Source organism: Chiloscyllium punctatum, chromosome 32 (assembly GCF_047496795.1).
Source record: "Chiloscyllium punctatum isolate Juve2018m chromosome 32, sChiPun1.3, whole genome shotgun sequence".
Classification (NCBI taxonomy): Eukaryota; Metazoa; Chordata; class Chondrichthyes; order Orectolobiformes; family Hemiscylliidae; genus Chiloscyllium; species Chiloscyllium punctatum.
In genome coordinates this window covers 50948635-51092813 of record NC_092770.1, presented here as the reverse complement: position 1 = coordinate 51092813, position 144179 = coordinate 50948635, and the positions used below count along the sequence as shown (strand labels likewise).

Sequence of the window (144179 nt, the reverse complement as noted above, 5' to 3'; positions counted from 1 at the left end):
ACAATAAACACAAAATATTGTTACCAGAGCAGTGATGATGCATCTTGCCATTGATAGAAGAATCTGTGGAGCGAGGAATAGTGTTAATGTTAAGTCCAATGTAACTTCTTCAGAACTAAAAAGGGCTGATATAAAAGGGAAGAGGGAACTCAAAGAGATCATAGGTCCTTTAGAGAATTAAGCTGGGGAAATAAAAATGGAGAACCAAGAAATGGTAGAGGAATTTGATAAATACTTTCCGTCCGACTTCACAGTGGAAGACACTATTGCTAAATAGTGAAATGCTATTTATCCCAAGAGGCAAAAAGAGGGGAGGAAATAATTACAATAGCTATCATTAGGGAAAAAGTGCTAAGGAATTTGATAGGGTTAAAGACCAAAAGGTTTCCTGGACCTGATGGGATGCATCATAGGTTATTAAAGAAGTAGCTATAGACGTAGTAGAAGCACTAGTAGTAATCTTCCAGGAATCTCAAAATTCCAGAAAGGACTCAAACAATTGGAAAAGTGCTAATGTAGGACCGTTCTTTAAAAACAGAAAGAGACAAGAAAAGGTAGCTACAGATTAGTTGGCTTAATATTTGTTCCCGACATTTTAGAGTCGATTATAAAGTACATAATAACAAAGCATTTAGAAAGACACTTATTCCAGCAGATTCAGCATGGCTTCATGAATACCAACAAATTACTAGAATTGTTTGAGAAGATAAGCAGAATAAAGGGCAATTAGTTGATGCAACATATTTGGATTTTCAGAATGTACTTGATTAGGTGCCAGAGACTTGACATAAGGGGAACATTTTCAAGATGGCAAATGGTAACTAGTGAAGTGCAACAGTGATCAGTTCTGGAGCCACAATTATTCATAATAGCAAATGACTTGGAAGAGTCAATTGAATGTACTCTAGCCAAATTTGAGGAAGACAAAAATAGATGGGAGGGCAAGTGGTGAGGATGGCACAGTCTGCAGAGGGATATAGACAGGCGAAATGACTGGGCAAAAAACTTGGCATACAGAATATAATGATGGAAAATGAAAGGTTATGCAGGAAGAAGAGAGGAGCTAATTATTATTTAAATAAAAAGCTCTGAAACATAGGGATTTGGGAGTCCTCGTCCACAAATCACACAAAACTACCACCCAAATTCAGCAGCAAATAGAACAGTGGCCTTTATTTTCAAAACCGATGGAGTCAACAGGGACAGTTTGCTAAAACTATAGAAGGCACTAGTCAGCTGACAGCTGGAAAACTGAAGAGAGTTTCGGGTCCCTTATCTAAATGAAGGCAGAATGACCTTAAAGTCAATCTAGAGAAGGTTCATTAGGCTCATATCAAGTATGGAGGGAAGTCTTATGAGGAAAGGTTCAGTACATTCGGTCCTTACTTATTAGGATCTAGAAGAATTAGAGGTGACCTTATCGAAACATACAAGATCCTAAGGGTACTTGACACAGTCCATGTAAAATAGTTGTTCCCCTTTGTGAGGAGAGTCTAGGACCAGAGGGCACAATCTCAGAATAAGGAGCTGCCCATTTAAGACAGCAATAAGAAGGAATTTCGTCTGAGGGTAAGTAAATCGGTGGAACTTTTTGTTTAAACCACAAAAGGACTGTAGACACGCAGTCAGTAAGTATATTCCAAACTAAGACAGACAGATTTTTAATCAATAAGGGAAGCAAAAGGTTAAAAGGGAAAAAAAGGCAGGAAGGAGGAGTTGAAGATTCTCAGATTAACCACAATCTCATTGAATGGCAGATCAGATTCCATGAGTTGAATAGCCTACTTCCATTTCTCCTTCTTATGGCCTCTTGCGTTATGGATACCACCTTGAGAGAGAGTCTGGAACCAGTGTGGCTTCACATATCTTAGTATGGAGAGGTTTATTCTATATATCAGCTTTTCAAGGGAGCACTTTCCCATTCAACACAGAGACATACAATCAGGTCTGCCTCTTGCAGGTTCAATGCTATTCTTGGATTTACTCGAACATTTCAGGAAATTTTGGCAATCTACCTACATCTTGAAATGTTGAAGGACTGCTAATGACAGAAGGGTCAAAAAGATATTCTTCTGGATTCCTCTAAACCTGTTTGCTATGAGAAACTTCACTATACAACAGTTGGATATGATATCCTGATAGATGCCTTCAGTGCACAAAGTGCTACTTTTTCTTTAACAGTAATCTAAAATATATTAGATGTAGATCCTGAGAAGTAGGATCACCCAAAGATACCAGGTGTACAATCACTTAAAAATTAGAAATTTATTCAGCAACACAAAAGGTCAAGGATTGCAAAATTAGAAGGTCCACATGTAATTTGCACTAAGCAGAGCTGCTTGCCAAATTAGCAATTGAATTTGAACCATTTGAACAAAGTCCAAAACTAGCCCATGCATCCTGGTACCAGATTTTAATTACATTCTCTTTAGCCTCTTGGATTAAGTGATGTAGTGTTTTATCTTGTTTTCTTGGACATGTTATTTCAGAAGGATCTTGATCCACAGCCTCATGCCATCCTCAGAGTAGACCTCGGAATGACGCCAACGATGGTGTTCTCCAAGTGAGCTCTGTAGCAGGTAATATGCAGGCAATGTCAAAATGGAAATACTATTTTATTGAAGGAATTTCTGAGTTCCCCATATCGTACCAATGAAGCGCATGTTATGCTCTCTCAAAAGTATGATGAAAGTTGCCCATGAAGGTCACTGCCATGCCCACATAAGGAGTTCTGAGGTATGTAACCTTATCCAATTTTACATTGCACAAGCAAAGCAGTCATGCAATATTGTGATTAGAAATGCTGTCAGTACATGATAGCATTATCCTCATCCCCATTACAAACTAGGTTTTTGTACATTTTACCTGAGAGAATTTGACTAATGCCTGTGTTGACTTCCAATGTTTGCTTCTGAATGTAGCTGTGCAATGAGAACTTCACAATTCACTTTTACATGCCAAAGCTATCTTCATGGATCTATGTCTATACACATTATGATCCATCTGACCTTCAGCACATTCCAATGTCCGGCCATTCACAGCATAATCATTTGCCATGTTAGTCTTCCTCAAGTATATTACCTCTCACTTTTCTGGGTTTAACAACATTTGTCACTTTATTATTGTTGTTGCTTGAGGGATAGATTGGAGAAGTTGGGGCTGTTTTCCTTGGATGGAAGAAAGCTTTGAGATTTTAAAGGAGATTTCAAAATCATGAGTTTGAACAGAATAGGTAAGGAGAAACTGCTGCTATACAAAAAAGGAGACAGAACAAGGAGGCACATATTGAAAGTAATTTGCAAAGAAACAAAATGTGATACAAGATAAAACAGTAACATCATTAAACTGACTCGAAGTGTGGTGGAGGAATGTTCACTCTAGGAATTCAAGACAACATTAAATGTTTCTACGGAAATAAGCAATCTATAGGATTAAAGGGAAAAAGCTGAAGAATGGCATAATCATAATAGTCATTTGGAGAGATGATGTAGACTTTATGGGTTAAATGACCTCTTTCTACACCATAACAATTCTGAGATTTAATTTTCACCCAATCTCAAGTTATTAAAGTAATACAACATGTAGTTTCACCCCTTACTAAAATTTGTGGTCAGCAGAAGAGAAGAAAGTGTCCCACAAAAGATCTAGCGATCTTATTTCTTACAGAAAACATAAAATCCTATTCTAATGGAATAACTTGACATTCAGAAATATAAAATTACTTGTTCTGGGACTAATAGGTTTTCAGCAGTAATTATAAACTAGTACTCAGTTTTAAAAAAAACAGTTACTCATGCTTCATTAAACAACAGCTTTTTCAAGACTAATTCCATGAAAGGGAAGTTCCCATCAGATTATGGGGTGTTTCAACAGTGCACGCTAGAGAAAAGTCAAGGAACACTACCACAATTTCCAAATTTGCATATTTAACAGCCCATTTGTGGACTCCCAAAGTGGCTATTAATGTCAGGGGCATAATTATCAAGAGGCTGAAGTTTCTGGAGTTCCATGGTAATTATTAGCACTAAATCATAACCAACCAAAAAAGTTGAAGACAATCAATTTAAAGCAGATAACAACGATTTCATTCCCAATCCTAATTCCTTGTCCAATAGTTATAATCTTTCAAATGGTATATTCATCTTTGATATTATAATCAACAGACTAATTATAAATTGGAAATATGCACTCAAAAATTGCAAATTTGGTAGATGACCTGCAATTATGTCTCTGAAAACAATAAGCAACAGATTTTCTGTTTTTGATGTGATTAGAAGAGTAACTGAATGTGTTTTTGCAGTATTATAAACATGCACACTTTAAAATCAGGCTTCCAACAAACAAATTGGCACACAATTTAAGGAAACCTCAAATAAAAATAATCATGGGTCAGCAGTTTATTTCTTTATATTTTTCACTGTGTAAGTAAAACAAATTCTACACAAAAGCATTGAGCGTTTAGTTACTTTTGCATATTGACAAAAAGTTTTATGCACCAACATTTTTGGTGGAAGCAGAACTTTATCATAAAATGTATCCAGAAGCTAAATTATAAAAGAGCCACAGAGATAATTCTAATGTAAGCCACGAGAAAATTGTCACAGTAAGAAAGATCAGAACATTGAATGTGTTGTGCAAAGACTGGCGTGGCATAAATAATTTCAATTCAGAGAGTACTAGTCAGAGATGTGGCAAGCCAAAGAAGTTTGATAGATGATTAAGGGAGAGGGTTATATTCTCTCTTATTCAAGTTGGTCACTGCCTGGCACTTGTGTAGTACAATATTACTTGAAATTTATCAGTTCAAGCCCAAATGTTGTTTGTGGAGGGCATGGACTTCAACGTAAGGAGTAGTAAATGGTATTCAATGTTGCGCAATCAAAGGCAAACATGGGCACTTCTAGTCTTAAAATGGAGAGAAGTTCATTGATGAAGTAATTGCAGATGTTGAACTGTGACACTACCCCGATGGACTCCTGCTGCAATGGCATGGGACTGAAGGTTGGCCTCCAACAATCATCTTTCTTTGCACGGAGTCTGACTCAAATCAGAGAAGAGTTTCACTTCCCCATCCTGATACCCACGGACTACAATTTTGTCAAAAGTTCTTTAATGCTAGTCAGTGAAATGCCACCTGAATGATAAGTGGGTCATTCTCACTTCATCTCTGGAACCCAGCTGTTTGCCTCAGATTTAGACCAAGGCTGTTACGGAGTCTTGTTTTGAATGAAGATCAGCAAACAGGTTAATGTTGAGAACATACCTCTTGATAGCATGAAAGAAAACACATTAATCACTGATGTCTGATAATTAGCTGGATTTCTCCAGCTTTTTGTGAACAAGGCATACTTGAGTAATCTTCCACACTGTTGAGTAAATGCCAGTGTTATAACTGTACCAGAACAGCTGGAGACACAGCTAACTTTAGAGCACAGACTTCAGTATTACCTCTCAAATGTCATCAGATCCCACAGCCTTTAATATACAGTATTAAACTATTTCCTAATACCAAAGAATAATTTGCATTGGTGAAACCTGGCAACCACAACGATCAATTTTGAAAAGTTTGGTCAAAGAGGTAGGTTTTAGTGAGTATTGTTAGGAAGAAGGAAAAGTAGGAAATTGAATATATCGATTGCCAGAATTCCAAAGTCTTCAGCCTCAACTGCTGAAATCTAAACATCAATGGATGAAATAAGTAAAATCAAAAAGGCTCAAGAGACCAAAAACATGAACACACATTTCTCACTGTGTTATGGGGACTAGAAGAGATTTCAGAGATAGGAAAGATAAAGATCACTAAGAAATTTGAAAATACAAATGCAAATTTTAGATTCAAGACCCTGCTCAACAAGCAGCCAATATAGATCAGAAAGCACGGAGGTAACAGATGAATGATACTTGATGTAAGCAAGTAAACTGGCAGCAGAGTTTTTTAGAGTACCTCAAGCTTATAGGATACAATGTGGGAAGCCATTCAGAAGTGTGAGAGAATGTTAGAGGCAACAAGCCATAAATAAGGATTTCAAAAGCACATCAAATGAGGCAGGAGCCAAATTACAGAAATGAAAATGGACACTAGTACCAGCCTTGCTGACAATGTGGACATGTTGTCAGAGCTTAGCTATGAGTTAAATATAATATCAAGATGAACAATAATCTGATCTTGTCTCAGACACTTAGTGCATGTTCAGAGAGGAATAGAGTTAGTTGCTAAGGATCAGAGTTTGGAATGAAAACTGAGGATAATGGTTTCTGTCTTCCCATTACTTACAGTTAAAAAAAATCAGCAATAGGGAGGACAATCCTACTAAAATATAAATCGCATCAAAAGGCTGGGCAAGAAGGATATTATTCCCAAAGCAGTCGCACTATTATAGAAAAGAGCATAAAGGGAGAGGTCCACACCTAGGAATCTGAATTGGTCTAGCTCCTAGAAAAAGGAAATTATTCACTGTCCTTTAGTACAGATTATGTGGCTAGGTGGGGAACTTTCAACTGTTGATGATCCAAGTAATCTGCTGTGCTTGTTCTTATATGGGTGCTGTTGAAGGAGGCTTATAAGTTACGTAGTTGGCTAGGTGCTTTAGTACAGCTTGTAGATGGTACATGCTGCTGCTACTGCCTACCACTGGTATGAGTAAACATGCATGTAATAACAGGGGTATGCCATTTATGGTCTTCTTAGTACTATGGTCATGCTGCTGCTGTGCAGATATAACAAGCCTGCCATTAATAAAACTTTAATTCTAAAATAACATGCAATCATGTCTAATCCAATAGTTTCAACTGTAACTATATTTCAAGATATGATACAGTATTCAGTTAACGATCTGATTTCTCCTCACTAGCCCCAAGGAGTAACAAGTCAAATCACAGTGTCCCATTTTAACGCTAGTTTAGTTCAGTTCAGATATTCTAAAACAGCATGGTGCACTTGGCTCAGCTACTTGCTACCTTATTCAGTGAGGCAGTCTGCACTACAGTTACTACTACTAAGTGCATACACATGCACGTACTTTTTTTCTAGAAATGTGAGCAGTTGGAACTTCTGATTATGGATATTTAAACAGATATCTACCTTTTAGTTACTGACCTGACACCTTGGTAGTCATGTACAGAAGTTCAAAACACTTTGACACATAAAAGATGCCAGATGTCAGAAAATTATTTGCATATTTACAAGGAAATAAAAATAGGTTAACCTATTGGGCAACAATTTAGGCACCGAAACACTTGCTAAATCACCTATTTGAAAAGCATGCACTTTTTTTCTAATAAAGGAAAGCAAAAATGAATTTGGTGGAAATTGAATTGAACATTTTCAATCGGCTGACATATCAATGGCACTCAAAAAGAGGCAAGTCCAGACAACACAAGGTTTCCTCCATCTACTCAGAAATAGTGACTATTTAAAACTAGTATTTTAATCATGCATTGCTAACTTAATTTACATCCAGCATCTTAACATGCTCAACTATTCGTAGCACTAATGCATCGAACATCTCTGCTCTCGTTTAATCAGTAAAGACAGTACTGTATGTTTTTAGCAATCACCAGTATTATTTAAAAATGCTGGTTTCATATCATGGCCATGTAAAAAGATAACCAAGCTGCAGTAACATCTCAATCTACAAATGTTTCAGAAAAAGATTCATTTAATAATTTTATGCTTTAATATATAGCACTATGAAACTAAATTTCTCACATCCTAGGGAGAACAAGTAAACAAACTAACTTATCTCTAATGTTGATAAGTATCAAAAAGTGACTTTACTTTCTAGTTAACTGCCATTTAATACAGACCTGAAAATAAATCTCTCAACGTCATTTCTTCATGTAACATCTGATACTAGAGGTCATTAGTGTAAAGTTTTTTTTAAGACTAATGGTTACATTTATTTCAAAGAAGAAAAACATTTCAAAGCAATCACATTTGATTTCTTCAATGTAAACCTATGTACAGACATTGACATCTACTGGCATTTCCTGGTAAAACATTTACATGCAGTGTGCTTTGTTTTCACTGTTACAGTAACGCAGTAATAGTTCAGTCTGGCTGCACTGTCTTTATTCCACAGGCTCTACAAAGTACATCAATGATGTGGAGGTGCCAGTGTTGGACTGGACAGGCATCACTGACATTGATCTCATCACTTGACTTCCTGTGGCTCTGTTGTACAAGACCAGCAATCTCACTGTGTAGTGGTCACACTGCACTATGCAATTAACAAATTTCAGGAATGTTTTTGTCAGCTGTAAATTTCACACCAGCTTTCTAAAAAGGCAGTCAAGCTTTCATTTTATAGTAAGAACCATTCTACTGTAATTTGAATTAACAACAGTTTTACAGTTAACGTCTCAATTTGCTTAATTTTATTAGTTAGCTGAACAGTTAAAACATCTTAACAGAATAAAGTTAACCTGTATCTGTTAGATACAAACTCTTACATCACAGCAGCATAGCAGTGAGAAACTTTGTCGAATACAGAAACCTAGTGATTTCAGTCTGATTACCTCACTTTAATTGGCACTAAAAATACAGTCCTTTTAAAGAAATAAATCCCTCTTATTTATCAAATTAGACTTCAATTTACTCTCTCATTTACCCATATATAGGAACATAAGTGAGTGAGTTGACCATTCCATCTCTTCCGCAGGCTCAGTTATTCAATTTTCTTTATTCACTCACAGGATGAGGGTGTCGCTGGCTAAGCAGCACTTACTGCCCCTCCCTAATTGCCCCAAGTGCAGTTAAGAGTCAACCACATTGCCGCAGGTCTGGAGTCACATGTAGGCCAGACTAGGTAAGGACAGCATGTTCCTACCCTAAACGACATTAGTGAACCAGATGGGTTTTTAATTTTCTAAATAAATTAAGTGTTCTAACTCAAGCAAACAAAAATTCAAACTAAAATTGATTGTTCTCAAACTTAAAACGTTTTACCACATATTAGTGGGTGGCACGGTGGCATAGTGGTTAGCACTGCTGCCTCACAACGCCTGAGACCCGGGTTCAATTCCCGCCTCAGGTGACTGACTGTGTAAAGTTTGCACGTTCTCCCCGTGTCTGCGTGGGTTTCCTCCCACCGTCACAAAGATGTGCAGGTCAGGTGAATTGGCCATGCTAAATTGCCCGTTGTGTAAGGTAAGGAGTAAATGTAGGGGTATGGGTGGGTTGCGGGTCGGTGTGGACTTGTTGGGCCGAAGGGCCTGTTTCCACACTGTAATGTAATCTAGTCTAAAAGTCGACCCCTTATTTTTGGCCAAACAATCTTGTATTTTCCATATACCTCATGTAAATGTTGACTCTACTATATCGCATTATAAACATCTTACAAAGGAAACTGCATGTTGCCATTAACCCACTTAAATAAAATCGCATTCATTCATACCGGTAACTCTACTCATCACTCTTTGTTTACTATATTGCATCTCTATTCATTCATTACTCTACTTACTCCCCTTGGTTTACTACAGCACGTTTTGATTCATTCATTCATACCAGTACTAAGTCTAAGTCTATCTAAGTCAAAGTCTATCGGTACTTATTGCAATTTGTTCACTACATATCCAAACGTTAATATCGTTAAAAAATTAATCATTTTAATTGTGCCATTATATCTGAATAAAAGGTGAGATATATTAGCTAAATCTTTAATTTTTGACAAATTTGTTCATATTGCTGAGGTTCATAACATACGAGAGTAAATGGGAGAGAAACGGAAGAATTTGGCAGAAAAACTCGAGATACTTGCACATTCAGAATTTAATAAATCTTTCATTTTGCGTGTGCCATTATACCCGGCCATGACGATGTTGAACAGTGTAATTCTGCAGGATTTCAATGATTCTTTGACATGTTAAATTTTCGTATCTGGCTGTATAAATAAAAACTTACTGTAATTCATTTTCGTTTCTCTAGCTTTTATCTGGTAATCACCTTTACAATAATTCATTGTGATTTTCTTCTTTACCCAGGATTAGTTGAACGATCAAATCAACTTCTGCTAATAATATGCTATTTCGAACTGCAGCATGAAGTTCAGCCCTTCAAAACTAATTCCGTGTATTAGTCGATCCTCATAAATGACTTAGTGGTATGGATCAGAAATTGGCTAGCTGAAGAAAAGACAGAGGGTGGCAGTTGATGGGAAATGTTCATCCTGGAGTTCAGATCTGATTTGGGTCCAGTGCTATTTGTCCTTTTTATAAATGACCTGGATGAGGGTATGGAAGGATGGGTTAGTAAATTTGCGGATGACCCAAGGTCAGTACAGTTGTGGATAGTGCCTAGGATATTGCAGGTGACAGAGGGACATAGATAAACTGCAGAGCTGGACTGAGAGGCGGCAAATGGAGTTTAATGCAGAAAAGTGTAAGGTTTGGAAGGAGCAACAGGAATAAAGAGTACTGGGCTAATGGTAAGATTCTTGGCAGTGTAGATGAGCAGAGCAATCTCGGTGTCCATGTACATAGATTCCTCAAGGTTGCCACCCAGGTTGATAAGGTTAAGAAGGCATACTGTATGTTAGTTTTTATTGGTAGAGGGATTACGTTTCAGAGCCACGGGGTCATACTGCAGCCGTACAAAACTTTGGTGCAGCTTCACTTGAGGTAGTGCATACAGTTCTGGTCACTGCGCTGTAGGAAGGATGTGGAGGCTTTGGAGAATTTCTAGGATGTTGCCTGCTATAGAGGGAAAGTCTTATGAGGAAAGGCTGAGGGAATTGAGGCTGTTTTTATTAGAGAAAAGAAGTTTCAGAGGTGACTTTATTGAGACATAAGATAATCAGAGATTTAGGGTGGACAGTGAGAGCCTTTTTCCTTGGATGATGATCGCTAGCACAAGGAGATATAGCTTTAAATTGAGGGGTGATAGATATAGGACAGATCTCACAGCTAGTTTCTTTACTCAGAGTAGTAGGGGCATGGAACGCACTGCCCGTAACAGTAGTAGACTCGCCAAAGTTAAGGGCATTTAAATGGTTTTGGATAAACGTTTGGATGAAAATGGAATAGGGTAGGATAGATAGGCTTCAGATTGGTTCCACAGGACAGTGCAATATTGAGGACCAAAGGGCCTGCGCTGCACTGTAATGTTCTATGTTCTCTTATGAATTGAAGCTTTAAAAATAGTCTAAAAAATTTGACTTTTACACGAGTCCATACAGTAATTGACTGAGCATCTTTTGAAAGAAAAGAATGGCAGAGATAACAATTGAAAATTTTGCATCAGTATTTGATGAAGGACATGGAAGCAAACGAACATGGGGGAAAAAAAAAGTTGATGTTTTGAAAAAAAAGTTCATACTACAGAAGATGAGGTGCTGCATGTCTTAAAATGCATAAAAGGTAGATAGATCCCCAGAACATGATCAGGTGTGTCCCAGAACTTTGTGGGAAATTAGGAAAAAATACTGTTGGTTCTGTTGCTGAGATATTGGTATCATTGACAACCACAGTGGAGGTGCTGGAAGATTGGAGGTTGGCTAATGTGGTGCCATTGTTTAAAAAAAACAATAACAAAAAGCCAGGGAGCTATAGACCAGTGAGTCAGTTGTTGGAGGGGATTCAGAGGGACAGGGCTTACACGCATTTGGAAAGGCAAGGATTGATTAAGGATAATCAATATGGCTTTCAACATGGGAAACCATGTCTCATTAACTTGATAAGAGTTTTTTTTAAAAATAAGTGACAAAGAAGATTAATGAAGGAATAGCGATCAACATTGTACATATGGACTTCAGCAAAGCGATCGACAAGATTCCACATGCTAGACTGTCTAGCAAGGTTAGATTACATGGGATCCAGGGGAGCTAGCCTAATTGGATATAAAAACGGCTTGAAGATAGGATTGGTGCTGGATCCATTGCTTTTCATTATTTATGTAAATGATTTGGATTTGAACATAGAATATATGGTTAGCAAGTTTGCAGATGACACCAATTTAGCAGATTAGTGGACAGTGAAGATTATCTCAGAGTACAACAGGACCTTGATCATACGGGTCATTGGATCAAATTAATTTAGTTAAATGTAAGGTGTTGCATTTTGGCAAGGCAAACCAGGGCAGTTAACTGTACGTCCCTGGAGAGTGTTGCCGAACAAACAGGCCTAAGGGTACAGGTGTATAGTTCCTTGAAAGTGGAGTCACAGGTAGACAGGGTGATGAAAGCTAGGCAAAAGTGAGGACTTCAGATGCTGGAAATCAGAGTCTTTTCCAACACCACTCTAATCTAGAGCAGTGAAAGCGGCTTGTGGCATGCTTTCCTTTATTGTCAGTGCATTGAGGACTTGGGTCGACATGATGTGGCTGTACAGGACATGTTTAAGGCTTGAGAGGATGCAGCAAAGATTCACAAGGATACTCCTGGAAGTGGAGGGCTTGATTTATTGGGAGGCGCTCATTAGGCTGATACATATTTCCCTAGTGCACCAGAGGCTGAGGGGTGACCTTACAGTGAGTTATAAAATCATGAGGGGTATGGATAGGGTGACTAGCCAATTTTTTTTCCTAGGGTAGGGGAGCCCAAAACTAGAGGGCATAGGTTTAAGATGAGAGGGGAAAGATTTTAAAAAGACCAAAGAGGTAACATTTTCATGCAGAGGGTGGTAAGTGTATGAAACAAGCTGCCAGAGAAAGTGGTGGAGGCGGATATAATTATAGCATTTAAAAGCCATCTGGATGGATATATGAATAGGAAGGGTTTAGATGGTTATGGACCAAATGCTGATAATTGGGACTAGGTCAGAGTGGGATGTCTAGTCAGCGTGGACAAGTTGGGCCAAAGGGTCTATTTCGATGACTCTGACTCTCATTATAGATTCTCACCCGTTGTGTGGCTAAAATGCTTCCTGCTTTAATTTAAGGATGTAGATCATAGATTACATTACTTACAGTGTGGAAACAGGCCCTTTGGGCCAACAAGTCCACACCGACCCGCCGAAGCGCAACCCACCCAGACCCATTCCCCTACATTTACCCATTCACCTAACACTACGGGCAATTTAGCATGGCCAATTCACCTAACCTGCACATTTTTGGACTGTGGGAGGAAACCGGAGCACCCGGAGGAAACCCACACAGACACGGGGAGAATGTGCAAACTCCACGCTGTCAGTCGCCTAAAGCCGCCCTCAAGGACTTTGAGTGTAAAAGCAAAATAACACTGACATTACGAAAAGTTCCATTGCTAAGACAAAAGCAGAATTATAAATTAACTATTTATTCAACAAATACCTCAAACCTTATTCAGCTGCCTTGACTAACTTCAGAATGAAGTTTGCATGTTCTTTCCTTTGTTATAACCATATATAAACAAACTCACAATATTCCAGTTAGTTAATCAGAAGCGAGATATAGCTGCCTGAAACCTGGTAGATTGAAAGATCGCACCCTGGATTTCTTAATTAATGTATCAGGCATCAAGCAGCAATGAGGGATCAACCATTTTCTCACTTAAGAGGAGTGAATTGAAGAAAAGTAAGGAAGTTTTTATGCACCGCAAATAGTGAATCAGAAGCAGTATTGACATAACCTGGGAGCAAGTCACCTGAAATGGTATGGAACTCATGCAATAAAGCCTACTTTCAGAATGGTACAACACAAAAAATAAATAATTTGCTCACTATGGATCCACTAATATGTTTCTTCAGTGTAACCATAAAAGTCTAATCTTACACCATGACTAATTCCATCTGACCTATTAATATTTATCCATTATAAGCAACTATCCAATTCCTTGTCAAATATGAGCACTTTCAAAAATAGTCTGTGGGAGACAACTCCACATTCCAAATTTTTTTTAAATTCAGCCACTAAATTCAGATTTGAGTTTATAATTTTCTCTGAATACTCACAAATTGCAAAAACTATTCTGCTTTCCTTAAAGTGGGTGTCGTTTCAGGATGTGTTAACATCTGCACTTGCTTCTATTCAGACTTGAATTAAAAATGCTTTGAAAAAAATTTGGAAATTGTCTTTAGTGAAGTTCAGAAACAGTTATGTATTTATAATGAGTATCATTATAACATTGTTGGATTGAGAATTCACTGCAATATTCAGTAGTTTACTGAATATTTACCTGTCCAACCACTGAAACATACTAACCAGCAAGATGCCAGGTTCGTTTTGCAAACTCCACCATCCTCTGTGGTAAGAAACCAAGGATAAAAATGATCAGTCCCACCTTCAGGTTTCAAACACTCCATCACAAAGGTTAGAGAAGGTCAACCATGTTTACCTTTATGATTACCGTACTGATGACTGCAAACCAAGAATAATTGCTTAGTCAAATGTGTCTGTGCATTTTTAGCCAAACACCAGTTATTATCATAAAATTCCTAGTTTGGAAACAGGGCATTCAGCCCATCAAGTCCACAGTGATCCTCTGAGGAGCATCCCACCCACAGCTCCCCACCCCACCTATCCTGTTGGAATGTACTTCCCATGGACAATGCACCAAACCTACACATCTTTGGACTGTGGAAGGAAATCCATGCAGACATGGGGGAGAATATGGAAACGCCACACAGTTGCCTGAGGCCGGAATTAAACCCAGGTCCCTGGCGCTGTGAGGCCGCAGTGTTAACCATGAGCCACCATGCCACCCTTATCATCTTTAAGAGAGTAACAGAAAGCATGTTAGGTAGCACTTAATAACATACCTGCGTTATCCACCATTCTTACAAGAATGGTGTGAAACTTCTGTCTTTGCTGAACTACAGAACTTGCTTTGGAATGAGGCAATTACTTGGAGTTACTTTTGCCTCAGCTGTATGTGTACAGTGGAGTTAGTGAGAACTCCAAATCACTCTCACAGTGGATTTTAATTATGAATACACAGTCTGAAATCAAATAAGCAGTCTTTAAAAGGAATCAAGTCTGGCAGCTTTGTTTAACGGCCTTTAATGAACTTCTTTAGCAGCTTGTATCATAGCAACACATTTTATTACACAGCGTTCAGGAGAACCAGTTTTCAGAGCTCTGCAGTATCATTTATTTTCTCATCTTTGCACATTATTCTTAGCATCTTACCTCAGGAACACACAACTGCTTTGACAATTTTGACAATGAATCCTGATTATGTTCAAGTGTAACCTTTTGTTCTATGACGTAACGATCAACTAATTTACCATTAATTTCCTAAGCTATTTTATAATTTAGTTTCTTGAATAGCTTCTCCTATCAGACCTGCAACAGAAATTCATCGGTTTGATTTTTAATATTATGAAGTCAAATACTGTTGCATATTTTCAAGCTTAAAATGCCTCTGGGTTTTGTAAAATGTTTTATCCTACGGTGTGTATTGCTTTTACATAAAATTGGTTGCTTTGTTGAAAAGGCTACAGTAATTCCTTGTATTTAAAATGAAAACACAGCCTTTCTTATTTTGAGCAATGGTATGTTTGTGAACTGGTTCACAGTTTTCTTTTTACTCCACTGTATTCTGCTGTACATCAGATCTGAGAATATTTGATATTGATACTAATTTCAGAAATTGGGTCGGCCCTCCAGTTCCAACTCTTGTTCTGAGTTACACACTGGTGTGCAAAAGCACTTAAGTAAATAAAAGACTTTCACTTTTAAAAAATGGTCTTCAGTTTCTGTCTTTCATGCATTCTGCACCCCTGCCAATCTCACCCCATCCATGCATTCATTCACACTTTGACACCCAATGGAAATTTGCTCATGTTTGGGAGTATAACCTAAATAGGATGCTCTGACATTCTTTATCATCACGATTTCAGTGATTTGTTTTATGTTTGTCTACTTTACCATTTGTGGCAGTTCAATTCCCCATAAGTGGGTTAATAGAGAATGGGCTTCAGAATCAGTTATAGTTGAACTCTCTCAGATTCAAGTTCAAGACAAACTGTAGAATTGCTATTTTATCTCTAAGCATCTATTTATAAATCTCCTTGTATTCTAGTCATTCTATACTCACCTTTTGTAACTTGTTCAGTTCTTTCAAGCTCTTAGATGGCTAGCTCACCAAGGAAAGTGGAAAATGACATCTGTTTTACAATAGTTGGTTTTGGATTAAGCATTTACACTTCTGCGAATTGAACATTTACTGTAAAGTTACTCAACCAGTAAAAGCAGCTTTATTGATGTAACTTATACTTGAATTTTAATTGAAGAGTATATTTTCAAGTTTATAATGTCTGCTTACTCTGTCATCCCTTCTCCTTTAAGATTTTTCTTTTTACTTCTACTTCACCTGTGCTTTTTATTATCTCTTTAATAATACTAAATTACATTTTCATTTTACTTGTATCTATTCTAGATTCTATATTTATGTTCTATTATTCACTTTGGAGGTGAAAGCTATTTCTAAAAGCACCTGGTCAATTAAAGAAATAGACTTTCAAACATTTTTTTAAACCCTGTCAAAGGTTATGATAGTAATGCTTAAAATTGTTCCATCACTGATTCTCTACGTGCATATCAATCTTTGAGGCATAAAAGATGTTTAAAAAAAAGGCTTCTCACAAACTAACTATTCTCAGGTGGAAAATAGTACATGTCTATGCAGTTTGTAAATTCATGGTGTTAGATCCCTTGAAAATTATGGGCATTAGTTCCATTAAAAGTTGAGCGTTCTTGCTTTCTCAACCATCTATTTGTGAGGTCCCTCCTCAATTCCTAGTTCTTTGATTATTCAGACTAAGTGCAAAGTATTTACCTGGAATTCTCCCTCTGTGTCAAGCCCACAAATAACTCAAAGATTCAAAGATTACTTCTGCAGCAACTCCTTCCTGGAGTTGTCCTCCAATACTAAATACCAGAAGACATATGTCATCTGAACATCCTTTATATATAATTCCAACACTCTATTAACTTGATCTCCTCTTGGCATTCCGTTCGTGTCACTGGGCCAATATCCTATAATTTCCTATCAGACAGTTGTGCAGTGATACTGTTCCTATTAGGTGTGGAATTTAGTAAAGAGAGCACAGTTCTGACAAGCCACAAACACACCACTGAGTTAATTTCTGTACCTCAACCTGTGAAATAAAAATGTTGGCTCCTGCCTGACTTGATAATTGATTTTTAAGTGAACACAAGTTGACAAAAGATAAAGATAAAATACCCTATTAGGTACACGCATAAAGAATGACCACTTTCAAAAAGGAACTGAAAGACAGTCAGCACACTCCCAGAACAACAGCCCATCCCAAGGGAACTAAGAGTGTTTTATTTAATAATAAACAGTTTCACACGTCTAGTGAGGAGGCAGGGGAATGGCACTATGTAAAGTTTAGAAAGCTGGTACAGACAATGGCCTCTTTCCACACTAACATTTCTGCAATTCTGTGAATATTGAGTTCATCTTTAAATTGTTTCTTAATCTCGGAGAACCAAGATTATTTTCTCAAATTAATTATCTGCTACACCAAACTACGGCAATAAGGAAAAATTAAAAAGATGGTCCTGGTGATAACAATTTGTGAAGTGAGACTAGAATAAAGTAGTAAGAATTAATTTGCAATTCTATTCTTCACATCTGGCTATGTATCATGTGGTCCAAAAGAATGCTGAATTGAGACATAGTGGATAACTATCTTCTCAAAGCCAAAATCCAAGCGTGCAAAGAAAGCTGCACTGATGACACCCAGCAACGTTTAAAAACTCAGTTATGTTGCATATTTTTCTACTTCACATGAAAAATACAAGCAATTTAAGGCATGGCAAGATAACAAATAAAAGCACCATGTCAACCAAAATGATACAAGTGCCCACCTGGTAGAATAAGTCATGTATTTTCAAACGAATTAGCAGTTGCGCTCCTAGGACAATCATATGGTCGTCATTTTCAACTTCTGAACAAACAAAATTTTTACCTCAACATAGATTCAAACTTTATAATTTAATTGACCATGTCATTGGATTGAACCAATTCAGAGTTGCCATCCCAACAATGTGATTTATAAAGGGATCCTGTCCCACACCAATACAGCAACTCTCAATTACTCTTTAAAGTAGCCTAACAATGACTCAGTTAGACATGTTCAATGCCTGGCACTATTAGCTACCATTAATCAGCCCATGTCTGAATGTTGTCCATACCTTGAAGCATGCAGGCACTGACTTCCTTATTTGTTCAATACTATTCACTACTTCTCAATGTCACTAGCAACAAATATTGCCCCTTCTGATTTTATGGTGGAAAGATGGTCAGTTATAAACCAGTTGACAACAGTTTGAACTTCTGTAACAACTCATGAAATCACAACAAACACAATAAAGCATGAATAATAGTTCAGATCAACCACTGGAAAGTTAACCTCCATTCCCACTAACTTCAATTGTACCAGCAGTCATTGATGCCCAGGTAATCATTCCCATTTCACTTCAAACCTTTATAACGTTTGAACCAAAGCTACAACGAGATTGGAGTTGTTGTTGTCCTGGCACAACCTCACCTGTATAAAGTTGTGCAGATTATTCATCACTCATTATTCACGATAGCACTTTCGACAACACTTCCAAAGATTAGGCTATACGGCTGTAATTGGCAGGATGAGATTTATTTTGCCTTGCACGGTCAGAATGGATCTGGGCAATTTTTCACTTTGTTGGGCAAATGCCAGTGTTGCAGCTATACTGGAACAACAGTCCATAAGTGCAAGACTTCAGCACTGCAGCCAGGGTGTTGTCAGGATCTTTAGCTTTTGCTATAACAACTTGACCAACCATTTCTCAATATCAAGGAGAGAGAACAAAATTTACAGAGTACAGGCTGTTATGCTGGAAGCCTCAGGAGGCACAGCAGCTGGATTATTTGGTACTTTCTTTTAAAAAATGTTTGCAGACTCTTCAACTTTGCCTTTTACATTCACTGGCTGAATTCTATCTTTGAGGATGGGAATATTCATGGTGTCTCTTCCTTCCACTGGTTGCTCCATTGCAAAAACTATTCATGATTGAAACATGGCAGACTTCAGAGCCTGAATCTAATCAGCTGGTTGAAGGACAACTTAACTGTCCTAAGCGTGCTTATTGTGTTTTTAGCATTCATATGCTGTATCTTCAAAAGGCTGGCACTCTCATTTTAGGTGTGCCTAACCTCTGCTCTTACATGGTCTTCAACACTCCTCATTAAACCAAGGTCCATCAGTTCAATAATAGTCTAAAATCTGATTTAGCATTGTTGCAATGGTTCACAGCATGATGAAATGCCCTCAGTGTGAAGACAAAAGGTCACCTCTTCACAGACTATCCAGGGCTCACTCGAACCAATGCAACCAGTGAGAAATGTTTCAGTAGGTATAATCAGCAAATATGGGAGTTGCTTTCCCCCCCCCATTTGTACAATTGCTCTCACCATCTCCTGCAAGACTAGGTTGGCAGTTACATTCTTCAGAATTCAGCTAGCTCAGTTAGCAGTGCTGCTGCCAAGCCACTCTTTTTAGATGGGCATTGAAATCTCCTACACAGAGTAAATTCTATGCATTTGATATCTTCACTGCTTCTTCCAAGTCATGTTCAACATGGAGGACTTCTACTCATCAACTATAAGAAGTACATTACTTGCTCATGTTTGGCCAGATGTCATTAAATATCATGGAGTTCAGTGTGGAGGAATATTTTAACAAAGATTTTCAAAACTTAACACAAAGAAAATACAACAAAACTTATGTTTGTTGAGGGAGCCGTTTTGTCAAAGAAAGAGGAAGAAAATGCATGTTACATATGTGAATGGAGAATAGTTCACAAATATTATCACTAAACACAAGAGGTGAGAGATACTACAGGTGAGAAGCCAGTGGACCCAACAATGCTTCAACATCTACAAAGATTTGTTTTCTTGAAAACCTTATCCAAACACATTTCATATTACCTCTCACATTACCAGTACAATCTGGTATTATAACTTTGATTGCTTAGTATTCATTGACACCTTCTTCCCAATCCGTAAACAGGCCCTTCAATCAAGAAAGTTTCAAAATCAAAATCAGTCATCTAGGATACATTAGCACACCAAACTTCTTCAACAGCACTATCCAAATCAGCAAGATAGATCACCTAGAATGGTAGTAGGCACTTGGGAACAGAACCAACTTCAAGTTCAAGTTCCTCTCCATCTCATGCACCAACCTGACTTGTGAATATTGTGTTCCTCCATTGAAGTCAAAATCCTGGAATGCTTTTCCCCAGCTAGCATTTTTGAGAAAAGTCTTCATCATAGAGCGCAGCAGTTCCCACACATTTTCATGGATAATAAATATTAGCCTTGTACTCTCACTCTATTTTAACAAGATGAAACTATGATAGTTCAGATATACTTTGGAAGGCCACAATTTTTTTAAAATCAACTTGCATTTTGCAAATGGAAATGGCTTTTTCTATGATGTGGTACCAACCAGGAGGAGACTTTAGATGGGGGAGGGGTAGAGCTGTCTAGAGCTTCAGTATGAACATTTGCCCTATTACTCATTTTTCCTGGTAAAGATGAAGTCAACAATAGATTTCAAACTTAATTTTCATCATTATGCCAACTTAACATGTGCAAATGCCAAAAGCCAATGTTAAAATAGGAACTGCTGTTATAAACTCTTAAAGATGGGATTTTTAAAATGATGTTTTGCACACAAAAAACAAATTTAACCCTATTCTGAAAACATATTCTGAAAACAATTATACGGAATAAATGCATTCATAAAAGTACTGACCAGCATTTTAACTCAACTAAAGTGGCAATTGCAAAAGACAGACTAAGAAATTTGATTATAAAGCATATTATGAATAATGGTCATCTTTAGCTTAGCTGTGATGAATTCAAAGCAGCATTCTGAACCAACTCACACTAGATACACATGGAGTTTAAGAATGCATGTTAATAGATAGCAATTTTATCTAAAATGCTTACTTAAAACCTAGAAGCAAAATTAAATCAAATTCTACATTACTTTAAGTATATTGGTCAGAAATGTAAAACATTGCACATTGTCGAAACCTGGCCATTTTCCCACTTCCACGTATTTCACCTAAACTGGTACAAAATAAACTAAACTAGCCATATTAAATGGCTAAATTAGATCAGTCTTCCACTAATTGAGAAACAATGAGTAATATAAATTGATTTCCTCTAATCAATCACATAAAACAAATGTATTCCCATAACTATATTATTAATTAAATCTATTTTAATATAATTGCCCACTGTTTAGACAGTACCCCTTTGCAGTTCATGATGTTTTTTCCAACTACAATAAAGGTTTGCTTTACATGTTTCCACATTGCTGTTGTCAAAGGTTACAGCCAGAACTATGCTGCTTCAGCAGATCTATATGACATACAAAAGTATAATTACAACTTCACAAAAAAAATAAGCACCTTAATCAGAAATGGCTAAGGAGACTCAGATTACATCATCCCGATCAGAACATTTCCACAGGTATGGAAAAATTTTTTTAAACAGATTTTTGCTTTTTTTTAAAGCACCTTTTTCAGAATTAACAAATAACAAAATATCAAAGTAACAGTAACAAAGATTCAAAAGTTACGCAAAAACCAAGTTGAAAACTTTGTATGTAAAATCTTGAAAAAAGTTCTGGACTGTAATAGTGATCATTATTGGACTACTCTATTTGCTAGCATTGTATCCTTTCCTGAGACAAGCACAAAAACCATATAGCTTGTTCAATTGCTGACCTATGCAGTTAGCTGGTTACAAGCAGATGGCTTTAACCATATCAAAACTGCCCTCAATGCCTCCAAGCTTAAAAAATAAAGAATCAGATAATTCAGAATTACAATTCAAACTACAATCCACAACCCGTTGTCGGCGTCAGGTAAGGATGGTTTCAAAGTTGATTATCATGCATAGGGTGGCATGATGGCTCAGTGGTTAGCACTGCTGCTTCACCGTGCCAGGGACCCAGGTTCAATTCCAGCCCAGGCGACTGTCCATGTGGAGTTTGCACATTCTCCCCATGTGTGCATGGGTTTCCTCCGGATGCTCTGGTTTCTTCCCACAATCCAAAGATGTGCAGCAGGTCAAGTGAATGGCCATGCTAAACTGCCCATTGTGTTAGGTGCATTAGTCAGGGGTAAATCTAGGGTAAGGGAATGGGTCTGGTTGCATTCCTCTTCGGAGGGTCAGTGTGGACCTTTTGTGCCCAAGGGACTGTTTCCAAGCTGTAGGGATTATATGATTCTATCTACCAATAAAATCCTCCAATATTGGATAACATCCAAGCAAGTGTCATACAAATAATGGTCAACGAAGTGGGCAAGGTATTCAGACACTTGTGAAACACATCTGTTTAAAAGTTTTTACACAGTGAAAGAAGAATAAAAACTAAAAGAAGTACTTGCCATGTACTTTTGATCTTGTTTTCAAGGTATAACAAAATATTTGAGCTAGATGAACTATTTTATTCCTGTCATATAATCAATTCACCTAATAAGATACCCAAAAGGACAAAGCATTAAAGTTACATCCATTTTGGCAGTTTAGTAATGAATTCCAAGTCAATCTAAATCAATATTTACATGCTTTTTTTAAAAAATAGGATAAATATTAAGCGATGTACTGCGTATTAAAAAACTATCTTAAAATAAGGAAGAAATTAGAAAGTGTCATACAGAATAGAAACAGAACAACCCTATTTTAGCCAGTTTGAGTGGGGATGGGGTGGGGGAGAAACAGAAAAAGTAAATGCCATATGCAAAAGAAAAGCCTGCTAGTTACTGGTAAACACTGTCAGTACTTCACTTAAATTTGAAATGTAATATTTATAAAGGAGAAATAATATGCTCTTAAATATGTTTTCCAAACATTAGTACAACACAAGTCAACATTGCTGCTACACACACAAACACACAATTGTTCGTGGCACATAATGTACTGAACCAGCAAATGGGCTCTTTGTATATTATATCATGTTATGTGAAGGATAATGCTCTGCTCAAACAACAGTCAAGTGACACTAAGAAGCATTATTACTGTGCTTCATTACATTAAATTATATTAAACAACCTCATACAGGCAAAGGATTTGCTATCAGCATTCGGTCACTGAAAGCACGTAGTGAATAATTTCAAACCCATCAGTTGCCCAAGTAACAAATCACAGAAAGAGAGACTGCATTATCACTGATTCACTGGCAAGGCAGCAAAGTACTATCAAATCAGCTTCATCATAATCTATTTGTATTAAAATGCATACTGGTTTTGTAAAGAGACTTCTTCTCTACTGTACAATTACTTATTAGTTTGACTTTGCACTAAAAATACTTTTTGTTATTTACACGTTAGCAGAGGTAGTGTCCAGTCTAACTGTAACAATTTGACCAGTTATTCATGGACTCATTTTTGACCATTTCAAATCTCTTTGTTTTGTGGTCCCTTAATTTAAATTTTGTTCAATTTTATACATCATTGATTTTCATGGTTTTAGGCTGTTTCATGTGTAAGCATTCCCAGTGAGTATGAAATCTTTATCTTTCAACAAAACTGAAATTTAGCAGCTTATTTTGAAGAACAAATGTGAAAAGAGGATGATCTAGATTATCAGATTGATTTTTGTAAGCAATATAATGCAAATTAGCCTTTTGCAAAGTACCTTTAATTGGAATTAATTTGCGCAAAGTTACCTTTTAAGTGAAATACTTTGATATTATCACAATACTTAATTCAGTGTGCTGTTGCTAACCCAGCAATTAAAGAAATGAAATAGAACATTCACATTTAAATCAGAACAAAAACTCTTAACCTCCCCATTTATTAGAATGGAAGGAAATAAATCATTTTTCCAAAGACTATTTTTCAGAAAATGATTAATACTAGAAGTTGCAGTTGATTCAAATATAAATTACAATAAAACAAAGTAAGTAATGGAAAACAAAGTGATCAAATAGTTCTCAACAGATCTACAACATTCTAAATAAAAGGTAAACCTTTCCTCAGCACTTCAAAAGATGCAAGAAACAATTAACAAATTAATTGACATCAAGAGATCAAATTTTATTGAAACATCCAGAATCTCAAATACGCAATATTTTGTTAGAATTCAGTACAAATGTTTGTTCTGCCATTTCATTAAAGGCTGAATTTACCCGAGCATGGTGCAAATTCCAAAAAAAGTTGTTTCTACGATGTGACCAAACCAAAGATATCAATACAAGGTGTTCCAATTGTTTGTTGCTCACTTGGGAATCAGGATCCGAGATTCCCTGATAACTCAGTGAGTAAATAATACTCTCTGACTCAGTGTCAATTGTGTAAGAAATTTCCAGCTTCAGTTGAGTTCAGTCACCAATTTGAGCTCAGTAAGTGATCTCAATGATGGAGGGAACGTCCATCCCAATTGTCAAATACTACAGAAACAAAGTACTGAACTGAAACCCTTTTCTTGTGATCAAACTGCCCATTAATACTTGTTTCATTTAACTTATGAACAAATGTCCATTTGGACAATGTACTGGGAAGTTATTGGCCTGCATAAAATCATATTCCAGTTCAGATAAGCACTCTGAGAAATTTACATCCATTTTTATAAGAAAATTTAGTTCACTTGAACTTTACAGTTCAGTATGATATGAAACATTACTGTATAAAGCACTTTAAAATAGTTGTCTTTGGGTTCTTCCTACTAGTAGTTGGCGAAAAACATCCATGCTATTTCCACCTAAATAAAGTCTGATAAAGTGATTATAAAGCAGGAGCAACTTAAGAGATTTTGGTACACTTTTTTTAAAAAATTGTAACTACAATACAAAAATGCTGAGTGATCAAAAGACAAAAATACCTTCTTCCATGATGGGGGTGGGGGAAGTAGGCAAGAAACAGTTTTTTGATAAATCAAAAACTGATTTGTTAAACGCACAATGATTATAAGCAGCAGTTTATGTGCTCCCTCACCTCCTGCCCCTCCCCCTCACAAAATATCAATGCGATCAAAATGGTAATGTTAAGCATGAATGAGGCCCCATCCCCCTCCACACTTCAAATGTGATTTCTTCATTCCATAGTTTTCTCCATGTTAGAAAAAAAAACACAACACCCCTTACAAAATGGAAGCTTCCACTACTAAATTGAATGTACTAGCAAAATAAATAAATAACAACATATACACAATTACTTCATCCCAGAAACAAAGTGACACTTTCCATCATTAGCTTCGAAAACAATGACCAAGATCACTGATTATCCTTGAAGAATTTACCATTTCGATCTCTAACAAAATTAAGATGCAGTGCTAACTTGGTGCTGCAAGCTGCATTCCAACAGAAACAAGATCAATGGAGTTAAGAAAAACTCAGTATACTGAGCGTTTGGATTTTAAACCTCTTAAAATGCTTCATGAGAATTATGATAACCTTTATTGGAAATCAAGAGGAGGTCAAAAATGTGATCGTTTTGCAAAAATACACCAAATTGCTGAGGGGCTGAGTGCTGGACAGAGCCAAAAGCAAGCTGTGCGTTCAATGGCATCTGTTCGTGGTGCTGAATTTTTTTTCCATTGTAATAATCAGAGCTCTCCGCTAGAAGCCAAGCTCCATCAACTGCTCCAAGTATGCAAAGTCGGCCTTCGGAGTTCTCAGCAGCAATATTCACGCACTTCGATATTTTCATATATTCCCCAAAACAAATCGCGTCCCGATCAATACCCCGCTCACTAAATTCACACAACAGAAGAAAAAGGAAAGTGGTCCTAAGCCCGAATCAACCGTTCATACGTCAAATCAGGACAAGGAGACGATAAGTAAGAGCATTATAACTCAAATAAACCACAAATAAACTAGTTAAGCATTCCGGCAGGAACTGGGTGGGGATCTTGAGGATATAAATCGGTATTATAAACTTAACGTACAAATTAGTTGCCAGATTTTCCCCTTCTCTTTTCATACTTGGAAAATATGTCGACCTATCCAAAATGGACGCCTCAGAATTTGTCAACTTAAACGCACGCACAACTTCGCTTCATTTGGAAGCAAACTCATCTCAACATATAAACCAACATTTTAACTTTAGTAATTCATCTAGATGCATATCGCCTTCGCCACACATTATGCAACCTTTAGAAGGTTGCACATTCATTGTTAACAACTCCCCCTCCTTCCTCCCTTCCCCCACAGTTACTTTTAGTGAAAGTCATCGCAAACGCTAAATCGCTATTAGACACATCGATACCTGACCAGAAACTAAACTAATTTCTTACTTGTTTCTCGCTAAGGGATGTTATTCGGGTTTGTCTTTCGTGGAGCTGTTTCTTAAGTTCTCCGTTCTGTTAAAAAAAAACGTATTTTTAAAATTACATCTGCAATGTGACATGGGCGGAAAATAAATATTTGTCGATTTCAATTCAGTAAAGTGTTAACAATTACTGTTTAGCATGCACACTCTACAGCTATGCTGACTACCAAATGAGATCTGTGCTGATAAAGTTTCTGATCGTCTGTCTTCACGAACACACTGGATAAAGAAAAGACTTAAAGAATCAGCTATTTTACCTGTGGATCTTGCTTCATCTGTGCAACTAGTTTCTAAAAACAACAAAAACAGGAATAGGATATTGATATGAATTTAATATAAAAGGTCAAAGAGCAATATAAGTTATCATGACTGGGAGGAACAAAGAGGCACGCAAACACTGAGTCAGTTTGGAGCATCTCATAAATATTCAAGTCTCGTACTAATCTCCTCACCACACACACACACATACACAAGCCAACCGCAATAATACTCCAAATCCTTGTTGCTCAACTCGAACACCAGTAAAAACTAGTCTCAAAGTTAAAGACCTTGGATGCAAACAACCTCACCAGCAGGTTATTACTCTTAATTGATCCTTAAATCCTAAACGTCGCTAAGAGATGCCCAGCTTATTATAGGTTTGATTCGCTCTCCCTCTTTCATTCTCTCTTTAGACCATAAAGAGGAAATGGGTTCTTTTTTACCTGATGACACTGGATTTCTACTTTCAGCGCCTCTTGAAGGCTTTGCATCTCCATGGCTGGACTTCAAAAGCACTTTTTCAGACACTTTGAATCCAAACGATTTGAAGTTAGTTGTTTGTGCGCGTGCGATTGCTGGCGTGGATGCTTTTTACAAGCGCGTCTGCGAGAATCGAAGAAACTTAAACAGCTTTGAAATAAATAAATAAATAAATAAATAACCCGGCATAAACAATCGAAAGAACAAGTAGACACAGTCTGCAAAGCAAGTTCTTGCCTCTCTTTGCTAGTACGGACACAGGACTCATCACTCACTTTACGCCATTTTTCACAAAACTCTCCCGAAAACAAGTCGGGCAAGGGGTCAGCCGGCTCGGGGCCTCAGCGTTGCCGCCACACCGACGCCTTCGAGCCGCGGGGCCGCCGGGCTCCGGCCGCTACTTTTCCGTTAACGGTTCGAGCGGCTGAATCTAGGGACTATATTCCGCGGGTGCGAGCGCGCCGGGATTTCACTTTGCCTCGAGGAAAAGTTGTGCCTCGGCTGCCAATGCTAATGCAGAGGACCCGGATGGAGCAATGGAACCCTGCCGGAGCAGCCTAGTGCGCAGGCGTCCTCCCAACACAGCTCCATCACCAGCCCCCTAGACAAAGTGATACAGCTGCACATATTTAATAACTAACTTTAGCAGTTACATGTCATGTTTGGCTTTCTATTTGAATCAAAATATGCGTCGTCTTATACAATATGTAGTTGTTTGATACGTTTGGAAACTTCGCGTTTTAAGTTCATTGTTATAAAACAGAAATAAAACTGACATTTACAGTTTATTTTTATTCATGGAAGGATATCAGGCAGATGGAATCCGTTTAGAATGGTACCGTGGTCGGCGTAGACGAGTAGGGCCGAAGGGCCTGTTCCTGCGCTGTACTGTTCTATAGCAATAACAGAAATTGCTGGAAAAGCTCAGCAGTTCTGGCAGCATCTGTGGAGAGAAATCAGAGTTAAGGTTTCGGGTCGAGTGATCCTTCCTCAGAACCCAAATTCAACAATTTATGATTTTGTTTCTGATTTACACCAGTCGCAGTTTTTTCGATTTTTATTCTTGACTGTTCTATGTTCTGTGATAGAGCTTGTTCCAAAGTATACTTCCTAATCCAAATGCAATAAATATTTTGTAGTAGAAATTTACTCTCAATTTCAATGTTTTAAAGTTGTATTCAGTTCCAAAGTTTGGACGGGGTAAAAGGAGATTGAGGACAGGTTGTTTATCAGATGTACTTTTCATTCTTGATATGGTAAAAGCAACCTTATTGGGGCAATAGATTTTCAGGTATAATGGTGGTGAATTTTCGTGTACTGGAGCTGATGGAAAATGAGTTTTGTGTATTTTAGGGAGGAAAAAAAGGTGACAAATTAAACGTGTTTCTTCCAAGATTTGTTTCCAGTAATTTTTTTCGCAAGTCTAAATTTATAGAGCAGAGCACGCGAATTTGCATAAAAACAACTTAATTAACACTTCAGATTTTAATCTCAGCCTATATTTTGATGGACGGATTGTCTGTTCAATCAGAAAGCGCCAGCAGTTTCTTGTAGGCGTGGAATCTGCTCCTTTTGGCTGATAGCATTGCCAGCCTACGCATGCTCCTGCCTTTTTAATTACATTGTTACGCACCCTTATTCCTCTCTGAATATAGAAATAAGAACAAGTTGCAGTGTTTCCAACATTAGGGCTGCAAACTGAGAGATTCGGCTTCGGTCGGCGATGCTTTCTATAGTTTTAAGAGGTCTCTTTTTCTTTTATTCCCTTAGTCGGCGGTCAAGTTTGATTCGTTAGTTGCAGTTTAACCAAAACAGGATGGTTGCAGTTAAAGAACAAAAAAATTAGAATGACAGAGTGTGAGCGAGGGCTGTGCAAGGGCACGGCGCTCAGCCAATCGCAAGTTGCGCCGCATCCAGGGAACGTTCTGAAATGGAATGCTGCGTGACGTCAGCGCACCAATCAGCGCGAGGCGTGGGCGGGGCTTGACGTGGAGTAAAGTCGAGAGTTGAAAGGAACAGATGAGGAATCGTAGTCTGAGTCCTAGCGGCTCTGATTCTGGGAGGAAATTAGCCCACGTACACTGGCCTAAAAGAAACTTGCATTTCCTCAAAAATGTATCCCCTGTCTCAACATTTCCCGTTGCTGGAGGGTGGGATGGGGAGGTGTGACTTTTTAAACAACGAATCTTTCTCTCCAACATCCTGCAGTTTGATTTTACACCACCCCACCCCCGCCCCCCAAGAGTGCTGAGTGCTAAAGCAGTCTAACTACAGTCCAAGGTGCAACAGCTCAAGTCAGTGGAACAGCGTAAGGTGTTATACAAGTAAAGATAGGTCTTTGAAAATAGCCGAGAAAATCGGTTCTCCTGATGAAACGCCCAGAGTTGATGAGGTTACTGTTGGCATAAATTTTGTTTAGCAATTTTTGGTCGCTGCTGGACCTCTAAATGGAGGGCATAATAATGTGGAAGGAGGGCGTGGAGAGGAACATTCGGAATATGTATGCATTTAGCATCTATATGAAATCTGTTAAATGACGTTATGATTACCTTGCAAATAACATGCCGCAGATCCTTTTGTTGAAATGTTTAAACATTCTGTTTCCTTTTAAAGGTTTACGGAATTATTCATGACATATGAAAATTAATGTGATTTTAGCCCCATCCTCCTCCTAAGCTTGGATCCACAGTACGTTCAGTTATATTACTTTTTATTCCATGTTAGATAGTGGAACTCTAGAGCTCTTTCCTAAACGCCCATTTTGCTGTTACCTTTGAACTTCATCGACTTTCAACACATTTATACAGCAAAGTCAATATTGCAGCCTTTTTATTGAGTCTGCGTAAATAAACGCTATTGCATGTACGTAGACTAAGAACTATCAAAGCCAAATTGAAGAGTAAAGGCCATTTTCTTCCCCTCCCCCGTTAAAATAGCATTGTGGTAAGGATGCAGACTGTATAAGAATTTAATGGAGAATTATCCAGCTTTGAACACTACTATTTCTAACCCAAAATTGTTCTATGGAATACTAAAAAAAACTCTTTTAAGGACTTAAGTTTTGGTTTCTTAAAATATTAATATTTCGTTTACATTTCACCTCTGCAGTTATATGATCTGACTGGGGGGGGGGGGGGGGAATGTCCAGGTGATTTTGTTTTTGGAGTGTTTTCACTGGGAGTATAAATTGCAATTTCACACAATTGTGGTAGCTCAGACTGAAGCCATTCAGCCCATTCTGTCTCTGACAGTTCTTTGAGGAATTCACCCAGTGCTACCTGGCCATTTCTCTGTGATCCTGCATGCTCTTCCTTTTCTGATAATAATCCAATTCCTGCTTAAATTGATTTGAAACCCTCGCCACACTGTCAAGGAATGTATTCCAGATTTTATTCAGTCATTCAATGAAAACATTTTTCCTTGTGCCTCCAAGACATTTTTTGTCAATTACCTTAAATCTTTGGTGCCTCTTTCTCCATCCTTCTGTCAGTTTAAATAGATTTTCACTATCTCTTCAAACTCTTCATGCTTTTTGAATATTTTTATCAACTCTCCTTCAACCTCCTGATCTCAAAGGAAAATAGTCCTAACTTATAAAATCTGTGAAATTAAAGTTCCACAGATCCTAAACCATTCTCATAACCTTTTTTGCACTCTCCCCAATGGCCTCACATCTTTCCAGAGCATAGCAACTATGACTGTACCCACTTTACCAGCTGAGACTGAACTAGTTTAACTTCTTTTTGTACTCTTGGCTGAAAAATGAGTCTCTGCTATACTTTTGCTTGTCCAATTTTCACATTGTTTAGTGTGCTATGGTGCTAAAATCCACTTGTTGGGAACAAACATTAAATATTTTATTATCTATAACATACTAAATTTATTGAGATAAAATTTAATCTGAGTGAAAACGACATAAAACAGTTCTAAAAATGCAATTGAAAACTTTACAAATGATCATTCAATTCATATATGCACAATTGTAAATGTTAAAAATCTTATTTGTAGCATACATGTTGAATTCATTATCTAAAGTGCAGAGTACTTTTGAGCAGTGACCTGTAACTGATGGGAAAAGTTTGCCTTTATGTGGTGCTTTTTGTTTGTACATTTACTACTTTCCTTCTTTCACTGCCTTTTTTGTTCCTTTCTTATGAGCAAGGTGCTGCATAAGTAATCATCATTTTCATCCCTTTATACTCTAGCCACCTTGAGATAAAGACCAATATTCTTAATATGATTTTTTTTAATAACTGTGTAGCTGGATTTCTGAATTCCCTTGCTATTCCGTAGTTCTTGGTCTCATTGATATTAACATTTTTCTGCTTGTCTTTATTGGATCAAGTTTCCGCATATTGATCTTTCTGCCAGTTTTACCTGTTTATTTCATCTATCCTTATAGCTTCCGAGTTCAGACTACACAACGTAATGTTCCTCCTAACTTGGCATCAACTGTAAACATGAATCTAAAGTTCTATATTCCTCGATGAATGTAATTTTTGAATAATGGGAGGGTTGGAAGTGAATTTATGTGAAGCAAGTACTTTAATTTCTACGAAATGCTCTCTACCTTAATTAAATCCATAATACACTTCTGCATAGTAATATTCTTCAACTATTCTATATTTCCACTCAACAATAATATGTATATTCAAGTGGGTAAAAAAAAGCCTTTCTCGGCATCTGACACAAGATCACATACAGAATTGAAGTAATGCCTCAAATTTAATTTTTTGAATTCCAACTTCTGATGAAACAGTGAATATAAAAGCATTTTTGACAAAATTTTAAGTTAAATGAAAATTTAAATAATGGAATAATGTAAACCCCTGATATGCTTTTTGTTGTTTAGATGTTCAAGTTATTGTATAGTATTTTTGGCATTATTATACCAATCCTATCAATGATGCTAGGTTTGGGATACTGAACTATAACATACATTTTGTAATGTTTGTTTTACAAGCACTAGTAAAACCAAAGAAGTTCTCATGTCCATTCCATGTTCAGTATTTCTAAACTTTAACAATTGTGTACAATGTAAAAATTAATTTGCAGAAATAATGGTTTTTTAATCTATTCTTTCTCTCAATTAATGATTCCAGTGTTGGTTAATTAGACAGGAAGAAATAAAACGCACTTACATTGTGTCTTTCACCAGCTCAGGATATCCAAAAGTCCTTGACAGTAAATGGAGTGTAGTTACTGCTGAAAATGCAGCAACCAGTTTATGCTCAACAAGTTTCCATGTAAAATAGTGAGCAGATAATCTACATTTTAATGACTTGGGTTGTGGATAAATGTTAGCCAGGCCACTGGGGAAAATTCCTCTACTCTTCAAGGTGTGCCTTGGGATCTTTTATGTGTACGTAAGAGAAGAAACTGGAGATGCTTTAACATCTCATTCAACAGATGGCAATTTTGACAACGCAGCACCCCCTCAATACCATACTAGTATGTTAGATTAGAATATGTATTTAAGCTTCTGCAGCAGGATTTCAAACATAAAATTCTGACTCATATGCAACTGTGCTACTGCTAAACTAAGGACAGACACTTAAAATTGAAGTGTTTGGAATTATCCATCTAATGAATTATTTACCCTCATTGCTAAAAAAAATCCAAACAACCAATATGTTCCCTTTACAGTTAAAGTTGCTGAAGTGGAGCCACAGAAAATGGGGGAGATACTAAATTAATATTTTGCATCCGTATTTACTGTAGAAAAGGATATGGAAGATATAGACTGTAGGGAAATAGATGGTGACATCTTGCAAAATGTCCAGATTACAGAGGAGGAAGTGCTGGATGTCTTGAAACTGTTAAAGGTGGATAAATCCCCAGGACCTGATCAGGTGTACCTGAGAACTCTGTGGGAAGCCAGAGAAGTGATTGCTGGGCCTCTTGCTGAAATATTTGTATCATCGATAGTCACAGGTGAAGTGCCAGAAGACTGGAAGTTGGCAAACGTGGTGCCACTGTTTAAGAAGGGTGATAAGGACAAGCCAAGGAACTATAGACCAGTGAGCCTGACCTCGGTGGTGGGCAAGTTGTTGAAGGGAATCCTGAGAGACAGGATGTACCTGTATTTGGAAAGGCAAGGACTGATTCAGGATAGTCAACATGGCTTTGTGCATGGGAAATCATGTCTCACGAACTTGATTGAGTTTTTTGATGAAGTAACAAAGAAGATTGATGAGGGAGGAGCAGTAGATGTGATCTATATGGACTTCAGTAAGGCGTTCAACAAGGTTCCCCATGGGAGACTGATTAGCAAGGTTAGATCTCACGGAATACAGGGAGAACTAGCCATTTGGATACAGAACTGGCTCAAAGGTAGAAGACAAAGGGTGGTGGTGGAGGGTTGTTTTTCAGACTGGAGGCCTGTGACCAGTGGAGTGCCACAAGGATCGGTGCTGGGCCCTCTACTTTTTGTCATTTACATAAATGATTTGGATGCGAGCATAAGAGATACAGTTAGTAAGTTTGCAGATGACACCAAAATTGGAGGTGTAGTGGACAGCGAATTGGGTTACACTAGATTACAACAGGATCTTGACCAAATGGGCCAATGGGCTGAGAAGTGGCAGATGGAGTTTAATTTAGATAAATGCAAGGTGCTGCATTTTGGGAAAGCAAATCTTAGCAGGACCTATACACTTAATGGTAAGGTCCTAGGGAGTGTTGCTGAACAAAGAGACCTTGGAGTGCAGGTTCATAGCTCCTTGAAAGTGGAGTTGCAAGTAGATAGGATAGTGAAGAAGGCGTTTTGTATGCTTTCCTTTATTGGTCAGAGTATTGAGTACAGGAGTTGGGAAGTCATGTTGCGGTGTATAGGACATTGGTTAGGCCACTGTTGGAATATTGCGTGCAATTCTGGTCTCCCTCCTATTGGAAAGATGTTGTGAAACTTGAAAGGGTTCAGAAAAGATTTACAAGGATGTTGCCAGGGTTGGAGGATCTGAGCTACAGGGAGAGGCTAAACAGGCTGAGGCTGTTTTCCCTGGAGCGTCGGAGGCTGAGGGGTGACCTTATAGAGGTTTACAAAATTATGAGGGGCATGGATAGGATAAATAGGCAAAGTCTTTTCCCTGGGGTCGGGGAGTCAAGAGCTAGAGGGCATAGGTTTAGGTTGAGAGGGGAAAGATATAAAAGAGGCAACTTTTTCACTCAGAGGGTGGTACGTGTATTGAATGAGCTGCCAGAGGATGTGGTGGAGGCTGGTACAATTGCAACATTTAAGAGGCATTTGGATGAGAATATGAATAGGAAGGGTTTGGAGGGATATGGGCTGAGTGCTGGTGGGACTAGATTGGGTTGGGATATCTGGTCGACATGGACGGGTTGGACCGATGGGTCTGTTTCCATGCTGTACATCTCTATGACTCTATTACAATCTCTTACTTTTCAAAATGCTCCAAACTATAGAATAAATTTCTTTTTTTTATATAAATTTACCAATGTGCCAATGATTTTTCCTTGGGATTAATCAGTTACAGGTGAAATAATTAAATCTGTGATATCAATGAGCCTGGGAAATCTTATGTCCCACTGGAATGATTTATGAGGGAAATGCCTTATTTAAATTATTCTTTGTAGGATATCTTACAGTAATTGTTCCAAGGCTTGAGTTAAGTTGCCAGCTGACCAGCCATATTGGACTATAATTTGTTTTATTAATCAGTAATCAAAGCACCAAAGGATTACTTTCAGTGTCCAGATTCTGTATAATCACCCTGATCACTTAACTGATTCTGACCAGTTTGACTGGTATTAAGTAAACTTACAAGTAACAATTATAAACACAAACAAAAGTTTGTTGTTAACTATGTGTAGAACCGCTGGGTCGGGGGACATATTAAATGAGTTTTTCCATCAGTGTTTACTATGGAAAAGGAGATGGAAGACATAGAACATGGGGAAATAAATAGCAACATCTTGAAAAATGTCCATATTACAGAAGAGGAGGTGATAGTTGGCTTAAAACACATAAAGGTGAATAAATCTCTGGAACCTGATCAGGTGTACCCTAAACCTCTGTGGTTAGCTAGGAAATGATTACTGAGCTATTTGTATCATTGATAGCCACAGGTAAATTACCAGAAGACTGGAGGTTGGCTAACATGGTGCCACTATTTAAGAAAGGTGCTAAGGAAAAGCCAGGGAACTATCAACTGGTGAGCCTGACATCAGTAGTGGGTAAGTTGTTGGAGGAATCCTGAGGGACAGGATTTACGTGTATTTGGAAAGGCAGGGACTGATTAGGGATAAGACTAGAGTAGTGCTGGAAAAGCAGAGCGGGTCAGGCAGCATCCAATGAGCAGGAAAATCGACATTTCGGGCAAAAGCCCTTCATCAGGAATCATGATTAGGGATAGTCAACATGGCCTTTTGCATGGGAAATAGTGTCTCACTAACTTGATTGAGTTTTTTGAAGAAGTAATGAAGAGGATTGATGAGAGCAGAGCGGTGGATGTGGTCTGTGTAGACTTCAAGTGAAAGTGAGGACTGCAGATGCTGGAGGTTCGAGTCAAGAGTATGGTGCTGGAAAAGCACAGCAGATTAGGCAGCATCCGAGGAGCAGGAAAATCGATGTTTTGGGCAAAAGCCCGAAATGTCAATTTTCCCGCTCCTCACGTGCTGTCTGACCTGCCATGCTTTTCCAGCACCCCACACTCGACTCTATATAGACTTCAGTAAGGTGTTCAACAAGGTTATTCATGGTAGACTAGGTTAGCAAAGCTAGATCACATGGAATACAGTGAGAACTAGCCATTTGGATATAGAACTGGCTCAAAGGTAGAAGGCAGAAGAGTGATGTGAATCCTAGTCCAGCTTTCTCTAAAGGTAAACTTGCAGGTTGGGTTAGTAATTAGGAAGGCAAATACAATGTTGTTATTCACCTTGAAAGGATTAAAATATAAAAGTAGGGATGTACCCATGCGGCTTTATAAGGCTCTGGTGAGACCACATTAAAAGTATTTTGAGCAATTTTGGACTCCATACCGCACAGACGATTGTTGCACCTAGAGGGGGTCCTTAGGAGATTCACAAGAATGATCCCATGAATGAATATGAGAAACATTTGAGAACTCTGGGATTATACTCAATGGAGTTTAGAAGGATGAGGGGGGACCTAATTGAAATTTACAGAATATTGAATGGCCCGGACAGAGTGGATGTTGGAAAGATGTTTCCAATGGTAGGAGAGACGAAGACCCGAGGGTACAGCCTTCAAGTAACGGGAAGACCCTTCAGAATGGAGATAAGGAGAAACTTCTTCAGCCAGAGAGTGGTAAATCTGGGGAATTCATTGCCACAGAAGACTGTGAAGGCCAGGTCATTGAGTATATTTAAAAGAGAAATAGATAGGGTCTTAATTGTCAAGGGGATCAAAGGTTATGGGCGAAAGCAGGAAAATAAAGTTGAAAAGCTTATCAGCCATGATTGAATGGCAGTGCAGACTCAATGGACTGAATGGCTAATTTCTGCTCCTACCTTTTATGGTCTTATGGTGGTGGAGGGTTGTTTTTTAGACTGGAGGCCTGTGATCAGAGGTGTGACACAAGGATCGAGGAATGAGCTGCCAGAGGAAATGGTAGACACTGGTACAATTACAACATTTAAAAGGCATCTGGATGGGTATATGAATAGGAAGGGGTTTAGAGGGAGATGGGCCAAGTGCTGGCAAATGGGACTAGATTACATTAGGATATGTTTGGGCATGGACTAGTTGGACCAAAGGGTTTGTTTCCGTGCTGTACATCTCTCTGACTGTAAAAGATGATGATGACTTACAGGTTTTCACTTCTATCTTTTCTATCTGTCTCCAAGTTTCTCCCTTCTGTGGGTGTGCTGGTCCATACTAGGGTAAGGCTGAAAATGCTTTTGGTAACTTAAGCCAAGTTTGTTTTTTTTCACATCTAGGCTGAGAATTAAACTTTATTGGCCAAAAGGAGGGTACCACTGTTGAATTTGATCCTGTCCTCATTCAATAAAAAGTAGTAGAAATATTCCCTCAAAATGCATGATTTAATGTTAGGCACATGATATTAAAATTACAATCACAATACAATATGAAGTTATTTAAAGGAACAGTATACAATAATGAGTGTTTGCCCTTCTTAAAATCACCATCTTTAAGATACCACAGATTAGGAAGTTTTGTTGACTATTAGGTGTATAGTGACTGCAGGATGACTGACAGACTTGTAAATTTTCCAGGTGGATTCAAATGATTATCATGTCAAGGAATGTGAGATGATACGTTTTTAAAAAAAGCAGAACAGGAAGAGGACAAATTCATGGAAATTATAAAACTAAAAAGAGAAGGAAGACATGGAGGTCATAAGTACAATTCTTTTAGGAGTGGAAGGACATGTTTGTAAAGATGATATAAATTGGGGTATATAACCCAAAGGCAAATGAATACCTTAAAATTATAGATATTAATGTTTGACTTTATTTACAATATTCAAAATAATGAAGAAGACACAAAAAAGAACTTCCAGAAATCATAAAAGTTTTAATTATGTGAAAAGTATGGTGAATGTTAAAATACAAAATACAGGGAGGTCTGAAGTGCTTTGATACATTAGTTGAGTGGTAATATCTTATTGGTGCTGAATCAATAATGAGAGAGTACACATTTTAGAGTGCCCAAGATATGGGGACAGAGGAGGAAACTCAGTCACTAGAACAGTTTAAAACTGTTGAGATGGTTTTGGACAAACTGTCAGTGCTTAAAGTTGGTAAGGTTTTATATGAGATCTCACTGAATGAGGTATGTCCAAGGATGTTGAAGGAAAGGACAGTGGAAATGGTAGAGTTACTGACAATCATCTTTCAATCTTCCTTAGATTTAAGGTGGTGCAAACATTATACACTCGTTCAACATAGAGTTAAAAAATAGGCCCAGTAATTACATCTGAGTAAGTTTAACTTTAACATTGGGGAAACTTCTAGAAAATAATTATTTGTGATAGAATTAGTAATCACACAAAAAACTGTGGGTTAATTTGGAAGAGTCACCATTGATTTGTTAAGATAAGATCATGTCAATCTAATTTGCTTAAGTTTTTTAAATAAGTAAAAGAGAGGATTGAGGAAGGTAATGATGTTGATGTGATATACATGATTTGATTAGATTCCCTACAGTGTGGAAACAAGCCCTTCGGCCCAACCAGTCTCACCTGACCTACACATATTTGGACTGTGGGAGGAAACCGGAGCACGTGGAGGGACCCACCCATACATGAGGAGAACGTGCAAACTCCACCCAGACAGTCGCCTGAGGCTGGAATCAAACCTGGGACGCTGGTGCTAACCAGTAAGCCACCGTGCCATCCATGGATTTCTAAAAGGTGTTCAATACAGTGCCACACAACAAAGTTGTGAAGCCAGTGATAGATCACAGAATAAAAGGGACAGTAGCAACATAGATGCAAAGTTGGCTGGGGTAGGAAACAAAGAGCAAGAGTGTTTTTCTAGGGAAAGATGCTACCCAAGGAGAGGTATTAGGATGTTAGCATTTCCTGATATATAGGTAAAGTAGGCTTTAGCGTACATGGCAGAATTTCAAAATTTTGGAAGAATTGTAAACTGTGAGAAGGACTCCAAAAAGATGATAATGGAGAGAGCAGATGAGTGGCAGTTGACATTTAATGGGGAGAAGTGTGAGGTGATAATCTTTGGAATAAAGAACATGGAGAGATAGTATAAAAGACCAGGTACCATTCTAAGGGGTATGCTGAAGCAGAGAGACCTGTCTGTGCACATATCTCATTACTATGGCAGGACAGTTAGAAAGTGCTGTTAATAAAGCATACTGATTTCTGGGTTTCATTACAAGAGCAGGGAAGTTAAGCTGTAAGTATGTAGGATACTGCTTAGATTTCAGCTGGACTATTCTGTACAGTTCAGGGCATCATACTTCTGGAAAGATGTGAAGACATTGGAGATAATGGTTTACAAGAATGGTTTCAGGGATGAGAAACTTTAGTTATGAGGATAGGTTGGAGAAGTTATGACAGTTCTCCTTGGATAGAAGGTGGCTAAGGTGAGATTTTACAGAAGTTTTCAAAATCACGAGGAGTTTGAACAGGGAGAAACTGTTCCTATATACAAAAGGATCAAGAAGCAGATATAAAATAAGCTAATGCGAGCTGAGTGATTGGACTGGGTTTGGAATACACTGCCTCATGTGTGGTGGAGTCAGGTCCAATTGAGGCATTCAAGAGGGCATTGAATGATTATTTACATCAAAACAATGCATAGCATTATGGAGAAAGGGCTGGAGTTTAGCACTTATCCAAAATGCTCAGAGAGCAAATGTAGAGACAATGTACCATAACAATTCTGTGATCGCTATTTAAAATTATAGATGGTGAAATTTAATGCCTATGATGGAAGCTGTTCCATTCTACAGTAAGGATTTGAGCAGCCTTGACTATGCCAACATTGATAAATGGAATGAGAGAATCGATAGTCTTTGGGTTTGGCAGCAATGTGGAAGATCCAGGTTTCTGGAAAGACTGAGCCGGGGCTTCAAGGCATTTTGCACAATGGACTGACAAAATTTAGCTGAGGAAAATGTGCCTCACCTGCTTCTGTTCTAATGTACCATTCTAGTTTGTTCATGACCATTAGGGCTGTCTTAACTTTAAAATAGATATCAAGGTTAAAAAGTGTTACTTGCAGACATCCCACCCTTCTAGTGATGAAAACTGGTATGACTGATAGGTGGCACATCTTGTGTTTGAGGAGATGTGATCTGACTGATTGTTCAGGAGGAGTGATGGATGCTGTGATGGGTTTGCCAACAGTTGGAGATCACAAGTGAGAAAGTAAGCCAAGAACCACTGCACTCATCTTCCCGGTGCCTCCAAATCCCACTTCACCTACAGTCCTGAACAATTCTTCATCTTTCAGGCCTGCCCAAGATCTGAAGCTGGAACTGGCAACATTTTGGAAAGTTCTCAGGATGATCACAGAAAGATTTAACTGTACTTTCATGCACGAGAACAAATGCAAGTACACTTTTACATTTCAATGAAACCTGGGGAAAGAAGATGGAAGCATTAAAACAAGTGGGGCAAATTAAGACATAAAACTCTAACAGAGGTTGGACATCAGATTACATTTAAAATGATTTTCAATAGAAATTGGGCAATTTCGCCAATCCTAAAATACATTATTACAAATCTTTTACATGTCAATATGTTATATATTTGCAACATTTAGATATATTTATAGCAAGCTGAAAAGAAAAAATAGAGACACTGGGAGAAATCCACTGATGCTGTTGCTCACTGAGAAATGATACAAATCATAATATTCAGAATTCACAGATGTGGTTGAGAGGCTTTAATAAGGGAAACACTTTCACTGATTGGTGAGTTGGTAACTAGAGGCCATCAATTAGGAACAAAGCAAGAGGTTAGGAGAGTATTTTTCTTTACATAGACAGCTGTTAGGAAATGGAATATTTACCAGCAAGGTTTGTGAAAGCAATAGCCAAATTACCTTTTGAAAGGAACATGTTGAAAAATGCAGAAAGAAACAGGGCAGGAAAATGAGGCTAAGTAGACAGCTCTTTCAGAGAGCAGGCATTGTTGCAATGAGCTGGAAAATTCAATCACTCTATAACTACTATGATACAAGGGGGAAAATAATCTAGCTAATGTCTCAGCCTTAGACAGGCTTAAATTTTAAAGTGAAACTTCTTAATTAAGGTATTTGAAGGCAGAAAAGACAATTTAATGGATAAATCTAATGATATTATTAAATATGTAGTGGATGATCTCGGACCCCAGATTGAATTCCATCTGCCAGTTTTGCCCAATTTCTTAACTTATCAATGTCTTTGTGAAAGACTCTGCTCCCTTTCAGACAATTTACTGTGCCACTTTGTAGTCAGTTCCAACATTCCTGTAAACTGCACCAGGGAGAAACCTGAAAGTCTCTGCACTGGCTAGGCACAGGTTCACATGAATCTGCAGCTGTGAAGCATATTACAGTTGCTAAGGAGATCAACAGTATCTGGAAGATCAGGGGGACAATTCTAGTAAAACACAGCTGGGAAGGGGGTTGTCTATGGGCAGGAGCACCTGGTTTCAGAGTGGGGAGTGGCGTGCGCGGGCAGAGAATAATAGATATTAGAGAGTTTTGAGAAGATTTGTAGCTCAGGTTGAGATTCTGAATGTAGGTTTGCTTGCTGAGCTGGAAGGTTCATTTTCAGACGTTTCGTCACCATACTGTAAGTTACAAAATACCTTGCAAGAACTGTAACAAACACTACATTGACAAACAACAGAAAACTAGCCACCAGGATACATAAACATCAACTAGCCACAAAACTACATGACTCACTCTCACTAGTATCCTCACATATGGATGAGGAAGGACACCACTTCGACTGGGACAACATATCCATCCTAGGACAATCCAAACAGAGACACACACAAGAATTCCTAGAAGCATGGCATTCCAACCAGACCTCTATCAACAAACACATTGACTTAGATCCCATTTACCACCCCCTGAGAAAAAGTACAGGAAATGATATCACCATGACCCAATGTTATTGTTACCTAGTATTTGGTCCCAGATATTCACAATATATATTAATGATTTAAATTAGTTGCAAGTTTGCAGATGACACAAAGCTGAGTGGAAGCTGAATTTTGAGGAGATTGCAAAGATGTTTCAGTTTTATTAGGACAAGTTGAGTGAGTAGACAAATGCATAGCAGATGGAGTAAAATGTGGATAAATGTGAGGTTATCTACTTCAGTAGTAAAAACAGGAAGGCATATTATTGTCTAAGTGGCGATAGTTTGAAAAAGGGGAATATTCAATGAGACCTGGGTGTCCTTGTGCACCATTCGTTAAAAGTACAGGAGGAGGTAAAGAAGGTAGGTGGTATGTTTACCTTTACAGTGAGACGATTGAAATACAGGAGCAGGGATGACTTGCGGCAATTGTACAAGGCCTTCATAAGACCACACCTGGAGTATTTTGTGCAGTTTTAGTCTCCTTATCTGAGAAAGGATGTTCTGGCTATGAACAGAGTGCAACAAAGGTTTAACAGACTGATTCCTGGGATGGCAGGACTGATGTATGAAGAGAGATTGAATCTGTAGGACTATATTCTCAACAGTTTAGAAGAATGAGGGGTGTTTCATAGGAATCTATAAAATTCTAACAAGATTAGACAGAGTAATCACACGATGAATGTTCCCAATAACCAGGAATCCAGAGGCAAAGGCCACATTTTTAAGGGGATTTGGTAGGTCATTTAATGTTGTGATGAGGGGACATTTCTTCACCCAGAAGGTGGTGAAGAGCCAAATTTTCGATGTTTCTCTGTTTTCCATTTGCTTCCTTATAATACAGCAGGCTCTCAGCATAGACCTCCATCCATGAGACCTCATCTGTATCAATTAAATGATTCCAGCTAGTGTAACAATGCATTTGGCGCTTCATAGTGAGCTTTCAGAGCAACACTCCTTCATTACTGCACCTGATGAAGGAGCACCCCTCTGAAAGCTTGTGATTTCAAATAAATCTGTTGGACTACAACCTGGTGTCTTGTGATTTTTGACTTTGTCCACCCCAGTCCAACATCGGCACCTCCACATCATGCCACCAAGGTGATGTCAAATTTCCTTCTTCCTTGACTCCCTGTCACTACATCTTAGTGTTCCCCCTGATTTTACAGCTAGGGTGGAGGGAGCCTGCTTGATAGTGGAGCCTGTCAGTCCCAGAGGTCTGATCAGGCAATCCTGGGATTAACATTTCAAGGATGGGCTTCAGCATGAATATTCAAGAGTCAGAGGGGGCAGGCAGGGTGGAAGAGGGCCCAGTCACCTCTGCAATGTCCTGACTGCAAACATCTGAGGGGGGCCATATGTGGTTCTGTATCTGTCTGTGTGGATCCTGGCACCACTCTGTCTCCTTGTGAGGACAGGGTATCTGCATTCCTGCACATCCTTTGAATCAATGGCTGGGGAGATGGGGTCCAGATGTTTGTGCCTTTCCAGGACTCTGAGGGTGCTGGGCTTGGCTCTCCTTTCCAGCTGGCAACCTGGCACAGTTGCATGATATAGTTGCTGAACAATGAGGGTCATTGCATTCCAGATAACTATGTGACATTACTGTTCCACCCTGTGCATGTGGATGAAGCCCCTGAGTTTTGACTCCACAGGATCCTTTCCTGCCTGAGACTGAGCAGGTGCCTGATCTCCAGTATTCTTCCAAGTGCCAGCAGACTAAGGATTTTCTTCCTCAGCCTCTGCAGAGATGTCAAAGTGAGGTGCTCTCCAGGTTGTGGTCCCACACCCTGAAAGACAAATGTTTCCACCAATGTGACTGTATCCAGACTGGTGATTGTGATTGAGACAGCCTTGCCAATGCTTCCTCTGAGGCCTCAGTACTCTCTTCCTCAGAGATGTGTCTTCTGGGACAGCCAGGCATTTCTTTAGAGGTCTTGGAGATGTTGGCTATACCTGCAAGATACAAGAGAGATCGGTTAGAAGTGTTATACAATGAATTAGATTGGCAGCCAGGTTAACAAGAAAATTGAAGTGGAATGAAGAATGGTGCTTATTTGGATGGCAGGATAGTGCTTCCAAAAAAATCTGTTGGGCTACAACCTGGTGTTATGTCATTTTTAACTTTGTACATCCCAGTCCAACACCAGCACCTCCAAATCAATGTTCAACCCAACTTTCAGACCATGTTATGATTGTCACCCTTTAGAGCTTCCTTAACTACAAGATCTCTTATTAATTCTACCTCCTTACACATTACTAACTCAGACAGCCTGTTCCTGGGTACGTTGTGCAATGTACTACTCTAAAAAAAAATCCATGATGCATTCTCTAAGTGTGTCTCCTATGTTATCCTTGACTTAGCTATGCAATATGCAGACTAAAAGCATCCATGCCATGGAAAACGTTTGCACACTTTCTCCTGAATCAGCTATTCCTTCAAGCTAAAGAAATCCAACCAAAGACATGGTGTGGGGTTAGACCTTCAAGCTTTGTAGCCAATCAGAGAAAAATGTTGAAAACAATACCAGAAACTCTTCCTTGCAATTGGCCATCAGATCACAGCATTTGATTTAGTAAATTGTGGGACTCCAAGGATTGGTCTGCGAGATTTGGATGTCTAAGTGACTACATCTCAATCACACATGTGATTCATGATGATCTGTCTGTAATTGAGAATATTTTGAGAATGTAATTTAAAAGAAGTTCTGGGATTTATGTATCAAAGAACAGAAACCAGCATATCCAATTTTAAAAGATGAAAGATTTAATCTAAAATTGTTTCATGTATCACGTCTCCGTGACACTGGATCCTTTGGCTAGAAATTCTGTGACCATGACCTTATCCTCCACAACCACCTGATGAAGGAGTGGCATTCTGAAAGCTAGTGCTTCCAAATAAACCTGTTGGACTATAAACTGGTGTTGTGTGATTTTTAACTTTGACCAGCATAGACATACATGCCTAAAGTACGCTGACTACTATGATTTCATTGTCAACTCAACACTAGTTTTGAGAGTCATTCTTGGTTTCTTCAATTCTATACCCATGAAATCTGGCCTTGAGCATTACCAAAATAAAACTCCTGTCTCAACCTAGAACTGGTTCACCAAATATTCCTTATTCCACTTATGTTAAAGGAGAGACTCTGGAATATGTTGAGCACTCTTTGGCACCCAATCCTTCATCAATATTGAGGAGATCCAACACCAGATCAGCTGCACAAAAGAATGGAACTGAGTGTTTCACAATATAAATCTCCACAAGTCAATAGAAGTCTTAGTGTTCAGAGCAGTGGTCATCATCATACTCCTGTACAGCAATATAATCTGAACTGTGCATCTGTTACATTTAACAGCACTGAAGAAATTCCACAAGTAATACCTCTGACACATTCTCTAGATTCAATGGGAGGCAAATTGAACAAACACCAGTCTTTCTTGAAGCCAGGTCAACAAGCTTTCAAATCTGAATTCAAATATAATAGACTGGACACTGCTTCCCAATGACTGAAAAGAATCTCCTCACTGCATCCTTTTCTCTCCACTCTCAAATGACCAGCACTCACAAAGCACAGCAGCACTGACCTAAACAAATGAGAGGAGGATGCAACTAATTGTTCAAAATGGCAACAGCCAGTCTATCAAGTAGTATCATGTTTTGAGTCCAATCATCTTAATGATGATGAAGAGTGATAGCAGAGAGGTAAGGAAATTAAGTAAATCTGCCAAATTGGATCAATCATACTACCTCTTAGGACATACTACGTGCCCAGTAATTTGTGTGTCTGGATCTGTTGAGGTCAGGTGAGGACCCATGTCAGAAACCTGAGATGTTAAGTAGATGTCATCCTTGAATAAAGGGTAGCTGACAGCAGTAGATTTTAAATAGGAAAATCACAGTGTTGAAACTTGCATGATTCCACTAGTTACAGTCTGCCAACTTACAAGTTTCCTATTTATGTCCATTCCCTACTTCCTGCCCATTAGTGAATCCCGAATGCATGCTAATATATTACCCAACTCCATGAGCCCTTATCATGGCTATTAACTATTTGTGCAGGACCTCATCAAATGCTTTCTGGAAATCCAGGTGTAGGACATCAGTTTCTCTTTAGCTAACCTATTCATTATATGGTTAAAAAAAACTGAAATAAGTTTGTTAAACATGATTTCCTTTTTGTGAAACCATGTTGCCTGTTCTAGCCATAATACGTTAAGGCTTTCTTAATAATAGGTGTCAGCATTTTCCCAATAACTAATATTAGAATAACTGACCTGTTCTCTTTCTCCCTCCTTTTTAAAAAAGCATTGTTACATTTGCCAACTTCCAATCTGATAGGATTTTCTGAATCTAAGGAATTTTGGAAAACCATAGTGAGGACATTACCATCTCTGCAGCTATCTAAAACCCAAGGGTTTAGGCCATTAGATCCAGGAGACTTGTCAGATTTGAGTGCCTTCAGTTTTTCAAATAAACTTTCCCTGCTGATATTAATTACCTTAATTTCATCGCTCTCTTTGGCCCCGAGCTCAATTCACTCAATTTGTTCTGGATAGTATCAAGTTTCTTCAGTATTGTAGGACATACATTCACCAAAGCAAGCAGAGATTATTCCCTCACATTTTTTTACCTCAGAATTCCCAGATTCTAACCACAGTATTTATATGGCTCATACAGTTCAGATTTGGTCAGTGGCAATCCCAGAATGTTGACAGTTACCATTAACAAAAAAGAAAATTGACCAATGTATATAATGTATACATTTGCATATCCAAATTTGTAATGGAATTATCTATGTAAACTCATGATTTTGTAATTGCACATTCTGGTCACTAGGTTGTGCTATGTACTTTTGCTCATAATTTACTGAATGTTTTCTGAAAAACTTCCATTGTCTTTTTATCTTAATGACATTTCTATATCCTAAAAAGAGTAATGATAAAATGTAATCATTATTTGCAAATTTTTGTCTGCTTTTATTTTGACATAACAATGTGTTAGTTTTTTTGCTTCATAATTTTATTTACAGAGTAGCTGAGAAAAGGGTAAGAAAGTAGAAGTAGCAAGCCATTTATTACATATAAAGTAGTAAATGAAATGCATGTGAAACTTTTCCTAAACTAATATTGATACTGTGCCACTGCATGGTCTAGGAGTACAATATGGAACTTTCTCAGTCATTGTAAATATATTCTAATTTGACTATGTTCCAGTCACCACAGATGATATTGAGTATTCATTCACCAATAGAAGGTTGATTTATTTTGAGATCACAAGTCATCTTTTCTGAAAAGTAACATGAGTTGAAAAGAGGAGAGAGTGATGGGAGCAGAAGGTCAGAAAAGGATTGGTAGGTTGAAGCAGAGAGAAGGGAGAGGAAAGTAAAAGGAACAGAAGGGAGGAAATGAAGGTCAGGGAAGGATGTGAAAGAACCAACTGAGGTGGAATACAGAAGAAGAAGATGAAAGAAGGGACAAAAAAGGGAAAAGAGTGACAGAGACAGGGATGATAGATAAAAGTAAAAAAAAGGGTTGGTGTCGAGAATGAGCTAGAGGCAAGGTGAAAAGAAGAAATTTTTACTAACAGATGTTTTGATGGGATAGAGAGCATTACAAGAAGATTTTTTTATAATGGTGATAATGTAGTAAGATTCCAAGCAATTAAAACTGCTGGTAGAGACATGATGGTGACAGACACAGTCCAGCAACATCACCTAACAGAATAATTTGTGAGGGCGGCATTTGGCAGACAAATTGATTTTTCTTTTGGTAGTGCAGGGCTCAAAAAGCTAGAAAAGGGCACTCCGATACCCAGGCACAGATAGGCCCAGGCTCCTATTCTGATGCAGTGATGGTAATGCTAAACCAGGTATGACAATGAAAAGCTTGGCTGGATAATCACAAAGGAACAATCAAACTTAATCTGATGGACAAAGGTCATTTGCTGAGAGAAAAAAATGTTGATTTATAAAGGGAAATGTAAGATTAAAATCTAAAAGGACTAAAAAACTTAAGTACAGCATTAGAAGTCAATTAAGGTAGTGATTTAGACCACAAAAGAAGACACTACTAATCCAAAGTATTATCCAATAATCTGAACATTAAACTGTAGGTGGATGGAAATCAAGATTTTTAATGAAAGATAAACAGTTAGCCTTTGACCTAATGCTACCAAATTCTTTATATTAAATCCTTATCACAACATCTGCAAATGTAATAGGTGCTACTTAAAATGTTGAAATCCAACAAAGTACAGTAATTTAAAATATAAAAGATTATAATTTTTGGTTTCCCCTCATCAGTTCATTTGTACCTTTGCCTATCTGAGTTGCTGCTGAGAACCAACATTTCATTTCGTTTGTCATTAATTTTTTGTCCTTGCAGTAGATAATTGAGGGACGGCAATGGCCTAGTGGTTTTTTTGCTAGACTATTAATCCAGAAACTCAGCTAATATTCTGAGGACCAGGTTCAAATCCCACTATAGTAAGTGGTGGAATTTGAATTCAATAAAAAATCTATATTTAAGGTTCTAATGATGACTATGAATTCACTGTTGATTGTCAGCCAGACCGATGTGGTTCACTAATGTCCTTTGGTGAAGGAAATCTGTCATCTTTACCTGGTCTGGCCTACATGTGACTCCAGATCCACAGTAATGTGGTCTTTACTGCCACTTGAACAATTCGGGAATAAATGTTGGCCGAGCCAGAGACCCCACATCCTGTGAGTGCACAGCTAAAGCAGTGCTATTATTCAACAGTTTCACATGTCTCTAAATGACAAAGCTCTGATGGGACAGAATAGGATGGGAATGTAAGGAAGATCAGATGCAAGTATAAAGTTTAAACAAGTATTGAATTATGGCCGTATGGGAGATTAAAAATTCCAAAACAAGGTGGAAATCAAAAAGAATGCCAAAAAAGCACAAAATTTGAAGATGCCAAGAAAGCTAAAAATTGAAGTAAGTATCAAAAGATGGTTGGATGGACGAAGGATTGAAAGCAAGTTTGTGCATAGTGATCACAGGCCAAATAGATTATATGATGAAACCAGCTTGTTGAATAAAAATTATGTTGACTGAAAATTTTTAGCTTCTATCTAGGATTATAAAGGTCTTGAGAACAAAGAATTAATTATAACAGAATGATTTCATTGTATTTACAGTGCAGAATTGGTCCATGGCACAATTTATGCTCTGCACCACATCCCCCAACCCTATTTCATCTCAGTCCGTCATTAAATCCTCTTATTTCTTTCTGCTTTCATGTGCTTAACTACCTTAAATCTTTCTTAAATGCATCCATGCCTTTTGCTCAACTACTCTCCATGATAGATATTTCCACATTTTCAATACTTTCTGGGTAAATGACGCTTTTATGTGTGAACTCCTGGTCTAGTCTTGTCCACAATGGAAACATCTGCTCTATAAGTAGTTTATCAACCTTTTTAATAAACTTTCATAAATAGATAACCTGTTTAGTTTTTCCTGACCATTTTAGTTTCCCAATTATTATTTCATTCTAATAAATCATTTGTGAACCTTCTCTAGTGACCCTTAATCTATTATAATATGGAGACCAGAACTGTTCCCAGTAGTCCAATGTGGGCTAATCAAAATTCAAACTTCGTTCTATTTCCCACACTCATTTGTTCCTGGCATTGCTGCATTAATTGTACAAATGGAGTTGGGTTCACTACGCCACCTTGGAGGGCATCATCAATAGAATCACATGTTATTTCCTTACTGATTCAATGCTACTTTGGAACAGATAATAGTGTAAACTAAGTAAGAGATCAACTCAAAAAGTATATTGAAATATTGATGTCTGACCAATATAGTATACGTCATGAATGAATTCAAGGAAACATCACATTAATAAACAAATTTGAAAAGGAGCAGAAAAGACTATCAAACAAATGAGGACAGAAACCAATTTTATTTTCCTGGGAAATAAGATGCGAATGGAAAATCCACAATGAAATCAACAAAACATCTATTTCCCAAAAAGACAACAAATTGTACAGCTAAAACAAAACAGAAAAACATGAGATGGTGAGAAGCTTATAAATGATCGACAAATATTGAATGTAATACTTGAATCCCTAGTAAAATGAGGATGAAAACTAAAGTAAATCCCAAATTTGTATGGAGACAGTTATGCTGCTGGTGTGCCCAAGCCAGGACTTCTACCTGCCAATATTGCCCATCATTGTCTCATCATAAGGTGATACCAGAGTCGAAGAGTGTGGTGTTGGAAAAGCACAGCAGTCAGGCAGCATCCGATGAGCAGGACAACTGACATTTCGAGCATTAACCCTTCATCTGGAATGCCCTTTCCTGATGAAGGGCTTATGCCCAAAATGTCGATTCTCCTGCTCCTCGGATGCTGCCTGACTGTAGTGCTTTTCCAGCACCACACTCTTCGACTGTGATCTCCAGCAACTGCAGTCCTCACTTTCTCCCATTAGGTGATATAAGCAGATCTATGGGAGACATTCCAGAAATGCTAGCTTTAATCTAATTCAAAAGTTCCCTCCAGGAGAATCATGCGCAATGCAGGTCCTGGTATAAATGTTGATTCATTAACATATACTAGCTTTCATCATGTCCATTCACAACCCTGTCTCCATATCCTTGGTGAAAAGTAACCTCCACTCCATTCCCACAGAAGTCATCCTGCCCAGAATCATCCAGCCACTCAATCATGTTCCTTTCTGTTTGGCCACTCCAAAAATTTATCTCCCCCTTAAATAACTGCCAGATCTTAATAATCTGCATGGCACCCATTTTCCTGCATGCTAATCAGCAAACGTCTGCATGTCTTTACAGTTTCGTTACGAAATGCAAGTGGGAGGAGATAAAGAAAATGGGAAGCAAAAGCCACTGATGTCGTCAGCTAACCATTCCTTTTGCCTCACCTTCTCCACCTTACCAGTTTTATACGGAAGAAACAACATCAGCTACATTATGTAGAACTGAACTTTCTATTTTTTATTAACTTTGAGAAGCTATATTTCCACTTGTAAGGTTCTAAATTATTTTCTTTTGTAACTTGAGACATAAGTGTTATAAAATACAGGTGGATATATGCTTGAAAATTCCATAAAAATCTTGTGTGGGGAAAATATTTCACTTTGAATATGACATAAACACACAATAGTCAATCTGAGACATCACAATCAGTGATAAAAGGATGATAGGTGCAGTATATTAAATAGGGGCAATGGTGTACAGGATGTAGAATATAGAACAGTACAGCACAGGAACAGGCCCTTTGGCCCACCATGTCCATGGTGCCATTCTAAACTAATCTCATCTGTCTGCACATTATCCATGTCTCTCTATTCTCTGCCTGTTCATGTCGGTCTAAATGCTTCTTAAATGTTGCTATTATATATGCTTCTATCACCTTCACTGGCAATGCGTTTCAGGCACCTACGATCCTCTGCGTAAAACAACCTGCCTCACATGTCTTCTTTAAACTTTCCCATTTGCACCTTAAACCCACTTGCATCTTATTTGACATTGTCATCCTATCTACACATCTCAATTTTATATACTTTATATATTTTGTATCAGATCATTCCTTAGATTCCAAAAGCAATCCAAGTTTATCCAATTTCAACTTACAGCTAATACAGTCCTAACCAGACAACATCCCTCTTTTGCATCCCCGCTGCCCCCCCACCCCCCCCAAAGTCTCCACAGATTTCCTACAGGAGAAAGTGAGGACTGAAGATGCTGGAGATCAGAGTTGAGACTGTGGTGCTGGAAAAGCACAGCATATCAGGCAGCATCTGAGGAGCAGGAGAATTGACATTTCGGGCATAAGCCCTTCATCATTCCTGAATGTTGCCCGAAATATCAATTCTCCTGCTCCTTGGATGCTGCCTGACCTGTTGTGTTTTTCCAGCACCACACTTTTCAACATCTTACCTATATTGTGGAAATCAGAGCTGCATGCGTTACTTCAAATATGGCCTAACTAAAGTTTTTTTTTAGCTGCAACATGACTTGCAACTTTTACACTCAATGGCCTAACTGATGAAAGCAAGCATGCCATATGCCTTCTTTACCACCTACCCACTCTTTGTGCCACTTTCAGGGAGCTATGGACCTGCACCCTAAAATTCCTCTGTATATCAACACTCCTCAGGGTTCTGCCATTTATCGTATACTTTCCATTTGCATTTGATCTCCAAAAGCGTATCAGCTCATACTTATACTATTTCTCTGCCCAATTTCCAACTAATCTAGATCATGCTGTATTCTTTGAAATCTTTCCTCACTTTCTACAACTCCACCAATTTTGGTGTTGTCTGTAAGCTTACTAATCAGCCTAGCAACAGATGAACAATAAAAGCTGAAAATGCCCACATCCCACTCGTGAAATTAAAAAAGCCAAACCACATATATTTTCATCTAAATCACTTATGTATATGTTGCAACCAACAGAGGTCCCAGCACTGATCCTTAGAAACTCTACTGTTTATAGATCTCCAGTCAGAAAAGCACCCCTCCACAATCACCCTCTGTCTTTTATGACCAAGTCAATTCCGTATCCAATCTACTAACTCACAGTGGATTCCATATTATTTAATCTTCTGGACCTGCCTACTCTGTGGGACCTTGTCAACTATTTTAATAAAGAAACAATATTGGCTATTTTCCAATCTACTGGAACTTCACCTGTGGCTAAAGAGTATATAATCTAATTTCTTCACTTCCTGACAAATACTATTATAATTAGCCTCCCCCCAATTTAGCACTTTCACCTGAGCACAGTCAAACTCTTTACCATAACTGTCTTAAAACTTATGGAATTATGATCATTGCAAATAGCCAGTAATAGAAATACAACAACACTACACCCATATTAATATTAAAGAGATAACAAAACACAGAAAAAAAATGCATAAATATATTTGAAACAAAATTTAAAATTATTATCACGCACAAATGTAGAATCTATAACAAAAGTATATGAATCACACCTCAAATAATATTGCAACAGTCCTAGACCAAGATACAATTAGTCCATTTAATTATTATATGACTATAAAGAATATTGTATCCACACATACAAAAATATATAGTCAGTTATATCCCAAGTGTTAACTGAACAAATAATGTGAAAAACTGATTATTCAATTTTCTTTTGTAAATAGACGTAAAGTCTGAAAGTCAATGGAGGTGGAACCAATCATTTGGCAAAAGCTACCAAGGAAAGAGGTAATGGCAAAGATGGGTGAAGGCATTTTATTTATTTATTTATTTATTTATTCATTTTATGGGATGTGGGCATCACTAGCTGGCCAGCCTTTATTGCCCATTCCTAGATGCCCTTGAGAAGGTGGTGATGAGCTGCCTTTTTGAACCATTGTAGTTCACCTGCTGTAGGTTGACCCACAATAGCAGTTCAATTCCATCATCATCTTCCTGTCACAGTACAGCTCTAAATCCAATATTGTGAGCATCGATTGCAACTTTGAAGGATTTCAAAAGATTTGGTGTAGCTAAAACTGGTGCCGTGGTTAATACTGCTTTTAAATTCTCAAATGCCTTCCGGCATTTTTCTGTCCACCAAAATGTTGTGTTCTTCTTTAGTAAATCTGTTAGCAGTGCCACCATGCTGCTGAAGTTTGGAACAAACTTCCAGCAGAATCCGCTTAGTTCCAAAAATCAAAGCACCTCTTTCTTTGAGGATAATCGTGAAAATTCCCCAATGGCCTTCGTCTTGGCATTCCTTGGGGTCAACCTTCCATGACCGATGTTATATCCCAAGAACGTCACCTCTGCCTTCACAAATTCTGTTTTCTTTAAGTTTATTACCAGTTTTGCTTCTCGTAATCGTTCAAATGTGATCTTTCCGTGACTCACTAAAGATCACTAAATTATCCAGATAAACTGCGCAATTTGTTAATCCGGACACAACTCTGTTCACGAGTATTTGGAATGTTGCATTCTTCATTCCAAAGGGCATCACTTTGAATTGATATCACCCATCTTTCGCTTTCTCTGATAAAGGTACCTGTAGTACCTGATAAAGCCACGCAGTAAGTCCAACTTTGTGATGTAAGTGGCTTGACCAACTTTCTCTATACAGTCCTCCAATCTTGGTATTGGATAGGAGTCCAGTTTTGTTATGGTGCTGATCTTCCGATAGTCCACATGAAATCGTTGGGTCCCATCAGGTTTGGGAACTAAGTGGGAACTAAGACAGTCGGCTAACTCCACTCACTCTGATTCAATTCAATAATATCTTCATTGACTTCATCCACTTCCTTCTGGACCTGTGTGGCTTTGAGAGGATTAAGTCCGTAGGGTTGTTGTTTTATCGGAACAGCATTCCCTACTTCCACCTCATGCACAATGGTATTAGTCCTCCCCATCTTATTCTTGTGTATGTCCTTATACTGCTGCAACAAAGCTTTCAAGTTGGGTTCTTTGCTCCTGAGACAGATAGCTCACTAACCTATCCCACTCCTCATGGATTTCCAGATTATTTAACATATTTTGAGGCATATCAAACTCCATGATATCTGGATTTGACTCCTCACTCTGCAGGGCAGTAACTAATACCTGTTTCTACAGTTCCCTGTCTCTATCATAGTAGTTTTTCAACATATTCACATGACATACACAATACAGTTTTTTCCTATCTGGCATCTTTACCAGATAGACTACACCTGACTCAACTTTTTCTCAATTTGATAGGGACCATTAAACCTGGCTTTGAAGGGATCTCCTACAATTGGCAACAATACTAATGCTTCATCCCCACAGGCAAACGTCCGAATTTTAGAGTGTTTATCTTCCACCTGCTTCATTCTATGGTGTGCCCTCTTTAAGTGCTATTTAACTAATTCACCCACTCGATTTAATCTCTTCCTCACTTCTGATACATAATCCAACTGTGAGATCTCCCATCAATTTTTCTTTAATTAATTTCAAAGACCCTCTCTCTCTTCATGTCTGAAAATTGACTCAAAGGGAGTAAACTAAGTCGACTCATATGGGGCATCTCTAATGGTAAACAATACGAATGGGATACCATCATCCCAATCATTCGGGTAATCCTGACAGTACGTTCTTAATGTGGTCTTCAGGGTCTGATGCTACCTTTCTAAAGCTCCCTGGGATTCAGGATGATATGCACTTTACTTAAAGTGCTATATACCTAAGCTATCCATGACTTCCTTAAACAGCCTAGCAATAAAATTAGACCCTTGGTCTGACTGAATCTCTCTGGGTAGCCCATCCCATGTAAAAAAAGCAACCAACTCCTTCACCACCCTTTTTACTTTGATACTCCGTAATGGAATAGCCTCCGGAAATCTGGTAAACATATCCATTATGGTTAGCAAATACTAGCTCCAACTTTTAGATTTAGGGAGGGGAATCTACACAATCAATCATAACCTGTGTGAAAGGTTCTTTGAATGCAAGAATTAGCAACAAAGGTACTGGTTTTATTACTGCCTGTGGCTTACCTACCATTATGACATGTATGGCAAAATTTAACCATATCCTTGTGCTGTCCAGGGCAATAGAAATGCTTTTGTACCTTAGCCTGATTCTTCCTCACACCTAGGTGACCTCCTACTGGTAGTTCATGTGCGACCCATAATACTTCCTGTCTATATGCTACTGGCACCACAATCTGGTGCACTTCTGTCCATTTCTCCTACACAGTAACCTGCTGTGGTCTCCATTTTTGTCTTACAATTCTATCTTTAAGAATATATTCTAATTCCTTTCCGAGTATGCATCAATATACATATCATTTATTGTCTCATCTTTCTGTTGTAAGTCCATTAGCCTTTCTGCATTTTGGGAAACAAATCTTAGCAAGACTTATATACTTAATGATAAGGTCCTAGGGAGTGTTGCTGAACAAAGAGACCTTGGAGTGCAGGTTCATAGCTCCTTGAAAGTGGAGTGACAGGTAGATAGGATAGTGAAGAAGGCGTTTGGTATGCTTTCCTTTATTGGTCAAAATATTGAATACAGGAGTTGGGAGGTCATGTTGTGGCTGTACAGGACATTGGTTCGGCCACTGTTGGAATACTCCATGCAATTCTGGTCTCCTTCCTATTGGAAAGATGTTGTGAAACTTGAAAGGATTCAGATGTTGCCAGGGCTGGAGGATTTAAGCTATAGGGAGAGGCTGAACAGGCTGGGGCTGTTTTCCCTGGAGCGTCGGAGGCTGAGGGGTAACCTTATAGAGGTTTACAAAATTATGAGGGGTATGGATAGGATGAATAGGCAAAGTCTTTTCCCTGGGGTCAGGGAGTCAAGAGCTAGAGGGCATAGGTTTAGGTTGAGACGGGAAAGATATAAAAGAATCCTAAGGGGCAACTTTTTCACTCAGAGGGTGGTACGTGTATGGAATGAGCTGCCAGAGGAAGTGGTGGAGGCTGGTACAATTGCAACATTTAAGAGGCATTTGGATGGGTTTATGAATAGGAAGGGTTTGGAGGGATATGGGCCGGGTGCTGGCAGGTGGGACTAGATTGGGTTGGGATATCTGGTCGGCATGGACAGGTTGGACCGAAGGGTCTGTTTCCATGCTGTACATCTCTGACTCTATGACTAAACACTTCTGACTGACCCTCTGCCTGTGCAGGTTTTTCCTGCACCATTACATCTAACAGAGTGTCTGCAAAATGAACCTCAACCCCTTTGTCTTTCTTTGCTTCTTGCTGTGACTCATGATAGTGGCACCTTTTTACTAGACAGTCTGGAAAAATTCCAGGGTATTTTTCTTTTAACTCCTCAACTCCCTGATCTTCCTTTGATTGCCCACACCAAGGGAAGTCACTCCCACCTTGGATCCTGCTAAATCATTCCCAAGAACAAACTGTATTCCTGGAACTGACACTCTGTCAATCACCCACACTGTTATTTCCTCAGTCTTGATTTGGCTCTCCAACCTGATCTTACACAGGGGAACACTTAATTTCTGTCCATCTATTTCACAAATTACCACTCTTTCGGGCAACATGTCAGGATGAGTGCAGATATGTTCATCTCTTACTATTAGATCCAGTATCTCTCAAAATTATAACATGTTTCCCTTCTCCCCCATTCTTCCTGAGTAAACTTTACCCACAGAGGTGAAGTCTTGAAAGAGATCGGGCACTAACTAAATGCCCAGCCCCTGCCTAAGCTGTGCACCCTCCTGCAACTCCTTGAATTTTGTTGGGATTTCCTTTACAACTTTCATTAATCCCAACACCTTAGCCTCTTTTACTACATTTTTTCCCACAGTGCCTTTCTTTAACGACCAGCATTGTGACTTTACATGTCCCACCTTAGCACAGTGGAAACACCTGAAGCCTTTCACCTCTTTACACCCTCTTGGGCTTCTTTTTTCACCTGTGGTAAACTATTACCAGTGTGCTCTGCTCTTTGGTTTGTAATGAATGATCTCTCCTTCTCCCAATTTCTATCCCTCTTTGCCTTATGCTCCAATGCATATTCCTCTGCCACTCTTCTGAATTCTTGAACTTTCTGTTCATCCACATGAATTTGTATCAACTCTGGAAGTGAGTTTTTAAACCCCTCCAGCAGAATAATCTCTCTTAGAGCCTCAAAGGTCTTATCTATTTTTAAGGCCCACACTCATCTATCGCAATTACTGTGTTTAATTCTTTTGAACTCAACATAAGTCTGACCTGATTCCTTTTTTGTGTTTCTGGACTGCTGTATGTATGCTTCTGGTATCAATTTATAGGCACTCAAAAAAGCCTTTTTGGCATCTGCATAATCTCTTGACCCCCTCAAGTGACAGTGCTGCAAATACGTCACTAGCTCTGCCTACCAGCTTAGTCTGAAATAGCATTACGCACAAGTTCTCTGGCCACTCCATCTGCCAACCCAATTTTTCAAATGAAATAAAGAAGGCTTTGACATCTTTCTCATCAAAATGCAGCAATGTTTTAACATAGTTGTATACATCACTATCTTCTCTCTCCATCTCGATCCTGTTAACTTGACTTTCCTGTCTAATTTGCAACTTCTGAAGTTCAAATTCTCTCTCTTTCTTTTCCTTCTCTCTCTCTTTCTCTTTCTCTCTCTCTCTCTCTCTCTTTTAACATGGCTCTTTTCTCCCTTTCTTTATCTTCTAACTCCATTTGCCTCAATTGCATTTTAAGTTTTTCTAACTCTACTGCACTTGTCTGTTTCTCTGATATACCTAAGTGCTTGATCAACTCGATTACAATTTCAGCTTTCCTTTTGTCCCTAGTTAAACCCAATTCTAACTTATTTGCGAACGCTAGAAGTATGTCCTTCCTCTGTCTTTATAAACTTTCTTGGCAAATATGGGAAGCTTCTTCAAACCACAGAACCTCTTTAGCATCATTAAGAGTCATTTCTCTCACTTTTAATTTAACCAACCACAAGTAACCAAAGTTAAACAATTTTTTTCAGCTAGTTTTATTTAAAGATCTAATTATTTATTTAAGGACACTAATTGGTAAGTGTTTAAGTCTGCTGGGATCTTTCATACCCCAAATCTGTTCAAATCTGTCCAAATCTCAAACTGAATCTATCTAAATCTGTCCAAATTTTGGATAATCCCCCAAACTGTTACTACACAGTGGTGAACCCTTCTGTAATGAAAGTAAACACCTAGAAAAGCTCACCTCGCCTCATAATTTGTTAAAATATGAGTGACAGAGAACTCCCAAATTCCACTGTTTAAAGAAAATAATATCAATTTATTTTTAACTCTAAAAGTGAATCTTAAATAGTAACACTAAGCCCCCCCTTTCTCTTAATTGCTTATTACCTGCTCCAACTCTACAACAATATGCTGTTCCAATAAGACATTTATTAAAATTACATAAACTTAATTTCTAAACCACACAACCACTGTTGTCTTCTATGACTTCAATCTTCTGGCTGCTGAATTCCCTGGGTCGCCTTCTTCCTTTTTTACTGCAAGTATGTTTCATATCAAAAAGGTACCATTGATAGAGAGTGATTCATAATTTCTTGGATTGGTAGATTTAGCCTCCCTACAGTATGGAAACAGACTATTTGGCCCAACAAGTCCACACCAACCTTCTGAAGAATATCCCACCCAGGCCCATTCCCCTACCCTATTACTTTTACACTTCTCCTGACTAATGCACCTAATGCAAACATCCTTGAACACTATGGGCAATATGGCACGGCCAATTCACCTAACCTGCACATCTTTGGATGGTGAAAGGAAACCAGAGCACCCGGAGGAAATTCACACAGACACAGGGAGAATGTGCAAACTCCACACAGACAGTCACCAGAGGCTGGAATTGAACCCAGGTTCCTAGCACTATGAGACAGCAGTGCAAACTACTGAGCCACCATGCCACCCCTTAATGGTCTTGATGGCAGTTGCTTTCTCTCCAATTTTCAAAATGCCTGTATTTATATATCACCACCATGGAATCATCTCATTGGTTCGATGTTGGCAAAGCAATAAACTCAAACCTGATTGGATTTTCATATCCTGGGCACAATTTAAACTCATTGGTTAAATTCAAATTGTTGTCAAAACTCAGATATCAATTTCATAGCCAAATGTTACACATTTTCAATTTTTGAGTACACTCTGAGACTGCCACCTAGTCATATACACAGGGGCTTGTAATCTCTCAGTTCACAACAGCATTCACTCTGTGTTAAAGGTTCAGTACATGCCTTCAACTTCATTGCATTTTAACAGTTTCCCATAGCGCAATTTTCTATTGAATAAGGTCACAGAGGAAGACAACAGTTGTATTATAGCATAACCTGTATTATTCATCAATGTCCTGTGATATTATGCTTAGGAGCTCAAGATTAAGTACAGTTTTGAGATGTGGGATAGTTAGTGGATAGGCAAGAACCGAGAAGAGGCTGAGAAAGGACAAAGGGAAGCAAGGAGGAAGTGAGTTAGCTAAAGAACAAGGTTGAAGATAGGGAGAGTGATGAAATTGGGAGAGGAATAGAACAATGAGAAAGGAAGGACATGGAGGGTATAGAAAATGAGGATGATACATTATGGTTTAGGAAGTAGGAAGGCTAGGAAGGGAGACATAGAGAGCAAGGAAAGAAATAGCTAGGAAACATGTTTAACAGGTAGGTGGGTAGACAACGGGGAAACTCTGATTTGTTTGGAAATGATGTAACTCAGAGTGGTGATCTGCAGAGTCACAGAGTCATTCAGCACAGAAACAGACCCTTCAGTCCAACCAGTCTATGCTGAATATAATACCAAACTAAATTCGTCTCCCCTGCCTGCTCCGAGCCCATATCCCTCCAAACATTTCCTATTCATTTATCCATCCAAATGTGTTAAACATTGTAATTGTACCTGCATCCGTCACTTCCTCAGGAAGTTCATTCCACACGTGAACCAGCCACTATGTAAAAGATTTGCCTCTTATGTCTTTTTTAACATTTCTCTCCTATCCCCTTAAAAATATGCCCCCTAGTCTTGAAATTCCCCACGTTAGGAAAGAGATAACTATCATCAACTCTATCTATACATCATTATTTTATAAACTTCTATCATCTATTAACTGTCATATTTAAATGATCAAAGTATTGCTTAAGGAGGGAGAGGATAGAGTGTTGGGGGATGGAGAAGACAGGTAAAAGTTGGCAAAGGACTGGCCTAGATTTGTAAATTAATGTTCATTGGAGGGGAAGGCAAATTGACATAAAATTGATTCAAAGATGATCAATGAACTCTCATTGGCACTCCTCCCAAGTTGAATCAAATGGTTAAAATTATGGGAATTATTTGTTTTTCCTTCTTTGTCTCAATTCTTCTGTTGACATAATACTAATCCATGACTTTATTACTTCTCGGTGATTATGAACTTTGTGGTTTCAAAATTTGACGTATTTTCTTTTGAGGCAGAACCGAACAAACAGAAATTGAAACAGGAAACTACGGAAGGGAAAGACTCTCTGTGTTTCTAAGGAAACAAAAATTGAAACTGAGATTTGAAAATCCAAAATTCTGAGGAGACTGAAACTGATGGAGGGCTTACAAAGGGATGCAAAGCCACTTGAGCTTATAAGCTCAAGTAGCAGCTGATGAGTCCAAAGGCACAGTACATCCATGCTGAAGAAGACAGGCCAGATCCAAAAGCTGAGGATAAGTTGCTGCAACTGTTTCTGTTACTGGTGGATATGTAGGTATTTAAAGAGGTTTTGTTGCTGTGTACCATTTTTGATGAAGACTGTGTCTATAAAACATTTTTTCCTTATGAACTGCTGGTGTCTGGTAATCAGTTTACATCCTGGAAGAAGTTGATTTTAGTTTGCATTGCAGAGCCAATTGGAAAAAGCTGTATTAGTTGAATCTGCAAGAGGGAATATATAAATTATGGTTTATAATTGAATACAATGTACCTGTCAATTCAAGTTTGACTTATAGTGATTCTGGATTGTAGGGTATTGTTGATAAGGGTGGAAGTGAGGACTGCAGATGTTGGAGATTAGAGTCGAGAGTGTGGTGCTGGAAAAGCACAGCAGGTCAGGCAGCATCCGAGGAACAGGAAAATCGATGTTTCGGGCCAAAGCCCTTCATCAGGAAGGACTTTTGCCTGAAACGTCGGTTTTCCTGCTCCTCGAGTATTGTTGATAAGTTCAGGTAATATTTATCATTTGATCTGTATCGTCAGAAGTCTTACATATTTAAATTAGTCATAGAGTCCTTGAGTCCTACAGCACAGGGATAGGCCTTTTTGCCCAAACCAGTCCATGCTGACCAAAATGTCTATCAACATGAACCCCATTTCCCTGCACTTGGTCCATATCCTTCTCAACCTTTCCTATCCATGTATTTGTCCAATTGCCTTTTAAATGTTGTTAATGTACCCGCACCAACCACTTCCGCTGGCAGCTCATTCCATATGCATGCCATACTCTGTGTAAAAGGGTTGCTCCTCAGGTTCCCTTTTATTCTCTCCCCTCTAATCTTAACGTGATGACCTCTAGTCCTTAATTCCTCAACCCTGGGAAAAAGACTGAGTGCATTCACACTATCTCATGAGGTTCCCCTTTACACTATAAAGAAAAAGGTCCTAGCTTGTCCAACCTCTCCCTATAGCTCAGACTATTGAGTCCACGCAACATCCTTGCAAATTTCTTCTACAATCTTTCCAGTTTAATAACATTCTTCCTATAACAAGGTGACCAAAACTGAACACTATACTCCAAGTGTTGCCTCACCAATGTCCTGTACAACTGCAAAATAACTTCCCAACGTCTATTATCAATGCCCTGACTGATGAAGGCCAGTATGCTAAAAGCCTTCTTCACTACCCTGTCTAGTTCAGAGAACTGTGAACCTGAACTCCAAGATCCCTCTGTTTCACTACACTCCTTAAATGTTTACTGTTCACCGTGAAACTCTGACCTTGATTTGACTTTCCAAATTGTGGAGTCTTATGGCTTTATTATTTCAATAAATATTTGGGATTTTGCATTTTAACAAAATTACTGTTCTTTATTGAGATCTTAGTAAAGTTCACTTTTCTTTGGATTCACAGACAGATACAGACCATAAGACATAGGAGCAGAAATTAGGTCATTCAATCTGCTCTACTATTTAAGCATGGCTGATAAGTTTCTCAACCACATTCTACTGCTTTCTCCGTAATCCTTCATCTCCTTGATACTCAAGAACCTATCTATCTCAGTCTTAAATATTCTCAATGACCTGGTCTCCACAGCCTTCTGTGACAATGAATTTCATAGATTCACCACTCTCTGGCTGAAGATGTTTCTCCTTATCTCAATTTATTAAAAGTCTTCCCTTTACTCTAAGGCTTTGCCCTAGGGTCCTAGTTTCTACAGGTACCCGGATTTGCTAAAATTAAGGCTAAAAAGATTTCACAGTAGATTTACAGTACTTACTAAGAAGTAGGTTGATTTTGTAATTGCTAAAACTTTTCTGGAGATAGAATACTTATCCTCGGGTGATTTGCAACAGCTTGCAAAGTTTAGGTTATGAGCAGAAAGTTCAGAGTTATGGGTTAGAAGCAACAACTAAAATGGCAGAAATGCCCAAAGGAATAACATAAAGACAATAGCATTTTGTATTAGAAGGAAAGCTTGACACAGGTAGAATTCAGATCGAAGATAGCTTGCAAATGAAACAGATTCAAATAGAAAACACACAGGCAGTTACTTGAGTTAGAAAGAATAAAGAAAAGAAAAGCATGAGCTTGAAAGAAAAAATTGCAATAACTTGAACGCACAAAAAGAGGAATGCAAAGGCTTGAAGCTGAACTCCAGAAAGAGAGATTATCAAACAAAGAAATAAACAGAGAGAAAGAAGCAATACAGTATGAACTGTCTTAGGTTCTGTGGTGAAGGGGAGTCATAGTTCAGATGATGAGTCAAGTCCTATAACAAAATAAGGAAATAAATTAATAGAAATTGCTGGAAAAGTCCAGCAGGTCTGGCAACATCTGCTCAGGATGCTGAGGAAGGGTCACTTGACCTGAAACATTAACTCTGATTTCTCTCCATAGATGCTGCCAGACCTTTTGAGCTTATCCAGCAATCTCTGTTTTTGTTTCTGATTTGCAGCATCGGCAGTTTTCAGTTTTGAAACAAATTAGTATTTAGAGAGATGCTGGAACAGTTCAATTATTGATGATGGCTAATGATATAATGTGACTTTTAAATGGTTTGGTGAAAGAACATGTAATAATGTGAGATTCATGACAGCTATAAACCTGTTTCATTGTATAAAACTAATTGATGAAGTATCTAAGTAAATTGAGTTATTCTTCTAGGGAGTATTTTTAGCTTATTTATTGAAGGGAGAGAATTTATACGAGATAATGATTTGGCAGATTTTAGAACATTAGCATCTCAGAGTGTGACAGTTGAGTTGAGAGAAACTGAGATTTTGAAGGAGTAGAATCTGTTGAAAGGAGGATAAATCAGCTTTGTGCCATATATGTACACTGAAACAGGAGGCTAATCAACCAATCAGTATTCTCCAAGCAGTAAAAAAAAGGAATGAATACACTTAACAAGTTAAATGATGACTGAGAAATGAACACGCTCACATAGAACCCCCAGATTAGGATTACATGAGTGTCTGTGCACTTTTGTACTATAGACAGCACACAGTTCAACATTATTGGAACGAAAGCTTTTGGAAAATTTTCCTGGATAGTGTTCAGTAAATTACATCATGATTATGAGAGTTGGATGAGGAACATGCCACCAGGCTTCCTTAGATTGAGATTAGCACAGGAAGAAAAAATAAGCAGAATGTGAAGGTTTTTTAATGAACTTGCGCAAATTGAATGTTACTGGCAAGAGTTGTTTGAATAGCTAGCTTTCATTTCCTCATGGGATGTGGGTATCGCTGGCTGGGCTGGCCAGCATTAACTTACCGTCCCCATCGGCCCTTCTTGTATGGGTACAGAGTATAAACACCTTTGCATTTTCCAAGATGTCCATGTCCAACAAATGTATCAATGCACTGCTACCCCATGGAATGTATTAGAAGTTACATTGGTAGTTCAGATTTTTTTTTGGAGTTCATGTGTCAGGTGGAATCCAGGCCTACTCAACCAGTTAAATAACATGACATGATGATTACAGCATTACTACGGTATATTAATGTCAACACTTACATTAACCTTAAACTTTGCAAAATAAAAAAAAACATTCAGGCTTAATTTCTATGGATGAGATTTTTTTTAACCTGTTACTGCCAGCTTAATACTAAGCATGAGATAGATTATCATTTCCACTGCAATATAATTCATCATGTGGGGCTCATGCGATGTACTGGTAGTGACACTAACCTTGGGCCATGAGGCCAATGTTTAAGTTGCACATGCTCCAGAGCTGTACCATAATGTCTCTGAACAGATTGTTTAGAATATATATCAGTATTTACAGTGGAAAAGGACATGGGAGATATAGAATGTAGGGAAATAGATAGTGACATCTTGAAATATGTCCATATTACAGAGGAGGAAGTGCTGGATGTCTTGAAACGCATAAAGGTAGATAAATCCCCAGGACCTGATCAGGTGTACCCTAGAACTCTGTGGGAAGCTAGGGAAGTGATTTCTGGGCCCCTTGCTGAGATAGTTGTATCATCGATAGTCACAGGTGAGGTGCTGGAAGACTGGAGGTTGGCTAATGTGGTGCTACTGTTTAAGGAAGGTGGTAAGGACAAGCTGGGAATTATAGACCAGTGAGCCTGACATTGGTGGTGGGCAAGTTGTTGGAAGGGAATCCTGAGGGACAGGATGTACACGTATTTGGAAAGGCAAGGACTGATTAAGGATAGTCAACATGGCTTTGTGTATGGGAAATCATGTCTCACAAACTTGATTGAGATTTTCAAAGAAGTAACAAAGAATTGATGAGGGCAGAGCAGTGGATGTGATTTATATGGACTTCAGTAAGGCATTCAACAAGGTTCCCTACAGGAGACTGGTTAGCAAGTTTAGATCTCACAGAATGCAGGGAGAACTAGCTATTTAGATACAGAACTGGCTCAAAGATAGAAGACAGAGGGTGGTTGTGGAGGGTTGTTGTTCAGAATGGAGGCCTGTGACCAGTGGAGTGCCACAAGGATCGATGCTGTGTCCTCTACTTTTCATCATTTATGATTTGGATACAAGCATAAGAGGTACAGTTAGTATGTTTGCAGATGACACCAAATTGGAGGTGTAGTGGACAGTGAAGAAGGTTACCTCAGATTACAACAGGATCTTGATCAGATGGACTTATGGGCTGAGAAGTGGCAAATGGAGTTTAACTCAGATAAATGTGAGGTGCTGCATTTTGGGAAAGCAAATCTTCACAAGACTTATACATTTAATGGTAAGGTCCTCGGGGGTGTTGCTGAACAAAGAGACCTTGGAGTGCTGGTTCATAGCTCCTTGAAAGTGTAGTCACAGGTAGATAGGATAGTGAAGAAGGCAGTTGGTATGCTTTCCTTTATTGGTCAGAGTATTAAGTACAGAGTTGGGAGGTCATGTTGCAGCTGTACAGGACATTGGTTAGAGTGATGCTGGAAAAGCACAGCAGGTCAGGTAGCATCCGAGGAGCAGGAAAATTGATGTTTCAGGCAAAAGCCCTTCATCAGGAATAGACGCAGGAAGCCTCCAGGGTGGAGAGATAAATGGCAGGGGGGGGGGGTGGAGCTGGGAGGAAGGTAGAAGGAGTACAATAGGTGAATGGGGATGAGGATGGGGATGGAAGTGATAGGTCAGAGGGGAGGGTGGAGCGGATAGGTGGGAAGGGAGATTGGCAGGTAGGACAAGTCATGGGGACAGTGCTGAGCTGGAAGTTTGGAACTGAGGTAAGGTGGGGGGAGGGGAAATGAGGAAACTGGTGAAGTCCACTTTGATGCCCTGGGGTTGAAGTGTTCTGAGGTGGAAGATGAGGTGTTCTTCCACCAGGCATTGGGTGGTGAGGGAGTGGCGATGGAGGAGGCCCAGGACCTGCATGTCCTTGGCAGAGTGGGAGGGGGAGTTGAAATGTTGGGCCACAAGGCGGTGGGGTTGATTGGTGCAGGTGTCCCGGAGATGTTCCCTGAAGTGCTCTGCGAGTATGCGTCCATCTCCCCAATGTAGAGGAGACCGCATCGGGAGCAACGGATACAATAAATGACATTGGTGGATGTGTAGATGAAACTTTGATGGATGTGGAAGGCTCCTTTGGGGCCTTGGATGGTGGTGACAGAGGAGGTGTGGGTGCAGGTTTTGTAATTCCTGCAGTGGCAGGGTGGATTGTTGGGGAGGGCGTGGACCTGACCAGATAGTCACGGAGGGAACGGTCTTTGCGGAAAGGGGTGGGGAGGGAAATATATCTCTGGTGGCGGGGTCCATTTGGAGGTGACAGAAATGTCGGCAGATGATATGGTTAATGCGAAAGGTTAGTAGGGTGGACCTCTAATCCTGATGAAGGGCTTTTGCCCAAAATGTTGATTTTCCTGCTCCTTGGATGCTGCCTGACCTGCTGTGCTTTTCCAGCACCACTCTGATCTAAACTCTGGTTTCCAGCATCTGCAGTCTTCACTTTTGCCCAGGACATTGGTTAGGCCACTGTTGGAATGTTGTGTGCAATTCTGGTCTCCTTCCTAATGGAAAGATGTTGTGAAACATGAAAGGGTTCAGAAAAGATTTACAAGGATGTTGCCAGGGTTGGAGGATTTGTGCTATAGGGAGAGGCTGAACAGGCTGGGGCTGTTTTCCGTGGAGCATCGGAGGCTGAGGGGTGACCTTATAGAGGTTTACAAAATTAAGAAGGGCACGGATATGATAAAGAGACAAAGTACGATGGTCTCTGTTACTGATATTGTCATGGACAGACACATCTACAGCAGGCAGATTGCTGAGCATTACATCAAATATGCTTTTCCGCTTGTAGAGTGTGTCTCTACCTGCTATAGATCAAGTTAGCAGTTGTGACCTTTATGGCTTGACCAGCTTCATCAGTAGTGGTGTTATTAAACCTGATTTGTGGTAGACATTGAAATTCCCTACCCAGAGTACCTTCTGCAACCTTGCCACCCTCAGTGCTTCCCCCAAGTGGTGTTCAACATTCAGAAGCACTGATTCGTCATCTGAAAAAGGCAAAGGAATGTGTTACTGGTGGTCAGCAGGAGATCCTTCGCCCATATTTTGCCTACACCCTGAGATTTTATGGGATCCAGATTCAATGATGTGAACTTTGAGAGTAACTCCCTTCCAATTCTATACTACAGTGTTGCCACTTCCACTGATTCTAGAGTATGTAATGCAAGATGGCAGCAGAGTAAGATAGTCCGGCTGGAGCTCCTCTGCTCCACCTGTTCTTTTTCTGCTTTCCTCCCTCTGTTTTGCCCACGAATGGAGGAGCGAGCAAGTCCCAAAGGTGAATCCTAGAGCAGCAGACAGCACATGGAAACAGTCCTCGAGCAATAGCCGGAGCAGGGGAAGCAGACCAGGAGCAGCTGCTGGTGGGATGATGCAGTCCTGGAATAGCGGCCAGTGTGGGGAAGCAATCCCAGAACAGTAGGTGGTGGGGAGAAACTGTCCCAGATCAGCAGCCGGTATGGGGAAGTAGTCCCACCCAAAGGCTGGCGAAGGGAGGCAGTCCTGGAGTAAAGGTAAGCTGAAAACCAGTGCAGAGTGGACTGAAGGCTTGGAATGGAGCACAGACCATTGTTGGACTGGAGGCTGGGGTCTGGCAGAGGCAGCCGACCACATATGGAAGCCCCATGCTCAAATACTGTAATGTAATGTTTATTTGATTTTTTTTATCTGACTGTAATTTCAATCCCTTAACTATGTCTAATTTCTAACTTATTCTTTAAATGCTGTAATGTAATGCAACTACTTTTCTTTGTACCTAAGATGGTGTCATACGAGGCGCATTGTAAAAGTTTTCAGTGTACTCCTGTTCATCTGTACTTTAGTACATGTGACAATAAAGGATATTCTATTTTATTCTATTCTATCTGTCCTGCCACTGGGGTAGGATATATCAAATGAAAAACATTACTGTGATCTAATAAATCTTTTTGAGTGGTGTAAGATCATGGATACTGATATGGATACCATGCTTCTAGACTGTGTCTTTAGTTTGACAAACTGGTAACAATCATTATTGTTTCTCATGTAGCAGTGATTGTACAAATTGCAGGCAAACTGACTGAGAAAACCTCACACAACTTAAATTCAAACTTGTTTTGCTCTTGTTCTATTTCTCCCTTGATTTGTTGGTTTGGTCTTGTTCCTTCAAGTTGCATCGATATGATTTCACACCTGATTTTTGTTGTACACTAGAAGTTAAATGATCTTAAACAAAGTACAGATATACAATTTCTTGTTAAAGTTTTATTTCCACCAACCATACACCACAAAATCTTCCAAACTTCGAGCTGACTTCTTTGTATACATGTGAATATATATTTGAGTATATATTCTTTAAACAGCCTATTTAGACAAGTTATGACACACCCATCTTAAACCCAGAACTTCTAGCCCAAAGGTAAGGACACTTCCAGTCCACCACAAGAGCCACTAAATCCATTAAAATACTTATTTGCAAAAGCAATACTGGTTACTGGACCTGAAAAATAAAACTGGAGGATCAAATGAAAATGTAGTTGGTGAGGGAAATAATGCCCCACATGGCCCCTAAAAGCTGCTAACATGCAATGTGCTCCCTCTGTAAGATCACCTGGGTGTGTAGGTAACTACAGAACACAGACAGGCAGTCAGGAGTTATGACCCCCTTCATGGTCTGGACCTATTAATGTTTATTTTAGTCAGGCTAAGGAGCAAACCCACAAGAAGTTCCTCTGATTCGCACCCCAGCCCCACCCCGGCGAAGGTATCCAAATACCAAGAGCATGGGGCTGAAGTGCAACTGGAAGTTCGACAGAGACACTTAAAAAACCGCAACCAATATAGTCATTGCCTATAGGCTCCACAGCATCACAAAAAAACACAGCTAACATGAGCCTATAGTTCCATGAGCGATGTGCAACACCCTCCATGCCAGTTCACCAATGGAAAGTTGGACAACTGTGACATAGAGAGCTCCACAACAAAGACTTCCGCTTTTGTTAGAAAGAATGTCAAGGCACATTGGGACAGATGTAGGTAAAGAAGTGAAGAGGTGTGCAGCAGCAGCAGTAGCCCATAGAAAAACCCTTTCTATGCCAAGCACAGAGGGAATTTCTGTGAGGTGGCTCAGGTTATGGAGTGGGGGACTCCAGCTGAGCTCCTGAAATTCAAGGCCAATGTGAAATTCCCTCCACTCAGAGGTATGCTCAAATGAAATCCTTGCATACAACTTTGTCTCCTCAAGACTGTTCATGCTGTTGGGGCCAAGCACCATTGTTTTAAGGCTGCAGGTGTCATTGACCACAAGCAGGATGTTCACCATCCACTTTGTTCTTATTTAAAGATCAGTTCAATGACAAAATTGTAGTTACAGGATGTGATAATTCAGAGTTATGTCTCTTTTAAAGTTGTATTTTATCTCTATTGACACATACATGGACTTTATGTGTATAAATACTAAATATGTAATCCACGATGGAATCTTGATAGTCTGCCAAGTATTTGGTTGAGAACACAGACCAGAAAAAGGTCATTCAGCCCATTGAGCATCCTTTGTAATTCAATTGGATCATGGCTGATCATCTAGCTCAATGCCACATTCCTTGCTATCTGAAAATCCTTTGATGTAATTCATATCCAGAAATATATCTATTTCTGTCTTGAGCATGCTCAATGATCGAGATGCCACAGCATTCTAATGTAGAGAACTCCAAATATTTACCAACCCCTGAGTGAGCAAATTCCTCCCCATCGCAGTCTTAAGTGACCTGTTTCCTAACCTGAGACTCCAGCTCTGGCACTAGACTCACCAGCCAGAAGAAACATCTACATCCACCTTGATAAGCCTTGTAAGACTTTTTGAAAGTTTCAATGAGACTACTTCTTATTGTTCAAAATTCTATAAAATACATGCCTCGATTCCTCAATGTCTCCTCATTAGAAAACGCCATCATCCCTGTGATTAGACTAGTGAAAACCCCTTTATAATCCCTCTATGGTATGTTTATCCTTCCTTAGGGAGAGTTGTTGTGCAGTGGTAGCGTCTCAACTTCTTAGTCTGAAGGCCTGGGTTCAGTTCCCACATGTTCCAGAGCTGTGTCATAAAAGGTCACAACACATGGACAAAATAAAACTAAAAGAACTGTGGATGCTGTGAATCAGAATCGAAAAACAGAAAAAGCTCAGTAGGTCTGGCAGCATCTGTGGAGATAAATCAGAGCAAATGGTTTAGGTCGAGTGACCCTTCCAGATTGATTTAGGTTAAAAATCATACAACACCAGGTTATAGTCCAACAGGCTTATTTAGAAGCACTAACCTTTGGAGCACTTCTCCTTCATCAGGTGATTGTGGAGTAGAAGATCGTAAGACAGAATTTATAGCAAAAGTTTAGATTAGATTACTTACAGTGTGGAAACAGGCCCTTCGGCCCAACAAGTCCACACCGCCCCGCCGAAGCGCAACCCTCCCATACCCCTACATTTACCTCTTACCTAACACTACGGGCAATATAGCATGGCCAATTCACCTGACCTGCACATCTTTGGACTGTGGGAGGAAACCGGAGCACCCGGAGGAAACCCACGCAGACACGGGGAGGACGTGCAAACTCCACACAGTTAGTCGCCTGAGGCGGGAAATGAACCCGGGTCTCTGGCGCTGTGAGGCAGCAGTGCTAACCACTGTGCCACCGTGCCGCCCTAATGTAATGTAACTGAAATTATATATTGTAAAAGACCTGGATTGCTTGTTAAGTCTCTCACGTTTTAAAATGAACATGCTGGTTTCAGTTCTTTCATATGTAAATTACAGAACATTTTTAAAAGTTACATTCTCAAGTGAACTTTAACAATTGGTGTCTTGTCAGCCCAGATAATTCATTTAAGGTATGAGGTGCCCTGTGTGAGACTGACTGTGCCATAATGTTCAGATTGATTCTAATCTAAAAAACGGATGTACAAAATCTTACATGGATTCATGCAGTTATTGAGCAAAATAAAATGTAATTCTGCAAGTACAAATTCACCAAACAAACTTATATGTGTGTGTGTGCATTTGGGTATGTGTGTGTGGGAGGGGTGTTTTGAGTGCCTGTGAGAGAGTGTGTGAGTGTGAGTGTAAAGAGGTATAAGTCTGTGAGAGGGTGCATGTGTGCGTGAGAGTGGATGTGCGAGCGTATGAGAGAGGGGCTGTGTGAGTGTATGGGTTTGCAGGAGTGTGTGTGTGTCTGTAGGAGTATCTATGTGTCTGTCTGTCTGTGAGTGTGCATGTGTGTATGTAGTGCAGTGAGGTCACCTGAAATGTGACATGAACCCAAGGTCCTGGTTGAGGCCATCCCCATGGGTACTGAACTTGGCTATCAGCCTCTGCACGGCCATTTTGCGTTGTTGCCTGTCCCAAAATCTGCCTTGGAGGATGATAACCTGAAGGTCCGAGGTCAAATGTCCCAGACCGCTGAAGTGTTCTCTGACTGGGAATGGCCGAGCAGAGCCTGATAGCCAAGTTCGATGCCCATGGGGATGGTCTCAACCGGGGCCTTGGCTTCATGTCACACTAGAGGTGACCTCACTGCACTACACACACACAGACACTCTGACACACATACATTCCTACAGACCCATACATTCATGCACACCCTCTTTCACACACAAGCTCTCTCTCATATGCCCACATGTACACTCCCACACTCACACATACCATCTCACAGATTTATACCCCATTACACTTACACTCTCTCACAGACATTCATAACCCCTCCACCCACCCACCCACACATGCACACAAACATACAAGTTTGTAGGGGTGAATTTGTACTTGCAGAATTACATTACATTTTGCTCAAAAACTGCCTGAACCCATGCAATATTCTGTAAATCCGTTTTTAGATTAGAATCAATCTGAATATTGTGGCACAGTCTCACACAGGGCACCTCATACCTTAAGTGCATTATCTAAGCTGACGTGACACCCATTGTTAAAGTTCACTTGAGAATGTAACTTCAAAAAAGCTCTGCAATTTACATATGAAAGAACTGAAACCAACATGTTCATTCTAAAAGATGACACACTTAAACAATCTAGGTATTTTACAATATATAATTTCAGTTACATCACACTGTAAATCTTTGCTATAAATTTATATACTCTGATTTTATACTCCCCAACCACCTGACGAAGGAGCAGCGCTCCGAAAGCTAGTGTTTCCAATTAAACCTGTTGGACTATAACCTGGTGTTGCGTGATTTTTAAATTTTGTACACTCCCCCGTCCAACACCGACGTTCCCAAATCAGATTGATTAAAATAGCTATTTTTCCTTAGGAGATTAAACTGTACGCAACACTCCAGGTGTGGTCGCACCAAGGTTCTACAGAACTGCAGCAAGAATTACATGTGCCAGTTCCTATGTAACTTGGTTTAGAGATTCTATCCATTAAACTGAGCACAATTGCACATTCCCAGTGCTCATCAGTAGACTTCCAGTGGAGAGGTAAAAACAATGACTGCAGATGCTGAAAATCAAATACTGGATTAGTGGTGCTGGAAGAGCACAGCAGTTCAGGCTGCTCGTTGGATGCTGCCTGAACTGCTGTGCTCTTCCAGCACCACTAATCCAGTATTCCAGTGGAGAGGGTTGCCCTGAGTGCTGGTGTCACTGGTCCTGTGGAGGGAGCATGCGCACGGCCCACCCTCCGGCACAAAATGGCGGAACGGGCGCACAACTGAAAGCGCGAGAAGGGGCTGAGGGAAAGGAGTGGGGAGCCATACAATACAAGCATCCGGCATTAAATAGGGAAAATCAGATTATAACCTCCAAAAGGCCTTACCGGGACAGAGTGATCGCTGAGGGCAACATCACCTATCGCAGCCAGGTGAGCCGAGCTTCTCCTGCGTGCTCGCACTGAGATTCAAACGGGAGCCGTTGGTTTGCGCCGCTCCAGGGGCGAAAGAAAAATGTGGCGGGTATGTTGGATGAAATGCAGTCATGTAGGGGCGGCAGTGGGTTTATATTTTGGAGCTTGGCTTCTTTTGTGGATGCACATGCTGACGGGCATATTTTTGAATTAAAAAGGTAAACGACATTTCATCGCGGCCTGGCCTCGCTCTGAGGTTTTTTTTTCATGATCAGAGCCATTTCCCACGCCGTTTCCTCAGGGCCGTGAACCCGAGGAGGGTGCTGGACGGTTTGAATTAGGTGGCCGGTGGTGATTGAGCGGTGCTGGCCGCTCGGTTTTAAAACGCACATTCATCTTGTGGCAGCAGCGAGTGGAACAAACTTGCTTGATTGCAGTCCCGCCTTCAACGCAGGCCGCCTGTTGATTGGTCAGCTCCTTGTCAATCAAAGCCGGCTGCCAGATGTCATGTTAGGTTGCGCGTCTTGCCCTGGCCTCATCCCTGTTCACCCAGGTGGAGGGCGTCTGTTACACAACCCTCCCCCCCCCCCCCCTCAATGCGGGAGGCATTAAAATTATTGTTCAAACCCTTTCTTTTAATGCAGACAGACATTTTTTTTTCTTAAAATCAAAATGTTTTAAGTTAAATACCCTGCAGTCAATAAGGAAGTGATCTCCCGCCTGTCGGTATGTCCCAGGGAGTTCACCAGGTTCCTAGTGGTGGGGACAGAAAAACGTAACCTTGTTTGGCGATACAGAGAGGATTGATCCGAACACACGACTTTTCAGAGAATTTCACAGTGCCTGAGTTTATACATTGTCCAACACACCAAACCCGGAAGTTCGCAAATTTGATCTTTGAGTTATCAGAAAAGTATGGAGAGAGAGAGAGAGCAAGCTAACGCTTCGAGTCTAATGACTCTAACAAAGAGTCTGATGAAGAATCATCAGGACTCAACGTTAGCTTGCTCTCCTTCCATGGATGTTGCCCGACCTGCTGTGATCTCCAGCATTTTTGTTTTGTTTTCAGTACAGATTCCAGCATCTGCAGTAATGTGCTGGTATCAGAGTCGTATCTTCAAATCATCATGGAGTAAAATCGTCCATGATGTGAGTTTTGTGCTGCGCACGTATCCTAAATTATCTTCTTTCTCACTTCTGTTATTTAGTTGTGAAGTAATTTGGCGAGTTATTTTTATGGGAGGTTATTCCATTCTTTTCTAAGAACTTTCTTTACTGATATTTGAGCATTGCTAGTAGACAGGCAGGAGGCTGGAAGAACACAGCAAGCCAGGCAGTGTCAGGAGTTGGAGAAGACAACGTTTTGGGATTACCTTTCTTCAGTTTACACCACCTGATGCTGCCTGGCTTGCTGTGTTCTTCTGGCCTATTGCTTTTGTACTTTAGGTTCCAGAACCTGCAGTTTTTTGTCTCATATGTTCAAGTGTAGACTAATTAGTGAAACGGTGACCTCATTTTTTTTGTGTGTAGAACAAGTGTGGACAATTTTTCAGGTAAATGTTATCTGTAGCTGCCAGATATTTAGTATGCAGCTGTTAAGGTATTAGAGTTATAGAGATGTACAGCACGGAAACAGACCCTTTGGTCAAACAAGAACAATGCTGAAGCTACCATTTATAGAATCATACAGCATGGAAACAGACCCTTCAGTCTAACCCGTCCATGCCGACCAGATATCCTAACCTAATCTAGTTCCACTTGCCAGCACTTGGCCCATATCCCTCTGAACCCTTCCTATTCCTATACCCATCGAGATGCCTTTTTAAATGCTGTAATTATACCAGCTTCCACCGTCCCTCTGGCAGCTCATTCCATACATGCACCACCCTCTATATGAAAATGTTGCCCCTGAGGTCCCTTTTTAGGTTGTTCCCCTATGCCCTCTAGTTCTGGACTTCCCCACCCGAGGGAAAATACTTTGTCTATTTATCCTATCCATGCCCTCATGGTTTTATAAGCCTCTATAAGTCACCCCTCGGCCTCTGCTCCAGGGAAAATGGCCCCAGCCTATCCAAACTCTCCCTATAGCTCAAATTCTCACTGGTGGTATGGCTCACCTTTTTTTTTATTTGTGTTTAGGTTTCCTTGGGTTGGTAATTTCCTGTGGTGATGCCATTTCCTGTTCTTTTTCTCAGAGTGGTAAATGGGATCCAAGTCAATGTGTTTGTTGATAGAGTTCCAGTTGGGATGTCATGCTTCTAGGAATTCTCACACGGGTCTCTGTTTGGCCTATCCTAGGATGGATGTATTGTCCCAGTCGAAGTGGTGTCCTTCCTCATCTGTATGTAAAGATACTAGTGAGAGTGGGTCATGTCTTTTTGTGGCTAGTTGATGTTCATATATCTTGGTTGCTAGTTTTCTGCTTGTTTGTCCAATGCAGTGTTTGTTACAGTTCTTGCAAGATATTTTGTAAATGACATTAGTTTTACTTGTTGTCTGTATTGGTCCTTCAATCTTAACACAAATAAAAAGCAGACCATACCACCAGTGCTTCATCCGGAGGCTAACTGATGTTACCTATTGCAGTGATAAAATGTCTGAAACCAAACCTTCCAGCTCAGCAAGCAAACCTACATCCAGAACCTCCACCTGAGCTACAAATCTTCTCAAAATATGCTCCGCCAACCCTGGCAACATCCTTAGTAAATCTTTTTTTCAAACCCTTTCAAGTTTTTCAACATTCGTCCAATTGGAAGGAGACCAGAATTGCATGCAACTTTCCAAAAGTGGTCTAACTAATGGAGGCGCGGTAGTAGTTTGGCGCACCGACCTTTACACCGCTGAGGCTAAACGCCAGCTCGTGGACACCACCTCCTACTGCCCCCTTGATCATGACCCCACCTCTCACCACCAAACCATCATCTCCCAGACCATCCATAACCTCATCACCTCAGGGGATCTCCCATCCACCGCCTCCAACCTCATAGTCCCACAACCCCGCACCGCCCATTTCTACCTCCTGCCCAAAATCCACAAACCTGACTGCTCCGGCGACCCATTGTCTCAGCGTGCTCCTGCCCCACCGAACTCATCTCTGCATACCTCGACACGGTCCTGTCCCCCTTAGTCCAAGAACTCCCCGCCCACGTTCAGGACACCACCCAGGCCCTCCACCTCCTCCATGATTTTCGCTTCCCCGGTCCCCAATGCCTTATTTTCACCATGGACATCCAGTCCCTGTACACCTCCATCCCCCATCACGAAGGACTCAAAGCCCTCCGCTTCTTCCTTTCCCTCCGTACCAACCAGTACCCTTCCACTGACACCCTCCTTCGACTGACTGAACTGGTCCTCACCCCGAACAACTTCTCTTTCCAATCCTCCCACTTCCTCCAAACCAAAGGAGTAGCCATGGGCACCCGCATGGGCCCCAGCTATGCCTGCCTCTTCGTAGGATATGTGGAACAGTCCATCTTCCCCATCTACAATGGAACCACCCCCCCACCTTTTCCTCCACTACATCGATGACTGTATCGGCACTGCCTCATGCTCCCAAGAGGAGGTCGAACAGTTCATCCACTTTACCGACACCTTCCACCCCAACCTCAAATTCACCTGGACCGTCTCAGACTTCTCCCTCCCCTTCCTAGACCTTCCGATTTCTATCTCGGGCGACTGAATCAACACGGACTTTTACTATAAACTGACCGACTCCCACAGCTACCTAGACTACACCTCCTCCCACCCTGCCCCCTGTAAAAACGCCATCCCATATTCCCAATTCCTTCGTCTCCGCCGCATCTGCTCCCAGGAGGACCAGTTCCAATACCGTACAACCCAGATGGCCGCCTCCTTCAAAGACTGCAATTTCCCCCCAGACGTGATCGACGATGCCCTCCACCGCATCGCCTCCACTTTCCGCTCTTGAGCCCCGCCCCTCCAACCGCCACCAGGACAGAACCCCACTGGTCGTCACCTACCACCCCACCAACCTCTATATACAGCTTATCATCCGTCGTCATTTCCGCCACCACCAGGGATATATTTCCCTCCCCTCCCCTATCAGCGTTCCAAAAAGACCACTCCTTCCGTGACTCCCTCGTCAGGTCCACACCCCCCACCAACCCAACCTCCACTCCCGGCACCTTCCCCTGCAATCCGCAAGAAATGCAAAACTTGCGGCCACACCTCCCCCTTACTTCCCTCCAAGGCCCCAAGGGATCCTTCCATATCCGCCACAAATTCACCTGCACCTTCACACACATCATTATTTGCATCCACTGCACCCGATGTGGCCTCCTCTATATTGGGGAGACAGGCCGTCCACTTGCGGAACGTTTCAGAGAACACCTGGGACACCCGGACCAACCGGCCCGTGGCTCAACACTTCAACTCCCCCCTCCCACTCCACATGCAGGTCCTTGGACTCCTCCATCACCAGACCATAGCAACACGACGGTTGGAGGAAGAACGCCTCATCTTCTGCCTAGGAACCCTCCAACCACAAGGGATGAACTCGGATTTCTCCAATTTCCTCATCTCCCCCACCCCCCCCCCCCCAAAACCTTGTCTCAGTCAAATCCCTCGAACTCAGCACCACCTTCCTAATCTGCAATCTTCTTCCTGACCTCCGCCCTCACCCCCACTCCGGCCTATCACCCTCACCTTGACCTCCTTCCACCTATCGCATTTCCAGCGCCCCTCCTCCCTACCTTATATCTTAGCCTGCTGGACACACTTTCCTCATTCCTGAAGAAGGGCTCATGCCCGAAACGTCGATTCTCCTGCTCCTTGGATGCTGCCTGACCTGCTGCGCTTTTCCAGCAACACATTTTCAGCTCTGATCTCCAGCATCTGCAGTCCTCACCTTCTCCTAATGTCCTGTACAGCCTCAACATGACCTTCCAATATCTAAACTCAATGCTCAGACCAAGAAAGGAAAGCATACTAATGCTTTTTTCATCCCATCTACTTATGACTCTACTTCCAAGGAGCTATGAACCTGCACGCCAAGGTCTCTTTGTTCAGCAGCACTCCCCAAGACCTTACCATTCAATGTATAAGTTCTGCTCTGATTTGCTTTTCCAAAATGCAGTTCCTCTCATTTTATCTAAATTAACTTCTATCTGCCACTCCTTAGCCCATTGGTCCATCTGATCAAGATTCTGTTGTACTCCTGAGGTAACCTTCTTTGTTGACCACTACACCTCCAATTTTTTGGTGTCATCTGTAAACTTACTAACTATACCTCCTATGCTCACATCCAAATCATTTATATACATGAAGAAAAGTAGTGGACACAGCACCGATCCTTGCAGCACTCCACTGGTCAAAGGCCTCTGGTCTGAAAAGCAACCCTCCGTACCACCCTTTTGTCTTCTACCTTCAAGCCAGTTCTGTATCCCGATGGCTAGTTCTACCTGTATTTCATGAGATCTAATTTTGCTAGCCAGTCTCCCATTAGGAACCTTGTCAAATGTCTTACTGAAGTCCATGCGGATCATGTTCACTGCTCTGCCCTCATCAATTCTCTTTTTGAGGTTTGTGAAGAAACCTCAATCAATATTCTTGTGTGTGTGATGTTGGAAATGCAGAAGCTTTTTGATGGTTTCCTTCCTGCTGTAGACTTTGTTTGTTTGTTTAACTTATTGAAGTATAATATTTGCAAGGTCAGGGTGAATTGCATTGGAGAGCAGTGTAAGCTTATTCGCTTATCTTTGCAATCTAGGTGGTTTTAGTTCAGTGTTTTATGTAACTGAATGTTCTGACGTAATTATTAAAGTCAAATCATACTGCTTGGCTCTGAATGATTCCCAGCTTGTTTACAAGGTGGGCTTAATAGGGGTCTCAGACTGTTGCTGTTAGCCAGTTTGGAACATACCAAGCCTTGTATGTAGCAATCTAGAGTCTTTATTGTCTTTGTCTTTGGTTAGATTTCTCTCTTTTTAAAAAATTGCAAGGATTTTGTTTGTGTTACTCACAGCACTTGGTTCATTTGGTGTATTGACCTCACTGAGGGAGGACACAAAGGAGCAGGTTTATTTGATGGGTGCAAGGTTGACAACCCACTGTTGCCTGCACCTTTTTATTGCATGTATAATATGGCATTTTGAGATACCTGTAAATTGTTTATTTAATATCGAAGTCATTCTGCCGCTGTATTTGGTCTTCCAGTCCACGCTGGAATGGTGCATGAAGCAGTCATCTGTACACAGCCTGACGTTTGGAGTTGAGACGACTGTTCTATCCTATGCTGTTCGTGTAGACCAGAGCGGCAGTTCCCATGGTGCTATGCAGTGTAATTGATATTGAATTTAATATTTTCCCATCATGTTGAATTTTCTTCATTAACCAAATTTCTATTCACTCGCGATGTTCACTTCTTATTCTGTAACTGGTTGGCTTTGACTGGTAGGATATTACATGAAGCCATTAAGAACTCCCTAATGTACTAGTTTTCGATTGGCTTATTGTTCTCTGGTAGAACTGTGTTCGATTTAAGAAAAACGGTGATCAATTGGCCTCCTTCTGAATTTGATTTGTGTTTACATCAATCTTATTTTAATTTAGATTATATTTAACATTTTGGCAAATGAATGTGAAAAGGCATTATTGTACATCAACTGTTATGGATATAGATGGTTGTCATTTGGAATAATTGAGTAACGCAAGTAATGTTACTGCCTTCAGTTACCTCCTTCTTAAAGTTCACATTTTAATAGTTGATTTTCAGACTGAAGGATGATATACGGCAGTATTCCCCAGATGTCATTGCCTTTCTTCACGTATTTAAATAACGAAACCAGGCGCAATTTTATTTTCACAGTACTTCGAGGTTTTGAGTAGGAATGTAGTCATAGACAAGGACATTCACAGGCTCATGAAAAGGGTAGACAGGTAGCAAATGAAATTTTAATGTAGAGATATATGAAGTGATGCGTTCTGGTAGGAAGGATAAGGAGGCAATGGATGAAAGAGCCGTGGGTTTGGGTGACAAATGTACAGAAATTATTGATGCTGACAGGGCTAGTTGAGACAATGCTAAATAAAGCATGCAGAATCCTGGATTTTGTGTAGAGGCATAGAGTAGGAAAACAAGTTATAATGAATTTGTATAATACACTGGCTTAGTAAGTAATTTTAGTGCATACCATTTGGAAAGGTTAGTGAAGTATTTAGGAAGATGCAAGAAAGATTTAAAGTACTGTTTCTTGAGATGAGGGATATAGTTATTGTTGAAGCAGAAGTTGTTCTGTTTTGAGAATAACATTTTAGAGCAGCTCAGGATCATGAGCTGTCACCCAAAGCAGGTCTAAGGAAATAGTTCCCTTTGCAGGAAGGGCTGAGAATTTTGACAATAAATTTGAGGTGTTTGGTAAAAGACAGCTTGAAAGAATATTTATTTCCTTTTTCATACAATTTAGTAGGATCTGAAATGCATTGCTGTGGGGGTGGTGGCAGCAGATTACATCATAATTTTCAAAAGTGAATGAGAAAAGCACCTGAGGATGAAAAAATATGCAAGGTTACCAGGAATTGATAGTTGACTGGGACCAGCTGTCTCATTGTTACAGTGAGAGAACATGACAGATGAGGCAAATAGCTGCCCTCTATCCTGTAAATGCTTTATGATTTGATGAAGTAACGCTCTTCCTTGCTGACAGTTACAGCTAGACAGTCACACAGTGCAGGAAAGACCATGCAACATAGAAACAATTAGAGCCTTGTGGCTTGAATTGCTACCTTGTGTTGTAAATACATTTATGTGCAATATTCACAAATTGAGTTTATAAAGAGGGGATAGCATGGATAAGCAAAAGCTGCTTCCCTTGTTGGAGAAGTCTGTAACCATAGCATATCGATTTTAGTTGATAGAAAGGTTACAGGAAAGTTGAGGAAATATTTGTGGATCTGGAACTCGGTGCCTGAAAGGGATTGGCAAGAACCTATATTTAATAGCAAAATATACATGGAACATTGCAGTGCAGTACAGGTCCTTTGGCTCTATTTGTTGCACTGCCCTGTGAAACCAATCTGAACTCCATCTAACCATTCCATTCTCGTCCATATGCCTATCTAATGACCACTTAAATGCGCATAAGATTGGCAAGTCTACAACTGTTGCAGGCAGGGCGTTCCATGCCCCTACTACTCTCCGACATCTGATATCTGTCCTGTATCTATCTCCCCTCAATTTGAAGCTATGCCCCCTCATGTTAGCCATCACCATCCTAGAAAATAAGCTCTCGCTGTCCACCTGATCTAACCTTCTGATTATCTTGTGTGTCTCAATAACATCACCTCTCAACCTTCTTCTCTCTCTCAAAAACCATCTCCAGTCCCTCAACCTTTCCTCGTATGACCTTCCCTCCATACCCAGGCAACATCCTAGTAAATCTCCTCTGAACCCTTTCCAAAGCTTCCACATCCTTCCGATAATGCGGTGACCAGAACTGCACACAATAGTCCAAGTGCAGCCACACCAGAGTTTTGTGCAGGTGCAGCATGACCTCATTGTTCCAAAAATTGATCCCTCTACCAATAAAAGCTAACACACTGTATGCCTTCTTAACAGCCCTATCAACCTGGGTGGCAACTTTGAGGGATCTATATACATGGGCACCGAGATCTCTCTGCTCATCTATACTACCAAGAATCTTACTATTTGCCCAGTACTCTGCATTTCTGTTACTCCTTCCAAAGTGAATCCCCTCACTTTTCTGCATCAAACTCTCATTTGCCACCTCTCAGCCCAGCTCTGCAGCTTATATGTATTAGCATTAGAAGAATTAGAATCCCATCAGTTTTGGGCCATCCCTTTTGGCCCAACAAGTCCACACTGACCCTCTGAAGAGTATCTTACCCAGACCGATTCCCTATCCTACATGTTTATCCTGACTAATGCACCTAACCTATACATTCTTGAATACTATGGGCAATTTAGCATTGCCAATTCACCTAACCTACACATCTTTTGGATTGTGGGAGGAAACCAAAAGAAACCCATGCAGACATGGGGAGAATGTGCAAATTCCATACAGACAGTTGTCTGAGGCTGGAATTGAACATGGATCCCGGGGGCTGTGTGGCAGCAGTGCTCACCACTGAGCCACCGTACCACCTCCCATCTATATCCCTCTGTAACCTATAACCTCCTTTGGCAGTAACCACAACTGTACTGACCTTAAGTATCATCCACAAATTTACTAACCCATCCTTCTACAACCTCATCCAAAACAGATCCTTGCAGTACCCTGCTAGTAACTGAATGCTAGGATAAACATTTTCCATCAACCACCACCCTCTTGTCGTCTTTCAGCTCACCAATCTCTGATCCAAACCGCTAAATCACCCTCAATCCCATGCCTCCGTATTTTGTGAAGTAGCCTCCATGGGGAATTTTATCAAACGCCTTACTGAAATCCATACACACCACACCAACTGCTTTACCCTCATCCACCTGTTTGGTCACCTTCTCAAAGAACTCAATAAGGTTTGTGAGGCACATCTACCTTTCACAAAACTGTGCTGACTATCCCTAATCAATGTATTCCTATCGAGATGATTATAAATCTTATTGCTTATAACCTTTTCCAACACTTTACCCATGACTGGTCTGTAATTACCAGGGCTGTCTCTACTTCCTTTCTTGAACTAGGGAACAACATTTGCTATCCTCCAGTCTTCTGGCATTCATGTTGTAGACAATGATGACACAAAGATTAAATCCAAAAGCTTGGCAATCTCCTCCCTGGCTTCCCAGAGAATTCTAGGATAAATCCCATTCGGCCCAGGGGATTTATCTATTTTCACACTTTCCAGAATTTCTAACACTTCCTCCTTATGAATCTCAACCCTATCTACTCGACAACATTATCATTTTCTTGTGTGAACATGGATGAAAAATATTCATTTAGTGCTTCCCCTATCTCTTCTGAGTCCATGCACAACTTTCCACTACTGTCCTTGCTTGGCCCTAATCTTACTCTAGTCATTCTCTTATCCCTTGTATACCTATAGAAAGCTTGAAGGTTTTCCCAATCCTATCTGCCAACAACCTTTCATGTCCACTCCTCGCTCATGTTCGCTCTTTCTTTAGGTCTTTCATGGCAACCTTGTAACTCGCAATTACCCTAACTGAGTCTTTACATCCCATACTAACATAAGTCTTCTTCCTCCTCTTGATAAGAGATTCAGCTTCCTTAGTAAACCACGGCTCCTGCACTCAACCACTTCCTCCCTGTCTGACAGTTGCATACTTATCAAGGACATGTAGTAGCTGTTCCTGGAATAAGTTCCACATTTCTATTGTGCCCACCCCTGCAGTTTTCTTCCCCATCCTTAAATCTTGTCTCATCGCATCGCAATTGCCTTTCCCCCAACTGTAGCTCTTCCCCTCCAGTGTATACCTATCCCTTTCATTCGTTAAAGTAAACATAACCATATTGTGGTCACTATCACCAAAGTGCTCACCTACCTCCAATCTAACACCTGGCCGGGTTCATTACCTAGTATCAAATCTAATGTGGCCTTGCCCCTTGTTGGCCTGTCTGTATACTGTGTCAGAAAACCCTCCTGCACACACTGGACAAAAACTGACCCATCTAAAGTACTTGGACAATGGTATTCCCAGTCAATATTGAAGACCCCCATAACAACTCCTACAGAGAATCATCTTTGCTATCCTTTTCCTCTAAATCTCTCGATCTATTCGGAGGCCAATAGAAAACTCCCAACAGGGTGACCTTTCCTTTCCTGTTTCTAATGTCAGCCTGTACTACCTCAGTTGATGAGTCCTCAAAAGACCTTTCTGCAGCCATAATGCTGTCTTTAACTAACGATACCACCTTCTCCTCCTCCTCCTCCTCCTCCTCTTCTTCGCGCCCCCCCCCCCCCCCCCCACCGAAAAAAAACACCATCTTCTCCTTTCTTACTGAAAAATCTGAATCCTGGAACATGCAACAACCATTCCTGTCCCTGCTCTACCCATGTCTCTGAAATGGCCACAACACTGCATTCCCAGGTACAGATCAGAGGGGGACTAACTTGCCTGTGGCAGTCAAATGTGCTCTGAGATTGCTGTTTCTTTCATTTCATCTTTGAAATAAAATTTTTATTATTTATGCATGGGATTGTTGGCCAGTCCACCATTTATCACCTATCCCTAATTACTCATGCGGTAGTTCAGAGTCAGCCACATGGCTGTGGGTCTCGAGCTGCATGTAGGATACAGGCAGGTAAGGGTGCCAGATGCCCTTCCCTACAGGGCAGTTGTGAACCAGGTGGATTTTAATGATAGTCAGTGGTTACATTGTTACAATTAGGCTCACTTTTAATTTTGGATTTCTTGAATTTGGATTTCACTATTTGCTATGGTGGGATTTGAACCTATTTCCCCAGAAAATGTCTTTTTAGTTTATTTCGGAAGTTTAAAAGTTGAATGCTTGTAAATTTTTTTTTCCCCTTGAGAAGTTTATGATGCACTTTAGAATAAGTAAATAGGATAGAATGAATTTAAGCTGCTCCACTGTCTTGCATTGTAACTAAAGCACATGCAGTTGTTACAGCAAATAATGTTCTCTCTTTGTGCAGCAATTGTAAATTAAAAGTACCCAATTATGGCAGGGTATGCAAGCAATGCTAGTGTTGTTCACTGGCAACCTGATGCCGTGATTAAGTAATTTGCGTGAAGCATACTTAAAATAGTGCTGTTCTTTGTAAAAGATAGTAATTTATGGTTTTTAAACAAAATGTACAGAGTTTTTCAGAATTTATATTGATGTATTCTAGCTTTTGAATTATTGCAGCGCCAGTATGTAAAGAATAATGCTTATCAAATGATTGTGATGCAACAATCTATTTTTAAGAATGATGTCATAAACTGCAAGAACCAATCCTGTGTGGTTAATAAAGTTACCTGAACTTCAGATTTAACTGGGCTTGTTTTGTTTTTCAAGCTTGCTTTTTCCTCCAAGCTGGTTCAAAGCACTAATTGCCATATAAATGAGAATCATTGGAACAACTTCTTCCATAATGAACACTCTTGGCAAATCTCTGGGTGAAAGATAAGAACCCAACTGATGGAATGGGATCCCCTTTGAGAGGCACTCATCTATAAAACGAAGGTTATTCATTGAATTTAATTTCTCACAATTAAATTCATTCTTCCATATGTGTAAATCAGGAGAAGTGAATCATATGCCTGGAAGGCCCATCTTTTGTGTAAGGGGATTTATAAAGGTAAGTATTATTTTTATCCTCTGAACTGGATTCCCCACATTTTATTAGTTCTCTTTCTTCAAATTGTGTTGGGCTTAAAATATGGTGAGTCCTATTTCTAATGACTTTATAATAGTAATTCGCATTACAGGGTCACATTAGCTTTTGTGATTCTGCATTTTGCCTTATGGATGAATTGGTTGACGCATTGTTTAAACATTTTTGTGTTTGTAATCAAAGATAAAATCCAGCAAATTTTGATGGAATGAAAATCATCTTTTTGATATAAGCATCTTGCAAAACGTTTATTTGGTAATGCATTTTTAAATGGTTTTTAGTCCAGCTCTTCCCTAACTGCACATTGCCTCCCTTAGGAGGATGGGGTCAGGTTTCCTTGAGTGCATGGAATTGATGGTCTCAGCAACTGTGTTTTTACATAATCTGTTGAATGTAATGATGTACCTTTTTTGAGAAGCTTTATTTGGGATGGTGGGGAGAAAACTGACATTAAGCCCCAAGGGTTAATGTCTGGGGGAAGGTTCTATCTTTCCACCATAGGTTTTGAGGAACATTTAGGCAAAAGTGAGTACTGCAGATGCTGGAGATTAGAGACAGGAGTGTGGTGCTGGAAAAGCACAGCCAGTCAGACAACATTCGAGGAGCAGGAAAATCGGCATTTTGGGCAAAAGCCCTTCATCTGGAACATCTGTGGTTCTCCTTTTCAATTTATAGAAGGTGGATAGGGAATTCCAGGCTGAAGGCCATGGCTGAAAATGACGGTAGTAGGCATTTGGTTGGTGGAGGGGGGTGCACACAACTAAAATCTGAGAACAAAGACAAAAATTTTTAAATATTTTAACTGGGGGAAGGTTCTATCTTCCCACCGTAAACTCTATCAAATCACAGTTCTTCTCACAACCAATACCATAGTAAACTGATCATTTGGCCATTCATTGTTGGCCTTGTGTGCAAGCATTACCATTTTGCGGTCTTAGTATGAGAGCAGTGTGTGATGGGTGCCAGGCGTAGTGCAAGAATGAACTCAAGTTAATTATTAGTGAAGAAATCTCTATATTAACGTGAGGTTCACTGTTAAAATAAATACTAATTTTGTTAATTATTGCCATCTCAGCTCTTCCATTGAAAGTGCTATTATTTAAGAATCGATATGTCTTAAAGTCCCTGGACTTGAGTTTAAAATCTCAGCTAGCCATTGTGTAAAACATAAAGCATATTGTCTTGGAGATGCTATCTTTAGAATATCTGCCCTGTTTGCCATGTGACTGTCTGAAAGATCTATTTGACACTGGTAGGATAACAGTGCATTCTCCAGTGCCCTGATCAATATTCTTCTCACAACCAATACCACAGTAAACTGATCATTTTGCCATTCATTGTTGGCCTTGTGTGGGAATAAATTAGCTTTTTGCTTAGATAAGCATTTACAGTTCAAAAGTATTGCATTAGCTATATAATATTTATTACATAGATGCATTGCTATCCTACCCTTTCCCAATTCTTTTTTCTTGCTGCTGTCACTCCCAACTTTTACTGTTCTTGTCCACATTAACACTAGCATGGATAAGAAAAGGAATAGTTATCTGCCACAAGCTGCATCACATCTTGCATCTTTGACCTGATGTATGAAATCCTCCATTCTTCTTGATCATTTCAGGTTCTATCTTTTCCCACCATAAACTCTATCAAATCACAGTTCTTTAGACTCCAGCCTATCCCAGAGATAGTGATAGCAAATGAGCAAGTTTTGGTTTTGAAATATAATTTTGTTCATGGAGGTGAACATATCAACTTAATTTGCACACCATAATGTTCCAGAATCAGAAGGGAATCTTTTAAATAACTTCAATTGAGAAAACACCCATTTCTATTAGTACTTATATATTAGATATAATACTTCTGGAGTAGAAATGAACTTGTAACTTTCTGACATAAATCAAAGTTTAATTTATTGTTTCTGAGGTAGATCCTAATTAAAACTTCAGGAAGTAAAAGGGCAGCAACAGACAAAACTCAAAAGATAATTGACCCTTGCAGTTTCCAAGAAACTGTAAACAAATTGAGATTTGGAAATCAAAACACTGGAAAACTGAGCCTGTTAAAAGATATAAAGGGACATAGTCGTAGATGTATTCAGCATGGGCGTGGACCCTTCATTCCAATGCGTCTATGTCGACCAGCTATTCTAAATTTGTCTGGTCCTGTTTACCAGCATTTGGCCCATATCCCTCCTAAACCCTTCCTATTCATATCCCCATCCAATTGCCTTTTAAATGTTGTTGTTGTTGTAATTCTGCCAGCCTCCATACTTCCTCTGGCAGCTCATTCCATACACACACTATCCTCTGTGTGGAAAAAGTTACCTCTTGGGTCCCCTTTACATCTTTTCCCTCTCACTCTAAACCTATGCCCTCTAGTTTTGGACTCCCTAATACTGGGAAGAAGACCTTTTGTCTGTTTACTCTATCCATTCCCTTCATGATTTTTATGAACCTCTGTAAAGTTCAGCCCCTTCCAAGAGCCCAAACCTTCCAACCCTGGCAATATACTTGTAGATCTGGATGTAGGTTTGATCGCTGAGCTGGAGGGTTCTTTTTCAGATGTTTCATTACCATACTAGGTGACATCTTCAGTGAGCCTCTGGACGAAGCCACTTAAATCTTTCCTGAACCCTTTCAAGCTTCACAATGTCCTTCCTATAGCAGGGAGACCAGAATTGCACAATGTATTCCAAAAATGGCCTAACCAATGTACTATACAGCTGCAGCATGACCTCTCAACTTCTCGATGCACTGACCAATAAAGGCAAGCATTCCAAACCCCACCTTCACTATCCTATCGACCTGTGACTCTGCTTTCAAGGAACTGTGAACCTGCACTCCGAGGTCCCTTTGTTCAGCAACACTGTCTAGGACCTTACCATTGAGTGTATAAGTATGCTCTGATTTGACTTTCCAAAATGCAGCACCTCACATGTATTTAAATTAAACTGCACCTGGCACTCCTTAGCCCATTGACCCATCTGATCAAGATCCCATTGTACCCTGAAGTAACCTTCTTCACTGTCCACTACACCTCCAATTTTGGTGTCATCTGCAAACTTACTTACCATACTTCCTATGTTCATATCCAAATCGTTTATATAAATGACAAAGCAGTGGACCCAGCACCGATCCTTATGGTAACTGATGGTCACAGGCCTCAAGTTTGAAAAGCAACCCTCCACCACCATCCTCTGTCTCCTATCTTCGAGCCAGTTGTTTATCCAAATAGCTAATTCGTCCTTTATTCCATGTACTCTAATCATGTATCTATTCAAGCTGTGCAGTAGCAGTTGATGAATTCAGTGCAGTGCAAGCAAGCTCAATAAGGTGATAGTGACAAGAGGTTAGATTCAGAAGCTAAGAATAAGTTGGAGCAGCCTTTGTGTTTCTCAAACATTAATAGGTCTACATCATCCAAGACTGAGTTAACTGTTTTCTACAGATTGTTTCAGTGGAACTCTGGTTAGGATTAGCTTCTGGAAAAATATGTGCTGAAATTCCTTGAGGAAGACAGTTTGTGACTTTGTGTGTGTACTATCTAAGTTGCAATTTATAGTTTATATTGAGCTATAATTTACCTGTTTATCCTATACACTAACATGCAGAATTAATATTCAGTGTTGGTTTTGTTGATTTCTGCATATTTCTGTTTGAAATAATGGAACCTTGTGGCTTCATTCTTTTAGTAAAGAACTGGAATCTTGTATTTTAAAAGTTGCTGGTCTCTACTGAGACTGTAACAATATGAATTGTGTTTTTGTCTCCGCTTTTGTCAATGACAAAAGCAAATAGTTTTATTTTTGTTGAATTTGGACCAGTAATCCAACTAAATGGTAAGGTTATTCTTTTTCAATTTTTTTTAGTAACACCAAAATGGCAAAGAGGACTGCAGACAAGGAACTAACTGACCGAAATTGGGATCAGGAAGAAGAATCTGAAGAGGTTTGTACCGTTTCTGTGAATGATGAATGCTACCAAATTGGCATATTAGTGTATATGGTTTTCCGGATTAGGGGATGGGTTGAAGACAATTTTACATCTTGTTTAAGGAATTAATCTATTCAATTTGATTTAGGGCAAGCATCAACTATCAGAAAGCTACTTGGATGGAGAGAATGAAAGTGAATGGGGATGTTTTAATCTGTTTTGCAAATAAACATCTCATACTTATTCAACATTGGAGTATATAGTATGTCAAATGAATACTTTTATTTTCACTTTGATGTTGGGATAGAGTAGAATCCCTACAGTATAGAAAAAGGCCAAATGAGTGTGCACCGATCTGCCAAGGAATATCCCACCCATACCTAGTACTGCAGCTGTGCAAGAAGGCAGCTCCACCACCAACTTCTCAAGGCTAACTAGGGACTGAATAAATATGAAGTCCCTATCTCCCAAGTGAACTTTTAGTGAACTTTTGAAAATTTTAAAAAAATCTTTATTTGAGGTATTTGGTGGAAGTTTAGAGCAGAGACGTCTTTAACTATATTTTGAAATGGTATGCAACCTATCATGTTAAAGCAGTGGGACTGTTGGAACATACCAGCTGCAAGTAACAACATATTTCATGTGACCATAACAGTAGAGGCTGCTTTAAGCTTATGTGAAGTAGAAGTCTGAAGTTGAACAGAACCAGACTGTAGTTTAATGTTAGGTTTGATACTTGAGTGAAATATTGGAAATACACAGCAAGTCAGAAAGTATCTGTAGAGAGAGAAACTTAGCTAATGTTTGAAGTCAATGTTTTGATGAAATGGCAGGTGACCATGTCTAATTTAAAAAGTAATTGACTCAATCTTGGCTCAGTTTCTCTTTTTATTGATGCTATCTGTGCTATTCAGTAGTTTCAGCATTATTTTGCGGGGTTTCTTTGTCAAGATGTGTACAGAATTGAGGGACATAGGTTATATTGGAATTCAGATCATTCCATTATAACTCGCGTTTCGTTAATGCAAATTTGTTGTAGTGCGATTGACACACTGGGGACATTGTTTCTAAAGCGTGAACTTTTGGCTGTAACGCAATTACATTGTCAACACTTTAAGCACTGTTCCTAAAGAGCAATTTTTCTATAATGTGGGGTTACACAAGAAGGCAACCAGTGTTATGGAGGAACTACCTGTAATCTCTTCCCTTGGTAGAAGGATCAATAACCTGGTGGCATAGATTTAAGATAAAGGGCAGGTGATTTAGAGGGGATTTGAGCAAGATATATTTATCATTCAGAAGGTGGTAGGTATCTGGAACCTGCTGCCTGAGTGTGTGCTAGAAGTAAGAATCATTACAACATTTTCAAGTATTTTTCGATTATCACTTGAAATGACACAGCATACACAGCTATGTGCTGGAAGATGGGACTAGGGTAAATAGGTGCTTGAAGACTGGTATGGTCACAGTAGCTTGAAGAACTTCTCTCAATGCTGTGAGACCCTGTGGTAAGCCCAATTTTACGATTCCTGTCACTACAGTAAATATAACATTGTAGAAAACTCCTCATTATTCACTTTTTTAAAAAGCTGTGCTTGACTGGATGCTCCATTTTTATTCTGCATTGTTGCTGGATTTGCTTTTCATGCTGTTCCATTTGGTAACTTAAGTTGTTCACTGGGCTAAAGTGATTCAGGTCCAGTAGGTTCTTCAGGCTATCAACCTGAAATACTGCACTAATTTCATATCCAAGGTGGATCCATTTATTCCTCCTCCATGCAGCCTTAATTCATTTCTCCCAGCCATATTCAATTCTCAGGAAGTTCTAGAGTGCACCAAAAGTACAATAGTCTCAGCTCAGGTTGGGCAAAGCTGTATAGCTACAATGTTGCACAACATCCAGAAGAGAAAAATCCTGAACTAACCTATAAATATCCTGGTTCCTTTTTTTTTAACGTGTTGGTGTGCTGGCATGAGTTGGTGGCAGATCATACTGTGGTTATTGTATTGTGGTGGTGTTTTCCTTTCATTTTTATGTTTATTTGCAAGGCTAAGGCAGGGTAAAGGCTGGAATATGGAAGAGCTCGCATTTAATCAGCAGGACCCACTAATTTGTGTTGCTCTCTCTCTGCTGTATGTGTTTTTGGTGGTGATCTAAGCACATGCACGCCAAAACCTTTAAGCAAAATGGTATTTTACATACTTTTCTTGCCAGTATCCTGGACTACATTTGGCAAAAAGAAGGTACCACTGACCCAATTTGGACATCCCCCAACTTTTTTAAAACCTACCTTCCTTCTGATTTGAATAATTGTGTTTTTTGGCTTATAATACAGGCAATGGCACATCCAATCTCCTTGCAGCACGATCTCAAGGCAACAATTTAATCATGACCTGATCTATTATAGCTTAGAATCATAGAATCTCTGCACTGCAGAAGTGGGTCATTTTGGCTTAGAGTCCATACTAACCTTTTTTGAAGAGCATCCCACCCAGACTAACACCCCTGCTCCCACCTCCTATCACAACCCTATATTTCCCATGGCCTATCCCCCTAACCTAACATTTTTGGACTATGGGTGGAAACTGGAGCACCCACAAACCCATGCAGACACTGAGAGAATGTGCGAACTCCACACAGTCACCCAAGGCTGGAATTAAACATGGATCCCTGGTGTGGTGAGGCAGCAATGCTGACACTGATTCACTGTGCCACCCCCAACTTGTGAGATAAATATTTGGTCAGGTTAAAAGCAGTATGGATAAGAAATTAGCTAAAGGATAGCAAACAGTTGCAGTGACTAACTTTTTTTTTGTGTTGAAGGTATATAGTAGGGTTCTTCAGAGGTCAATTATGAAGAGCACTGCTTTGCATGATAAGTTGAACTCTGGATGTGCAAGGCACAACCTCAAAAAGTTTGCAGGGGACAACAACCAGGAAGTAGTATAAATAAATAACTTAGGGACTTGTACATTTAGATCCCCAAGTTTGCAAGGTACATTTGAAGCATGTGGATTAATTTGGGCATACAGATTTGAGCTTCAAAAGGCAAGGTGCAAAAACAAGAAAGCTATGATTGACTTCTATTAAACCCTGGGCTAGCCTCAGCGGGAGCATTTTTACTTTATTTTTTCATACGCTCTGAGTATTGCCTAACCTTGAGAAGGAAATAGCAAGTCATTACCTAGAACTGCTGCAGACAACCTGTGTCGATACACTCATGCTGCTATGAAAGGAAGGTCTTTGATAGCAGCTTAATTCTATGCAAAGTCAGTACAGTGTCGCTAGGAGGGAATCTTGCAGGTGGTGACATTTCTAAGTGTCTCTTGTCATCTGCTTTTGATAGGTGATGGAAATCAGGGATATGAAAAGTGCTGTCAAAGGAGGCTTGGTCGGTTGCTGCAAAGCATCTTAAAAATGGTTAACACTGCTGCCATTGTTTCCTAGTTGTGGGAAAATGAAATCTTAAGGTGGTTGAAGGGATAACATTACGCAGGTGTCTTTTTTTTTCCTGGATGATGTTGACTGACTTGTGGTGTTGTAGCTGTGCTCCTCCAAGCCCATGTGCACGTGTCCTTTCACAGACCAACCATGAGATGCTTCTTCATTGTGTAAATATTTTAGTATTCTCCATGGAGTAGAAAGGTAAAAAGGAGTTATTTATTGAAGTGTTCAAAATAATGAGCATGGCAGAAAGTAATAAAAATTAAATGAAAACAAAATACTCTGGATGCTAGAAATATTAAAATAAAAACAAATTGCTGGGGAAGCTCAGAAGGTCTGGCAGCATCTGTTCAAGCAGAAACAGCATGTTTTTGAGTCTGATCACTCATCAGGACTTAGCTGAAGTCATGTTGGATTCAAAACATTAATATGTTTCTCGCAGCATAGATGCTGCTAGATGTGCTGAGTTTCTCCAGCTTTTTCTGGGGATAAAGCCTTTCACCACTGGGAGCAATTTCCCTTTTTAAAATCTAAAAGGGACCATAGGAAAAGTAAGTGCGGGCATTCTGAAGAATGTAGCCTGAAAGAGTAGTGGAGACAGATCAGGTGGGACTTTTGAAAAGGAATTGCACAAATTGTTGAGGGGAAGAACTTTTTTTTGGCAATAAGTAAAAGTGGGGCCTCGACTACTTTTCCCATCTTCCAGAAGAAATGGTTTTAATTGAAAGATGACAGTTTTGGGGGTGGCACAGTGGCTCAGTGGTTAGTACAGCACCAGGGTCCCCGGTTCAATTCCAGCCTTGGGCGACTTTGTGGAGTTTGCACATCCTCCCCATGTTTGTGTGGGTTTCCTCCCACAGTCAAAGATGTGCAGGTCAGCTGACTTGACCATGCTTCATGGGCGGCACGGTGGCACATTGGTTAGCACAGCTGCCTCACAGTGCCAGAGATCCAGGTTCAATTCCCGCCTCGGGCAACTGTCTGTATGGAGTTTGCACATTCTCCCTGTGTCTGCGTGGGTTTCCTCCCAGTGCTCCGGTTTCCTCCCGGTGCTCCAGTTTCCTCCCACAGTCTAAAAATGTGCAGGTTAGGTGAATGGGGTAAATGTAGAGGAATGGGTCTGGGTGGGTTGCTCTTCGAAGGGTCGGTGTGGACTTGTTGGGCCGAAGGGCCTGTTTCCATGTTGTAGGGAGTCTAGAATCTAATCAAAACTTCATTTTGACACTAGAATTGGATTTGCCTGGATTATGTTCAGAAATATTTGCATGAGATATGTTGGTTGAAGGCAAGGCAAATTCAGTTATTGATAACTATCATCCTGACAGAAATGGGACTTGTCTTGATGGGCACATTTCTGATGAGCAATGGTGGGGCAAAGGTCTGTTGGAACTACATAGTGCCACTCTTGATTGTCATTGTGGGTGTCCTTACACCAAGGACTCCAGTGTGTTGCTGGAAAAGCATAGCATGTCAGGCAGCATCCAAGGAGCAGCAGAATCAACATTTTGGGCGTAAGCCCTTCGTCAAGAATAATTCCTGATGACGGGTTTATGCCCAAACTGTTGTTTCTCCTGCTCCTCGGATGCTGCCTGACCTGTGCTTTTCCAGCAGCAAACTCTCAACTCTGATCTCCAGCATCTGCAGTCCTCACTTTCTCCGAGTTGGTCTAAGGGGAAATCAATGACTACAGTAGTTGAAGAAGGCAGCAAGCTATCATCTTCTCCAGAGCAATTAGGGATGGCAATAAATGGCTGGCTGGCAGTGCCATGAACAAAAAAACACTTGGATGTTGTTTTAATCTGCATAGAATCTTGTTCTTAGAGCTATAAACTACCACTTTCCAATACTTTCCAGTGTGATGTGAGCACCTAACAGCTGAAGAAAGTTGTTTTTTTTTTTTACAGCATTATATTATCCTTCCAGTATTTTGAATGAACACTTGTAAAGTGCCTTTATTATTGTGTAGAATAGCTTTGGCCAAGTAGATAATAGCAATATCCCACAAAATGAGGGATGAGAATTGCCAACTTTGGTGTTGCTCATGGAAGATTATGATGGAAAAGCCCAGAGTATTCCTTATTCTTCTTGGGGGTCAAAAATCTTTTTGAACCCAGAATCTCAAGATTCCAGGTGAGGATGCAGCTGCGTCGTTCTGATATTTTATTGCATCTTCAATTCTTTTCCTTACTGTGGGTAATACACTGAAATTATTGGTAACATCTTTTTTGTAACAGGTGCATTTTTTGCTTTCTAGGCAGGTACTTTCTCGGTTGCAAGTGAAGATGTGCTGAAAAACAGAGCTATCAAAAAAGCAAAACGCAGAAATGTTCTCACTGAAGTAAGTCACTTAATTACTTTTTAAATATTAAAGTGCATTATGTGAGGCTTTTCACTTCCAGACAAAATATAATTGAAGCATTCTCCCAGCTTGGCTTTCCTGCTGTTCAGGATTTGGAGCTATTGAGCCAGTCCCCATCTCTATGGATCAGGCACACTATAACAGCAAGTTAAAATTCATTTCCAAAATATATCAATGTGAGCAGGATATTCCCAAATGTAAATATCCTTGAGTTCTGTCATAGAGATGTACAGCATGGAAACAGACCCTTCAATCCAACCCGTCCATGCCGACCAGATATGCCATCCCAATCCCAGCCATGTTGACTATCCCGAATCAGTCCTTTCCTTTCCAGATACATGTACATCCTGTCGCTCAGGATTCCCTCCAACAACTTGCACACCACTGAAGTCAGGCTCACTGGGCTATAGTTCCCTGGCTTGTCTTTACTGCACTTCTTAAACAGTGGCACCATGTTTGCCAACTTCTAGCCTTCCACCTGTGACTATCAATGATACAAATATCTCAGCAAGAGGCCCAGCAATCCCTTCTCTAGCTTCCCACAGAGCTCTCAGGTATACCTGATCAGGTCCTGGGGATTTATCCACTTTTAACCGTTTCAAGACATCCAGCACTTCCTCCCCTGTAATCTGGACATTTTGCAAGATGTCACCATCTATTTCCCTACAGTCTATATCTTCCATATCCTTTTCCACAGTAAATACTGATGCAAAATATTCATTTAGTATCTCACCCATTTTCTGTGGCTCCACACAAAGGCTGCCTTGCTGATATTTGAGAGACGCTATTCTCTCCCTAGTTACCTTTTTGTCCTTTAATATATTTGTAAAGACCTTTTGGATTCTCCTTAATTCTATTTGCCAAAGCTATCTCATGTCCCCGTTTTGCCCTCCTGATTTCCCTCTTAAGTATACTCCTACTTTCTTTAAACTCTTCTAAGGATCCACTCGATCTATCCTGTCTATACATGACATATGCTTCCTTCTTTTTCTTAACCAAACCCTCAATTGTTTTCGTCATCCAGCATTCCCTATACCTACCAGCCTTACCTTTCACTCTGACAGGAATATACTTTTCTCTGGATTCTTGTTATCTCATTTCTGAAGGCTTCCCATTTTCCAGCCTTCCCTTTACCTGCGAACATCTGCTTCCTATCAGTTTTTGAAAGTTCTTGCCTAATACTGTCAAAATTGGCCTTTCTCCCATTTAGAACTTCAGCTTTTAGATCTGGTCTATCCTTTTCCATCACTATTTTAAAATGAATAGAATTACGGTCTCTGGCCCCAGAATGCTCCCCCACTGACACCTCCGTCACCTGCCCTGCCTTATTTCCCAAGAGTAGGTCAAGTTTTGCACCTTCTCTAGCAGATATATCCACGTACTGAATCAGAAGATTGTCTTGTACATACAAATTCCTCTCCATCTAAACCTTTTACACTATATGGCAGTCCCAGTCGACGTTTGGAAAGTTAAAATTCCCTACAATAACTACCCTATTATTCTTACAGATAGCTGAGATCTCCTTACAAGTTTGTTTCTCAATTTCCCTCTCTGACTATTAGGGGGTCTTTCATACAATCCCAATAAGATGATCGTCCCTTTCTTATTTCTCAGTTCCACCCAAGTAACTTCCCTGGATGTATTTCCGGGAATACCCTCCCTCAGCACAGCTATAATGCTATGCCTTATCAAAAATGCCACTCCCCCTCCTCTCTTGCCTCCCTTTCTATCCTTCCTGTAGCATTTGTATCCTGGAACATTAAGCTGCCAGTTCCTGAGCCCATCCCTGAGCCACATTTCCGTAATTGCTATGATATCCCAGTCCCATGTTCCTAACCATGCCCTGAGTTCATCTACCTTCCCTGTTAGGCCCCTTGCATTGAAATAAATGCAGTTTAATTTATCAGTCCTACCTTGTCCCTGCCTGCCCTGACTGTTTGACTCACTTCTGTTCTCAGCTGTACCTGTCTCAGATCGATCTCTTTCCTCACTATATCTCCCTGGGTCCCAGCACCCCCCCCCCCCCCTTTTACTAGTTTAAATCCTCCCAAGCAGTTCTCGCAAATCTCCCTGCCAGTATATTAGTCCCCTTCCAATTTAGGTGCAATCTGTCCTTCTTGTACTGGTCACTTCTACCCCAAAAGAGACTCCAATGATTCAAAAATGTGAATCCTTCTCCCATACACCAGCTCTTCAGCCATGCATTCATCTGATCTATCCTCCTATTCCTGCCTTCACCTAGCTTGTAGCACTGGGAGTAATCCAAACATTTACTACCCTTGAGGACCTCCTTTTTAAATTTCTGTCTAACTCTCTGTAATCTCCCCTCAGAGTCTCAACCTTTTTTTCCCTTCCAATGTGGACAATGACCTCCTGCTAGCACTCCCTCCCTCCCCCCCCCCCCCCCCACCGTGCAATGAGAAGATTCTGCACCCTCTCTGTGACATCCCTGATCCTGGCACCAGAGAAACAACACACCATTCTACTTTTTCTCTGCTGGTCACAGAAATGTCTGTCAGTACCTCTAACTGTAGAATCCCCTAACACAACTGATCTCTTGGAAGCCGAAGTACCCCTCGTTGCATTAGAGACCGTCTCAACACCAGAAACTTGACTCTTCGGGCTCCATTCCCGTCCATTCGGAATCCATCAACCCCTACATTTTCCAAAACAGCATACCTGTTTGAAATGGGTATATCCGCAAAAGACTCCTGCACTAGCTGCCTACTACACTTGCCCTTCCTGGAGTTAATCCATCTACGTGACTGTATCTGAGACTCTTTTCCTCCCCCCCCCCCCCCCCCCCCCTTATAACTGTCATCCATCACATACTATTGCTGTTGCAAATTCCTCATCGCTTCTATCTGTCTCTCCAACCGATTCACTCGATCTGATCAGATTCGCATCCAACAGCATTTATGGCACATGTAATCCGCAGTAACCCTTAAGATCTCTTTTAAACTCTCTCACATCTGTCAAGAAGTACATATCACTGCAAAGGCCATTTTTGCTCCTTCACAATCCTACAGACCCAGAAAATAACACCTTCTTATTCCTCTACAAATACTACCCCAGGTTAAATTAGTAACTATGGCTTATATTTTAAGTTTAATCAAGAGACTTATCTCCAAAAACACACAATCAAGAAAGAATCCACTATGCTGACTACTGCAGCCTTTCTCTTGGACAGACTTAAAACAACAATTAACTGATCTGATTCTGTGCTGTGAACTTCGCCCAACAGTTGTCAATTTAATAACATCATAGTTCCAGTGATGAGATGTTTTCACTTTTTGTAACATGGATTTTCTCCCTAGACAATCAATTTATTATCCAAAGTTGTAATGGAGAATCTGCAATGAAGTACTCCTTCTATCCATACCTTCCAAAAGCCAATGAAAATTGTCGTTTTTGTCTATTGGTACTTTCAAATACTGAAGTACCATTATTTTTATCTTTGCTTCACATTTATATCTGTATTGTTGTCTGCTCATTTTCCTGGTAATGAATCCTTTTAGCCAGTAGTTAGTATGGTTAAGGTATGTTGCCAACTTGCTTTTTATAAGCTTGATGTGTGAAAATGAGAACTTCCTCCATTTTTGAGTCCTGGAGAGAACTAAAGCCGAACTAGGGTAGAGTTTTCATAACAGACACTTATTTTGAGACATGTATTTTCCATTGGATGATTATCAAAAACATAATTTTAGAAAGGGCAAGAATGGTTGTTATATTTTCAAGTATTAAAGCTCAAGTTAGTTTATGAAACTACAATGAAGATTTTCTATTGATTTAACTTGAGGCTTATATTTTTGTTACACGTCCTACTTTGATTGTAATTCTATGTAGTTTGGGAATTTTTTTTAAATTGGCTTGCTTCTCTTCTCTGGTTTGATTTAGTGTAAGATTTTTGTTGAGGACTTTATTTTTTGTTCATATATCTGTTGCCCTTTGAAACATTGGCTTTATTTTGGCATTGTATGTTGATGGAATCAAATTAAGTGTAGAAGGAACCCAACAGGTAGCTTTTGTGTTTCTGTGCTGGCAGGCCCCTGTTGTTCACTTCTGCACCAGAACCTGTCTGCGACAAAATAATCAAGCCATTAGTCCTGATTTGCAACGGGGACAGTTAGTGGTAAAAGGGATGTTTGACTGAATGCCACTGACAGATTTGGCCATGCACACATGCGCACACCCTAGCTGACAAGTCAACATTGTAGGGACCCTGTGTAACATGGCAAAATCCAAAAAAGATCAACTTGCTAGAGGAATGTTGGCAAAGATCACATGATTCTTTGTGACAATCTCCAAAGCATGTAAAGATAATCTGTTGTCTTTCTTAGCTGTTCTGCATTGCAGTTCAAGGGATTGCCATGTAGAATGCCCTGGACTGTCTTGTCTTTGTCTTTCAGTTATTGCTAACCTGGGTGTCTGAGCAAATAACATGGGGGAATTGTAGCAGTGCAACAAAGATTCCTTGCAGCCTTGTATTGCAGATGTGGGTGGCTATATCGTGCACATTGGGAGCAAACCTGGGAATCTTAAGGTGATTTGAAAATGTGGATTCCTGCCGCCCCTTCCCTTTTTTTTTTGAGATTTGTCTCCATGTGCATTATGCAGTGTTATTCCCAGAAAAAATAGATTTTAATTCAGCAGGCATGTTCTGTGTAGTTGAGGGAAAAAGAGCAAGCAGCAGTGAGGACATTATCAAAACAAAGTATCTAAGTATCAAAGAGTGAGAAAATAGTAATGTTGGAAGGTCAAAGGTCTATCAAATTAATATGAAGTATTAGTTTTGGAGGGTCTATTTGCCAGCCATGAAAATTTATCTAGTATTCCTTTTATCAACCACTGGCCATTCAAAGTTTGTTCACAGCAATATGCAGTATAATTTAGATTTATAAATGAGAGTTCTAAAGCAAGCATATTAAACTTTGAGAAAGTAATGTAGTCTCATTTAAATTTTTAAGAATTATTTAGACTTTAAAATATTACATTAAGCTGTTAACACTATGGGAAAAAAATGTAGGTGCCTCAAGGGAAAGTTGTTAATACGTCTTTGATCCATCCTCTGTAATTATCCCAGGAGATTTGTATAGGTTTTTTAAAAAAAAAAGTACGATGCTTTCCCATGAAACTTGGGGTGTTTTATGATATTCAAAGAAATTAAATTCCAATTTGTTGTGAACCTATCTCTTGTTGCACTTGCCCTTTCAAAAATTAATGATTTTGTGTACTGGTTTGAATCTTGATATTAGCATTCTTGTGCTTAAAGCAGTACAGGCTATTCCTTATGAAAAACTACTGCATTCTATCTTGGTCCATTCTGAATTGATTTAACCTTGGAATAACTAACATTTGAAGCTTCTTTAAATACCTGTGGAACATGTGAAGTAGCTGCTACTTTAATAAGATTATGCAGTCCTTGGCTTTTTCTTTTCAGGGAGGTTATAAATGACAGACTCCGAAAAGTCTGGAGGTAAAGGGTTATAGGGCCTTGTTAATAGCTAACATTCTGCCTCAGGCAGAAGGCTTTCCAGTTTTAAATAAAACACTTGTACAATGACAGGGTAGTGGCCAGTTCTCTCCGCTCAGCTTTACTCTGGTTTGGTTTAAGTAGGTAGTGTAAAGAAAGGCAGCTGGACAAACAGAAGCAGGTCTCTCTCTCTCTCTCTCTCTCTCTCTCTCTCTCTCTCTCTCTCTCTCTCTCTCTCTCTCTCTCTCTCTCTCTGCTATCCTGTTAGAGCTTGTGTTTGATTTTACCTTTTTGTGCCAAGGGGTGTTTATGGGGATTGTTGCAAGTATTTGGAACAGCATCATTAAGTTGGGATAGCCTGGGTTTTTGGATAGGATAAGTTATTCGGTTTTCTGTTGTTTGTGTTTCATTCAGTAATCTTTGTAAATAAATTCTGCTTTTAAAACTAAAGTCATAGTGTTAAGTGGAGAGGAATTTGTGTGTACAAGAAAACTTTCTGATTCAGTATGTGGATGTACCTACTGCAGAAGGTACAAAACCTACACTTGGGAAATAAGGCAAGGCAGGTGACTGAGGTGTCAGTGGGGGAGCACTTTGGGTCCAGTGACCATAATTCTATTAGTTTTAAAATGATGGAAAAGAGTTTTGAGAAAGTTTGTAGCTCAGGTTGGAGTTCTCTATGTAAGTTTGCTCGCTGAGCTGGAAGGTTTGTTCTCAGATGCTTTGTCACCGTACTAGGCAACATAATCAGTGAGCCTCCGGTGAAGCACTGGAACTATGGCATGTTTTTTTCTGTTGAGGTTTCCTTGGATTGATGATGACATTTCCTGTGGTGATGTCATTTCCTGCTCTTTTTCTCAGGAGGTGGTAAATGGGATCCAAATCCATGCATTCGTTGATAAAGTTCCAGTTGGAATGCCATGCTTGTAGGAATTCTCATGCATGTCGCTGTTTGGTGTGCCCTAGGATGGATGTGTTGCCCCAATCAAAGTGGTGTTCTTCCTCATCTGTATGTAAGGATACTGGTGAGAGTGGGTCATGTCTTTTTGTGGCTAGTTGATGTGCATGTATCCTGGGAGCTAGTTTTCTGCCTGTTTGTCCAATTTAGTGTGTTGTTACAGTTCTTGCAAGGTATTTTGTAAATGACATTTAGTTTTGTTTTTCACCACAGGAAGTGATGTCACCAACCCAAAGTAACCTAACCACGTAAATGAAAAATGGGCCATACCACCAGTGCTTCACTGGAGGCTCACTGATGTTGCCTAGTATGGTGATGAACCGTCTGAAAACAAACTTTCCACTTCAGCGAGCAAGCTTACATCCAGTGATGGCAAATGATAGACCATATCTAAAAGTTGAAGTTCTAAATTGGAGGAAGGCTAATTTTGACAGTATTAGGCAAGTACTTTCAAAAGCTGATTGGGCGCAGATGTTCACGAGTAAAGGGATGGCTGGAAATTGGAAAGCCTTCAGAAATGAGATAACGAGAGTCTAGAGGGCAGTATATTGCCATTAGGGTGAAAGGAAAGGCTGGTAGATATAGGGCATGCTGAATGACGAGAGAAATTGACATTTTAGTTAAGGAAAAGAAGAAAGCATATGTCACATATAGACAAGAGAGATCGAGTGAATCCTTAGAGTATAAAGGCTGTAAGTCTATTTTAGAGGGAAGATTCTCGATTACCCTATCTACTTTGGAAGATAGGGCTGACGAGAATCCAAAGGGTTTTTGTAAATACATTAAGGACAAAAAGGTAACTGAGGGGCCCTGTTCTCTTTCTCAAGATCAGCAAAGCAGCCTATGTGTGGAGCCGCAGGAAGTGGGGAGATCCTAAATGAGTATTTTGCATTAGTGCAAACTGTGGAGAAGGACATGGCAGATATAGAATGTTTGTTTGAAATAGATGGTGACATCTTTTTAAAAAAAAATGTCCATATTACAGACGAGATGCTGCTGGATTCTTGAAACGTATAAACATGGATAAATCTCCAGGACCTGATCAGGTATACACTAGCACTCTGTGCGAAGCTAGAGAAGTGATTGCTGGGCCCCTTGCTGCGATAATTGTCATCAGTAGTCACCGGTAAGGTGCCGGAAGACTGGAGGATGGCTAACATGGTACCACTGTTTAAGAAAGGTGATAAGGAAAAGCCAGGGAACTGTAGATCACTCGGCTTGACATCAGGGGTGGTCAAGTTGTTGGAGGGAATCCTGAGGGGCAGGGTGTACATCTATTTGGAAAGGCAAAGACTGATAGTCAACATGGCTTTGTGTGTGGGAAATCATATCTCACAAACTTGAATGAAATTTTTTGAGGAAGTAACAAAGAAGATTGAAGGCAGAGCGGTAGATGTGATTGATATGGACTTCAGTAAGGCATTTGACAAGGTTCCTCATGGGAGATTGGTGAGCAAGGTTAGATCTCATGGAATACAGGGACAACTAGCCATTTGGATAGAACTGGCTCCAAGGTAGAAGACAAGAGGGTGGTGGTGGAAATGTTGCCAGGGTTGGAGGAGTGGTTGAATAGTCTGGGGCTGTTTTCCCTGGAGCGTCGGAGGCTGAGGAGTGACCTGGGAGGTTTATAAAATCATGAGGGGTATGGATAAGGTAAATAGACAAGGTCTTTTCCCTGGGGTGGATGAGTCCAGATCTAGAGGGTATAGGTTTAGGATGAAAGGGGAAAGAAATAAAAGGTCCTAAGGGGTGACTTTTTCATGCAGAGAGTTGTGTGAATGAAATTGGCTGCCTGAGGAAGTGGTGGACGCTAGTACAATTGCAACATTTAAAAGGCACCTGGATGGCTATATGAATAGGAAGGGATTAGAGGGATATGGGCAAATGGGACTCTATTAGGTTAGGATATTTGGTTGGAATGGACAAGTTGGACCGACAGGTCTGTTTCCTTGCTGTATGACTCTTTCTTTCTTTTAAGTTGTTTGACCAGCTGATTCTCTCCTGGAATACCCAATTTACACCTGCTGAAGACAACTAGCAATGTTTGGGTCTGGGCTACCTTCTTCAAATGTTTTGAGGGGTCTGGCCTGGTGCATAATAAACCTTTCTGGAATGGGAGGAACTTGAACTTGTTTACTTCCATTGAAATTTGAGTACCAAAAAATATACATCCACAGAGTGCCCATGTGTATAACCTTTCAAAGTATGTACATTAAACTATAATCTAGTATAATTCTGTTTACCTCTTTTGAGCACTTTTTTCCACCATTTTGTTCCTTTTAGTTCTTATGCAATAACATGACACTAGAGATCTGCCAGTATTGAAAGATTACAGTTTATAGTTTTCTAAGAATGAATGAATTTTGCAGCAGAGTGAGCAATCCCAAATTCATTTGTAAGCATGTGTTTATCAGCAAGCCCTAACTTTGCACTTTGATTTAAATTGTATTCATTGCTGTTTTTCATGTCGTTACTTGGCTTAGACTCGTGACTCTTAAATTATCATATAGTTAGATCACGCTTTTTCTTTCTCAGTTTCTATGTCTGATGTCAATTTTTATCTAAGTCAGTCAGTTGTGCTTAGATTTTGGGTGGCAAGCTCAGTTGCTGGATGGCTTATTTGCAGTGCAGTGTAATGCCAACAGCACGTGTTCAGTTCCCACACTGGCTGAGGTTACTGTAAAGGTCCAGCTTTCTCAACCTCGCCTGAGGCATGGTGACCCTCTGGTTAAACCCCACCAGTTGTCTCCTATCCAATGAGAGCAGCCCTGTGGCCCTCTGGGACTATGACAACTCTGTCTTGCTTATAATTACAGCATCAAGGTCAATTTCACTTTGATTTCTTGGATTCTTCAATGTCATGAATTTACATCTGCTTTATAAATTTTTCAATGAAACTTTAAAAGCACGACAAAAATAGTCTTTCCTCCAACACCAGAAACATTGCATTCCTCCAAAGAGGAATGGGATTGTCTGTAGAAATTCCCCATACAATTTAAAATTGTAGTTGCCTCATTCAAGTAATACCATTGTGAGATTTGGTGTTGATTTGTCCACCCCAGTCCAACAGTGGGGTGATGATTGAAAGTAAGCATTGGTTTATCTTCTTTACAATGAAAGGAATTTCAACACTATCTTCACATTTTCGGTTCCCTGTTATATCAGTGTCAGCTGAGTCTTATTATAATCCAACTGCAGCAAGGTTGTGCTCAATCTTTTTTTTTCAGCCTGCAGTTGTTAGGTTGCCTGCTTTTATGGCTATTCTTCAAACCAGACAATCCATCTTTTGATTAGCAGACTGATGCTGGAATCTAGAAACTCTTTTTCTGGCCCTCTAGTTATACCTCTTTGGTGTCTCCTCGGGGTTTGAATAGCTTTAAGGTCCTGTTAAGTTGGGATGAGGATTCTGAAGGCCCTAATTTGAAGCAGAGCAAGAGAGATGTCCTGGCCAATATTCATCACTCAAGTTCGTAAATTGCTTGTTAACAAAGGAACGATGCTGGCACTTCCTGCATATACAAGAAACTTTCTGAATTGCTAATTCATCTCTTGTAACATTGCCTGAGACTTGGAAGCTCCATTGCCACTTTTGTACCCTTTTAAAAGCTTGAAGTTGTCAGTGTTATTGCCATCTGCTGCATTCTGTCTTCTGCCATGCCAGTGGTTGAGTGTTGCTGTTGTCACATGGTCCTGAAAATACCAATGTACCTTTTTTTTATTAGGAACATTTTTAGAATAATTGAAATAATGCAGCATTTCTAAAACCTGAATGAGTATAAGATTACTTCAAAATGCAAATGGTGATTTGTGATTTTTGTTTAATGAAGGCATTAAGAAATAATCTGTTTCAATTTGCAGCTAAAATTTAAAACTTAAATTCTGTTAAATGATTCATTATCTATTTAATTTCTGTAGTGGATATTTGAATCCAATTTTATGGCGATGTTTATGCCATTATTGGTGAATAGTTCAAAAGCTTAGTTAATGTATTACGTGATTTTGTTTTATCGGTGCTTTAAGATTACGTTTCACAGTTGTATTCCTAATTCTGTGAAAGCTGACAATTAATAATCTTTAATAAATACTACATTAGTTGATCTCCTGTGACACTGGATGTCTCTAGTTTAATAATATGAGCATGCCTCCACTCTCTCAAGTGTCTGATTTTTCTCTAGTTTGTCTAATTCTTTGCCTGTGGTCCTGGCTTCTATCCCCACTTGTTTTAACTTCCTTTCTTCTGTAGACTGGCCTACGTGCTACTTTTCAGTCAACATTTGGGTTGGAGATTCTCAGCATTTTTACAGATTAAGGAATTCTTCTGAAATGCATCCTTGTTCTTGTCACATTTTTCCTTTATCATTATCCATTTCCTTTCTTCCCACCCCATTCAATCATTACCCTATTCTTTCCCTGTTCGAAGATGAATAATTTGAGTATTCTTTGAGCGAGCCAACAAGGTGTATAAAGGGGAGCCTGTACTTGTTGTGCTGTTGGTTTTCCAAAAAGCCTTGGGTAGAATGGAACGACCAGAAGTTGCTACACAATGTGCATTTGTGGTGTAGATTGTATAATCTTGGCATTTAGTAAAAGATTGGTCATCTTAGAGAAAACATTGAATAGAGGCAAATGGATCTTTTTTTGAAGAGATGGAAAGCTGATGACTGTTCCTGTGCATATGGTTGGTTAGATGGTGGGTCGCTTCCAAACCTTGCCGTGTGATCTAGGACATACATTCCATGTAGCCAATCTGCCCTGACATGCATTAATTTTACAGACTATTTATCATAAACAGGGGACTAGAAAGTAAAAATGATCGCTTCCTACTCGCTAGTCACACCTATGCTGATGTCACATTTTGATCTCCATGTGTCCTGGTCCTTCTGGCTGCTTCCTAGTTCCTTCTTTCACGTCTATGATGTAGATATTGAAATACTACTTTAATTTTTGTTTTCTTGTTTCAAGTTTCCTGGAAGTGTAACCTTTTCAGCATGTTTCTCTCTACTTGTCGTGTTACCTCTTAAGGGGTTCATTGCAGAACAGTTGTTGAGATTTTTCTACATTAAAAGTCTATATTAATGGAAATTTTGTTAGTTCCTATAATATCTGTTACTAAAACCTACAAACAATTTAGGAACCTCTCCATTAATAGCATGAACAATCTGAATTTTCGTAACTAATTGGTTGCGTGATACAGGAGTCTAATTATTCAAAAATACAAGTTATACTTGAACAATGCAAAAGTGTGTTAATTTTTAATAATTTAATGTTGACTTCAGGTGGAGTTTCAAGCATTTCTGCGTATAAAGTTCAAGTGCAGATTTTTTATTGATTATTTTTATTGAAAATTTAACATGTTTTTACAAGTTTTTTTAATATAAAAATACATAAATGTTACAACAAATACAAAACAATGCAATTCAAAACCATACAAAAATAGTACAAAATTAAACCCAAATAATAAAAAAAATTCCCCAACCCACCCTCCTATACGAATGTATAAACATATATAGCGAAGTATAAAATTTTTTGAAAAAAACCTAAACTAGCTATTTAAATAAGTAAATACCTAACAACAAACAAATAAATAGTAATAACTCAGCCCAGCCAAACAAAACACTCATACATTCACAGTTCCTCCTCCCTGGATATTGGACTCATGAAACACAATTGTTACGGCTATAGAAAAGCCCTTGTTAGTGTGGCAGATAAATCTGTGTCCAGGTATTTCAAAAAGGGTTGCCATGTCTTGTAAAAATTCTCAGTTTTGCGGTGTACCATATTTGAGAAAATCCAGGGAATATGCTCCATAACAATCTTCCGCCAACCCGACAGGCCTGGGGGATTTTTTGGATATCCAACCTAGCAAGATATTCTTCCTTGCATAGAACGTAAGAATATTGAAAGGTTTTTTTTTCTTGTGCGCGTCTGCTGGAAATACAATGGGTAGGCTCAAAAGGAGAGAAATAGGGTCCTTCCTCCACGCCTAGCTTTTACAAGTTTACAAATAAAAAAAGCCCAAGTATAAATATTGATATACAATTAAATCTTAAATAAATAATAGCCAAAATCTGTCAAACAAAAGAAGAGATACCGAAAAGAAGAAAAAGGACAAAACTCGACTAACTACTAATCTAACCTACAGCTAACCAGCGTGTATGATTTAAATCGCTTACATTACTCAAGAACAGAAAACACAACGGATAACACAGAAATTGACTAGTAAAGTACATGCTTGGAATGTGTTAACATCAGATCGTAACAAAATCCATATTCGTGCGGATTCCTCTCCCAAGGGGTCACAGACCAGCCAAGTTCGTTGTCTAAATTAGATAAAAGCCCTTGATAGAATGGCCAAAATATCTGTATCTGAGTAATTCTAGAAGGGCTACCATATTTTATAGAATAATTCGGTTTTTTGGTGCACATGTTTGTAAGGAAGTCGAGGGGAATATATTCCATGATTATTCTGTGCCAATTCGAAAGCCCTCGGCCACCCAGTTTACCAAAATATTTTTCCTTGCACAGAAAGAGAGAATGGAAAATAATCTCTTCCCATGCACATCGAGGGAAGGCAAGCTCAAAGCCCAAAAGGAGAGATACTGGATACACTCTAATTTCTGTTCCCAAGATTTCTGTCAGGGCATTTGCTACTTTAGTCCAATATTTACAAGTCTTATGACAAGTCCATAAGCAGTGTACAAGAGTGCCTACCTCGGTTTTACATTCGGGACACATTGCCAAAATTTAGGCAGAAGTATCTCCAATCAGTCTGGTGCTATATGGGCCCTGTGAAGTATCTTCAACTGAATGGCCTGGGTTCTGTTGCAGATGGAGATTTTTCTGGCATTTTCCCACACTTCTATGGAGATTTCCAGCCCCAAATCCTGATCCCATGTTTTAAGCAGATTGTCCATATCTTCTGATACTTTACCATGTAATAAATGATAGAGTGCTGTCTGAGGGTACCCCCATTGGCCATAACACCGTACATTCTCAGTCTTTATAAATCAGACAATCTAATAGCATTGTCGTCTTCTGTTTGTAATCTCGAATTTGGAAGTATCGAAAGAGATCACCATTAGGTAATTCACGTTTCTGATGCAGTTGTTCAAAAGACATCAGGACCCCTTCCTTAAACAGATCCCCTAAACAGGAGATACCCCAGGATCTCCAGAGTTTGAATGTGGCATCTGTAAGCCCTGGTTGAAACCCCCATGCTCCCACTATCGGAGTATAGGGGGATGCTTTGTGAATTGTCCTCGTCTTGCCGCATTATATTCCAAGCTTTAATTGTATTTAGTATTATAGGGTTTTTACAGTGGTCCATAATGACTTTCCTCTTGTCTGAAAATAAGAGTCTAAGTGGGCATTTTACTTGAGAAGCCTCGATGTCCAGCCAGATTGATTGTGGGTCAGACAAGACCCAATCAGCTATGTAGCTTAATAGGAACTTAACTGATATTTCCTAAAATCTTAAAAAATCCAGTCCTACCCTTGCCTGTGGACGCTGTAGCTTCCTCAGCTTAATGAGGGCCCGTCTATGATTCCAGATGAAGGAACCCAGCCAGCCATATAATTTGCGTAGTGCCAACCTCGGCAGCATCACCGGAAGCATTCTCATAGGGTATAGGAGACGGGGCAGGACATTCATTTTAATTAGTGCTATTCTGCCTAACCAGGAAATTGGAACGTCTCCCCCCTGCCTTATCCTCTCCTGTAAATGCACAAAGTTAGCATGTATAGCTGGCCAAATACTGGGGTGATAAAAATGCCTAAATATAAGAAACCCAAGTGCATATTTTAATAAGTTATTGGTGAAGTTTGGTATGTTAGATGGCATGCTAACATTTGTTCTTTTAAAATGGGTCAGACTGATGGAGGTGGAGTTTTCAAAGGATTCTCTGGTCTTACTTCAACTGGAAATACTGGTTTTGGAGGATTTGGAAATGGTTCTGGTTTCAAGCCTCTGCAAGGATTGTCCAATGGAAGCACTCCATCATCATCCTCTTCAACATCTGTCCTTAGTTGTGCTACTGATGTAAATGACGCAGTGGGTAAGTAAGCAAATGCCTTTTAACTGCTGAATCCATTTATTTTTCAGCAAAGATACTTTTCCACCCCACTTAATACTGGGCAGTGTTGAAAAGTTGGGCAATAAATCCTCCAATATGGCACCATTTGCTTTTTAAATTGTTTTTATATTGGGTCTGAGCTGATGAATTTTTAATAAATTGTTTTCTGTTCATAGTTTCTGTAGAATAATACTTATTACAACTTGAAAACCAAGTCATTTAGTCTTGTCAGTCTTTGCCAGCATGTACTTATGTGAACAAGTTGTTCAAATTGCATTTAGACACTTTGTTTCCACATTCTTTTGTATGCCTGTTCCTTCATTCACTATCTAATCTTGAATGTTTAAATTGTTTCTGCCTGAGCTATGAACCCTAAAAGTTAAATTTATCTTCAAATCTGTATCAAGAAGATTCTCCATTCTCTGTCTCTTACAATATTAAATTTATCATTTCCCCCCCCCCCCCCAATCTAGGACTTTTTGTTATTGCTTTCATCTATTCTAGTTAAAATTATGGAAACCTTAGACATTACTGTATAATCACACAGGAATCTGCAACTGCCTATAGAATTACATTGTGCGTGTACTTACACCGAATAGACTTCAGCAGATCAGGAAGGCAGCTCACCACTTCTTGAGTGCAACTCTGGGTGAGCAATAAATGCCATGCCATGAGCACTGACATTCCATGAAAAAATAATGAAAATAGCACTTTTCACTTGAAGATTTTCTTCATATTTTTATCTCCTTACACCAGGCATTGTAGTAAATCTGTAAAACTCTATTGATCTTTTTTAAAGCAGACTTGGCAATGTCAGATGATTTATTTTAATGCTGTGTAAACTTCCAAGTCTGTCTGTTCTCCTGCAGGACAGTGTATTCCAATTCAGTGTATAATTACACTCACACTCCTAGCATGAAAATAGACCCTTCGGTCCAACTGGTTCACGCTGACCAGGTTTCGAAAATTGAACTACTCTTATCTGCTTGCATTTGGTCCAGATCCCTCTCTAAACTATTCCTATTCATGTATCTGTCCAAAAGTATTTTAAATGTTGTAACTGTACTTGCACCTACCATGTACTCTGGTAGTTCATTCTATGTACGTACCACCCACTGTGTGAACATTTTACCCCTCAGGTACCATTTAAATCTTTCCCCTCTTACCTTAAAACTGTGCCCTCTAGTTTTGAATTTCCTTACAGTGAGGAAAAGACCTTTTGCTATTCACCTTACCTGTGCCCCTCAGGATTTTATAAATCTATATAGGATCATCCCTCAAACTCCTACGTTCCAGGGGAAAAAGTCCCAGCTTATCCAACCTCCCCTTAAACTCAACCCCTCCAGTCCCAAAAACATGCTTAAATCTTATCTGCACTCTTTCCAATTTAGTAATTGTTCGCATAGCAAGGTGACCAGAACTGTACACAGTATTCCAAAAGTGGCTTCACCAGTGCCCTGTACAATTACAACATAACATCTCCACCCCTACACTCAATGGTCTGAACAATGAAGGCAAGTGTGCCAAATGCCACCTTATGTACCTGAATCCCTAGGTCTCTGTTTGATTAGTATTGTTTACTTTTACTGCGAATCACATTTTGTGATGAAAGGAAGAGTATCATTTTGAAATGGGACATATGGGTGCTGGTTACTTATGTGAAGTATTTCTTTTTCTTAAAAATCAGCGGGTCATCTTGGAACAATGATCTAACTCCAACAGTTGTCAGAAAACTAGTGACTACAGACCTAGGCTTACAACAGGCAGTGCTTCTTTTAAGACCATTAGCTTTGTTTAGAGTTCCTAACAATGTATGACAATTTTTAATTCTATTCAGAAAATACAAGAGTTGAGCTCAAAAATGAGCTTAGTTTATCTCCTAGAAGTAGTTCGGGGAACCACTTGCCTCAGCAGAGAAGATTTATTTGGTCTGCTTTCCAAACCAAGTTTGGTTTGAAATTTATTAGGACTGAAAAGGTTTAGGCTCTCAGATTTGCAAAAATCTGGTTCAAGCCAGTAAACTGGAAAGGACTCTTTGGCTCCACAGTCCATGACAAAGAAACTTTAGGAGTCAGTTGAGATGGGTGCCTCACTGAAGCATTTACAGCACTTTTCAGCCAGATGTATCGAGTAGATAATCCATCACTACCTCCTCCAGTTGTTACCAGAATTATAGATATTTGCTTTTAGCCAATTTGATTCAGTCTGTGATATCAAGAAATGGTTGGCTGCTCTGGATACTGCAAAGGCATTTGGGCCCTGACAACATTCTGGTGATAGTACTGAAGACTTGTGCTCCAGAACTTGTCGCTTCCCTAGCTAAGTTGTTCCAGTATAATTTTACAACACTGGCTTCTGCCTGATGATATGGAAAATTGCCTTGCTATATCCTGTGTACACAGCAAGACAAATCCTAATCTGCCAATTACTACCCCATTAGTCTACTCTTGATTTGACAGTAAATTGATTGAGGGTGTCTAGATTAGAGTGGTGCTGGAAAAGCACAGCAGGCCAGGCGGCATCTGAGTAGTAGGAAAATCGACGTTTTGGGTAAAAGCCCTTCATTCCTGATGAAGGGCTTTTGCCCGAAACGTCGATTTTCCTGCTCCTTAGATGCTGCCTGACCTGCTGTGCTTTTCCAGCACCACTCTAATCTAGACTCTGATCTGCAGTCCTCACTTTTGCTTGATGGAGGTTGTCATCAACTGTGCTATCAATAGCACCTGCTGAGCAATAACTCAGTCAGTGACCCTCAGTTTGGGTTCTGCCAGGGCCACTCGACTCCTGACCTCATTCCAGCCTTAGTTCAAACGTGGACAAAAGAACTGAATTCGAGAGGTTAGGTGAGCGTGACAGCCCTTGACATCAAGGCTGCTTTTGACCTACTATGGTGTCAAGGGCTATTAGGGCAAACTCACTGCTGTTTGGAGCCATATCTGGCACATATGAAAATGGTTATGCCTACTGGAGATCAGTTATCTCCAATCCAGACAATCTCTGGAAGAGTTTTTCTCAGGGTAGTGTCCGAGGTCCAACCATCTTCAACTGCTTCATCAGTGACCATCTCTCTGTCATGAGGTTAGACGTCGGGATATTCACAGATGACTGCATCATGTTCAACATGTTTTGTCATTCCTCCAATACTAAAGCAGACCATATTCAAATGCAGCATGACCCAGACAGTATCCAGGTTTGGGCTAACAAGTGGCAAATAACATTTGTACCCCACACATGCCAGACACTGACCATCTCCTCCAATAAAATCATCTAATCGCGCAGCCTTGACATTCACTGAAGCCCCCCACTGTGAACATCCAGGGGGTTACCTTAAACCAGAAACTTAGCTGCACTCGCCAGATAAACCCAGTGACTTGAAAAAAAGCAGGTCAGGGGCTAGGAATACTGTGTACTAACTGTCCAAAGCCTGTCCACCATCTACATGGCACAAGTCAGGAGTGTGATGGAATACCCATCACTTAGCTGGGTCAGTGCAGCTCCAAGAACAATCAAGAAGTTTGGCACCATCCAGGACAAAGAAGCCTGCTTGGTTGGCACCACATCCACAAACATCCGACTCTCTTCACCAACACGATGCACTGCAGAAATTACAAAGAGCCTTAGACTGCATCTTCCAAACCTATGACCACTTCCACCTAGAAGGACAAGGGTAGCAAATACATGGGAACACCACCGTCTGCAAGTTCTCGAAGCTGCTCATCATTCTGACTTTCAAATATGTCACCATTCCTTTGCTGTTATTGGGTCAACCTGCAACATACGGGCTGCGGTGGATTAGGAAGATAGCTCACCGTCCCCTTCTGAAGGGTACTTGGAGATAAGCAATAAATGCTGGCCAGCCAGTGCTGCCTACATCCCATGAGCGAATATGTTTTTTTAAAACAGGATATGATTTATCTCACCTTGTCTCAACCCCCTTTGCTTTGTAACTGTGGTGGAAAGTGGCTTGAAGCTGTTTTATCGTTTGGTAGAATGATTTTAAAACTAATTTGTCTATGTTTAGCTTGTTTATTTTTCTTCTGAAATAAACTTGTTTTTATTAAAGAGATCTGCAGTTCTTGAATATGTTTCAGAGACATTTAAAAATTAAACAAAACCTATCAAATCGGGCATCATTGCATCCTCATATTGGCATTCATTTCAGTCAGTCACTTTTGAGCTGTTTATTTCAGTGAGTTCTCTACTCTTTGTAATTTATTTTCATCTTCTACTCTTCCTTTCTGTTTTTGTATTCTAGAAATTTTAATACTACACTTGTAAGACTAGTATCAAAATAATTCACATATGCAGTGAATCCCAACTTGATCTCAACACCAGATAGAACTGCTTTTGGACTTGGCTTCATCTTTTTAAATGATTCAATCTGTTTTGTATTTGTTTCATTTTAGTGTAATTAGGCTCTCAGTGAAATCATTTAAGCTGTTAAAACTTTTCACTATTGTATGTCATGTATTTTTGAATCGTGGGGAATCCAAAAATGTTGAATAGATTTGAGAACCTTCAAGTAGGTTTCCTGAACTGAATTAGTCCCATTTTCCTGCATTTGGCTCATATCCCTCCAAATCTTTCCTATCCATGTACCGGTCCAAATGTCTTTTTAAATGTTGTAATTACACTTGCCTCTACCACTTCCTGTTACAGTTCATTTCATATTTGCACCACCCTCTGTCTGGAAAAAGTTACCCCTAGAGTCCCTTTTAAATCTTTCGCCTCTCGCCTTAAACCTATACCCTCTAGTTTTGGACTCCACTACTGTTGGGTGGGGGGAAGACTTTTTTTAAAAAAACAACAGCAAAAAAAAAATAAGTGATAGGAAGTCTTGATCTATGAAGACTTGGAGACCTTAGAATAATGCAATAATCTGTTTTATTTCACAATCTAATTAAGCATTTAATTTTATTTTGTAGGTTCTTTTCTGTCTAACGGTCCTCCTTCAAATCCCTTGGCGAAAGGTGAAATAGGTACAAAAGCAAATGGTGTTAATCAACTTAACACTCGGAGTAAAACGGGCTGTAACGAATACAACAAACAACTCGCAGCACTAAATTGTTCAGTCCGGGATTGGATCACCAAACATGTCAATGAGAATCCGCTATGTGATTTGACCCCAATCTTCAGGGACTACGAGAAGCATTTGACGAGCATTGAGCAGAAATATGGTAGCAGCTCTGATAGTGGGTCAGAGAGTGACACAAGCAGCAAGAGGCCAGAAGCGCAGTCTATTAACACAATTGGTGTTTCCAAAACATCACCAGGGACAACCCCACCACCCATCTTTTCATCTGTTAAAAGCAATGATATTATTCCACTCACTTCAGAAATGAAACCTGAGACTACAATAGGAAATAGTGGAAACAGCAGCTTCCTCTTTGGGAAAACAGTGGAAAAACCACCTTTATCTGGCTTTTCTTTCAGTAGTGGTACCTCAGGCTCATTATTTGGAAAAGATCTAAACCAAGAAAAGTCTGGAGCTCCAACATTTTCCTTCACCGCATCTGTAGCAAAACCAGAAGAAATAAATAGCAGTGAGCGCAAAGGTATGGATACTATTTACCTTTTTTTTTAAAATAAACTGTTTATACTTACAAATTCAGTAGTCCTAGTCTTAAAGTAGTCAGGTTGAATAATTATTATTATTATTATTATATTGTCAATAGCCATGAAGTGTACTCTGTTTCTTTTCTCTTATCCACGCATCTTTAAAGAAATGGCTAGATTAAAGTGTTCGCAAATTTTAATCTTGCGTACAAGTTATAGCAGGAACATCAGCCTTTTTGCGTGAGGTGCACAATTCAATTTTATTCTGAGGGAACTATTGAGCAAATTTTAGAAAGATGAGGCATTATAAATTAATCTTGCTGGTATCCAAACAGTGTTTTATGAATGATGTCCAAACAGAAGATTTGGCTTTCTTGCTTGTTACAATATTGAACACCTGATTTAATGGCATTGTAGTAGTAGCACCATGGTGCTAGGTAATTCATTAAATTACCAGCATTGCTGAAACAAATGCCTATTACACAATTTAAGTTACCTCCCATTTGCCTGTACCTCCACAACCCAGTATTGTAGATTTCTGGGGACAGATCAGAACAACATCTCCCCAAAGCATATACTGCGACTCTGGAATTCCCTCTCTAAACCCCTCTATCTCTTAAGGCAGCACATCTGTGATAATCAGGAAAAGTAGGTAAATGGTAACAGGAATCCAAATGGTGATTAAATTTCATAGTACAAATGCAGTAAAGTAACTTTGTTAATAATGACAGCAACTACTATTCCAGACCACCCACTGCATTAGTCAATAGTTTAACAACATACATTCAGGTTTTGAAAGACGTGAACAAAAAAAAATGACATTGCTGTTACATGTTGAAATCAGTCATGTATATCAGTCAAATCAGAAATATAAGTGCAAGAAAGGCATAAGCATATGTTCGTGGTTGATAGTGGATGCGATGGGATGTAACAATAAAACTCTACATAAGGCAGGAAATATTTAGTCCAAGGTGAAGTACAACAGTAAGTAACAAATGTGCTTTAAGTTGACAAGTTTCACTGCCTTATTACAGTTGCAAATCCCAGCCCAAGGTAAATGCCACTGAACAGGGCAAAGTCTAATACTAATACTAACCTGAATTTAAGATTGCATTTTGTGTCTCGTAGTCACCTCAATAAAAACATGCTGTTTTTGCATTAGGACTGTTTTCCACGTACTTTTTCACTTTATTTTAGTTGCTTGCTGTCATGTCCAAATAATCTCCGAATGGTCTGGTTTGAAGGTATTTTTCAATTCGACCTATACAGTATCCAGTTATCACCTGTGTTTTCTTTCAAACCAGTGTCCAGACAGCTTTAGCTAAAATCTTAACATGTTGAAATATTTTGTGCAATGGATCAATTACTCATTTTATAAACTGAGCCCAAGGACATGCAAATGTAGTAATGTTACCTGTATACACAAAATTGAGCTTTGTTAACAGGAAAAATACGTGTGGCATTGTGATAAATATTATCATTTTAAAATTAAAATTAAAACTAGCTAATCTCTCATGCCTCATGTCAGTCTATAGACCAAAATACTATAGATTCGACAGATCTGAAATATTCTGTGGAGAGAGAAAAACAGTCAAGGTTTCAGGTCCCCAATCTTCTTTTAGTTCTGCCACATGGCTTCTAAAGCCTGAATCTCTCTGTATAAGTGCTGCTAGACAAGCTGAGCATTTCCAAAACTTCCCACATCTGTTGGGCAAAAGTAACCTAATTTTTCTAATTGTTCAAAAAAACAGTTTGACGACTTGAATCTCATTCCTTTCAGGAGGAAACCCAGCAGCAGGTGCCAGAATTCCAAAAAGTTATGGCATGAGTGTAAAAACAAACATGATAAGCAATCTATTGAGGACTTCAAAAATTGTGTAATTTAATAAAAATACCAGCAGAGCTAATATACCAATTTTTACCTTTTCACTTAAACGTGATAGAGACAGACTAGACTCTCAAGTTCTGATCACAAGGAAAAGGGAAAGTAAGCTCGAGCTAAGGAGTTGGGTTTAGCTGACACAAATCTCGTGTTCGCCTCTGGAATTCGTATGAAAATGGAGGTCAGAAGCAGGGTGCTTTTCATTCAGGATTGTTTTCTTTTCTCAGCCTGATGTGTGATCTGATGTGGGGTGTGTCCCCTGGCAAAAATGGGGCAGAAACAGTCTATGACTGAAGGAACAGCTCCTTGCAGAGTTTTCCTCTTCTGTCACTGTTAGACCCTTTTTGTTTTTTTGCTTAAGGTCAACCAGAACAGCTCCAGAGTTGTTAGGAATGGTCTGGGTGTTGGTCTTCCCTGGAATAATGTGCCAGAAGCTTGGAAAAAAACAGAGGACGTGGGTTAGAATTCTGTTATTGAATTTGAATTGCACAATCTGCAATAAAAATCTAACATTAAAAGCTAGCCTAACAAGGGCCAGGAATCCATTTTTGATTAAATCAAAAACTCATCTGATTCCCTAATGTCCCTTTTTTTTTAAAGAGTCTGGTCCACATGTATTTTGATGTCATTGTGTTTTGACTGAACTTTGCATCAATCACATGAGGTATCAGCTCTGAAATTCACTTTCTTTACAATCTTGGTCCAAACATGCACTAAAGAGCTGAATCATGGTAGAATAACTGCACTTGACATGAAGGTAACATTTGACCATATATTGCATCAAGAAGCTGCAGGAAAAGCTGAATTGGGTAAGAACTGGAGTGTAGGTGGACCTACCCTTCAAGTCATCCTTAGCGTAAAGGTTGTGGTTGACAGAGGTAAATTATTTCCATCATAGGACATCTCTGCAGGAGTTCCTAAGGGCAGCGTTCTGGGCCCAAACACATTCAGCTATTTGATTAAACACCTCCCTTTGTCATAAAGTCAGAAGTGCATACTCAGCATCATCTCCATTCTGATATTGATACAACGTATGCCCATGCACAACATGACCTCCACATCCTTTTAGGGGTGGAATGGTGGCTAGCACTGCTGCCTCACAGCACCAGGGGACCTGGGTTCAATTCCCACTTCAGGCAACTGTCTGTGTGGAGTTTACACATTGTCTGCGTGGGTTTCCTCTGTGTGCTCTGGTTTCCTCCCACAATCCAAAGATGGGTAAATGAATAGGAAGGGTTTGGAGGGATATGGGCCGGGTGCTGGCAGGTGGGACTAGATTGGGTTGGGATATCTGGTCAGCATGGATGGGTTGGACCGAGGAGTCTGTTTCCATGCTGTACATCTCTCTCTGACTCTGACTCTGTGCAGATCAGGTGAATTGGCCATGCTAAATTGCCCATCGTGTTAGGTGTATTAGTCAGAGGTGAAAAGAGATTAGGGGAATAGGTCAGGGTGGGTTACTCTTCGGAGGGCCTGTGCGGACTTGTTGGACCGAAGGGCCTTGTTTGCATACTGTCGAGAATCGAATCTAATCTAATCTAATCCATAATGTTGCACTTCAGTGCCAAGCAATGATTATCTTCAACAGGAGTGAATCTAACCATCTTCCCTTGACATTGCATTGCTGCAATGGAAACCTCCACTACCCAACAACCAAGGGAGTTGCCAGAGATCAGAAACTGATAGATGAGTGAACTATGAATTATTGAGGTAAAAACAATGACTGCAGATGCTGAAAACCAAATACTGGATTAGTGGTGCTGGAAGAGCACAGCAGTTCAGGCAGCATCCAACGAGCAGCGAAATCGACATTTCGGGCAAAAGCCCTTCATCAGGAATAAAGGCAGTGAGCCTGAAGCGTGGAGAGATAAGCTAGAGGAGAGTGGGTGGAGAGGAGCATAGAGTACAATGGGTGAGTGGGGGAGGAGATGAAGGTGATAGGTCAAGAAGGAGAGGGTGGAGTGGATAGGTGGAAAAGAAGATAGGCAGGTCGGACAAGTCAAGGAGACAGTTACTGAGCTGGAAGTTTGAAACTAGGATGAGGTGGGGGATGGGGAAATGAGGAAGCTGTTGAAGTCCACATTGATGCCCTGGGGTTGAAGTGTTCCGAGGCGGAAGATGAGGCGTTCTTCTTCCAGGTGTCTGGTGGTGAGGGAGCGGCGGTGAAGGAGGCCCAGGACCTCCATGTCCTCGGCAGAGTGGGAGGGGGAGTTGAAATGTTGGGCCACGGGGCAGTTTGGTTGATTGGAGCAGGTGTCTCGGAGATGTTCCCTAAAGTGCTCTGCTAGGAGGCGCCCAGTCTCCCCAATGTAGAGGAGACCACATCGGGAGCAACGGATACAATAAATGATATTGGTGGATGTGCAGGTGAAACTTTGATGGATGTGGAAGGTTCCTTTAGGGCCTTAGATAGAGGTGAGGGAGGAGGTGTGGGCACAGGTTTATGAATTATTGAGTCCAGCGTTGGTGGTAGGAATGTATTGGAGAAGATGGTGAAAGAGAAAATTAATTTCCATTTGAAGAGGCAAGGTTTGATCAGGGATAGTCAGCATGACTTTGGCAGAAGGAGGTCCTGCCTGATGAATCTGGAGGAATTTTGAGGAGGTGACCTAGTATTTGGATGAGGGTAAGGCAATAGATATGTTTCAGCAAGGCCTTTGGCAAGGTCCCATATGGGGAAACTGATTAAAGACAGTAAAAATTCATGGGATCCAGGGTTATTTGGGACGTTGGATCCAAAATTGGGTCCTGAAAGTCATGGGTTTGAGGTTAAAACCGAACTTATCTATCCTAAAGTGCAACACTAAATAGGGTGAGTTTAAATGTGGAGTGCCTTTGCTGAAAATGGCAAGCAATGGGAAGTGATGTTTTGTAATGATATGTGCTGAGACTACAGGCCACTTACATTTGGATGCTACAATTGAAGATGCAATTTCAACAGTTAATATAGCAGAAGATTGGTCGAAGTGCAAGAAGACATTAATAAACTTGCAGTGTGGTTATGTAATTAGCATGCTGATCTCATTATAGATAAGTGTGAGTTTTTATACATTTTGTAAAAATAAGGAACCAACTTACTAAGAAAGAATTCCAGGAGAATCTGGGGGTACACATACATACGCCATTTAAAAGTAGCAATGCAGACGAATAAGGCTGGAAAGAGCAAATTAAGTACTACGGATTATATCTACAGCAATCAAATTTGAAAGCGGAGATATTGGGGGTTAAATATTTTTGGAACTTTGATTTTGATCACTTTTTGTTTACTGTATCATTTTGGACCTGGAGAAGACACCATAAAGACTGAAGCATGCTAGATCCAATTGTACCTAATAAGCAAAGATTGAACAGGCTGGAATCCTTTCCTTTAGGAGTGGGCTCAATCTTTATTAATCTACTAGTTTGCTACCCACCGATCCATGTACTCAGTCAGCCCCAAATCCCATTTTACTCCTTTGGCCCATTCTTGTGACTTTTGTTATCCAAGGGATGTCTGTGCCACTGTCCCTAGTGGATAACTAGGACAAAGTGTAGTCGAAGGGCAGATATGGGTAAATACGTTTAAGATTGGGTAGGCATGGAGAGAAATGTTTCCACTGTGGAGAGGCAGCACTAGGATCCATAAATATAAGCAAGTGACTAATACGTTGATTCTCAAAGTTAGAATTGTGAGCATGTAGAAAATGCTACAATAGTATATTTGAAGTGAATGCCATAAATTTTGAAGCAGAGTTAGATGAATATGTAAGGCAAAAAGATAATGTTATGGTTTCTGATGAGAGAGTGGGAGGAAGGTGATGTTAAGTATTAACATAACCTGTTACACCGAATGGCCATTTGTCTACTGAACATTTGTGGTTTATTTTTGTAGGAAAATTCTACATTGAGGCAGTCAACAGTATGGCTGGCATAAGTTGGGAAAATGTTTCCCAATGTATTTGATTGTGCAGTGCATTTTGGCCATATAATCTTGACGACAGGTTATATATTGGGAATGCAATTTGCTGCAAATATTTTGTAAATGCTCAGGCATTGTAACTTCTGATGTATGTTTGTTTATTTTTTTAAAAAATGCTCATGTCAGTGTCAAATTTTAATACATGGAGTTTAAATTTAGTTGAATTAAAATTATGTACAGCAGTGGATTTACAAACTGCCACATAAGCCCATAAATAGGAGCAGGAATAAACCAGTTGACCCATCGACTCGTGCTCTCTCATTCCATATGATCATAATCTTTGGTGTTGACTCCATTTTCATGTCTGTTTCCCTTATACTTTGATTATCTGAAACAGTGAATCTAGGCAAAAGTGAGGACTGCAGGTGCTGGAAAGGCACAGCAGGTCAGGCAGCATCAGCAGAGCAGGAAAATTGACATTTTGGGCAAAAGCCCTTCAACAGGAATGAAGGCAGGGAGCCTCTGGGGTGGAGAGATAAATGGGAGGGTATGGCGCTGGGCAGAAGGTAGCAAAGAGTACAATGGGTGGATGGAGGTGGGGATGAAGATGATGGGTCAGAGGAGGGTGGAGTGGGTAGGTGGGAAGGAAGATTGGCAGGTAGGACAGGTCATGAGGATGATGCTGAGCTGGAAGGTTGGAACTGGGGTAAGGTGGGGGGAGGGGAAATGAGAAAACTGGTGAAGTCTCCAATCTAGACTCTGAAGCAGTGAATCTATCCATTTCAATCTTAATTATGTTCAGTGATTGTATCCAGATGGTGTGGATGTCAGAGTTCCAAAGATTTATAGCCCTTTGAGTGAAGAAGTTTCTCTGACTCATTCCTAAATGATCTGCCCCTTATCGTGAGGATGTTCACCATGACCGAGATTCTCTCGTCTGGAAAGTAAGCTTCAGTGTCTCCCTTTTCAGAATCTTGTATGTTTTCAACAAGAAAGCTGCTCTTATTCTCAACATGTAGTATTGCTAATTGGAGCAATAATGCCATAGCTAATATGTTACCCTTCTTTGCCGTTACTGCTTCAGCCCTTTTACTATCACCGGTTTAATTTCCCATTTCCAAGAATGTTGCATTTTTATGTTAAACCATGAACAAAAATTACAAGTTTAAAGTTAACCATGTAAGCTTGGTGATCAGCCCCAATCTCTTTGTTTTCACTCTATCTTGAAGTGGTGGATATCTGTCCACGTTTAAACGTTCTACATTTAACTGTTTAGTCTGACAATGGGAATGGGTGAGTTGTCTGGTGGCAGATTGGCCAGCTCTGATGAGGCATAGCATATGGTGGGTTCAGGTCTGACGGTAGAATGGGAAAGCTGTGGGAAGTATGGAGTGGCAAGGGGGAGGTTAATGGGTGGAATGTGACAGGGTCTGGGTATGGTGTAGTTCTGCGGGGTAGGGATGATGTACAGATGAGTTCAATTGAGTAGTTAAACCTTTTTTTATTACACAAGAGAAGTTAGATATTTTAAGTACTTTTTAAAAAAAAATACTTTTGGAGGGTTCTAGGCATAAAGACATTGCTCAGAGGAAAGTAAACTTCTCAGGCAATTCCTTTTGGAATCTGCTATAGTGGAGATTATGCACAGTAAAATACAAAAATCTTTTGAGCAATAGGCAGTAAATGCTGTCATTTCCAGTGATCCCATATCCAAAATGTGATTTTCTTTGAAATCACCATATTACTATTTTAATTAGTAAAGAAAGCCACATCTTGTCCACATCCAGACATGGCACACATTACTCCTGCAGTGGGTGATGGAGTCCATTTTATAACTTTGCTTTTCGGGTTTGATCCTAATACTCAGTTGTGGTGAGAATGCATTTAGACTTTTAATTTTCATTTATTATCAGGCAGCAAAACTGAATTGCAAAACCAGTAATATTGTGATATTACAATCCAGTAATCATGTAGTTATCTTGTTAGACAGACAAACCATTTGGTTTGTCATCCCAGTAGCAATCTATTTAGTTTATTTTTCTTCCACAGCTTTTGTGTTGCATTATCTTCCTGTTCTAAACTTAGTTTTTTTTTTCAATTGTAGACGAAAAAGATGAAGAGAATGAAGAACCTCCCAAACCAATTGTGACTGAAGTCAAAGAAGAGGATGCAATCTTTTCCAAGAAGTATGTCATTTTATTCTGAAACAAATTTCAATTTATTTACAACTCCACTCTGTTTTTGTTCCTGATACCTATTTCATTTGTGTTTCATGACTAGTACTGAAGTAATTTTCTGGAATTTAATTTAGAGCTTAACTTTTTCAATTGGTCCTGCTCCAAATAAAACATTGAGTCGCCTAAGTCGTGCCAGACCATACAGCTGCTTTCTCATTAGAGAGAACCAACTGGTGATGGTTTGAAAGAGAGTCATCAAACCTCTGGGGCAAGAGGTTGAGAAGGACAATCCTTCATGGTAACCTCAGCTGGTGTGGGAGTTGAACCCACCCCATTAGTGTCACTCTCTATCATAAATTAGCCATCCGACCAACTGAGTGAAATTATCGCGTCTCCTCCCCATTCGATAGGATCATGACTGATCTGACACTCCTCACTTCACTTCCTTACCCTTCCCCATTACCTTTCGATTTCATCTACTGATCAAGAATCTATCTCAACCTTTAAATATACAGAACAACCTTGTTACCCGAATGTCAATTATCCTAATTTTGGATTATCCAAACAAGATCTCGAGGTCATGTAAAACATCATCCGTTATCTGAACACAATACTCCCCGCCTGTCTTGTTCAGATAACCAAAGTTGTTCTGTACACAAGAACTCTGTCCTCAGCTCTCTGGCAAGGCATTCCACATACACTAAACCCTCTGAGGAAAGAAATTTTTTTCTCATTTCAGCCTTAAGTGGTACCCTTAATTCTGAGTCTATTCCCTTTGAACTTAAACTGTTTTAAGAGGGAAACATCCTCTTAGCATTTACTGTCCAACCCCTTAAGGGGATATGTTTCAGTGTGATCATTCCTCATTTTTTTTCGAAACTCCAGTGAGGAGAGACCCAACCCGCATAATCTTTACTCATAAGAAATTCTCTCCATATCAGAGATCACCTAATGAACCTTCTCTGAACTGCCTCCAATGAAATAATATATTTTGTAAATCAGCGGATCAAAACTGCTCACAGTACTTCAGATGTGATCTCATCTGCTCCTTACAATTGCAGTAAGACATCCCTACTCTTAAACTTCCAATGCCTTGAAATAAGGGCCAACATTCCATTTGCCTTTCTGATTTATTTGCTGCACCTGTGTGTTAGCTTTGTGTTTTGTACACAAGTACCTCCAAGTCCCTTTTTGTGTTCCAGCTTCCTGCAGTGTTTCTCTATTTAAATAAAATCTTTTGTTATCCCTTCTAAAATGAATAACTTCACACTTTTTCACCTAATACTCCAATTACTAATTGCCCGCTTCACCTATCAGTATCTCTCTAAACTGTTTGCCTTCTCATTGCAACTTGCCTTTTCCCAATTTTTGTGGTGTCAGCAAATTTAGCTACAGTAAATTTGCTTCCTTACATTTTATATATTTAAATTTGAAAAGGCACAGGAGTAGACACATTGTGACCAAATATCTGGAGGGAAACTAGGGTGAAGAGTGTTATTTTCAAATCTTCCTTGGATGCAGGGGTCATACCAGAGGGACAGGAGAGTTACAAGCACTTATTGTTATGCTGCACTGGAAATCGAGCTATTTTTGGAGTCACCAGAAAAGTTAAAAGAATTTTTAAAAAGTACACGCTTATTCCATAATTAACCTAATTTTCAGATACCAGGTAGCAGAAGGCATGGACTATGTTTTGTACATAACTATTTGTTCAAATGGACTCCAGCAACAAGTAAACAATTATGAACCGCCAGCATATAATTTCACAAGTTAAAACTCTAGCCACTTTTTATAAAGTATGAGGCACAGACTGCAAGAGCAAGAAGCTGATGTTAAACTTGTACAAGACACTCGTTAGACATCAGCTGCAGTGTTGCGTACAGTTGTGGGCATCTCGTTATAGGAAAGATGCAAATACATTGCAAAGGGTTACTAGAATAGTCCCAGATTTGAGAAACATCAGCTATGAGGTTAGATTGAAGAAGTTGGAACTGACCACCTAGAAAAGGAGACAACTGAGAGAAGATCAGATTGAGTTTTTTAAACTCGTGAGCGGCCTGGGATGAATCTGTTTCCATTTGTAAAAGAAGCTCAAACAAAAGGACATTGTTCTAACACAATTTGTAATCTTGGCAGGATTTATACACCTTAATGGTAAGGTCCTAGGAATGTTGCTGAACAAAGAGACCTTGGAGTGCAGGTTCATAGCTCCTTGAAAGTAGAGTCGCAGGTAGGTAGTGAAGAAGGCATTTGGTATGCTTTCCTTTATTGGTCAGAGTATTGAGTACAGGAGTTGGGAGGTCATGTTGTGGCTGTACAGGATATTGGTTAGGCCACTGTTGGAATATTGTGTGCAATTCTGGTCTCCTCCATATCGGAAGGATGTTGTGAAACTTGAAACAGTTCAGAAAAGATTTACAAGCATGTTGCCAGGGTTGGGGGATTTGAGCTATAGGGAGAGGTTGTAAGGCTAGGGCTGTTTGCCCTGGAGCGCCAGAGGCTGAGGGGTGACCTTTTAGAGGTTTATAAAATCATGAGAGGCATAAATAGGGGAAATAGACAAGGTATTTTCCTTGTGGGGGAGTCCAGAGCTAGAGGGCACAGGATTAGGGTGAGAGAGGAAAGAAATAAGAGACCTAAGGGACAACTTTTTCATGCAGAGGGTGGTGTGTTTGGAATGGGCTAGTAGAATTGCAACATTTTAAAAGGTATCTGGACGGATCTATGAATACGAAGAGTTTGGAGGGTTATGGGCCGGGTGCTGGCAGGTGGGACTAGATTGGGTTGGGGTATCTGGTCAGCGTGGGCGAGTTATACCACAGGGAAGCAGGCCCTTTGGTCCATCTCTGACTGTATGCAGACGAAGCAAGGGTGATGAGAGGGAAAGACTTTTTCACACAGCAAAAGTGTTGAATGCACTAACTGTGTGTGTAAATTTCATTTAGGCATTCGGCAAGAATTAGATGGCTTTCTTTTGGATAATTCCAGTGTGCAGGGATATAGGGAAAAGGCATGAGTGGCACTAGAAAATAGAGCTGATACAGACATGATAGGCTGAATAGCCTCCTTCTGAACTATAATAATTCTGTCAGTTACCCTTTTTTTAATACATGTTATATACGTACACGTGAAAATGAATATTATGGAAAGAGGGAAAGACTAGGAAAGCATTCGGTGTTCCCTGTCTGCAGCAATTGCTGAGATCTTTTTTGCTGATTGGGATGTTGCTTCTGTCTCCCTTCTCTAGATACTTTAACCACTTTGCAGGTGGCATAGGGTGTCTGTTTCATACTTGTAATGGTCTCTGATGTATTAATATAAAGTCACCACTTGCAGCAACTGGCAAGGGAAAGTAAATAGACTATCTTCAGGGGTGTAGGTTTGCTCGCTGAGCTGTAGGCTTGATATCCAGACGTTTCATTACCTGGTTAGGTAACATCATCAGTGGTGACCTCCAAGTGAAGCGAAGCTGTTGGTTCCTGCTTTCTATTTATAGGTTTGTCCTGGATGGGGTTCCTGGAGTTTGTGGTGATGTCATTTCCTGTTCAAAGGAAATGACATCACCACAAACCCCAGGAACCCCATCCAGGACAAACATATAAATAGAAAGCAGGAACCAACAGCTTCGCTTCACTTGGAGGTCACCACTGATATTACCTAGCCAGGTAATGAAACGTCTGGATATCAAGCCTACAGCTCAGCGAGCAAACCTACACCCTAAACCTCAACCTGAGCTACAAACCTTCACAATCCTTGCAGACTATCTTCAGGCTTGTGATTTTTTTTTTTTTCTCTCTGCAGAACAAAACAGCACATTATCTAAAGTTTTTGTAGTGGCTTCTCACTGAAGTATTCACATGCCTAAGCTGTCCAGCTATCTGTGAGTTGATCACATAGTTATTTGCAGACAGAAGACTTCTCTCATCACTGACTGGTCTATGGACCAGTGACCAATCAGCTGCATTTTATATACCCTTTTGCTGCAGCTCATCTGCAAACTTGACTTCCACAACAAGCAGGTGATAAACACTACTTACAATGAGTGCCTGCTAACTTGCCTATTTTAAAAAGAAAAGTACAGAAATCCTCCAACCATTCTTAGTATTTTTTAGAACCGATCTTTTCCTATTGTAGTCCACAGTAAAATACAGAAAAATAAAAATGTACACTGTTCAAACTATGCTTGTTCAAAAAAAGGTGATAAGGTCAGCCTACAACTATAGGCTAATCAGTTTAACCTAGGTAGAGGATATTTTTAAAATGATGATACAGAACTAAATTAATAGTTCCTTGGTTTCACTGAGGCAAAGCAGTATGAACTTTAGGCCAAATCACATTTAACTAACTTGCTTGAGTTTGAGTTGACAAAGGGTTGATGTAGTGTCCATGAACTTCAAAAAAGCATTTGATTAAAATTCAACAAACCAGGCCTGTCAGCAAAGTTAGAATTCAGAATTAAAAGTGGTAGCAGCATGAAATCAGAATTTGTCTGAGGGTCAGAAATAGCTTAAAGCTAAGTTGTTTTTTGGGGGTTAGGGGAAGGTTTATAGTAGAATTCTCTGGAGGTCAGTGCTGGGACTACATTGTTCTGCTAAGTGTATTAATAATCTGGGCTGTGGTTTACAGGGGGTACAGTTTTCAAAGTTGCATTTAGAAGTTTTGTGAACTGTGAGCAGGATGCTACTTAAAATTCATAAAAGTTGAGCAATTTGGTGGAATAGTCAAACAATTGGCAGACTAAGTTTAATGTCAGGCAGTGTGAAATGATGGTAGGAAGGTGTAGAGACAATTTTGTTTCTTAAAGGTTACGCTACCAAAAGAAGTAAAATCAAAAGTATAGGGGCCCTATGTACACTAATTAAAGGCAGCAGGACAGATTGAGACAGTGTTTGCAAAAAGCACAAGAGGTCCTGAGCTTCGTACATAGGAGCACAGACAACTAGGGAAAGGACTTTTTGATTATTCTGGTTTGGACTCAACTGGAGCATTGATTCCAGTTCTGGGCAGTTTAGGAAAGATGCAAAGGCATTTTTGAGAGTGCAGAAAAGATACAGGAGAATCATTCCATGTGAGTTATATGGAGAAACTAGAAAAGTTGGGCCTTTTTACCTTGGAGATGGTAAAGTTGAGAAGAAATTTGATAGATATTCAAAGTTATGAGGCAGTAGAATAAAGGAAGAGAAAACGTTTGCCTTGGTGAAAGGGTCAATAAATACGGTACAGATTTAAGGTAATGGTAAAAGGAACAGTGCTGTTGTGAGAAGTACCTTTTCATAGACCAAACGTGGTTATGATCAGAATGCATTGCTTTAAGTATGGTGGAGGCCCTTCTAATCCTGGCATGCAAAAGAGAATTGGATTATTATTGTATAGTGCAAAGGCAAAATCGACATGAGGTGAATTGTTCTTGTTGAGAACCATATTGATGTGACAAATCCCATAGCCATCTGGATTTTTAAAATATCTCCGTGTGCTTCCTCGGCTCCATAAGCGAGTGAGGGGTTATCCATTTTTGACCAAGAAAAACAGCTCCGGGTACTTCCTAAATGGTATGAAGTTCATGATGGGGAGGCTTCAGGTACATAGACTTGTTTTTTTTAAATGTCACGAACAGGTATGGAAAATAATCCACAAAGCTACTGGAATGCTGGCCTTTATATCTAGAGGACTGGGGAACAAGGGTGCAGAAGTTATGCTGCAGTTATACAAAACAAGGATATACTGGCCTTGGAGGGAGGACAATGTAAGATTACAGGAATGTTATTATAATCCCTGAGGTCCAGATATGAGGAGACATTTACACAAAATAGGAGTGATCTGATCACCGTGTTCAGAATGTTAACAGGAAAAGACCGGAATGGTAAAGGGAAATTATTTCCCAGGTTTGGGGGTTCTAGCACTTGAGCATAGTCTGAGAGTTAAGACCAGATCAATTGGGAGTGATGTTCAGAAGCATTTTTACACACACCGCGTGCTTTGAATTGTCTTCCACAAATGACAGGAGATACTGGAACAGTTATTTTTTAATCTATGATACATTCTTTATCAAAGTTATTAAAAGATAGGGCCAAAGGCAAGTATATGGAATGAGGCAACAGATCTCATTGAATGATGGAACAGGTTTGAGGCACTGAATGACCTCCTGTTCCTACAATTGAGACCTACACCCAGACACTGGCTTAGTATGATTCTCTTGATGCCGTACTGACTGCCGCGTTCTCTCAGGTCCTTTAATTTCAGGACCTCTGAATTTTTCTTCAAAACTGGCTTCTGAAAGGCTAAGAGACTAGTTTTTCATATGCTATCCCTCAGGATAGTTCTTGTTGACTTTGCACTCAGTTCTTTAATTTACCTGTTGGATCGATTTTTTTTTTTCCTCTTGAGCTGTCTGCATACATCTCAATTATTAGAAATACAGCTTCTTGTAGAAGCCAATTCTGATGCAGGTTAATAAATGTAGAATTGGGTCAATGACGAGTGGAATTGCTATTCTGTGCAAGGTTTTTTTAGTATAAGTTTACTATTATATTTTTTAACTTTTTTATGCAGGTGTAAACTGTTCTACAAGAAAGATGGGGATTTCAAGGAGAAGGGAATTGGTACAATCCATTTGAAACCTGTGACAGATCAAAAGATCCAGTTGTTGGTGCGAGCAGATACAAATCTTGGTAAGTAGATTAACATGTATATTTCACATCATCTTTAATGTAACAAATAGGTTATATTGCTGCTGTACTTTTATCGAAAACTGACTTTAAAAGTGGTGAGAATTCTCTAGAGTAAGGCGATCAGTGGGATTGAGTCCAATTGACTGCAGTAGGTTATTTAGGCTCGCAGAATAGGGTAGGCAAGCAGCAGAGGCGACTTTTAATATGGATTATATTTATTTTGGCAGAAGCAACATGTAGAGTCTGTACAAACTAAAGAATATGCAGGGTCAGAGTGATCTAGGTTTCATGTTCATAATCTGTTGAAGGTGGCAGGTCATATCGACAGAGCAAGCAAAGAACATACAGAATCTTGAACTTCATGCTAAAGGTATTTAAATACAGATTGGAAAAGAATGGTCATTCTGAAAATGTCTAATTAGGCTGCAACTAAGGTATTCCATCCAGTTTGGTGATGACATTTCAGGGAGGAATTTTGAGAAGGCAGAAGAGATTTACAGGAGTGGCAATTTCAGATACAAGCTGAGAAGCTGACTTTCTCTGTGGAACCAAAAAGGGGAAACTTGGATATATGCAAGGTTTAGGGAAGACAGGACATTCTATGGTGCTAGCTGTTGCACAGTAATTTTAAAGACTCTGTTTGCATGTTATTGGATGATTGAGCAAATAGTTAATGTGGTATTGTGGGTGGGCAAGGCAAGTGGTCAGGTCCAGTTAGGGTGTAAGGAATAGCTGTATCGGGGACGAGGAGGAAGACTGGCAGAGAGGAACTTTGTTCTGGCGTTACCCAGGATTAGACTAGGTTTTCGGTTTGAATATTTTTCTTGGGAATTATTTGGGTAATTGCACTGTCTGACATCTACAATTCCAGTTCCTTCTGAGATGTTTGCAGAAGGTAATCGATGGCAGTGGGGTCATTAATTAAAAGTTTAAACTTCCCAGGCAATTTCCACATAGGTCAGCAAAGCAGAGCTTCCACAGTATCCTGATGCACATGTCAGTCTTACATTGAGCCTTCAGTGATCTGAGTACTTAAACGTTTGAGCCAGAAGCAAGGAAGAGAGAAAATGCAGGTGCTAATTTAAAATGAGTCATTGCTTATGAGATGTTCCGTCAATAAATGCATTGTTTAATTTCTTTTCATGCAATGGCCAACATTTTTATTTGTACAACTTTCTATTAGCTGTTAGAATGAAAAATTCAGAATCCAGTGTGTGTTGTCCAGTGGAGAATTAGATATTTGAGTTTGAGGTTTCAAAGAAAATTATGGACAGGTTGTAGGTTTGTTTTCAGATGTTTCGCCACCATGCTAGGTAACATCATCATTGAGCCTCTGGTGAACCGCTGATGTTCTGTCCCACTTTCTGTTTATGCGTCTTGGTCTGTTAAGGGTGGGGAGGAGAGGTGGGGTGATATCATTTCCTGCTCTTTTTTCTGAGGTTGGTAAATCGTTGTGTTTATTGATTTTGGAGTTCCAAATGCCAGGCCTCTAGGAATTCCGGTGCGTGTCACTATTTAGCCAGTCCGAGGATGGATTTATGGTGTCATTCATCATCTGTATGTAAGGATGCTAGTGATAGTGGTTCATGTCTTTTGGTGGCAAGTTGGTGCTCGTGTATTCTGGTGGCTAGTTTTCTGCCTGTCTGTCCGACGTAGTGTTTGTTACAGTCCTTGCATGGTATTTTGTAAATGACATTTGTTTTGCTGGTTATTGACACAGGATCCTTTTAGGTTCATCAGTAGCTGTTTCAGTCTGTTGGTAGGTTTGGGCACTAACATGATGCCAAGGGATCGAAGTAGTCTGGTAGTCATCTCCAAGATGTCTCTGTATGGTAGTGTGGCTACAGTTTCTGGGCATGTTGTCTCTACTTGTTTGGGTTTGTTGCTTAAAAAACAAAGGACTGTGTTTATCAGGTACCCATTGTTCTTGAATACACTGCATAGTTATTTTTCTTCTGCCACACGTAATTTCTGGGTGTTGCAGTGTGTTGTGGCCCATTTAAAATGTCCTGATGCAGCTCCATTTGTGGGTGTTGGGATGATTGCTTCTGTAGTTAAGTATGTGTTGCCATCCTGTAGACGCTGGTCTGTACTTCCCCATTTAACTGTTTGTTCCACTGTGACACCTAGGAAGGGGAGTCTGTTGTTGTTCTCCTCTTTTGTGAAATTTATGCCAGTGAGGAGGATGATGTAGGTGTCATCCACATAGTGAACCCAAAGTTTGGGATGGATCGTGGAAAGGGCAGTTTGTTCAAGTCTCTGCATTACTGCTTTTGCTAAGAAGCCTGATATTGGTGATCCTATGGCTGTTGCATTGATTTTGTTTGTAGGTGTTGTCATTGAAGATGAATTGGGTAGCGAGGCACAAGGCTACTAGCTTGAGCATGTTGTCCTGCTGATGAAGTTGGTGCTGTCTGGTGTTTGTGTCCTTTGGTTTGTAGAGTAGTGCGTTCAGTGTTTCTTTGGCCAGGCTGATGTTAATTGATATGAATATGGCTGTTACATCGAAAAAGACCATTATTTCTTCCTCAGTGTTTTTGTTCAAGAATTCTTGGGTGGAGTGGATGGAGTTGCATGAGTCTTCTACTAGGTATTTCAGTTTTCAGTGGAGTTCCTTTGCTAGTCTGTATGTCTGTGTGCCAGGGAGTGAGACTATAAGTCTGAGGAGGGGCACCTGATTTGTGTACCTTAGGTAATTCGTAGAAGCGATGTGTGTTTGATCCATCAGGTTTCTTTTTATTTTGTTTGGAGATCTGTGGGTATCTGCAAACAACAGTGAGTTTGCCTTTTCACTGTATTGTGTTCTGTTTAGGATGATGGTCATGCACCCTTTGTCTGCGGGTAGGATTACAATGTTTATTTTTTTTGAGTCCTTCAACACACAGGAAAGGAAAGCCAGAGGAGGACACAGATAAGACAGGAACATTATCTGTAGGTAGGTTACAAAGTGTGTATGACCATCTTAAACAGAACACAATTGAAAAGACAAACTCACTGCTCGCAGATACTGGCACCTAACAAAGGTGGCATTCCACCTGACTCCACAACTAGTAAAACCGCTCCATTGAAGAAATTTCATAAATCGGCAAAACTAACTAAACAGACCTCCAAAAAATGAAACCAGTTGGATCCAACACACCCTACTTCTATGGATTACCTAAGGTACACAAACCAGGAGTGTCACTCCTTGGCACACTGACATACAGACTGGCAAAGGAACTCCACTGAAGTACTTAGTAGAAGACTCATGCCACTCTGTCCACTCCACCCAAGAATTCCCGAGCATCATCAAAGACACCAAGGTAGAAGAAGAAGAAGAAGAAATAATGGTCTCTTTTGATGTAACAGCCATATTCACATCAATTAACATCAGCCTGGCCAAAGAAACACTGAACGTACTACTATACAAACCAAGGACACCAGCACCAGACAGCATCAACTTCTTCATCAGCAAGGACTACATGCTCAATCTAGTAGACTTGTGCCTCACTACCCACTTCACATTCAATGACAAGAACTACAAACAAATCAACGGAAAGCCCATAGGATCACCAGTATCTGGTTTCCTAGCAGAAGCAGTAATGCAGAGACTCGAACAAACTGCCCTCCCCATGATCCAACACAAACTTTGGGTCCACTTCATGGCTGACCATGTTTTGTTGTCATAAAATGGAACAAATTAGAGGAAACCTACAATATCAACATTCTTACTGAAATAAATTTCACAAAAGGAAAACAGCAGACTCTCCTTCCTAGGCGTCACAGTGGAATGAACAGTTAATGGAGAACTACAGACCAGTGCCTACAGGAAATCAACACCTCAAGACCAGATACTTAACTACAGAAGCAATCATCCCAACACCCACAAACTGAGCTGCATCAGGACATTATTTAAATAGGCCCCAACACACTGCAGCACCCAGGAACTAAGAGCAGCTGAAGAAAAATACTTACATGATGTATTCAAGAACAGCTGGTACCCAATAAACAGTCAGCTGATTCTTAAACAACAAATCCAAACATGTAGACACAACATGCTCAGAAACTGTAGCCACACTACCACATGTCAAAATCATCTCTGAGGTGATTACCAGACTACTCCGGCCCCTTGGCATCATGGTAGCGCACAAACCTACCAGCACACTGAAACAGCTACTGATGAACCTAAAGGATCCTGTACTAACAACCAGCAAAACAAATATCATTTACAAAATACCCTACAAGGACTGCAACAAACAATACATCGGACTGACGGGCAGAAAACTCGCCACCAGAATACACGAGCACCGACTAGCCATCAAAAGTCAGTCATAAAGATGTACAGCATGGAAACAGACCCTTCAATCTAACACGTCCATGGCAACCAGATATCCCAATCTAGTCCCACCTGCCAGCACCTGGCCCATATCCCTCCCAACCCTTCCTATTCATATACCCATCCAAATGCCTTTTAAATGTTGCAGTTGTACTCTCCTCCAACACTTCCTCTGGCAGCTTATTCCATACACGTTCCACCCTCTGCATGAAAAAGTTGACCCTACAATCAGTAGTATCCTTATACACTGAAGAAGGATGCCACTTCAACTCTGAGAACCGATCCATCCAGCACAGGCTATACCATGATGTACAGGGGAATTCCTAGAGGCCTGGCATTCAAACCGGAATTCCATCCATAAACACACCAATTAGGAGCCCACTTACCAACCTCTGACAAAAAGAACCAAAAATGATATCACCCACCTTAACAGACCAAGACACGCAAATAGAAAGTGGGACAGAACACTAGGGCTTCACTGGAGGCTCACTGATGATGTTACCTAGCATGGTGATAAAACTTCTGAGAACAAACCTACCAGCTCAACGAGCAAACCTCAACCTAAGCTACAAATCTTCACACAATCATAGATATTCAACCAATAGTATATGTACAAATCTGATGACCTGTGGTTGTTTTTGGCTGGGATACAATTTGACTTCAGTCTTGCTGAGTGAGGGAAATTTTTAAACAGTTTCTTTATAAACTCTGAAAGATTACAGATTATAAAGGGAAGGGAGATAAATGGAGGCTGGCAATCCCCATTAACCAATGGGTCATAATCAGAGGACTTAGCCTCTGAAATGGTATCTGAATTTATCAAGCCAAGGACTGGCCTATCAAGCAGTAATGGTAGAATCTGTAACTACTTTTTAAAAGGGAAGTAGGTACACATTTTTAAAAAGAAAAAACTGATTTGCAGGAGTGGTTCAGCAGCATGGTGGCTCAGTAGTTAGCACTGCTGCCTCAGCACCAGAGACCCAGATTTGATTCCAGCCTCGGGCGACTGTGTGGAGTTTGCACATTCTCCCAGTATCTGCGTGGGTTTCTTCCAGGTGCTTCGGTTTCCTCCCATAGTCCAAAGATGTGCAGGTCAGGTGAATTGGCCATGCTAAATTGCCCATAGTGTTAGGTGCATTAGTCAGAGGGAAATGGGTCTGGGTGGGTGACTCTTGGGAGGGTCGGTGTGGGCTTGTTGGGCTGATGGGTCTGTTTCCACACTGTAGGGAATATTTTTGAAAAATGGGAAAGGAGTAGTAAAGTTCTATAATTTAATACCTTGACATTTTTTCTGTTGATCAGGAAATATTTTACTGAACATTATGCTTCATCCGTCACTGCCTTGTACAAGGACAGGAAAGAACAATATCCTTATTGTTTGCATTCCCAACCCTCCCATTGATGAGAAGAATCCTGACACTGCTGTTCCCATTTTGATCCGTGTGAAAACCACTGAAGATGCAGATGAGCTCCACAAAATTATAACTGAGAAAAAACTTGCACATCAAGTGTAATTCTGGCTTAATTTAGTGTTTATAAAGAGTTTTTGCCAAGTTGCTGCTAGGGTGGTTTTCTTTTCTTTTAATAAAATTAGTGATTGGGTGAAAGTGTTGGTTAGGCAGATTGCACTTCATTACATTAATCCTAATTTGGATATGGCTAGGCATTGTCCTTTTTTGTCTATGTACTGAAGTTGCTTTCTGCATATGGTTGTCACCTAATTTGATATTCTTAACAACATTGTTAACTCTATTTTATACCTAAAGTTTGATTAAATGGGGCCAGCATATTCTTTGACCTTTCAATCCTGGACATGAAAGAATTTACATGTGAACATGGAGATCAGAAATTATACGACTTGCGTCTGCTAACATTCAGTCTTGCTAAACAGTTTTCCAGATTCCTGTATGGGGCTACATGCAGTAGCGATGTTTGAGGCTGTTCCAATGATTGTAGTATGTTAGAAATTCTCTTTTTTTTATTTTAAATTCCTACCTCACTTAACCCCTCAAAAGTCAATTGAGAGTATTTTTCACAAAGTGAGAAAATGAGACTTGTACCAGATGTGGTAGAATACATAGAACTCGGGAGAACTTGGAAACTATAATGAGCAATAAAGGGTGGAAATCAAGCAAACCAAATCAGCCAAAAAAAATTGATCTGGATTAAAAAGGCTCCTCGAGGGAGGAAAAAAGGAAATGACCAGTGAACAGAATAAAACATAACCAGATTGTGGTTCTTTAAAAAACACAAAGTTGGATCTTTTGTCATTTCTTCCAAGGTCTCTTGTGCTGTCCATTTTAGCTACGTGTAAGCCACATATTCATTTCATGTCATTTAAAATTGTAATAAAAAAATTACATTGAATCTACTGATTTGTTGAGATTTTTTCTGTACTTAGCATCTTCTATATAGTTTCACTTCAAAAAATGTTTCCACATAATGTGCAAATCTACGTCATAACTTGAATTTGGTTTCTGCTAATGCACTGGTAATGTTATGCAATGTAATCTCCCTCAAACAATGGCATTACTTAATTTGCTCTGGTCAGCTTTGCTTATTTTATCCATGTATACCATATTTCATTAAGTAAAATCACGTTTTCTCAAATTCTTCTTCTGGTCATTAGATGTATCTATTTTAATGGAACTTACAATGTAATTTTATTTTTATATGTCTTAGTTTACATGTGTCTTTCAATGTGGTTCTGAAGGTTATTTAAAATTGCTGGGTTTGAAGATCTTTTGAGTTACATGTTTCAGATTTGAATTTTAAAATATGAACGCGGCCTGTATTCATCTTAATTGGTGTTAACTTGAAAGCCAATAACAAGTAGGCAAATATTAATCTAATCTAATAACTGAACTTGGAGTAATTTGAGGTTTTGGCTTTACCTTGAGCAGTATTTGACTATGAGTACACAGTGTATAAGTTAGTTACTGAGCTATGTATCTTAAATCCTAAATGTCAAAGTTTAGAGCTGGACATGGAGCAACAGTGCTGATCATAGAGCTGTTTGATTCACGTTGTTGATAGTGGGAACTCTTTTTTATCAGCAATGTGGATTTAAGCAGTTGCCTTAGATTTAAGTAATTCTTGAATTATGTACTCTCGTCATAGTTTAGCTTTTTTACTTTATGATCATAGAATGGTTAAAGCACAGGATGGATCATTCAGTTTGTTCCCTGTCATTTCTGGTTCTCTTGCACTTTGCACTTCTGACCTCTGGTGCTTAACAGTTCCACTATAGAGTCCTAGAGATGTACAGCATGGAAACAGACCTTTCTTATGCCCTCTAGTTCTGGACTCCCCCACCCCTGGAAAAAGACTTTGTCTATTTGTCCTGTTCAGGCCCTTCACGATTTTATAAATCTCTATAAGGTCACCCCTCCACCTCCGAAGCTTCAGGGCCAACAGACCCAGCCTATTCAACCTCTTCCTATAGTTTAAATCCTCCAACCCTGGCAACATCCTTGTAAGTCTTTTCTGAACCCTTTTTCAAGTTTCCCAACATCCTTCCAATAGGAGGGAGACCAGAATTACATGCAATATTCCAAAAGTTGCCTAACCAATGTCCTGTACAACCGTAACATGACCTCCCAACTCCTGTCCTCTATACTCCGCCAATGGGAACCGTTTCTTTCTTACTACTCTGTCTAGATCCTTCACAACATTGAACACCTTATATTAAAGTCTCTGTTCAATTTTGCCTTCTCTAAGGAGAGCAATCACTTTTTATTTCCAAAATATTCTTGCAACTGAAGTGCCTCATCCCTGGATCCAATCTTGTAATCATTTTCTGCCACTTTTCTGAATATCTGAAACGCCCTTCCTAAAGTATGGTGTCCAAGATTGGATGCCATACTTTGATTTGAAGCTGAGCCAGTGTTTTGTATAGTTTTGTTGATTTAATCATGAACAACTTACAATTTTGTTTTCTGTGAAAGCACTAGATCATCCTGTGATGTGTACCTCATCAAATGGTCATGAAATGAGTCCTAAATATGTTAAATATGAGTCTAGGAAATGCCTTCATTTTAATCGGTTTTAAAAAAACCTACACCCTATTGACCAGAAGACATAGGACGAGTAGGCTAATCATCCATTTTTGCATCTGCTCTATCATTCGGTGAGATCATGATGATTTGATTGATAGTCCTCAATTTTACAGTCTTGTCTTTTTTCCCCCCCACCCACCCACCCTTTATTCCCTTGATGATTAAAAATCTTCCAACTTTGAATACACTTAATGACCTAGCCTTGAAGGAATTTGTCATCTCCTTTAAATGTGCACTCCCTTTATTGAGATTAAGCTGTTTGGTTCTGGTTTTCCCCACATGGAGAAACATATTTTTCCCCATCTACCCTGTCAGGTTCCCTAAGACTCTTGCATGTTTCTGTAAGGTCATCTCTTTGTAAATTCCAAAGAGTACATACTCAACTGATCCTCCTAAGGCTGCCTCTCCACACTTGAAATCCATCCAGTAAACATTTTTTGGACTGCGTCCTATGCCATCTTATCTTAGATAAGAAGTCGAAAATGGTTCACAGTATTCTAGCTGTGGTCTGACCAGTGTTTCAGCGAAAGGTTTTAGTTTTAGCAAAACCTGCCCATTTTTATTCCATTCCTTTTTGAAATAAAGACCAATATTCCAATTACCTTCCCTTTTATCCATTGAACTTGGAGCTCGCTTTCTGTCACTCATGGCAAAGGACTTCCAAATCCCCTATCCAACTTTCTGAAGTCTTCCTCCATTTAAATAATCGCTCCTTTATTCTTCCTGACAAAATACTTTCCTTTTCTTCCCCACATTTATATTCCATCTGCTAAGTTTTTACCCAGTTGCTTAACCTGTGTCTCTCTGCAGACACTGTCATCCTTGCTGCTTGCCTTTCCGCCTATTTTGTGTCCTCTGCAAATTTGGTTATAGTGCTTTCACTTTGCTTATTCAAGTAATTAATTGTCACATTATAAATAATTGTGGCTCCTGCACTGATTCCTGTGGCACTCTACTAATTACAGGTTGCTATCCTAAAAATGCTTGGTTTTTCCCAACTCTGTCATCTATTCATTAGCTAACCCTCTATTCATGGGAATATGCCACCTTCAAGATTATTGATTCTTGTTAAGTAGTATAATATATGGTGGTAAATGCCTTCTGAAAATCCAAATCTGTTACATCCACTGCTTTTTATATAACCTGCTTGTTACATCCTCAAAGCACACTCTAACAGATTTACTAGATGTGAATTATCCTTCAAGCAGAGTCAGCATGGTTTCATGACTATATGTATTTCTGAATACTCTGTTATGACATCCTTCATATCAGAATCTTCCCTACTTTCAATGATCGGCATTAAGCTAACTGGCCTACAGTTACCTTTTTGTCTCTTTCCCTTTTATACAAAGGGGTTACATTGACATTTTTCGAATTCTCATGGTACTTTTCCAGAATCCAAGGATTGCTGATACCAATACAACCACTGTCCTCTGTAGCTACTTCCTTTTAATATCCCTTCAACTTGCAGGGTCTTATTGGTCTTTAGCCCCTATAATTTCCCTTGTACTTTTTCTCAAGTGGAGCTTATTGTACTTATTTGTTCTCTTTTTGCCCTTGGCTTATTTAGTTTATTTGGAATGTTTTTAATATCTTCTAATGTGAAGACTGACACAAAGCATTTACTGAACCCCTCTCTCGTTTCCTGGTTTGCCCATTTATTATTTCCCCAGTCTCATTCTCTCAGGGGCCTATGTCCAGTTCACCATCCAATTTTATCTTCTCCCTCTTGGTTGTCTTTTGGTTTTTAAAACCTTCCTATTTTTGTTTTCCAATTTGATGCTATCCTTCACTTCCTTTAGTTAATCTCACTGAGCTATATTTAAAAATTGCACGTGTGAATCTCATTTGTTCTCCACGTCACATTGCTATTTTGTATAGCTTTTATACTCCAAACCCAGGAGAAAGTGAGGACTGCAGATGCTGGAGATCAGAGCTTAAAAATGTGTTGCTGGAAAAGCGCAGCAGAACTCCAAACCCAATTAACAGTTGAGTAGCAAAGAGGCTTAACACTAAAGTTGTGCATAAAAATGATTAAATTGTGCTTTAAATGTACTTTTTTTTATTTCTCAAAGTTGTAATTGTTGCCAAAAATAAAGTTTGATTTGACAAGTGCCGCATGGAACATTGGTAAGAAGAATAAAGATAATGTTTTAATAGTGAATTTAAAATTTTCTAAAGGATCAAAGTGGTATATCAGTACTGATACCTCCAGGAAGCAATGGTAGTTAATGAAACGCTTTTGGCACTGGGATTCATTTCTAGAGTGATGGATTTGAAAAGCAGAGATGTGTTGAACTTGTATAGAATAATGAGTAAACTAGTTTGAGTATGGTGCACCATTATGGCCTTTATAAAGGGATGTAGGAATACTGGAGACTGTGTGCAAAAAAACTTCATGGAGAGGGTACTTCTGTTAGATTGTGCTGTTTTTCCTATATAAGTGAAGGCTAATGTTGGTCTGAGGTGTCTCTTTGTGGAAGTTTTTAATGGAAAATTGATTTGAATTTGAGGGAACCCAAATCTAATTGCCATAAGTATAAGACAGTCACCAATCAATAAGCAATGTCGGGAAAAGTTTGTCCAGAGTGGTAAGATAGTAAGTTGTAGTGTGGATAAATATTGAAAGTACACAAGGGAAAAAAGAATAGAAGGATGTGGTGACAGGTGAACATGGGATAGTTTGTGTGGAGTCTAAGCATCCGGATGGTTTGAGGCCTTTTTGTGTTGGAATCTTTATGTACTGTAATTCATTGTAACCCAATTGGCATGATTGAAGTAGGTCTGAAATATGGTTATTGTTGGAACTGTTTTGCTTATTGTGGTTCATCGAAACAAATGACGCCAGATCATTTTTACTTTTAAAATGAGTTCCCCAGAGAGCAATTAATCAACTCAATCGTCTTGTATGGCTTTGAAAAATACTAGGAGATAGTGAGGACTGCAAATGCTGGGAGGCAGAATTGACAAAGTATGGTGCTGGAAAAGACACAGCAGGTCAGGTGACATCTGAAGAGCCTGATGACTGTTTATGCCTGAAGCATTGACTCTCTTGCTCCTCGGATGCTGCTTAACCTGCTGTGCTTTTGCCAGTGCCACACTTTACCAACTTTTAAAAATAATCCTTGTTTTGTAAATGTGCAATAGTTTTTGCAGTTTTACTTGGTGACTGATAATTCAATGCTTCAGTCAGTGCCTCAGGAATTCCAAAACTAATATCTAAGCCAATTTTCTCCAAGTTGATTTGGTTTCCTTTGATTCATTGATAAAATATGACTCCTAGAATATAGGAAAAATGCATAACCTTCGGACTTTCCACATGAGGAACCTTGTCATATTTAATATTGTCTTCTGAAATCTTCATTTATATACATGAAATAAAACTGGTTCCAACCTGTAATGTAACTTCTGAAATTCCTTTCTGGCTACAAGACTACTTTGTGGCTGATTATGTTTGAAACAGTGCAGGTTGTAATTTGTTAACTAATCAACCATTTTGAAGTTTAATCTGTTGAGTTTTTTTTTGTTTTTAGAATTTGAGATTGGTTTTAACTTTAGATTTTTACAGAAATGTACTGTTCATATTCATGTGTGCAACAATCAAGCTGATCAGTTCTGAATGCAGTTAGGTTGATTGTCGGCATTGTCGTTTTTACAAATGTTTGCACCTTAATGCATTGAAAGCCAAGAATCTGATTAAAATACTCCAATAGGAGTTTATTTATAAGTAATTTGATATGCAGTGATCATATTAAGAGGCAATGATCCTCTATATTGATATTTAATAAGCTTATTTCAAATTAAACTTGTGAAGACTTTTGATTGTACAAGTCAAAAGCTTCTGTGTTACCATGTCTGGAGGAGTGCTATAAGCTAAATAGTGCACACAAATTACCAGCATTTAGGAAAATGGGCAAATTATTGGAAGAAACCTCTTTAATCACAATGCCTTGTTGAGTCTGGGGATGTCACTGATTTTTTTTTAAATGTGAAGAAGTTCTAAAATCTGCTATTCCACTGGACAAATCAAAAATATCTTTTGCTATTAGCTGTATTTCCCTTTATTGATTTCACACTTCCCTCTAAACATACTAAAACAACTACAAATAATGCATTTTGGTTTACATTTTTGACATGGGTGCTTTCAGATTAGGGTAATCTTTTAATTTATTGTAGTGAGCATTAGAGGGTTTTTTACATATTTGTTAAAATCCATAATGTGTGGAAATGGATTATTCTATTTTTCTTGCACCCTTTTTAAATGGACCTAAATTGGCTTAATCCCTTCTACCTGTCGTGCCCAGTGTACATGAGGATAATTCAGTCATTGATTAGGAAAGCATCAAAAATAACCATGATTTAAAATGAGTGCAAAACAAAATAATGAAGAAATTTTTATTTAGTATTATACAGCAACATCCAGATACATATTCATCTTGATTAGAATTTGCTTTTCTGTAAAAATATAGATCATACTTAGGATTTCTGCTTTAAGTAAACATTCCACTTTAAATGGCAGATTTTTTTGCTGAGAAACTTAGATGTTTTAGTGATTGGAATGGTGGCAATTTTTAAAGATGTTTTATTTAATGTTGGGAAAATGTTATTAACAACATGTTTTGAGTGAGGTTTTTATGGCTGGAATGGTATGAAAAATGGTTTATACAATTCAAAATTCTAAATATTGTTTACTTGAATGTGTCCTTTGTGTGAAGTACCAAAATGCAATACTTCTGGTAATAGTGTGCGATACCATATTCACAAAATGTTTCTAAAAAAATTTTAAAACATGAAAATCTTTTAATTTTTCAGTAAATGTCCAATTATTTCAAAAGATACCAATCTTGTTTAATTTCTGGCACAAATCTTTACATCTGTCTAAGCCGATTCACTGATTTCATTTTGTTTTTATGTTGCATTTCTGGACAAAATAAATAACTAGCTGAAACAGAATGGACCCAGTTGTATTGTTATGCAATTGCACTCTGCCTTTTAAAGATTGTGGAATTAATATTTCTGTTCTGTATTGCCTAATAAAATGATTCTGTTGTCTTAAGTTTTGAAAAACAGTGTTGTGATATTCTAGCTGTCTTGCTTCTTTTTTAAATGAAATTCTATGTCCTTTATTTTCTTAAAGCATTTAGCTTTTTAATTTTTTAATCTATATGTATCAGCTTTATTTGATACGTGGAAGTGCACATTTTGGTGTGGGTCAGTTTAATATCATTTAGAATTAATTTGACAATTTAAGTGCTTATGTTAATTTAATCCTATTGACAATCTGGTCATTTTATCCAAAAATATTATCCTTTTCGTTAATGTAATGTGATCTTTTTCTATTAAGACATCCCATCCCTTTCCAGATTATTTGGGAAAAATAGGCTTGACTAGAAAGAAAACATCATCATTTGAATGCACTTTTTCAATTTGTCTGAAAATGTGGGTCTTTCTATCTGAGCATGTAGCATATTAATATCACAACCACCACTGTGAGACTTGTTGGCTTTGTGCTTCCCACTAACCTAATCTACAATTTCCAGCTTGGTGTTCTATTTCAGAATATCAAAAAAAATCTGGCTAAAAGATTTGAAAAAAATTGAAATGATGTACATCCTTAGGCATTTGCATGAATAAAATTTTTTTTCAGTAATATTACTCTTTCAAGAGTGGGTTGTTTTATTGTAACTTTTGAATAAAACTATAATGACATGTAGCACTGACATCCCAAGATGCTTCCTAGGAGCATTAAACAACAAAGTATAACACTAAGCACATTGGTTAGGCCACTTGTGGAATATTGGATGCATTTCTGGTCTCCCTTCCTTCTATTGGAAGGATGTTGTGAAACTTGAAAGGGTTCAGAAAAGATTTACAAGGATGTTGCCAGGGGTTGGAGGGTTTGAGCTGTCAGTAGAGGCTGAATGCGTTGGGGCTATTTCCCTAGAGCGTCAGAGGCGCAGCTGACCTTAGTTTTTAAAAAACCGTGAGGGGTGTGGATAGGGTAAATGGACAAAGTATTTTCCCTGAGATGGGGGAGACCAGATCTAGAGGGCTTTGGTTTAGGGCGAGGGGAAAGATTTAAAAGGGACCTAAGGGGCAAATTTTTCATGCAGAGGGTGGTGCGTGTATGAAATGAGCTGCCAGAGGAAGTGATGGAGA

At 39.6% G+C, this 144179-nt stretch overlaps 2 protein-coding genes across 9 annotated transcripts in view; one reads left to right on the top strand and one right to left on the bottom strand.

The window, feature by feature from the left end:
- phf21b (PHD finger protein 21B) overlaps window positions 1-27433 on the bottom strand; it is a 202565-nt gene extending 175132 nt beyond the window's left edge. The window contains exons 1-4 of one of the 6 annotated variants that reach the window (XM_072552349.1): window positions 27229-27431; window positions 26917-27103; window positions 26470-26502; window positions 26178-26243 (exon numbers count right to left, since the gene is read on the bottom strand). In XM_072552349.1, coding sequence (XP_072408450.1) covers window positions 26178-26243; window positions 26470-26502; window positions 26917-26970 — 153 coding nt within the window. In that variant the 5' untranslated portion in view covers window positions 26971-27103; window positions 27229-27431. Of the gene's footprint in view, window positions 1-26177; window positions 26244-26469; window positions 26503-26916 lie in introns of all 6 variants that reach the window. The other 5 variants (XM_072552351.1, XM_072552354.1, XM_072552353.1 and 2 more) reach the window with 5 other exon arrangements.
- A 45336-nt stretch (window positions 27434-72769) lies between these two features.
- Window positions 72770-143675, top strand: nup50 (nucleoporin 50). 3 transcript variants are annotated; one of them, XM_072552347.1, is made up of 8 exons: window positions 72770-73060; window positions 89096-89174; window positions 94859-94942; window positions 109265-109448; window positions 114392-115021; window positions 122907-122988; window positions 129529-129647; window positions 135265-143675. In XM_072552347.1, exons 2-8 carry the CDS (start codon window positions 89106-89108, stop codon window positions 135474-135476), a joined length of 1380 nt encoding a protein of 459 aa, XP_072408448.1. In that variant the 5' UTR covers window positions 72770-73060; window positions 89096-89105; the 3' UTR covers window positions 135477-143675. The 3 variants fall into 3 exon arrangements, with proteins under 3 accessions (XP_072408448.1, XP_072408447.1, XP_072408446.1); XM_072552346.1 differs by having other exon boundaries at window positions 72771-72969; XM_072552345.1 differs by lacking the exon at window positions 72770-73060 and adding an exon at window positions 74080-74100.
- The last annotated feature ends 504 nt before the right edge of the window (window positions 143676-144179 follow it).

What these genes read in the sequence shown, in the direction of transcription:
- nup50 (XM_072552345.1), top strand. An exon ending in GCAGAAATGTTCTCACTGAA is followed by an intron (nt 94,943 to 109,264) that starts GTAAGTCACTTA and finishes AAAATGGGTCAG; the next exon opens with ACTGATGGAGGTGGAGTTTT. An exon ending in AAATAGCAGTGAGCGCAAAG is followed by an intron (nt 115,022 to 122,906) that starts GTATGGATACTA and finishes TTTCAATTGTAG; the next exon opens with ACGAAAAAGATGAAGAGAAT.